The 122754-nt window shown below is 45.8% G+C and overlaps 2 protein-coding genes, 1 non-coding gene and 1 pseudogene across 4 annotated transcripts; all 4 read right to left on the bottom strand.

The window, feature by feature from the left end:
- Positions 1-3228: 3228 nt before the first annotated feature.
- L3MBTL1 (L3MBTL histone methyl-lysine binding protein 1) lies at positions 3229-37806 on the bottom strand. 2 transcript variants are annotated; one of them, XM_049779181.1, is made up of 20 exons: positions 37657-37806; positions 37253-37479; positions 36668-36815; positions 36307-36445; positions 36049-36160; positions 35541-35619; positions 27683-27771; positions 25891-25995; positions 24900-25035; positions 24485-24576; positions 22687-22838; positions 22257-22333; positions 21337-21422; positions 21076-21186; positions 19324-19438; positions 18051-18150; positions 17534-17871; positions 9103-9260; positions 8480-8542; positions 3229-3813 (listed from the first exon to the last, which is right to left on the bottom strand). In XM_049779181.1, the coding sequence occupies exons 1-20, from the start codon at positions 37790-37792 to the stop codon at positions 3679-3681; spliced, it is 2598 nt and encodes an 865-aa protein (XP_049635138.1). In that variant the 5' UTR covers positions 37793-37806; the 3' UTR covers positions 3229-3678. The 2 variants fall into 2 exon arrangements, with proteins under 2 accessions (XP_049635138.1, XP_049635137.1); XM_049779180.1 differs by lacking the exons at positions 37253-37479; positions 37657-37806 and having other exon boundaries at positions 3229-3777; positions 36668-36848.
- An 8575-nt stretch (positions 37807-46381) lies between these two features.
- Positions 46382-46544, bottom strand: LOC126019379 (U1 spliceosomal RNA). The gene has a single exon (XR_007499102.1). It is a non-coding gene; the product is annotated as a U1 spliceosomal RNA (small nuclear RNA).
- A 24171-nt stretch (positions 46545-70715) lies between these two features.
- On the bottom strand, positions 70716-74439 carry SRSF6 (serine and arginine rich splicing factor 6). The gene is made up of 6 exons (XM_049779314.1): positions 74245-74439; positions 73875-74023; positions 72445-72569; positions 71888-72096; positions 71630-71713; positions 70716-71537 (listed from the first exon to the last, which is right to left on the bottom strand). Exons 1-6 carry the CDS (start codon positions 74349-74351, stop codon positions 71183-71185), a joined length of 1029 nt encoding a protein of 342 aa, XP_049635271.1. The 5' UTR covers positions 74352-74439; the 3' UTR covers positions 70716-71182.
- Positions 74440-111808: 37369 nt separating this feature from the next.
- Positions 111809-112827, bottom strand: LOC126018379 (60S ribosomal protein L5-like; annotated as a pseudogene).
- Positions 112828-122754: the final 9927 nt, after the last annotated feature.

Raw genomic sequence — 122754 nt, 5'->3', positions numbered from 1 at the left:
CCAACTTTATTTTTCAGCCTTTGTGTATTTTTCTTCCCCCAGGGTCACACCTGTCTGCTCAGGGCCTACTTGTGGCTCTTTAGGAATTTCTGCTGATGGTACTCAGGAGAGCATACGTAATTCTGGGAAACAGGTCATTACCCCTAGACTATCTCTCTGGCCTGTACTGATTAATTTTATCTTCGCAATCACACACCAAGTTTCCCAAAGTCTTTTCTTGCCTCTCATGGCCCTTTCCCTGTTGTAGTAGTATTGCCTGGTGAAAGGAGCCATATCCTTACGTGTAAAAGGAAGAAGGAAGAAAGGAAGGAAGGAAATAAGGAATGAAAAAAGGAAGGATGGAAGGAAAGAAAGAAAAAGGAGGGAGGGGAGAAGGGAAGGAGAGAGGAAGGAAGAAAAGAGATGAAAGAGGCAGCAGAGGAAGAGAGGGATGGATGAAAGAGGCAGCAGAGGAAGAGAGGGAAGGACAAAGGAAAGAAGGGAGGAAGGCAGGAAAATAGATGAAAGGTAGGAAGCTCAGGGAGGGAGGGAAAGAGGAGGTAAGAAGGGGAGAAGGAAGGGAAAAAGAAAGGGCGCAGAGGAAGAAAGGAAAAAAGGAAGAAAAGGAAGGAGGGAGGAGGAAAGGGAGGGAGAGGCAGTAATAAGAAAAAAGATGGAAGAAAGGAAGGGAGGGAAGGAGAAAGGGAAGAAAGGGAAGGAGGATGAAAGGGAGAAAGGGTGCAGAGGAAGAAAGAAAGGGAAGAGAGGAAAGAAGGAGGAAGGGAGGGACAGAGGAAGGAAGAAGGAAGAAAAGAGATGAAAGGTAGGAAACAAAGGGAAGGAGGAAGGGAGGGAGAGAAGAGGTAAGAGAAGAAACCCTGGTATCATTCTGCTTACTGAAGGAAGTTCCTGGCCTGGGTGTACAAGGTACGTTTGGACAGCTCCAGGGATGGGTTTCCTAGTCAAGGAGTCTGTCTGTAAGGGCATCGTGGCAGAGGGATTCTGAAGAATAACCAGATGAACTGAAGTGATGGTACAGTGGTAGGGCATTTGCCTTGCATGCAGCTGACGTGGTTTCAGTCCCTAATATCCCATATGGTCCTGGAGCACTGCCAAAAGTAATTCCTCAACAGAGTCAAAAATAATCCTCCGTGTGGCCCCAAAACAAAAACTAAATAAAAAAAGAATAAACTGGTAAAGGAAAAAAAATAAAGGGAACAAATGAATTTATTTTTAAAAAGACATTTATTAAATAAAAAAGTGACAATACAAAATAAGATGAACATCAAGGCTTTTCCTGTGACGGCACCCAAGTTAACTTTTATAAAGTATGCAGAGAAATCAACTTGGATAAATTTTATCCAACATCCGCTCCAAAGCCATTCTCTGCCTTTCCCCCTTTGGAAATATATTCTCTCTCACTTTCTCTCCTCTAATATTTCTCTAAGTATATTTATTCCAATAAAACTTTTCCCACTACAAAATGCAGATTACTTAAGAGGCTTAACAGCAGACACAATCCTTAATAAGGGTGTTTAAATGGATAGTTTGTTATTTCTGGATGTTTCTGAGAAAGTAGAAATAGATTACGACTGGAGATCAGCCAGTTTACTTATGTTGTTTCACTGACAAAACACATCACGGTGGTAATTCTCCCCACCCCCCCACTCGAGTCACACACACACACACATACAGAGGCAAGTACAAAGACAACCCCACTCAAAGTGCATGTGAATGAAAAGTGCAGATGAGCTTTGTTTTTAAAATTCTGGGAACCTTCTCTCTGCTTCAGAAATTAAGCCCTTGGCCTCGGCTGTTTCCCGTTTCCAGGGCCGAAGCAGAAGCAGCACTTGGTGCTGGCTCAGCACTGGCACCTCCACCAGCTCTGTCCCCTCTGGGCTCCCAGGTCAAGGTGCCACCACCTTCTGGGAGGCAAACCAGGGCACCTGGAAAGGGCAGTGGGGTTGGGCAGTAGTCAGTTCCCTTGCCACTGCTTTATGATTTTGGTTCTTTCTAGAGACAAAGTGCTGAGGCTCCTAGGCCCTTGCCTTTTAGGCTGGGGAACAGAAGTGCGGGCAGTTGGTCTGGTCCTTCTGCTAAGAAGCATCAGGGTCTCTCAGTAGGCCCCTAACTGCCTGCTTTCTCCCCATCCCACAAAGTCAGGGTGTTGGGGGGGGTATCTTCTACCACCCAAGTGATTAAGACACAGGTTACTAAATCTAGTTGGCCAAGGCAGGGCCAGGCCAGGTTCCCTTCCCTAAGCTGTGCTTAGGGCTGCATTGAAAGGTTAGGTCCAGCCAAACTGCTGGGCTCACAGGAGGGTCCCCTATAGGCTGTGCAGGGAATCCAAAGAGCTTCAGTGATACCCTCCCTCTCCCCCTTCTGTCTCAGGAGGAGAAAAAGCTTCATATATTCACAAAACTGGTGTTCAGCTTCCATCTACCCTGTACAACACTGAGAGGTTTCTACACCTGTGCTTGAGTCACGTGGTGAGGAGATAGAGCTATGAGTTTTCCATACCCTGCAGGCCCATCTCAGCACCTGAAGTCACATTCCTGTGGGCCCAGCTCTGGTCCCATCCAGACTGGGGGCAGATTGGCAGTGACACTGCCAAGGTGTATCCCCATATGGACAGAAAGGTTGGATTCCCAGGGTCCCAATAGATGCCCTGGAACAGTGGAAGAAGGGTTTATGGAAAACTCAAAAACGGATTTCTGGGGCTGGAGAGATAGTTCAGTAGGCAGGGTTTGCCTTGCACATTGCAGACCCAAGTTTGATCCTTGTCATCCCATACAGTCCTCTGAGCACCACCAGGAGTAATTCCCGAGTGCAAAGCCAGGAGTTACCACTGAGCACTACCAGAATAGCCACAAAATATAAACCAAACAAACAAAAATTAAATCCCCCAAATTGGAGTCCCTCATCTTGCTATTTAGTGTAAAGACTGCTGGGATATGGCCAGGCAGGTGCCTCCTTTGCATGGTGGAAGCCATGCAGCCAGCTCTTCCTCATACTCTGGAAGCCACAGACCCAATATATCTGCCCGCTGCAATGCTTGTCAGGCTGCTCCTGTCCCCAGCCCAGCAGAGGTAACACTAGAATACTTTTGTGGTCCACACTGGAAGTGCCCACAACTGGGCATGACAGAGTAGTCACAGAAGACCAATCCCCACTTGTGGCACAAAGGAGAAATGAAGTCAGAGACCCCACATATGAGGGCAGAGTTCAGGAAAGCAGACAGCAGACCAGTGAGCCAAAAGCAGGGTGTATGTGCTGGCTGCATGGTGGCTTCTGGGTGGAGGCAAGGAAAGTGAAGCCCAGAGAGATGGGAGATCAAAGGGGCTCAGGGCTGGAGCCTCTGGCTCTCCCAGTCATAGCCTAGGGCTCACCGTGCAAGGCCTCTACTTTCCCACGGAACCACAGGCTGGTTCCCCACCAGGCAGCCTTTCAGTACTAAGACCACCTTTGGGTGAGAAGACAAGTCTGCTGAGGACAGACATGGGGCTGCCATAGATGGAGCCTCCCCCCGCCCCCAACCCTTTTTGACCCTCACCAGAGAGCCCCTCTGCTCCCTGAGTCTTCCAGGAAGTAGTGCCCTAGGGGAGCCACCCTGGTAAGATGGGGAGGAGGTACGAGTGGGGCTTAGGAAACTCCCCCTAAGCAGGAGGCCCCCCTACAGAGGCAGGACACCCCAGTCAATCACTTTAGGGTGTCATCGGCATTTTTGAACATGAGAATGGAGTTGTAGATCTTCAAGGCGGGGCCCAGCTTGACGCTCATGATCTTCACAATGTCCGCCTGTGTCAGCAAAAGGAAGGCCTCGCCGTCAATCATCTGAGGGTCGGGAGGGAGGAGGAGAGCAGAGAGGTGGAAAGGGACCAGGGCAAGAGGTGAAGGAAAGGTGGGGTGTTCATGAGAAGTCGGGGAAGGGGACAGAAAGAAAAGGGATCAGGTGAAGGATGCATGGGAAGAGGCAGGTGGGAATGGGAAGGAGGAGAAAGGAGGAAGGAGAAAGGAGGAAGGAGAAAGGAAAAAAGGAAGACTGCTGTGGAAGACTGCTGTGGGGACAGAGAAGGAGTATCTGGTCCATGGGCTTCCCCACTGGCTCACAGACAAGGTCCCTCTTTCTGTGGACTGTAGTGTGGCTCAGCATGCCTGTCTGAGTCTACTTGCTTGGACAGTGGCTTCCAAACCTGCCCATCTGGGCTGCTCCTGCCCCTGTGAGCCCATTGGTTAGTCTAATAGTGAGAAAAGTGCTAATAGTGAGAAAGCAATGGCTGCAGCTAACCAGCTAAGTAGTGTCAAGTGTACAGAATTACCTGCAGCGAGAGGGGGAAAAAAGGGGAAGACAGGGAGAGAGAAAGAAGAGAGAGGGGGAGAAAGGGAAAAAGAGAAAACAGAAAGACAGGAAGAGAAGGAGAGAGGGAGGGGGAGAAGGGGAGAAAGAAAGAGAGAGAGAGGAGTGGAAAAAGGGAGAGAGCGAGTAAGAGAGTGGGAGAGAGCTCATTTGAATCTAAGCAACATCTAGGTCTTCTGATATAATTTACAAGAAATGCAGAGGCCTGGGCTGGAGCAATAGCACAGCAGTAGGGCATTTGCCTTGCACGTGGCTGACCCAGGACAGACCAGGGTTTGATCCTGAAGGTTTGTTCCCCCAAAGCAGGAGCTATTTCTGAGCACAGAGCCAGGAGTAACCCCTGAACATCACCAGGTGTGGCCCAAAAACCAAAAAAAAAAAGGAAACAAAAAAAGAAAGAAAGAAAAGAAACGCAGGGGCCAAAGGAAGCATTTCAGTGATATCACAGAAAACGATGAGACAAATACAGGTGAATACATTTTACAAGACATTTTCAGTCATTAAAAAAATACACACACACACACACACACACACACACAAAACAGTATAGGGGAAGGTGAAGGGGACTCTTGTAGAAGGTATTTTTGTTTGTTTTTTGTTTGTTTATTTTGGCCACACCCAGTGATACTCTATACTCAGGAATTAGTCCTGGCAGTGCTGGGGACCATATGGGATTGAACTGGAGAGTGAACTTGAGCGGTCTGTATGCAAGATAAGTGCTCTACTCACTGCACTATTGCTCCAACCCGAAGTAAAGATATTTAAGTGACTCAACACTCAATTAGTAATGTGGGCCTTGTTTAGATCCTGGCCCAAAACACCAATTGCATAAACCTTTCTTTTTTTCTTTTTTTTTTTTCTTTGTTTTTGTTTTTTAGGTCAAACCCGGCAGTGCTCAGGGGTTACTCCTGGCTTCATGCTCAGAAATTGCTCCTGGCAAGCATGGGGGACCATATGGGACACCGGGATTCGAACCGATGACCTTCTGCATGAAAGGCAAATGCCTTCCCTCCATGCTATCTCTCCAGCCCCACATAAACCTTTCTAGGCTGAGTTCGCAGAAATACAGTTTCCACTGCTTTGTTAAGTGGGTAAGCAGTGGTTTTGTAGAGAAAGTCTTTCATTCAGGGACTGGAGTGATAGGACAGAGTGGAGGGTGTTTGCCTTGCATGTGGCCGACCTAAATCTGATCCCCAGCAACCCATACAGTCCCCTGAGCCCTGCCTGGAATGATCCCTGAGTACAGAGCCAGACATAAGCTAGGTCCTCCCCCCATGATTCAAAACTTGAAGAAGAGGAATATCCCAAATGTCCATTAATTCTGTGGGAGATTCATAAAATAAAGCACTACTTTGTAATAAAAATGAGCTAAGAAAAAGAACAAACAAAAAAGAAAAGAAAAAATATGAGCTAACTACATAATAATGATGAACCTAAAAAACATTAATTAAGTGAAAATGAATGCAGAGGGGCCGGGCGGTGGCGCTGGAGGTAAGGTGCCTGCCTTGCCTGCGCTAGCCTAGGACGGACCGAGGTTCGGTCCCCATATGTTGCCAGGAGCAACTTCTGAGCGCATAGCCAGGAGTAACCCCTGAGCGTCACAGGGTGTGGGCCAAAAACAAAAAAACAAAAAAAAAAAAAAAAAAAAAAGAAAATGAATGCAGGGTGTATGTCACAGTCACATGAAGTCCAGTAAGATGCAAAGCTGATCTTTGGTTAACAGAAATTAGCACAGCAGTAGCCTAAGGGGTAAGGCTATAAGGCTAAAACGGTATGAGGCGTTTGCCTTGCATGAGGCCTATTGGGGAAGGATCTGGTTCAATTCCCAGCATCCCTTTATGGTCCCCCAGCCTGCCAGGGGCAATTTCTGAGTGCAAGGCCAGAAGTAACCCGAGTTCCACTGGGTATGGTCCAGAAACCAACCAATCAATCAATAAGTTTAAAAAAAATGGGGTAGACAAAAACCTTTTAGTATAATGAGAATGGTTCACATCTTTTCCATGCTTGTTTTTGTTTTTTAGGTCCACATCTGGAAGAGCTCAAGAGTTATTCCTAGATTTGCACTCAGAGATCACTTCTAGCACGATTAGGGGCCCAAATGTAGTATTGGGAATCAAAACCAGGTCAGCTGTGTGCAATTGCTAGAGCCCTACCTGCTGTTCTATCACTCTGGTTCCCTGGTTTTTAATTTGGGAAGGGCTTGGCCACACAGCTAATGCTCAAGAGCTATTCAGAACTGACCCCTGGGTTGCTTGACAGATAATCTGTGGTATCTGGGAATTAAGTCAAGGTCAGACTCATGCAAGGCAAGCACCTTACCCCCTGTGCTATCTCTCTGATCCCTGATGTTCTTTTTTGTTTGTTTTGCCTTTGGGGGGCCGCACAAGGAGGCTCTGTGCTCAGAAATTGCTCCTGGCAAACTCGGGGGACCATATTGGATGCCTGAGATAGAACCAAAGTTCATCCCGGGTAGGCAGCATGCAAGGCTAACGCCCTACTGCTGTACTATCATTTTGGCCCAAGATGAAGTTCTTTATTCAGGATAGCTATGCATTAAAAGCCAGCCCTACCTTAAATGAGCCTCCACTATCTGGGGCAATTCTTTTTTTTGGGGGGGGCAGTTTGGGTCTCACCTGGCAGCGCTCAGGGGTTACTCCTGGCTCTATTCTCAAAAATAGCTCCTGGGATGGGGCCGGGCGGTGGCGCTAAAGGTAAGGTGCCTGCCTTGCCTGTGCTAGCCTCGGACGGACCGCGGTTCGATCCCCCGGTGTCCCATATGGTCCCCCAAGCCAGGAGCGACTTCTGAGCGCATAGCCAGGAGTAACCCCTGAGCTTCACCGGGTGTGGCCCAAAAACCAAAAAAAAAAAAAAAAAAAAAAAAAAAATAGCTCCTGGCAGGCTCAGGGGACCATATGGGATGCCGGGATTCGAACCACTGACCTTTTGCATGCAAGGCAAATGCCTTACCTCCATGCTATCTCTCCGGCCAATCTGGGGCAATTCTATGATATGCTATGATATTTCTAGAAAAATCACAAATATACCGGTGACATAATTGTATTAGACATTCTAGCACATGGATCCACTCATTGTTTTTAAGGTCCACAAGAACCCTAAAAGATAGCATTTCATCATTCCCATCCCTTTTCCTTTCCCAGACAAGCAGAGGGAGCGTGCGGACGGCCCAAAGCTCAAATTGGCAGAACCAGGATTCAAACCCAGGCACTACACAAAGCTAAGGCTCTTTTGTTCACCACTCCCTGCTTCTGGCTTCAGGGAAGCTTTCTTGTTTGTTTGTTTTTTTGATTTTTGGGCCACACCCAGTAAAGCTCAGGGGTTACTACTGGCTATGTGCTCAGAAATCGCTCGTGGCTTGGGGGACCATATGGGATGCCAGGGGATGTTCTGTCCTAAGTTAGCACAGGCAAGGCAGATGTCTTACTGCTTGCTCCACTGCTCCAGCCCCTCTGGGAAGCTTTCTGGTTTGGACTTGATTTTAGTGTGGGTTTTTTTTTCGGGGGGGGGGGTCATACCCAGAAATATCCCTGGCTCTGCATTCAGGAATCACTCAGAACACCATATAGGATGCCGGGAATTGAATCTGATTGAATATGTGCAAGGCAATTGTACTACCTGCTATGCTATTGCTCCAGCTCCATCTTGTTCGGATTTTAAAGGTATGTGAGGGTCTTTGTAGTATATAAAAATATCCATACTATGCAAATTCTATGTGAGTTTCCTGACTGGCACTACAGAGGGTCTGGAAAAGGAAAGCAGTGGGGTAGACAGAAAGGCCTTTCTGAGGAGGATGGGGCCCTAAGCTGCACCAGCATCCAAACTGGATTGTTTTTTCTTTTTTGGTCCACGTCAGAATTGCTCAGGGATCATTCCTGGCAGGGTTCAGGGAACCATGTGAGCTGTGAGGGATTGTACCCAGGCCAACCACATGCAAGGTAAACACCTTAATGGCTTAGTTATCTCTCTTGGACCCGGTACTACATTTCCCCTGAGATGCAGGAACAGGTAGGTCAATAGGGGGCCCTCCTCAGCCAAGAGATGGGGGTTCATATCATTGAGACAGCTGCTGCCTGCCTCTCAGAGACAGGGATCCCTCTCTATGTCCGCTCTGCACCTATACCTTACCTCATTTCTGAAGAGTCGTGCTTGATCCTCACAACCCGTCAGGGTCTGAACGAAGCCAGAGACCTTGGGAACCAAAGGAGATGCATTGCTATGGGGCAAAGCCTGTGGGTAGAAGCAAGGCAGACCTCCCTGCACTCTGGACTGAGACCATGTTTCTTTTCTTCATTAGCCTAGCTATCCCAGTGCTGGGGTGTGGTGGTAGTCGTGGGTCCCCAGGACTGAGATTTTAGCCCATCTATCCTGCTTCCTCTCCCACACTAGTTCTCTCAACCTATCCAGATGGGTCACTTTTGTTTGTATGTTTGTTTGTTGGTTGGTTTTTGGGCCTCACCCGGCAGCACTTAGGGGTTACTTCTGATCTGTACTCAAAAATCGCTCCTGGCAGGTTCGGGGGACCATATGGATGCCGGGAATCAAACCCAGGTCCATCCTGGGTCAGCAGCGTGCAAGGTAAACACCCTACCACTGTGCTATCACTCCGACCCCAGATGGGTCACTCTGACTCTCTTGGTCAGTGCCCACTGGGGCTGAGAGCATCCAGGCACTCTAGCTGAGCCTTCCTGTCAGGATGTTAAAGCAGGTTGGGCAGGAAAGAAGAGGAAGGAGGGGCCCTCGCACCGCACCTCATCGATGGTCCACTTGGCAACTGCGGAGGCCGAAATGCCTGCCACTCCTGGCAGGAGTTTGCAGTGCTGTTCCCAGCACACAGAGAGTGAACGGTCAGGGTGTGTGGACAGCGCCGACATGAACAGGGACTGGTGCATGATGTCGGCTGTCAGTGCTGCAAAACAGAGGCAGAGGTTGGCAGGACACTGTCCAGGCCTGGCCATACCCCAAAGCCCACCAGGACCCAAGCCTCTTGGGAGACTTGTGGGTAAATTGGGACTAAGGTCCCCTTTTGGTGGCCTGGCAGAGCCACAGGAAGGATCCAGACTTCCTGGCTTCACTCCTGGCCAAGTGACATCCTCTGCTTTCCAAACTTTCAGATCAACTGTCTGGATGACCACACCCTGTTTCTCTTGGCTATCTGGGGCTATCACCCTCCTGGAGCTGCTATAGCACTCCAGAAATCATTATTCTCAGAATGGGTCCCCAAAGTTAACACAGCCCAGACAATGTAAAATAAAAACATCCACAAGTGGTTGAGAAATCTTCACATGCCATGTTTCTAACCCCTTAGGTGGACAGGTCTGATGAAGCAGTATAGCAGTGGAGAAATAATACCAAGACAGTCTAAAGATGAATTGGAAGCAGCCTACTTTTTGCCTTATGGCCTCTCTTTGCCAGTGCTCTCTCTGACCTAAGCCAGCACGCCTATTTTTATTCATACCAACCCCCAATACCAGGAGGGGGAAGATCAAGTCAGATATAAAAGTAACTATCCAGTGAGCTTTTACAGCTCAAAGGAAGAGGTTACTGGGAAGCAGAAGTTCGGAGGACATCTTTGGTTAAGCTTTTACCTAGATTCACCTTGCAATGCAAAGTCCCTTTGGTGAGAAAATCTCTTCCAGGGCATTGTGGGTGACACTCGAATTGATACTAGGATTCTGGAGCTGCTGGCTGGGTGTGCAGGCCCTCCTCACCTGCACCACTGCCTCATGCTCTATGCGGCCCCCACCCCCTGCAAACCAGTTAGGTTCCTTGTGATGGTCCCAGCCTAGGATAGTGCTCAGTATGGTACATGGAGCTTACTCGCCAATACTACGCTGACCATCCTACTGCTTCCTGATCTGCACAGGGGAGTCCTGGTCCCTGACCTTCCATCTCAAAGCTGCTCTTTGATCAGTGGCCTCATGACCCTGTAACAGCCTCTCCATGACCAGACTTGCCCTTGCCCACTTGGATTGTAGGTGATTTCACTGGTTCTACCACACCAGCTCCTGCACAGCTTCCTGGTTTGGGCTAGCCTTGGGCCATATGGACACTGCCCCAGGGTCTAGGCCTGCATCTGCCTACAGTCTCAGAGAACTGGCTTCTTCCTGTCCACTGGCTGATCATTCTTTTTTGTGTTTTTAACCTCCGCCCCTCCTGATCTTGCTGCTAATTCTTATACTGGCATATTCTGGCTCTCCTGAGAGACTGGCCTCCTCCTGCCTTTTACCTCACCATGAGCCTCAGAGACTCTGGGATTGCCTTACCCGTTGATCAAGTATAGCTAATTACCTTAAGAACACCTCTGTTTTAACACCCAGAGCACACACCCTACTTTCCCTACTCTTCTTACCCTGTCTTCCCTAAACACAAAAGCACACAGCCTGTTTTAATCCCTTTTACATCCTACCCAATTGGCTGACAGAGTTCATACCTTACTCTCTACCTTACTATCCCAATATAAATATCCCTTTTCCACCTAAAATAAATGGAGTAACTCTATTGTAGTGGCCGGTGGATGCTGTTTTGTGATTGCTCTACTCGCCTGAGATCCAACCTCACCAGTGACTTCTACATCTTTTTTTTTCGTTTGTTTTTGTTTTTGGGTCACACCCGGCAGTGCTCAGAGGTTACTCCTGGCTGTCTGCTCAGAAATAGCTCCAGGCAGGCACGGGGGACCATATGGGACACCGGGATTTGAACCAACCACCTTTGGTCCTGGATCGGCTGCTTGCAAGGCAAACGCCGCTGTGCTATCTCTCCAGGCCCCGACTTCTACATCTTGAGATCTGACCTTAACAGTGTCATTTGCACCAAGTGTCCGGTAACTGCCTCTCTGCTGCTGTCTTCTGTTCCTCTACTCAGTCCTGAGTCCAGTCCACACCCCAGTAGCATTGGCAAGTGTGTGCACCTCAGCACAGTTCAGTCTACTCAGAACCTACTCAGTCTACTTGGAGACTGTCTGGATCACCTGAGCCTCCCCACGCCCCTTGCAGCATCCCATCCACTTGGTTATGGGCCTGGCCTGTTGGCCATGCAGTTGCTTCTCTTGAAAGGCCTATCTCTGATTTCCCATGCACCCCACAGAGGGGTTTGGAAGAGGACAAGTCTGGTAAGAGCTTTACTCCTTACCTTTCATTCCCTAGCACTCTGTGTCTCCCCAAACTGTCTCTCTGCAGAGAACGAATAGCTCTCCTTAGTTTTATTTTCAAGCTATAAAGCACAGAAATGTTTTCTTTATAGTTCTGGGGGTGTCCAAGGCCAAGCCAGTAGTAGAGGGGGTGCTGGACTCTCTTCTTGCTGTGTCCTCTGGGATTCCTTAGAACCTCTTTTGTAAGGGTACTGCTAAGTCCACTCACAAGAGTCCCAACTTCATGGCCTAAACATGCCTAAGGACCCAACCTCCAAACACTATCACAGTGAATAGGTTTCAACACATTAATCTATCTGAAGCATGGAAGCAATAGTGCTCTCATTAGTGAAAGAAACAACATTTGTTAGATAAGCTCTGTGGAAGGGCAGGAGTCAACAGGTGCAATGCAGTGCGGTGATGATCACCAATTAGTTTTATTTATTTTTGACTGGGGCCCACACATGCTGATGCTCAAAGTCCACTCCTGACTCAGTGCTCTGAGGTGGCTTCTGGTATTACTCAGGGGACCATGTGGTGCTGGGACTGAACCCAGGGCTCCTGCATGTAAACCATGTGCTCTAGCCCATCAGCCACTCTCTGGTCCTCTAAATTGCTCCTTTTGTTTTTTTGTTTGTTGTTGTTTTTCTATATATATTTTTTGGTTTGTTTTGGGTCACACCTGGCAGCGCTCCGGGGCTATTCCTGGATCTATGCTCAGAAATTGCCCCCGGCAGGCTCAGGGGACCATATGGGATGCCAGGATTCAAAGCGTCATCCTTTTTCATGCAAGGCAAACGCCCTACTGCTATGCTATCTCTCTTGCCTCTGTTTGTTTGTTTTTTGAGTCACACCCAGTGGTACTCAGGGGTTATTTTTAGCTCTGTGCTCAGAAATTGCTCCTGGCAGGCACAGGGGACCATATGGGATGCTGGGAATGGAACTCAGGTTGTCCATGTGCATGGCAAGCGCCCTACCACTGTGCTATCGCTCAGGCCCCTCTAACTTGCTCTTTGACCCCAAGAGGTCACTAGCACGGGCCTTTGTTTCTCCACTTATAGGTGAACGATTGGGTAAGGAAAGATCCAAGTTACCCTCTTGCTCTTTCAAGCAGCTAAGGGGTCTGAGGGAGCCTTCGAGCAGGTAAGTCTGTTTGTTTTGGGGCCCTACCCAGTAATGCTTGGGGGTTACTCTTGGCTTTACATCCAGGTGTCTTCGCTGGTGGTGCTTAGGGGATTATAGGGGATGCCAGAGATCAAACCCAGGTCAGCCATGTGTACTATCTCTCCAGAGCCAAACAGGTGAATCATGGCCTATCGAGCCACCTTTGATACTGTGTGCCAGTAAACCCTGAAGCCAACAGGAGAGAGGTCTCCTTCAGGACAAAATCTAAGAGAGATGCCTGGGAGAGCAGGGAGGCATGTACAGAATTCTAAGACCAGACTCTGTGCTCTGCCCTGCAGCGAAAGGGCATCTTTTCTGGGCCCCAGCCTGTCTTTGCAAAGACTCAAAATAATTCTGGAAATGAACAGTTGGCCCTCTGGTGGTCAAAGTGTGCAATGAAGCCGACCGGTGTGCCAGGCTGGATGGGTAGGAGGGCCCACCGTAGCCACATCCCTGGACATGCTTACCCAGGAGCCAGAAGGCTATTAGCCTGCTCACTCAGTCTTCCAGCTGCAGGAATCACCTTGTTTAGACCAAGAGAAAACAGAATGAAGGAGCAGGAGATGAGACTAATGGTAACCACAGCAACAAGCGATGCCAACCACTTGACACTGGGCTCCTCATTTAAGCCTCCAGCACCTTTCAAGGTGGGCACTATGTCCAGAAACTTTTTTTTGTTTTGGTTTTTGGGCCACACCCAGCGGTGCTCAGGGGTTACTCCTGGCTGTCTGCTCAGAAATAGCTCCTGGCAGGCACGGGGGACCATATGGGACACCGGGATTCGAACCAACCACCTTTGGTCCTGGATCGGCTGCTTGCAAGGCAAACACCGCTGTGCTATCTCTCTGGGCCCAACTATGTCCAGAAACTTTTAATTGTTTTTTTTTTTTTTGGGATTTTTGGGCCACACCCATTTGATGCTCAGGGGTTACTCCTGGATAAACACTCAGAAATTGCCCCTGCCTTGGGGGGACCATATGGGATGCCTGGGGATCGAATCGAGGTCCTTCCTTGGCTAGCACTTGCAAGGCAGACACCTTACCTCTAGTGCCACCTCGCCGGCCCCTTAATTGTTTATTTAGGTTGTTGGGCCACATCTGGCGGTTTTCAGGGGTTACTCCTGGCTCTGTGCTCAGAAATTGCTCCTGTCAGGCTTGGGATGCCGGGGCTTGAACCCGGGTCCATCCCGGGTAGGCCACATGCAAGGCAAATGCCCTACTGCTGTGCTATTGCTCAGGCCTTATTCAGAAGCTTTTTTTTTGTTTTTGTTTTTGTTTGGTTTGGGGCTATATCCAAAAACATTCAGGGTTACTCTTGGCTATGCTCAGAAATCACTCCTGGCTTGCTTGGGGGACCATATGGGACACTAGGGGATCGAACTGCAATCTGTCCTAGGTCAGCTGTGTGCAAGGCAAATGCCCTACTGCTGTGCTGCTGTGCTGGCCCCTGTCCAGAAGCTTTTAAATGAGGAGATAGAAACTCAGAGAAGAGATTCATCTGCCCATGGTTGCACAGGCCATGAAAGTCAATTTGACTCCATATTATGCTCTTAATCACTAACAACTATTTCTAGAAAGAACTGGAATATCTTGGATCATGCCCAGAAAGTAGGCAGTGAACTGGGGATTTCTCTTGGTTTCTTCCAGACTCTAGATGAAGTACACTCAGCTCAAGTAAGACAAGACCCCTGTGGGTACCAGAGACTGTGCCGGTGACAAAAAATGAAATAGATCCATTTCTTGTGGAAATCTCAGTAACTTTGTCCCTCCCCTTGGAGCACTCTGTGGGGTAAATTTTGTGCCCTCAAGCTTCTAGCTCACCTCCCTAGTACCTCAAAAGGTTATCTTTAGGGTTAGGGATGTTGATGGTGTGTGTGTGGTACGAGAGGTTAAACTCAGGTTTTCATGCATTCACAAGTATTCTAGAGCTGGAGAGATAGTACAGCAGGCAAGGGGTCTGCTTTGCATGTGGCTGATCTGGGTCTGATTTCCAGTACCACAGAGGGTCCCTTAAGGATCACTAAAGCACAGAGAAGTGCCAGGTGTGGCTCCCAAAACAAAAAAAAAATTTTTTTTAATTTTTTTAAAAGAACAGTGTTCTATGATTGACTTAAATCCCTAGCCTGTGATCTCTGAAGAGGTGATTAAACTAAAATAAAACCCTAATTCAACCTAATCAGTGACCTGATAAGAAAAGGAACCTCAAGAGCTTATAGAAACAGTAGCTTTGTATAGTAAAGTGACAGGCTACAAAATTAATGCACAAAAGCCAATGGCTTGGTTTTTTGGTTTTTGGGTCACACCGGGTGGCATGGGGGACCATCTGGGATGTCTGTCCTGGATTGGCTAAGTGCAAGGCAAATGCCCTACCACTGTGCTATCTCTCTGGCCCAGTCAATGGCTTTCTTTGTGTGTGTGTGTGTGTGTGTGTGTGTGTGTGTGTGTGTGTGTGTGGTGTGTGTGTGTGTGTGTGTGTGGTGTGTGTGTGTGTGTGTGTGTGGTGGGTGTGGTGTGGTGTGGTGTGGTGTGGTGGTGGTGGTGGTGCGTGTGTCAATGGCTTTCTTATAATGCAAATAATGAGAGAGAAAAGAGAGAGAGACAGAGAGAAAGAGAGGAGAAAGAGGAGAAAGAGAGAGAATAGTATTCCATTTTTATATGTATGTAGTAGTTTCTTTATCCACTCATCTATTTTTTTTTTTTTTTTTTGGTTTTTGGGCCACACCCTGTGACGCTCAGGGGTTACTCCTGGCTATGCACTCAGAAGTTGCTCCTGGCTTCTTGGGGGACCATATGGGACGCCGGGGGATCGAACCGCGGTCCGTCCTAGGCTAGCGCAGGCAAGGCAGGCTCCTTACCTCCAGCGCCACCGCCGGGCCCCCACTCATCTATTTTTGAAGGAATAATGAATACTCAAAGACAAGAAAAAAATAAAACATGAGAACTGGTCTTCAGTAGGAAACATGACACTTGAGAGGCTGGGGGATAGGACAGGAGGTTGGGTTGAGGCGATGTGGGGTGGAGTGGGAAACGTCTGATAGAGGGAATTGTTCAACCAGAAGATGGTGCTGAAAGGTAGTAAAGTATTATGTATAAAACCCCATCAGCGGGGCCGATGAGGTGGCGCTAGAGGTAAGGTGTCTGCCTTGTAAGCGCTAGCCAAGGAAAGGACCATGGTTCGATCCCCCGGCGTCCCATATGGTCCCCCCAAGCCAGGGGCAATTTCTGAGCATGTAGCCAGGAGTAACCCTTGAGCATCTAACGGATGTGGCCCGAAAAACCAAAAAAACAAACAAACAAATAAAAACCCCATCAGCAACAGTATTGTAAATCACAGTACAAAAGCTTATTATGAAAAAAAAAAAAAAAAAAAAAGCACCTTTTGTAGAAGCAGACTGGTGGGAGGCAAATGGGGGGGTGGACATTGGTGGATAGAAGTGGACACTAGTGAAGGAATTGGTGTTGCAACAGTGTATGCCTGAAACCCAATCACAAATAGCTTTCATGCTGACTATATAAAAAAAATTGGGGGGGGGGGCAGAGCGATAGCACAGCGGGTAGGGCATTTGCCTTGCACATGGCTGAACCAAGGCCCTGGTTCAATCCCTGGCATCCCATTCCCTGAGCCTGCCAGAAGCAATTTCTGAGTTCAGAGCCAGGAACAATCCCTAAGCCCTGCCAGGTGTGGCCAAAAAATGCCCCCCCCCCAAATTTTTTTTAAAGAGAAATAAAGAAATTGGACAGAGAAAATGCCAGAGGCCATATACGTGTGTGGACACTGCAAGCCAAGGAGTGAGGTCTCTGAAGAAACCAACCTGTGAAGGCCATATCTTGGCCTTCTCCCCTCCCTAAGAGTAATAAAATACATTTCTATTGTTTGAGCCACCCAGTCTATGATACCTGGTTTTGCAGTCAAGGTATGACAGCAGGAGCTGAGAAGTAACATGACATTTGGGTTAGATTTGACATTTGCTTTATAGACATACACCAACAGTACAGAGTAAGTCAGAACTGAGAATGGATTCAGTCGTATTCTTAAAAGACAGATGACTTCACTCTGAGCCTCCTATTATTCTCTCAGAAGAGAACATCCATGTTATAGCATGTTTGTAGTAGTCAGAGAAAAAGCCCAGTTAGAGAGCAAGAGAGAGATAGAGAGATAAAGAGAAATAGAGAGATAGAGAGATAGGAAGAGAGAGAGAAAGAGAGAGAGACAGAGAGAGAGACAGAGAGAGACAGAGAGAGAGAGAGAGAGGAGAGAACCAGGAAAGACAGACTCTGTTTCTCTACAGACTCTCATCAAGGCTGTATGTGAAACTGGACTAGACTATGCAGCCATATTCTATCATTGAACGATAGTACAGCGGTATGGCATTTGCCTTGCATGCACTGACCCAGGACAGACCATGGTTCTATCCCCGGTGTTCCATATAGTCGGTCCAAGCCAGGAGCGATTTCTGAGTGCATCCCTAAGCATCACTTTTGAGTGTGGCCCAACAAACAAACAAACAGAATTATGTGGTCATCTGAAAATCCAACCTGTGCTTCTGCTGCTAACTGGCATACTCCTAAGTAGGTCCAAGAAAAGGCTCCTGGGGCCGAAGTGATAACTCTCCGTAGGTAGAGTGTTTGCCTTGCACATGGCTGACCCAGGTTCAATTCCTAGCATCCCACATGGATCCCCAAGCCTGTTGGGAGTGATTTCTGAGTACAGAGTCAGGAGTAACCCCTGTATGCTGCTGGTTGTGGTCCAAAAACCAAACCAAACCAAACCAAAATAAAACAAAACAAAAGCTTCTTCTGTTCATTCTCCCTTGGTGGCTCTGACTAGTCATGGAGCACTCATCATGGACACACTGTGGAAGATAAGGGAACAGATGATCAAGGACTTACTTGGGTAATTGTCCTGTGGGATTTTCCGGTACTTTGGAGGACGTCCAATCCTAGGGAGAGAGGGACCACGACCTCGGCAGAGAATCAGTGCCTGGCCTGGCCCCAGCTGACCTGAGGCCCTGCTCTCTTGCCGTCCACACCGGCCATGATGGCGAGGCTTCTTTCTTAGGGAGAAGCCTGAGAGATTCCTCTTACGGGCTGAGGCCTCTGTGTCAGACAGCTCTGTCTTCAGCCGGCTCTGGTTCCTCTCAGCTAGAGGACAGCCTGAGAGGCAATGGTGAGCCGTGAACTTGCCTGTAACGTGGCCAGAGCCGTCACAACCTGGAGTGGGGCACTTCCTGGAGAAGAAGTGGGTTAAAGTCGGGTTGAACTCACCTGTTTGCACTTGCTTACTCCTTCCCAGCCCTGGCCTGAATCTGAGTGTCAAGGGGAACCCCTGATCAATAGCATGTAGTAGGCATGAAACATCCTGCCTGAGAAGTAATTGAGCGCCTCGGAGTAGGAGAGCCTTGCTCACCGGTGGTGAAAGCTGTACTTGGATGTTCTAGTCTGTGGTAGGCTCCGGTAGCCAAGAGGAGGACAGCCTCCAGGGGGAACAGAGCTGGGCTCTCTGGGACCTAGACCAGAGAAAGGAGAGTCAGCAAGAGTCTTGGAGGTTGGGTGGGACTGGGCTGAAGGGCAAGTGAGGAGCAGTTTTCCAGAGGCAGGTCAGTACCAAGAACATCTGCCCTGGTCCTGGGGCCTGGATTTGCTGGGATACCATATCCTACCAGTGCAGATCTCCCTCTTTGGGAGCTGACTCTGAAGCTCTCCAGTACTCTGCTAAATTGGTAAGCCAGGCCTCCTGGGGATTCTTGTAGGAGCCACAGGAGGTAGGTTTATGTGACTCTTGAATGTTTCCATTTTCATCCTAAAACCTATGGCAGTCAGACTGCCAACAACAGATAGGGCACTTGCCTTGCATGCGACCGATCTGTGTTCATCCACCAACACCCTTTATGGTTCCCCGATCCCTCCAGGAGTGATCCCTGAGCATGAAGCTATGGGTAACTGCTGAGCACTACTGAGTATGACCCAGAAATAAAAGCCAAAAAGAAACTTTGGCAGACTTTATTTTTAAGTCTTTTGGTCTCACCCAGAGATGCTCAAGGATTACTCCTGGCTCTGCACTCATGGATCACTCCTTGTGGTACTCAGGGAACTATATGGGGCTCCAGGGATTAGACCCAAGCTAAGTGTGTTTAAGGCAAGTGTTTTACCTGCTATGCTATTGTTCCAGTCCCTCTGTGGCTTTTTTTTTTTTTTACTCTATCACACTTGGAGAATGAATGATAGTGATTCCAGGTGAAACAGAAATGGCTTCAGTAGGGAAGCAAAAGACAGGAAGCTTGAGGGTGAGATTTGGGACTCAGCAGAACAATGAATGGTCTGACTTTTAATTCCAGTGTCCAGAGAATAACAGGGGGCTACAGAGGGAGCCTCACTTTCCTTAATAAATATAATGCCTGGTCTAAGGGCTCTTAGCTGCTCAAAGAATTCCCACAAGTGTGACAACCCTGAAGCATCTGCTTCCAAACCCCAAGCTCCAAACTGGGGCAGTTTAAAGCCTCATCAAGTACTACCGAGCCCCTCATGACAGGGAGCCTACATATCACTATAGGCACTGGGATTCTTAGGGCCAGACCTGGGCACGAAGGTCAATCCCCTTGGGAAAGCTCTGGGGGTGTTGTCTGGGTTTGGGGGCAGGAGAATTACTAATGAAAGGGTCAAGAGGCCTGAGGGGTACGTACGGAGAGGAGGCTGCAAGGGGTGGCCTGTCTTGGAGCACCAGCCCGCAGGGTGGATATCAGGATGGTCAGCATCTATCCAGAAGTCATAAGCATGACTCCAGCCATCAAAGTGGAGCTGAGGAGGAAAGGGCCCTTGGTGGTCAGGAATTTCCCTGTGGAGCCTTGCTTAAGTGCGAGGCCTTCCAGGCACCAAGAATACATCTTGGTGTACATGTTAGATCCAAGATCCTGATTTGGAAAAACCAAGGGCTATCTGCACATGACCCATCTGGCTGCGACATTTCCCAAGGGCTGTGCTCATAGTCAGGGCACTGCCCATCTGCCTTTAAGACAAACCCATGAAGCTTGTTTCCTCAGTAAGGTGGTTGAGGCTTTTTTTTTTGGTTAGTTTGGTTTTGGGCCATACCCTGTGGTTTTCAGAGGTTACTGATGGCTCTATGTTCAGGAAATATTCCTGATGGTGCTTGAGGAATCATACAAGATGCCAAAAATCAAATCTGGGCTGGCCACATGCAAAGCAAATGCCCTCCCTTCTGTACTATCACTCCCACCCTGAAAGCTAATTCTTTTTTTTTTTTTTTTTTTTTTTGTATTTTTGGGTCATACCCGGTAGTGCTTAGGGGTTACTCCTGGCTCTACACTCAGAAATCACTCCTGGTAGGCTTGGGGGACCATATCAGATGCCAGAATTCGAACCACTGTCCTTCTGCATGCAAGGAAAAAGCCTTACCTCCATGCTATCTCTCCAGTCCCTAATTCTTTTTTTTGTTGGGGGGAGGGCATCTTGGCAGGCTCAGGGAATGCCTGGATATATAGGATATATATGCTATATATATATACATATATGTATATATATATATACATATATGTATATATATATATATATATATATATATGCCTAGAATATATGGGATGCTGGATAGAATCCAGGTTGGCTGTGTGCAAGGCAAATGCCCTACCCACTGTGCTATCGCTCTGGCCTCTGAAGGCTAATTCTTTTTTGTTTGTTTGCTTGTTTTGGTTTTTTGGGAAGGGTCACACCTGGTGGCACTCAGGAGTTACTCCTGGCTCTATACTCAGGTAGTTGCTCCTGACAGGTTCAAGGGACCATATAGGATGCCGGGCTTTGAACTGGGGTTCATCCTGTGGTGGCCGCCTTACTGCTGTGTTATCGCTCCGGCCCATGAAGGCTAATTCTTATTAAAGATGAGAATGAGATCTAAGATGTCTGATCTTGAGTTTAGAGCTCTCTTTCCCTTTTCACAGCAATGATTCAAGCTAGGCCCTTGCCTGCTGTTTTTAAACGATGGCTTATGTTTTCACTTCTCACTCCAGGCTCTCCATTTTATTTTAGGGGCAGGTATTTTGGGCCATGCCCAATGGTGTAAAGGAGTTACTTCTAGCTCTGCTCTAGTTTAGGGGACCTACGTAGGATCCTGGGAATCAAACCTGGGTTGGCTGTGCGTAAGGCAAGCACCCTAACCACTGTACTGTCTCTCCAGTCTCTGCCTTTGACTTTCTGTTTGTTTGTTGGGGCCACACCTAGCAGTGCTCAGGACACATTCCTGGCACTACACTCAGGGATCATTTCTGGAGGGCTCAGAAACCAAATGGAATGCCAGGAGTTGAACTTGGGTCAACTGCAAATGTCCTATACACTGTACTATCTCTCTGCCTTAACTTTTAACCTGCTTACAGAATTTCTGCCCCATTCACCGGTCCACTCCCTTGGCCCAAGGGTCCCAGCGCCACCTTTATCCGATGGTCCTCTACATCCTCCACGCTGGCTACTCGAATCAGGGCTGGGTTCCTGCAATCCACAGCCTCCAGCTTCATGTTGACCAGGAAGTTGTGTGGGGGACGCTGTAGGGGAAGAGTAGAGCTGAGCCCCAAAGAGGAAATGAAAGTGCCATGCCTGGAAACCATAACCTGCCAAGGGTGAAGTCTAGAACACATTGGGCCTGGCTGGGTACTCCTACACCTAAGTCTGCTGCTGTAGGAAGAGTGACTCACCGCCTTGAAGGCCCATGTAGGAACAGCAGAGGTTCCAGTTTCTTCCAGATACTTTTCCCAGCAGAAGCTATCAGGGTCTGGGTAGTCTGGAAAAAAGATGAGAACAATAAGTAGGTCCTGTAGGGAGCTCTCTGACACCCCCTCAAGCACCAGGATTTTGGGAGGGACTGAATTCCTTCAAGGACATCTCCCCCACTATAGGCACACAGTCTCACAGGGCTTCTTGGAGCAAGAAAATGCCAACAGATCTGGAGAGTTAGTTTCAAAAGTTACATGCATTCTCTGCATGCAGGAGGCTGATCCTTGGCAGCACAAGGACCCTTAAGCACTCATCAGTGGGATTCTTGAGCGCAGAACTGGGTGTAACCTGGGTATATGACCACCCCCACTTCCCCAAAGGAAGCAGACACATTACAACCATTTTCTGGGGGAAGAGGAGGTTGGGTGTTTGGGCTACACTCAACTGTGCTCAGTGTTTACTCCTGGCTCTCTATCACTTCTGGCAATCTCAGGGGACCCGAACACTCAGGATCACTGCTAGAGGGGACCATATGAGCTACCAGGGATTGAATGTGGGTTGGCTACTGCAAAGCAAATACTATATCCGCTCTACTACTGCTCTGGCTCCTCATGACTATCTGGGAACTCCAACTCAATCCTTTCTGGACCCACTTGATCCCACTCCAGCAAACAGCTTCTACATAGGAGCTAGTGAAACAGGGCACACTTTCTTCACTCTGGACTCCTGCTCCCTTGGTGGGTCCGAACTCTAACTTCCTTTCTTTATACCTCCATGGAAGCTCTAGGGCACCTGCTTTCTCTCCCTGGCTCTCAGAATCAGCTGAGGTTTGGGGCAGGGATCCGGGGAGAAAGATCTGGGCCCAGGCTTGGGCCATCACCAGCCGAGACTGCCAGGTCACCTTGTGGAGGGGTGAGGGGTTTTCCTTGCTTCTGGCACCAGCCCACCGGGTGGATGTAGGGGCTGCTGGGATCACACCTGAAACCCAAGAACACTTCAACTAGTCCCAAGTGAAAGAAACACTGAGGCCCTTAGTCTGCCAACAGAGGGCAGTGTGGCTTTGGGGCAAACCCTCATCCAACCTCCTAATTATTGAGCATTTGGCTGAAGAGATGAGAGATTACCACATTAACTCAGCTCCCCCTTGGAATCTTAGATAAAGCATTGAATGCTACATTTTATTTTTAAAGATGTAGATCAGATCCACGTGACAGTGAATTCTCTTCCAGCAGATAAAAATGTCAGGGCTGGACTGGGCCATAGGGTTTGAAAGCACTGCTCCACCCTCTCTCACCCCTCACTGGCCAGACCCAAGCTGGGTACCCTACTACCAGTAGTCGTAAGTGTCGTCCCAGTTGTCAAAGTGCACCAGAAAACGGCTGTCCACCACGTCGGTCACACTGGCCACGCAGACAAGGGATGGGTTCATGCGATCGACAGCCTCCAGCTTCATGCCCACCTGGAAGCCCAGGGGTGGGGGTTTCTGAAGGGCAAGAAGAGGGGCTGCCATGGCCAGGCCCAGGTTGTCTAGAACAGGTCCAGAGCCCTGGCAAAAGCAGAACTGGGTTCTGTATGACTCATGCCTTTGGGTGGGCAGGGAGAAGGGCAGGAGCAGTGCGTGGTACAGAGGGATCTAAATGTGACTTCCAGCCCAAGTCACTCAGGAAATGCTCAGCATCCAAGGAACACTCAGAGAAAGCAAATGGGAAGAAGGTGAATGACTGGGGAGAAGCTGTGAATGTACCTCACAGGTTTAGGCTGGAGTTGTTGTGTGTCAATAGTGGGAATGTGGGGTGCTGGAGAAGAAACTGAACTGTGAAGCGAGTGGGAAGTAAAGGTGGGGTTGGGGATAGGTTGTCGCACTTGCCGTTAGCCAGGTATATGCTTCAAAAGCTATCAACTCCCTTGATCTTTATAATATCCCAGGTGACAGGTATCACTATCTCCATTAAAAAATTTTTTTTTGTTGTTTTTTTTTGGGGGGGAGGTTCATACCTGGACTGTGCTGGCCCTGTGCTCAGGGGTCAATCCTCCTGGTGGTCAAAGGACCATATATGTTTCTGGGAATTGAACTACATGCAAGGCAAGCCCTTTAACCTTTGTACTATCTCTCCCATAACCATTCCATTTTATAATGGTGACCACAGTGCTAGTGGATGATAGAGGTGGGCTTGAGGCTAGGGAGTAGGGGTTGGTTATAAAATTTATATTCTAATTTTATTTTTTTTGTGGTTTTTGGGTCACACCCAGCAGTGCTCAGGGGATACTCCTGATTTCATGCTCAGAAATTGCTCCTGGCAGGCATGGGGGACCATATGGGATGCCGGGATTTGAACCGATGACCTTCTGCATGAAAGGCAAATGCCTTACCTCCATGCTATCTTTCCAGCCCCATATTTTAATTTAAAAGCCTGCTTTTCTGGGATGGGGATGGAGTGCAAAGGTAGAACACTTGCCTTCTGGGTATGAGGTCCTGGGTTAAAACTCAGCACCACAAAATAAACAAAAAATCCACCTGAGTCTGCATTGGTGCCACAATAGTAGATATAACCCTATCCATCCCCTGGAAACTTTTAAGTATGATCTTGAGGACAGACTGTGGTTTAAAATAACTGTCCTTGCCTCTGGTTTCCATGTGCTCATAGTTTTGAAGGGGTCTCTTTAACTCCCAAACCTTTCACTTGGGATTAGGAGATTAATATGACTTCCAGCTGCCTTAAACAGAGAAAAAGACAAAGGGTGAGTTGTTAGCACTGACGTGGAAAAACTTGATGCCAGACAAAAGGGAAAAGCTGCTACCAGAACAGGGGCTTGGGCCTTACACCCAGATCCGCACAGCAAACAAAGCAAGAAGCAAGCACAGTGCCATCTCAGTGGCCCAGTGGTGATGATGTGCTGGAGGGGAGGGGAGTCGAGAGGGTGCCGAGGAGCAGATTTCTGCAGAAGGAGCAGGTGCAGGCAAGGGAGAGGAACCTACAACCAGTTTCCCTCTGGCCCTGGCCCTGCCCAGCCCTGCCCCTTTGACGTGAAGACCAGACCAAGCACATGAGCCCTCTTCTGATGAGTCAGCACGTGCTTTGGGGACCCTGTCCCGGGGGCACGGGTCCACTCTCACTCAGGGGCACTCACGTGGCTCTGGCTCACAAACAGGTGCTTGGGGGCAGCCTGAGCTCTTGTGCTGCGCAGATACAGGCTCCAGCTGAACTCCTCCTCCTTGTAACCTAGGCCCCTCGGGGGGATGAACAGAGCGCCGTGCAGAGACTGGGCCAGGGTGAGCATACCCCATACTGAAGCAGCAGAATCAAGCAGAGCTGGAAAACCCCGCAACCCTCGGACCTGCGCCCAGAGCCCCTTGACAAAGCAGGACAGGAGCTAGGTGGACATTCAACAGGTGAGGGGAAAATAGGAATGTGAGGATGGAGGTGAGTCAGAGTAGAAGGCAATGAAGGAGAAATGGCAGGAAATGTGGGGGAAGCAGATAAGGGGGGACCACAGAGAAGGGATGGGCTCAGCGCATCGAATCACAAGCCCACCTAGGCCTTACCTTTGGGGGGCTGTAGCCTGTGTCCCGTCTTCTCAAACCAGCCAGCAGGGTGAATGTCTGGGGAGTTGGCATTGACCCAGAAGTCATGGCACTCAGAATAACCATCGAAGTGCAGACGAAGGCGGTAGCCACACACCTGGCCCAGGGTGGGAATCACAGGCCTTTGGCACTAGCAGACACTCCACATGCTCCTCCTCATCTCTCCTGGCCCAGTCTGGTGATCTCAGGGGCTCTTGCACTACCAGGCACCCCACTGCTCTTCATTCTCAGGTTCCGCCAATCCTGGATTTTGCCTCATTCTCTCCCATCCTGTGATGAGACTGTTCATGTCCTTGTACTCCCTGAGTCCGGAGAGCCAGATGGAGATCTTCTCCGAGAGAGAACCTCAAATGTACTGAGGTTCAAGCCTGCTTGGGGCCCTGATAAACCTTGCCTTCTGTTCCCCTATCACTGGCCCTCTCACTTGTGCACACTGCTCTGGACTCATCCACCTAACAGGAAGTATCTTCTTGACCTGGCAAGAGGTTCAATGTCACAGAGCAGGTGCTTGCTTTGCTACTTCTGCCTGGACACCCTCTTTATACATAGCACATATCTCAAGATGCAACAAAGGAGGCCTTTCCTATAGCTTTTCCTGTTCCCCTAGGGCCACACAGCTCATGTCTGTCACACACCCACTAGGGGAATGCCAAAGATGAATTTACCTGAATGATTCCCACAAAACTAATGAGCTCCTGGGTATGTGGACCCCTTGTGGGTCTCCTGCCAACATGGCCATGCTGGTGACCTCTAATCAGGATGTCCCAACATTGACATCAACACCCACTGAGGACAAGTATCACCCACCACACACATGTGTTCTTTTCTTTTTTAATAATTCTGGGGACAGGATAGCAGTTCCCTCATCTGCGTTCATTCTAACCCCCCAAGGTGTGTGGCAGGCTCCATCATTCTGTCAACTGGCAGATTGGCAGCAGAAGCCTCAGCTCACCTCGGCCACTGTGAGGATGAAGTACATGGATGGGTGCTGGGGGTCGATGCCTTCCAACTTCATGCCCAGTCTGAAGCCATTCTTGTTCTGAGGGGCCAACTGGCACTGTCAAGGCAGATTGGAGAAGACAGCTTCCATCTCAGTTCTTGTCTCATAGACAGGGACGAGGTGAAGAAACTGCTTTTTCACTTCACCAGCCTGATGCTGACAAAAGGGTAACTTATTTGGGGCTACTCAGTACAGGGACCTAGGGGCTTAGAATAGTTTCTAGTCCCTTAAAATGTAGGTTGAAATTCCACTCTTTTTTTTTTTTTTTTTGAAATTCCACTCTTAAGTCTCTGTGCAAAGAGTAAAAGCCACTCATTTGAAAAGGTCACATACACATCTATGCTCATTGCAGCTCTACTGACAGCAGCCATGACCTGGATATTACTCAAGTGCCCAGTGACAGAGCAGTGGAGAAAGATGTGGGCTCTGGATACAACAGACTGACTACTCAGCTTTAAGGCAAGATGTCTTGCTTTTTATGACAACCTGGATGAAACTGGAGGCTGTCATGCTAAGCAAAATGAAGTCAGAAAGAGAAAAATATATACTGAATCATCTTTCATATGTGTAGATACATAGAAATAAAGCTAGAAAAGAGATAAAGTCCATTGCAAATACGCCTTTAGACTCTGATCAAAGGGCTGAAGTTGCCCAGAGGTAGGGAGGGAGGAAGCTGAAAGACCAAATAAGCTGGGAAGTGTGGATAAGGGATATTGGCACTTTGGTAGTGAGCATGGTGTAATAGTCCACCCCTAAAACATAAACATTTTTTATAAATCATTGTTACCTCAATAAATAATCATTTTTAAAACCTGTATAGCTATATGTGGACTGAGGGGCCGGAGCAATAGCACAGCGGAAGGGTGTTTGCCTTCTACTCTGGTTTAATTCCCAGCATCCCATATGGTCCCCCGAACCTGCCAGGAGCAACTTCTGAGCACAGAGCCAGGAGTAACCCTTGAGTACTGCCAGAAGAGACCCAAAAAAACAAAAACAAAAACAAGCAAAAAATGTGGACTGAGGGGCCGAAGAGATAGCATGGACGTAGGGCGTTTGCCTTTCATGCAGAAGGTCGGTGTTTTGAATCTCGGCATCCCATATGGTCCCCCGAGCCTGCTAGGAGCCATTTCTGAGCAGAAAGCCAGGAGTAACTCCTGAGTGCTGCTGGGTGTGAACCCCCCAAAACAAACAAACAAACAAACAAACAAAAAATGTGGACTGAGTCAGGGCTAGATGTAAAGGTTCTTTTTTTTTTTTTTGATGTAAAGGTTCTTAATCATCCATATATGGGAAGAATAGCTTACAAAATGAGTGAAAGCCATCAGAAAACAAACCTGCAGACTTAGTAATGGGTAAGACTTCCACCTCCCTAATTATTTTATGTGTTGTTGTTGTTGTTGTTTTGGCTCATACTCAGTGTGCTCTGAGTTCAGATAACACTCCTGGCAGAGCTTGGGGACCATATGGGATTCCTGGGATCAAACACAGATCAGCCACATGCAAAGCAAATACCTTACTCCATATACTACAGCTCCAGCTCCTCTACCTTTATTTCTTCTCAGTCTAGAAGCCCCTTACACTGAGCTCATTCTTCTACAGGCCCCAGGAGCCTCCCCCTTCCATTGTGCCAATTCTATGAGTATTAATTTTCTTTGTGAGACACAGAAAGTACCAGAAGGCCTGAGCTGGAGGTAAGTCCCTGGTCTTGGAATACAAGCCCATCCTAGGTGGAAATGACACTCACGTCATGGAAGAGACTGACAGGGGCAGTGATGGCCTTCTGCTCCTCAAGATAGGACTCCCAAGACCAGTCATCCTTCTTCTCATTCAAAGCTGTGGAGAGGATACAGACAGATTGATCCCTGGTGAAGCTTCTCCTGATGGACTACTTCCCTAAGTTTATCCTGATCCATCCCTACCTTTACCTAATATAAATCTTGATTTGATTTCACACGCTACCCTCTGGTCCCAAACCATTCATATGAACAATGATTCAGATCTCAGGAATGACTTGGGGCAAGGTAAGGTTACCCCAAAACTGTTCATTCTCAGGTCACTGTCAGCAATATTTGAACAACTAACTGAAGTCGCTATGTCTCAGCCAGGGGGAACCATCTCAGACAAAGCTGAGTGATGGGAAGGCGATGTGGTTCAAGGGGTAATACACATACCTAGCATGTGCAAGGCTCTGAGTTTGATACTCAACAATGACATTTCCATAATACTACTGATATGGCTTTGGTAGCAACCCCAAACATGGTAATTATAAAAATAATTAACATGATTCAGAGGGATTAGATAAGTCACTTGAATTGCATGTGGCTGACCCAGGTTCAACCCCAGAACTGCATTAAGTTCCCCAAGCACATCCAGGAGTAAAACCTGAGCACACGCCCAGAAGAAAGCCTTAAAGTCAGATGTGGGCTCAAAACCAAAAATAAACAAAGCTGAATGAAAAGTCCTGATGGAGAAAACTTATGTACAGAGCCACCTACGCTCATAGGGAAAGACATGGAAAGAATCAGAAAAAAAGTGAGGACATAGGGGCCGGTGAGATAGCATGGAGGTAAGATGTTTGCCTTCCATGCAGAAGGACGGTGGTTCGAATCCCGGCATCCCATATGGTCTCCCATGCCTGCCAGGGCGATTTCTGAGCATAGAGCCAGGGTAACCCCTGAGCGCTGCTGGGTATGACCCAGAAAAAAAAAAAAAAACAAAAACAAAAACCAAAAGTGAGGACATATAGAAATAAGAAATTCAGGGGCCGGAGAGATAGCATGGAGGTAAGGCGTTTGCCTCTCATGCAGGAGGTCATCGGTTCGAATCCCGGCGTCCCATATATGGTCCTCCCGTGCCTGCCAGGAGCAATTTCTGAGCCTGGAGCCAGGAATAATCCCTGAGCACTGCCGGGTGTGACCCAAAAACCACAAAAAAAAAAAAAAAAAAAGAAATAAGAAATTCCAGGCCCAGAGAGAAAGTGGGTAGGGTGTTGATTTGATCTTACATGGTCCTCTGAGCCTGCCAGGAGTGATCACTAAGCACAGAGCCTGAAGTAACCCAAGTACTGGCAAGTGTGGCCTAAACCCTCACCCCTCCAAAAATTAAAAATAAAATAAAAATTCCTTTTTGGGGTTAGAGTGATAGCATAGCAGGTTAGGTGCTTGCCTTGCACATGGCTGCCCCAGGTTCGATCCCAGGATCCTTTATGGTCCCCTTTACACCACTGGCAATGATTCTTTTTTTTTTTGTTTTTGTTTTTTTTTGTTTTTGTTTTTGGGCCACACCCGGCAGTGCTCAGGGGTTACTCCTGTCTGTCTGCTCAGAAATAGCTCCTGGCAGGCACGGGGGACCATATGGGACACTGGGATTTGAACCAACCACCTTTTGATCCTGGATCGGCTGCTTGCAAGGCAAACACCGCTGTGTTATCTCTCCAGGCCCTGGCAATGATTCTTGAGTGCAGTCAGGAGTAATGCACAAGCATCACCAGGTGTGACCCCAAAATAAAAACAAAAACAGAATTCCCTTTTTCCCAATTCTTCCTCTAAACTTTGACACAGAAAGAGTAGTGTGTGTGTGTGTGTGTGTGTGTGTGTGTGTGTGTGTGTGTGTGTGTGTGTGTGTGTGTGTAGGAGTGGTGGACAATGGCTGACCGCACCCCCAGATAGACACAATAGCATGTGTATATATTGAAGAGGGAGTGCCCAAGTGCCAAGCAGGGGAGATGAATCCCTCTACGGGCCTTCCATTTAACCTGAGATACAGTTCTGAATTCTACCACAGAGGAAAAACAGTCTTTGTTCAAAAGACTAAAGTGGATGGAAACATGAAAGGTCGATTAGCAAGGCCAGCCTAAGCTACCTTCAACCAAGGCCACAGACAATGAAAAAGGCAACAACTCAGCAAAAGCTATTCATGTTCTATGGATAAACAGCTACAACTTCTGTTAACCTCAATTTTGTCACCTATAAAATTCAGGTAATGGCATGATCACAGAGAACTGAAATAAAAAATGAGATATGGGCTGGAGAGATAGCACAGCAGTAGGACATTTGCCTTCCACACAGCAATCCAGGATGGACCTTGGTTTGATCCCCAGCGTCCCATATGGTCCCCAAGCCAGGAGCGATTTCTGAGCAAATAGCCAGGAGTAACCCCTGAGCATCACTGGTTGTGGCAAAAAAGAAAAAAAAAGTGAGATGTGGTGAATAAAGGATCTTTATGGCACAAAATTCTGGGCCTGAGTTCCAGTCCTTCTAGAACTCTTAAGTCTGAAGTGGAAACTTGCTCAAACTCATTTAGCTGCTGCCATGGAGCATTCAGGAATGGAGTAGTGGGTCACTTAGGAAGAAGCATTTTACCTCAGTATGGAACTTAAGTGCCTAAGGGATCTGTCTTGCAGTTGTCTAAATTCTCCTCTCACTTGTCTAACCTAGAGATTCCAACCTTCTGACACAATCAGGTCAAAGCAAGTACTTTGTCCATTAAGTGAGCCATCAGATCTTTGATATCATCCTAGAATGCATAGTTTCTTATTGGTCTTTTTGGGGGGACCACATCCAGTGAGGCTGAGGAGTTATTCCTGGCCCTACACTTAGGGAAATCTGCTAACAGCTCCAAGAACTATATGGGATACCAAGGATCAAACCTGGATCAGCCATGTATAAGACAAGTGCCTTACCCACTGTACTATAGACCCTCTTCCTTCTGCCTTTGTCCTAAGTGAAACCTGGATTGTCCCTTAGAACATGCTACCTCAGACCAGAGTGATAGCACAGTGAGTAAAGCGTTTGCCTTGCACGCAGCTGACCTGGGTTCAAATCCCCAGTATCCCATATGGTCCCCTAAGCCTTCCAGGAGTGATTCCTGTGAATAGAGCCAGGAGTAACCCCTGAGCACCACCAGATATGGTCCAAAAACAAAAGACAAACAAGCAAAAGAACATGCTGCCTCCTCCTATGCTTCAATAATCCTTGGTTTCTCTAAAAAAAATTGTAATTACTGGGGAAGAAGAGAGAGCAGACTTCAGAATGCCAGCCTTACTTCATTTTGCTGTTTCATTTTTCTTTTGGTTTTTGGGCTACATCCAGCCATGCCAAGGGCTTACTCTTAGCTCTGTACTCAGGGATCACTCCTGGCAATGCTCAAGGTACTATCTAGGGTTTTGGGGATCGAACCCAGGTTGAATGTGTGCAAGAAAAACACCCTACCAGTTGTACTATCTCTCCACATTTTGCTGTTTTTTGACACTGGATTTCAACATCATCTTACCTCATACATGCATTCCTATGTTTATTCTAGCACTATTTATAATAGCCAAGATCTAGATTCTAGATAAACCCAAATGCCCAACAATATGAGTATATAGAGATATTATGGTGTGTATACACACACACACAATGGAACACTACTAATCTATAAGAAAGGATGAAATCTTACCTTTTGCAATGACTTGGATAGAACTAGAGTGAAATAAATCAGAGGAAGAAGGACAATACTATATGAGCTAATTTAAGTGATATTAAAGATGTGGTAGGGTGTTTGCATTGCACTCAGCCAACCTGTATTTTATCCTCAATACCCCAAATGGTCTCTGGAGCTACCAGGAGTGATCCCTGAGTGCAGAGTCAAGAGTAACCCCTGAGGGGCTGGAGCATTGGCGCTAGAGGTAAGGCGTCTGCCTTGTATCTGCTAGCTAGAACGGACCTCAGTTCGATCCCCCAGAGTCCTATCTGCTCCCCCTAAGCCAGGAGCGATTTCTGAGTGAATAGTCAGGAATAACCCCTGAGCATCAATGGGTGTGCCCCAAAACAAAGCAAAACAAGACTAACCCCTGAGCATCTCCAGCTTGGCCCCCAAACCTAAATAAATAGAGAGCATGTGTATATTATTCTTATGTGACATAGAAAGAAAGGCTATGGAGAATAAAAACAAACCCTTGAACTCTGACACAACAAAGAAGGAATAAAGGGTGGTGGTGATGGTGGCTGGAAGCAGGGGCATGGAAAGATGGGACAGACCATAAATTATATAAGGACAGTACCAGATAGTTTGTGGCATATATCAGTGGTACTGAAGGTACATGATTTTGTATGTCAAAAGTCTACACATTATGGGCCGGCAGTGGCGCTAGAGGTCAGGTATCTGCCTTGCCTGCGCTAGCCTTGGATGGATCGTGGTTCGATCCCCCGGTGTCTCATATGGTCCCCCACGGCAGGAGCGACTTCTGAGCGCATAGCCAGGAGTAACCCCTGAGCATCACCGGGTGTGGCCCAAAAACCAAAAAAAAAAAAAAAAGAAAGAAAGAAAAAAGTCTAAACATTAATACCACTATAAAAAAAGAAATACAAAAATAAAAATACAGGGGCCAGAGCGATAGTACAGCAGTAGGGCATTTGCCTTGCACACAGCTGCCCAGGACAGACCTGGGTTCAATCCCTGGTGTCCCATATGGTCCCCTAGCTAGAAATTATTTATTTATTTTGGGTCACACCTGGCAGTGCTCAGGGGTTACTCCTGGCTCTGTGATTAGAGTCGCTCCTGGCAGGCTCAGGGGACCATATGGGATGATGGGATTTGAACCGAAGTCCATGCTGTATTGGCTGCTTGAAAAGTCAAAAGCCTTACTGCTGTACTATCGCTCAAGCCCCTCTAGGAGCTATTTCTGTGTGCACAGTCAGGAGTAATCCCTGAGCATCACCAAGTATGGTGATAGAACCGGAGCAATAGCACAGCAGTAGGAAATTTGTCTTGCATGTGGCCAACCTGGGACAAACCCAGATTCAACTCCCGGCATCCCATATGGTCCCCTGAGCATGCCAGCAAAAATTTCTGAGTGCAGACAGGAGTAATCCCTGAGCATCACGGGGGTGTGTCCCAAAAAAACAAACCAAAAAAATAAAAATAAGGGGCCAGAGAGATAGCTTGGAGGTAAAATGTTTGCCTTGCATGCTAAAGGATGGTGGTTCGAATCCCGGCAACACATATGGTCCCCCGAGCCTGTCAGAAGTGATTTCTGAACGTAGAGCCAGGAGTAACCCCTGAGCACTGCCGGGTGTGACCCCCAAACCAAAATATAAAATAAAATAAATAAAAATAAGGGGCTGGAATGGTGGCACAAGCAGTAGGGTGTTTGCCTTGCATGTAGCTGACCTAGGACGAACTGCAATTCTATCCCCCAGCACCCCATATGGTCCCCAAGCCAGGAGCGATTTCTGAGCATATAGTCAGGAGTAATCCTGAGGGTCACCGGGTGTGGCCAAAAAACCAAAAATAAAAAATTAAATTAAATTAATTTATAAAGTACTAAAGAGACAGTACAGGTATTAAAGGTGCTTACCTCTTATAAGGTTGACGCTATTCAATCCCTGGCATTACATGATAGTCCCCTGAGTACTGTCAGATGTGACTCCTGAGCACAGAGCCAAGAATAAGCCCTGGGCACCGTCAGGCAAAATGTGGGCAGGGATGTGGCTCAGCTGTAGAACACAAGCCTTGCAAACCTAAGTCTTTGAATGTGATTCCCAAAATGACAAAGAAAAGGCAATATACAGACTGAGGAAAAATTGTCATATCTATGACAAAGGACTTGCATCTAGAATATTTAAAAAAATCATGGTAAAAAAGATAAATAACCCAATTAAAAATGTAGAGATGTGTGTCAAAAATAACCATAAGTCAGAGAGATGGCTCACACAGCTGAAACATACACTTTGCATATGAGAGGCTGGATATGGCTTCTGACGACAACCTTAGGTGAGAAACAGAAGGAAAAATCTGATTTGGCTAAGAGGAGCAGATGTTGGAATAAGCATCCTGATTCCTGAATACAAGCTGAGTTGCTCTGATTAGTGCTAAATTCACCAGAGCAGAATAATGTACTAAGAACTGATCTCACTGGCTTTCTCTGGAATGGTAAAGACAGTGATTTATGCAGCTCAGATGATAGAAGAATTGACTCCCTCATACTAGCCTCTGGAATAAGCACTAAGCATATAATAATACTTTAAAAATCCATTTTTGAGAGAGAAAAACATTAAACAAATGTATCCAAACTAGAAAGTACAAGTATCATAAATGCTTCTTAGCTCTAGATGACGCTTTCCTTTTGGCAATGTGAAGATAGCAATGGAGAAGATCTTGGGGCCAGAACAACAATGAAAGATCTCTGTTCATGGGGCCAGAACAACAATGAAAAATCTCTGTTCATGGGGCTGGAGAGATAGCATGGAGGTAAGGCATTTGTCTTTCTTGCAGGACAGTGGTTCAAATCCTGGCATCCCATATGGTCTTCCGTGCCTGCCAGGGGCAATTTCTGAGCATAGAGCCAGGAGTAACCCCTGAGTGCTGCTGGGTGTGACCCAAAAACCAAAAAAAAATTTTTTTTGTAAGAAAAAATTTAAGAAAGATCTCTGTTCTGGGCCAGTGAATACAGTAGGTTACACACTTCCCTTGCACCTGGACAAATGGGGTTCTATCCCTATCCCTTGAATCCACCAGGAATGATTTCTGAGTGCAGAGCCAAGAGTAAGCCCTAGCACTTCTGGATGTGGCCCCAAAACAACCAGAATAATAAAGACCTCTGTTTTGGTCCCTTTAATCTGCCAGGAGTGATTTCTGAGTTAGAAATAAGTCTTGGGCCCGGAGAGATAGCACAGTGGCATTTGCCTTGCAAGCAGCCGATCCAGGACCAAAGGTGGCTGGTTTGAATCCCGGTGTCCCATATGGTCCCCCATGCCTGCCAGGAGCTATTTCTGAGCAAAATAGCCAGGAGTCACCCCTGAGCACCGCTGGGTGTGACCCAAAAAACCAAAAAAAAAAAAAGAAAAGAAAAGAAATAAGTCTTGAGCACTGCTGGGTGTGGCCCCAAGACCATAAAGATCTCTGTTCCATTTTTATTTAGAGCAAAAGGTCAGGGGTCAGAGCAATATTACATTAGGTAGGGTGTTTGTCTTACATGCAGATGACCTAATTTCGATCCCCAGCATCCCAGTGTTCTCTGAGCACTGCCAGGAGTAACTCCTGAGCACTGCCAGGTGTGACCCCAAAACCAAACAAACAAAAGTATAAAGGAGTCAGAATGGGGTCCCTGGGGCCAGAGTGAGGTGCAAGAGGTAGGGCATTTGCCTTATACACACTAACCTAGGATGAACCATGGTTCGATCCCCTGGCATCCCATATGGTCCTGAGTGCTGAGCCAGAAGTAACCATGAACATCACCGGGTGTGGCTCAAAAAGCAAAAAAAAAAAAAGGGGGGGGATCCCAAAGAGAGAGGTCCATCAGAAGCTTACTCATGTCACCAAAGAAATATAATGCATGTGGTACCATAAAAGTTTACTCAGATCTTTGGCTACTGGACCTTTCATGATCAACTTCCAACTGGATAGAGAATTAAAGACAACCACATCCACACAAATAAGAGGACAGAACTCCCAGGAATCCATATAATAAACCAGAAATGTTATCCTTCTCTCTTTCTCTCTTTCACCCACTAGCTTATATCTATCCAGAGAGGAACAATACACCATCACAAGCATAGCTCACACTCTCAGGCACAACTCTCCAAAGCTACATACACATATCATACAAACAGGCCACATACCAGGCTGGCTGCTGCTCCACTCACTTTCTGGGGTCCTAGTGGAGGGTTGTCCCTCTGGATCCTTTCCTTCTTGCTTCTCCTGTGAAAGACAAGCCTGATCCCAGATTTCTGAGCTAGGCAGTAAGGGTGAGAATCTCTGATCCTGGCTTCTCTGGTGGAAAAACAGGCCAAACACCTGCCCTGGACTTATCATTCCTGCCCAGGGACTTTTCAACAGCTCTTTCGGCTTCCTTTTGTGCACCAGGCTCCCTGGTCTTTGGTCCAGGGATGGAGACCCCCAGAGTGCACACACCTATTTGAGTGTTGATTCTAGACTTGAAAAGGGAGGGGGGGGGTGTCTCTGCAAAAGCAAGAGAGTGATTTATCCTCATTCCCTCCATATACTCAGGATGGTTCCTCAAGGGAAATAAGTGAGTCATTGAGTCTCCTCTGCAACACAGCTGGGGGTTGGTGTAGGATGGGGGGCTGCTGATGGAAGCTCCTGCCGCCCTTCCTCCTCCTTTCTTACCAAGGCTTCGGGCTCGGATTCCTCCGACAGGCTCTGGTAGTCCCGGCGTTTCCTCTTCTTTACGGGTTTCAGGAGCTCGGAAGCGGGGTCCGAATTCTCCACTATAACAGACCTGCGGGAAGGAGCGGCCTGAGGGTTAAGAACCAACCAACCGGTACCCAGCCCCATTCCTAGGTCTAGAACGGGGAGGCACCTTGGGACCCGAAGGCAAGTTGGGCAACATCCTCCCCCACCCCCTAGCATGACTACCATCCTTACCGTAGCTCCTGGGACAGCTGGGGGCAGCTGCCATCACGGCCCGACCCGGGATCCTGCGGCCCCCAGGCCTGGCACTGACAGGCAGCATCATCCTCTGGGGGGTCCCGAGGACGATCTCCAGGAGGGTCCTGGGGGAGGCCTGCTGTGGGCGGGGCCAAGGAAACTCAGGCCACGCCCATCACGCCCCGCCCCGTCCGAGGCCACGCCCCGCGCGACCGGCCTCCACCTGGGGCCCCTCTAGGCTTCAGGCTCCAGCCAGACGTTTCCTCCTAGGCCAGAGGCCTGCTCCTCGCACTTCCGGTGGGGTCTCCACGCAGGAGACCAGCAGCGCCAGGGCTGGCTTGGGCCAAGCTCTTCTTACCTGGCTGCTGAGTGACTGCATCGCCACCTCCTCCCGCCGGGGCCTCGCCATCGCGTTCACATTCAGCCACACCTTCCCGCCTCAGCTCCGGGCTCGGGGGATGCTCGGCGCCCACCATGTTCCGGGGAGTGTAGTCGCTTATCCGGAACTGGAGCGCGGGAAGGTCTGAGGAACCAGCCCTGGACCCCTCTCCTTCAGTCGCTTCGCTCACACTAAGCCACGCCCCGGAAGCTCTGGCTCCGCCCCGTAGCCACGCCCCCGGACCCTGCCAGCCTCGGCACCTCAGGGTGCTTCACTCCAAGCCACGCCCCTCAGGCCCAGCCTGTCTGAGCACGCCACCCAAAACCACGCCCAGCAAGCCACACCCCTTAGATTCCCCACCAATCCCGAGTGCTAAGGAAGTCAAGCCACGCCCACCCAGAGTGCCTCACTAAAGAGCCCCCACCTCCAGGCTCCAGGCTCCAGACAGCTGATTCCAGGCAGCTCTGGCAGCCTCCACTTTTCGCCCCGCCTCCAAGGCCAGAAAGCCCCGCCCCGCAACACCTGCAAGGCGAGGGGCCCGGCTTAATCCCTGCAGACACTGACCCGCAGGCCGCTCCCAGCAGGCGGGCCCGGTGCCTCGGTCCATTCCAGGAGTCGCACAGTGCTGGAGCTGGCCGCCGCGTGAGGCACGGCGCTTAACTGCGGGAGGACTGTGGCTGTCACAGGTACGCCTACCACGCGATCCCCCACACGGATCGGCTCCCTTGGAAAGCAGGACACATCCAGACCACTGCCGCCGCCGGGCAGGCCAAGAGTGGCCGAGTTGGCTGCTGTCAACAGATACAGAGGCAGACAGGACCCACATGAGCCTGGAGGCCCTGTCTCAAATGCTGCTTGCTGGGTGTGTGTGTGCATAGAGGAGAAAACTATCCTTGACTGCCAGGATCCACACCCGCTTGGGCACACCCAGGGCTGTTCCTCTCAGAATTCTCAGAAGCGTGGCCCACCTGGGATGATGAAAGCAGTAGCAGGCATGTGGGGACCGGACCCTGGGCTGTCGCTGGTCACCAGGTGCACGCTGACCTCCCCTGTGGAGGGTCCCTTCAGTGTCCGGAGCCTCTCCATTTCTGCATGTCTCTCCATCGTGGATGTCCTACAACCTGAAGAAGCCCCCAAAGCAATCAGGCAAGGAGGGGCCTGCTTTGGGGAGAAGCTGGTCAGCTCTGGGCAGTGGCCAGCAGAGAAAAACCTCATTCCTCAAAGAGGCCAGAGCGATAGTACAGCGTATGGTAGGACTCTTGCCTTGCATGCAGCTGAGCCAGGTTTGATCCTGAGCATCCCATATGGTCTCCAAGCATTACCAGGAGCAATTCTAGAACACAGAACCAGGAATAACCTCTAAGAATTGCCAGGTGTGGCCAAAAACCAAAAATAAGTAAATGAATTAAAGGAGTCAGATGTCTCAGGAGAGAAGGGTCAAGTCTGCTTTCTCAATCTGACCAGGTCATGTAGAGGCAGACTCTAGACAAGCCCTACACCTCTCCCAGGGCGGTAGAGACGGATGAGATGGGTATATAACTGACATATAGAACTCAGGGGGTCATATTTCAGATTGAGGTTCTGCCTGGTCAGCTGCTGCTCTGACGACATAACCTAGCTCACTTGTAGATACCACCACTAACCCCTCGTCTTTTTTTTTGGGGGGGGGCACACCCTTTTGATGCTCAGGGGTTACTCCTGGCTACATGCTCAGAAATTACCCCTGGCTTGGGGGAACCATATGGGACGCCGGGGGATCGAACCGTGGTCCTTTCCTTGGCTAGCGCTTGCAAGGCAGACACCTTACCTCTAGCGCCACCTCACCAGCCCCCCCTCATCTTAACTCTACCACTATCTCTGAGTATCCACTCCCTTCTCCCTCTGAGGACTCAGAACCCTCCAGTGCCAGACTGTCTCTCTCCCACCCACGCTTATTTTCTTGGAGGTGATCTTTCCTACTCACATTCTTTCATGCCTCTTGCTCAGTACTCTGTCCAAACCCATGCCTAGACTGGGCTCTCTAACATCTATTGATCAGAGTATACATCTGAAGAGCAAAGAATGTCTGAGAATCATGGAAGCACAGGATTTTGCTTTAATAAATCAAGAGCAGTACAGACATTTAATAAAGATTCATCAAATAGGTATATGACAGGGCCGGAAAGATAGCACAGTGGTGTTTGCCTTGCAAGCAGCTGATCCAGGACCTAACGTGTTTGGTTCGAATCCTGGCATCCCATATGGTCCCTGTGCCTGCCAGGAGCTATTTCTGAGCAGATAGCCAGGAGTAACCCCTGAGCACCGCTGGGTATGGCCCAAAAACCAAAAACAAAAAAACAAAAAAAGGAGTATGGGGAAATGGTTCAAAGGGCTGAGAGCATGCTTTGCAGATAGATAAGTTTGATCCTTAGCACCACATGGTCCTCTGAATGTCACCAGGAGTGATCCATGAGCATTGACAAGAATAGGCCAGGAGTAGCGCTAGGTTTTACTCCCACTCCCTCTCCCAAGAGACCTTGTAATATGATGATGATTGGTAGTTATTACCTGCCACTTACCAAACTTTTACAATGTGCTGCTACTTCCTAATGCGTTTCCCAGGGAGTATGTGTCTAGTATTGTCCATCAGAATTTTCTATGATGATAGAAACTTCCTAAATGCTTACACAGTATTCACAGCCCACAAGTGACTATTAAACATGCAAAATATAGCTAGTGTGATTAAGAAACTGAATTAAAAAAAAAAAAGGATTTTTGTCAAACCTCACTTTGAGGTGCTCAGAGGTTACTCCTGGCTCTGCACTCAAAAATAAACTCCTGGCGGGCTCAGGGGACCATATGGGGTACTGGGGATTGAACCTGGGTTGACTGCATACAAGGCAAGTGCCCTACACACTGTGCTATTGCTCTGCCCTGAATTTAAATTTTTTAATTTTTAATTCAATTTCAGTAGCACAACTCTATACATCTTCTAATTGACCCGTTGGCACTCACTCAAAAACACATCTCAAAGTCAGACCAATTCTCTCCATTTCTCTCACCATCATTCTAGACACAATTATATCAACTTTCTTTTCTTTTCTTTTTTTTTATAGGTAAGAATCACTTTATCCAGTTAGGTTAAAACCATTCATGGCTTCACTTTCTATGAGCCTGCTACCACAAGCAGAGCTTCATGTTGCAACTTGAAACTGATCTTTGACATTTTTTGAATTTAATGAACTCTCTCAAGAGTATTTTCAACTTTTTTTTTTTTGTCAGTTGGGAATCTTTTTTTTTTTTTTTCACTCAACTCTAAAAGGTGATGTGTTTTTTTAAATATATTTTTTATTTAAGTAACATGATCATAGTTGGGTTACAGTCATAACCAGAACACCCCCCTTCACCAGTGCAACATTACCCCTCCCCCCTTCCCATCCCCTACCTGTATTCGAGACAGGCATTCTTTTGTTTTTAAGTTCAGTAAGTTGTATTTTTTTTTCCTTAAAGGATAAGAGTAGGGGCTGGGCGGTGGCGCTAGAGGTAAGGTGCCTGCCTTGCCTGCGCTAGCCTAGGACGGACCTCGGTTCGATCCCCCGGCGTCCCATATGGTCCCCCAAGCCAGGAGCGACTTCTGAGCGCATAGCCAGGAGTAACCCCTGAGCATCAAATGGGTGTGGCCCCCCCAAAAAAAACCAAAAAAAAAAAAAAAAAAAGGATAAGAGTAAAAAAAATATAGTAAAGGTGTGATAGTGGCAATCACCAATGTTTGCATAGGTTCAGAAAAATGGAGAAAATGGAAAAAAAGTCCTTGACCTGATTACAAAAAGGCCTCACCCTAGAAGTTTATTGGCATAAGACAGACTCTGGGTTCCAGGCATACCAGTCTATCCAACTCCAGTCATTTTCAAGGTCCCGGTGAAACTTTTTCACACTTTAGCTATTGTTGGTATCAGACTCTTACATTTAAAGACTCTGGATTCTGTGCATTTCTTTCATCGATGTCAGGCAGATGTGGAGCATCCTCTAGTTTCAGCATACCATTAAATGCAGGATCTGCTCTGCATGCAGACTGTTGCTGAGTCATTGGTTGGTGTTGGGAGCACTCTTTGGAGAAAGTCAATGCCAAAGCAGTGGTAGGTCTTCCCTGGTAGAAGCTTGGATCCTGGTAATGTTATAGACAATTGTGGTTGTTTCCATAGATGGTATCCATTGTTCAGGTGTGTGTGGGCAATGCCCATTCTTCTGAGGCCTAAGCCAAATCATTATGCCAATGTTCAGGGTAAAGGGCCTAATTGCATTACCAAATTTGTGTCCCCATCTCTATTAGATAAGAACTTGTTTGTATATGTATTATTTTCCCATTTTAATGTGCCTATGCAAAAGAGAAGCAATGCCACAAGAAATTATATCAACTTTCCCTGTAGTTTTATTTGTTTTGTTTTGGGGGCCACACCTGAAAGTGCTCAGGGGATACTTCTGGTGGGCTTTGGGACCCAGACCTGAGTTGGCTTTATGCAAGGCAAGCACCCTACCCTCTATACTATCATACTGGCCCTACAGTACTTCTGGAACTGCCTCATACTATGCTTCCTGTCCTGCCACACCAATCTATTCACCAATGAGAAGAAAATTTACAAAGGTAAACCAAATGGCACAATTTCTCTCACCTAAAATTCTTCAATGGCTCTCAATTGCCCTTAGAATAAAATCAAAGACATTACCATGTAGAATTTAAATCCAGTCTTCCTCTTGGACCTCATCCTCTACCACTCTTCCCCTTGTTTTTTTTTTTTTTTTTTTTTAACAGATTCCAATTTCCATTTATTGCTAACCTTTCAACCCCAGAACCTTTGCTTGACTTCTTTCTATTAGAAATGCTTTCCCGGGCTGGGAAGGTGGCGCTAGAGGTAAGGTGTCTGCCTTGCAAGCGCTAGCCAAGGAACGGACCGTGGTTCGATCCCCCAGCGTCCCATATGGTCCCCCCAAGCCAGGGGCGATTTCTGAGCACATAGCCAGGAGTAACCCCTGAGCGTCAAACGGGTGTGGCCCAAAAACCAAAAAAAAAAAAAAAAAGAAATGCTTTCCCTCAAACTCTCTGCCTGTCTGCCTCCACATCTTCAGTTCAGTGATTTATCTTCTAAGATGAGATCTTGGCCGACTAACTTAATGATCAACAAATGAGCAATTAATTTAAGTAGCACAAGGCCAGGGATCTAAACAATCTGGAACCAGAACCAGGAGGCCCAGGTTCAGTCTTGGCACTACCTGTCTCTCAAGTACCACTGGGGAAAACTTTCGAATCTTCATCCAGGAATAGCTCCTGAACACTGTCAGGTGTAATAATAACAAGAGATTAAAAGAACATACATCTCACACTATCCCACTTGTACTTATCCTCTACTTGTTTTCTTCTAATTCTTTATTATAATAATGACCTTAATTATTTGTGTTTGTTCAGTCATTCCCATATCATGTAAATTCCACAAGGACGAGTGTCTCATTAACATCAGTAACCCCAGCACTTAAAATAGTGCTTGAAACATAGTAGGTGCTTTTTGGAGTTCAATAACCTGAACTTGTTATTAAAGAAAAGGACCAGAGTGATAGCGCAAGTGGTAAGGCATTTGCCTTGCACACAGCCAACCCGGGACAATCCAGGTTCAATCCCCAGCATCCCATATGGTCCCCCAAGCCTGCAAGGAAGGATTTCTGAGTGCAGAGCTAGGAGTAACCACTGAGCACCACTGGGTTTGGACCAAAAACAAAAAACAAAAAGAAAAAAAAGCACTGCATGGGGGCCAGAGCAATAGTACAGCAGATAGGGTGGTTTCCTTGTAAGCCATCCAGCCTGAGTTTGAGTCACAGCATCCCATATGGTCCTCCAAGCCTGCTAGGAGTGATTCCTGAGTGCAGAGCTAGAAACAAGTCCTAAGCAATGCTGGATGTGCCCCCAAAATAAACACAGAAACACAAGAAAGGCATGTATAGGGCAGAGAATGTGGCTCAGAGATAGAACACTTGCCTTGCATGTGTAAGGTCCTGGGTTTAATTTCCCAAATATCTCTCTCTCTCTCTCTCTCTCTCTCTCTCTCTCTCTCTCTCTCTCTCTCTCTCTTTCTCTCTCTCTCTCTCTCTCTCTCTCTCTCTCTCACACACACACACACACACACACACACGAATGATAGTTGGTTTCATTGAGTTGGTAGTAGTTGACAATGAATCAGGCACATAGAATAGAACAAGGGCCTAGTCTTTTAAGACAGATACATTTGAATCTCAGCTTAGAATTTGTGCCTGAGTTAATAGCTAACCTGCCCTCTTAAAGCCTCATTTTCCTTGTGTATAAATGGTAATAGTGACAATTCTCTCAAAGGGCTTTGGTGAAGATGAAATGGAAAAAAAATATGTGAAATGTTGATACTGAGGTCTGGGTATTCAGCAGTAGAATGCCTGCTTCGCATGCATAATGTGAGGCTGAGTTTGATCCCTGGTATTGTCCCACATACTTGTAGCTTAAGCACACATCCTATTTTAACAGAGACACACCTACTTTCCCTAATCTCTTTACCCTGTCTTCCCTAAATCAGAAGCACACACCCTTTTTTTTTTACATTATTAGAGGCATTTTTTTTCACAAATCTTACACAGTGATATTTAAGGTACACAGTGACAATAAATGAGGGCCTTTGCACCACCAGTGTTGTCCTCCCTTCATCCCTGTTCCCAAGCATATATCCCTTATCTCCCTCCTTTATACCCCAGAATGCTAGTGTAACTAAAAGCATATATGCAGTTCCAGATTTTTTTTTTTTTGGTTTTTCGGGCCACACCCGTTAGATGCTCAGGGGTTACTCCTGGCTACGTGCTCAGAAATTGCCCCTGGCTTGGGGGGACCATATGGGACACCGGGGGATCGAACCGTGGTCCTTTCCTTGGCTAGCGCTTGTAAGGCAGACACCTTACCTCTAGCGCCACCTCGCCGGCCCCAGTTCCAGATATTTTTACTAGTGGTTTCTTAAAGGTTTAGAAGAGTCAAAGGAGCACTGTAAAAACAATGTTAGAGTGGCAATTATCATTTGCATGGGCCCACCAAAGTATGGGGATCATGGAAAGGAAAAACTTTGGCCTAAGTACATGGAGACCCTACCCCTGAAGTTTTCTGACATAAGACCATTTCTAGGCTCCAGGCAAACTAGTTTGTCCAATCCCGATCATTGTCTGTAGTGCCCATACAGTTATATTTTTCACAGTCTCTGTTGTTGGTATCATGTTTCTGTACTGAAGATCCTGGAATCTGTATGTCCTACATTGAAGTCAGGATGGTGGGGAGCGGTGTCTAATTTCAACTCACAATTGAAGGGCAATGTAGAAAGCCCTGTCCAGTATGCAGGTCGTTGTTGGTTAAATTTCCTGTGTTAAGGGAAGACTCTTTTGAGTACATCGATGTCAGAGCAGCAGTAGGGTTTTCCCTGGTAGAGGATTGCTTCCAGGTGATGTCATAGACAACTTTGGATGTTTCGTAGATGGTTTCCCCGGTTCAGGGGTGACTGGAAAATGCCCAAATCTCTGAGGCCTGTGCCAGGTCATCATGTCAATGTTCAGGGTGTAAGGTTCCATTGCACCACAAGATTTGTGTGTTCCTATCTCTATTATATAAGAACTTATTTGTATGTATAGTATTTTCCATTTTAATGTGCCCATGCAAACAAGGAATAATGCCAATTTGCGTTATCAGTGCATAAGGGGGCCGTCAGAACAAGTCCAACAATCCCCGTGACCTAGTTAAAACATTAGCATTAAACTGAGGGACTCTTTCACCAACATTCCTTGTTGAACAGTTCACAAAGAGAATAAAAGATAAAAAGTGGGGAAAATAAACAATCTAACTTAAGACAGTGGACACAATTGTCACTGTTTAAGAAAATTTGTATGTTCCCATCTCTATAAGATAAGAATGTGTTTGTATATAATTTCCCATTTTAATGTGCCTATGCAAAGGAAGAACAGTATCACATGGCGAGATTGGAGCCTATGGGGATGCTAGAACAAGTCCAACAATCCAATTGACTTGGTTCTTATATAAACATTAAATGGAGGGACACTTCTACAAACTTCCTTATTTAACAAATAGCAAAGGGAAGGAAAGATAGAGAGGGACTCTTTCACCAAAATACCTTATTGAACAGTTCACAAAAAGGAGAAAAGATAAAAAGTGGGGAAAATAAACAATCTAACATAAGCAGTGGTCTCAATTGTCACTGTTTATGGGAATTAATCAAAAACCTAGTATGGTATCAGCCACAGTTACATAATGAGAAAAGGAAGAGACCAAGAGGCCGCTGGGAGTAAACAAGTAGGTAAAGAGTACTGGCCTCTTTCCCAGCCTGAGAGTCCATCCTCTCATTTTTATTCTGAAAATATATGGTACCCCCACCTGAACTGGTCTCTTCCCAAACTGAGAGTCCATCCTCCCATTTTTATTTCAAATAAATATGGTACCCCCACGCGGTTTTTGAAATAGAGACCAATGAGAGAAAAAAAATATCACTGGTTGTCAGGATGTAATGTCCCGACATACACCAGTGCTGCATTGGTCCGCCATCCACCTCATGACACACACCCTGTTTTAATCCCCTCTCACATATTATCTGCTTGGCTGACACAGAGTCCACACTCTACTCTCACCAAATATGAATATCCATTTCCTACCTACAATAAACAGAGTTATTCTTCCAAGTGGCTGGTGGATGTTCCTTTGTGAATATTCTACTTCCCGGGACTCTACTCTATCTGACTTCACTAGTGACTTCTACATCTTGGGATCTGTCTTCGCCAGCATCATTTATACATGTTGAATGAGATCCAAGCCAGTGTGTAAACCCAAAGCCAAGAATGTGAGGCCGGGTGTGACCCAAAAACCAAAAACCAAAAAAAAAAAAAAAAAAAAAAAAAAAAGCCAAGAATGTGACCACTGGCATAATGCAACACAAAGGGAATGGGGATACTGGTAGTACTTCAACAAATACAGAACCACCCCTTTTTTGTTTTGTTTTGTTTTGGGGTCTGGGTCACACCCGACAGTGCTCAGGGGTTACTCCTGACTCTACACTCAGAAATGGCTCCTGGCAGGCTTGGGGGACCATATGAAATGCCGAGATTCGAACCACCATCCTTCTGTATGCAAGGCAAATGCCCTACCTCCATACTATCTCTGCCCCAAGACCTGTCCCATTTTCACAGAAACTCCAGGGAACTTGATAGCTTCTGTGAAGTTGCTTCCTCACAATGGTTCCTGTTTCTCCCTACCCTTATTTTTTGGTTCTTGGGTCAAACCCAGTGGTGCCTGGCTCTTTGGGAACACTCTTGATGGTGTTTGTGGGACCATAGGTAGTGCCAGGGATTGAACCTGGGTCAGCCACATGCAAGGCAAGAGCCCTACCTGCTGTACTATTATTCTGGACCCTCTCTTCTGCTATTTATGTGTATTCATTTACTCCAGTATTTCCTCCTTTTTATTTATTTATTTATTTTTGTTTTTTGGGTCACACTCGGCAGCGCTCAGGGGTTACTCCTGGCTCTATACTCAGAAATCGCCCCTGGCAGGCATGGGGGACCATATGGTATGCCGGGATTCAGACCACCATTCTTCTGCATGAAAGGCAAACGCCTTACCTCCATGCTATCTCTCCGGCCCCACTTTTTTTTTTTTTTAAAGGGAGAGTGCGAACACAGTCCCCCACTATCACAAATTCTGTAATTGAGTTACCCACATTTGGGGAAATCACGGGGTTAAGACATCAGGAGTGCAATGGACAAGCCTAACCCTAGGAAAACCACCTTTGTGATCATGGTATCTCCCCTGCCAGGTAAGGGTTTTTTTTTTTTTACCACTGATTGTCAAATTGCCAAGGATTGCAGAACATGAAACCTGGTGTATTGAGTCACACTCTGTCCTTTCAAGGACTTGGAGGCGGTGTAGAGAGGGGATGGAGGACGAAGATTGGAAGAGCTCCGAGAAAGCGGTGGGTTAATATTAAGGCCACCCTTAGCACTCAGATCACCCCATTGCCCCATTTGGCAGCTTTTTCCCCCTCCCAGGGATGGAGTCTGGGATGGGGGCCGGAAAAGGCAGATTTCTGGGGCTTAGAGTGCCCCACTTGCTCCAGACGCATGCACTGGGGTCCTCAACCGTGCTCTCAGTCCTTTCCTGCCCTGTTGGTGCAGCAGTATTTCCCCCTAAAAGGAAAAGGATAGAGTCCACTGGCTATACTTGACAGAGAGTTATAATCAAGTAGGCAAAAAGCTGCAGTTATTATCTAATTACCACAAATTTCAACCAAGGTTTGTTTTCCCTTGAGGGAGGGGATCTCCCATGAGCTGCTCAGGGGACCAGGAAACAATCCTGGGAATTCACAGTCAACTGGACCCAAGAGTTCCTTGCAAGGGACTAAGGATGTGGTGCTGCTCAGTCTGCAGTACTAGGGCTTTTTTTTTTTTTTTTTTTTGGGCTACTCCCGGTGGTGCTCAGGGGTTACTCCTGGCTGTCTGCTCAGAAATAGCTCCTGGCAGGCACGGGGGACCATATGGGACACCGGGATTCGAACCAACCACCTTTGGTCCTGGATCAGCTGCTTGTAAGGCAAACGCCGCTGTGCTATCTCTCCGGGCCCAGTACTAGGGCTTTTAAGCACTGCACCTGACCATGGTCAGCAGCCTCCAGGGCTACACCAGCCATGCTGCAGGGTAGGGGGACATATGGTGTTGGGAGTGAATCAGGGACCCAGGCATGTACCCTATCTGCCGTACTATCTCTCTGACCCCATTCCCTTATTTTAATTAGTTATAAAATTTCCCCCCCAATTTCTATTCCAATTATTTTCTTTCATACAGCTGACATCCTAATGCCTTCTTAGGTTCTTTTACTTGGTTGTTGTTGTTTGGTTTTTGGGTCACATCGGCGGCACTCAGGGGTTACTCCTGACTCTGTGCTGAGAAATTGCTCCTGGCAGGCACGGGGGATCACATGGGATGCTGGGATTTGAACCATCGTCTGTCCTGTATCGGCTGCCTGCAAGGCAAATGCCCCACCGCTGTGCTATCTCTCTATCCCCAGGTTCTTTTACTTTTATTTGGCTTTTGAGCCACATTCAGCAGTGTTCAGGGCTTATTCCCGCTCTACACTCAAGAATTGTTACTAGCATGGCTCAGTGGACCATAGCAGGTGCCAGGAATTGAACCTGGGTCAGCCAGGTGCAAAGTACCTTCCTCATTGTGCTCTCTCTTTAATCCCTGTATCCCATATGGTCCTCCGTGCCTGCCAGGAGCAACTTCTTCTTTTTTGGTGGAGCCCCACACCTGGCATCGCTTAGGGGTTATGCCTGTCTATCTGCTCAGAAATCGCTCCTGGCAGGCAAGAGAAACATATGGGATGCCGGGATTTGAACCACTTTTGGTCCTTGGTCAGCCCCTTGCAAGGCAAACTCCCTACCGTTGTGCTATCTCTCTGGCCCCCTAGGAGTAACTTCTGAGCACAGAGCCAGGAGTAACTCAGAGCGCTGCTGGGTGTGACCCAAAAACAAAACAAACAAACAAAAAAGAAGTGGCATTAACTGGTGCTAATGTTGCTGACAGTTCAAACCAATGAGAATAAAGAATTGACTATTTTCTGAACAACAAGGTCATCAGCTATTCTTACAAGAGTCACATCAGAGGAGCTGTGGACATCAAACCTTGTGGAGGGCCAGGAATGTGACTCAGTAGTCAAGCACTGGCCTGCACTTGCATGTGAGGCAATTTCCAGCCCTATTTAGTTACCCTAAGCATAGTCTGTAAGTGCCCTACTGAGCACTGAGACAGGAGTAGCCCCCAAGTAAGATGAAGTATGTTTTTAAAATTTCCAAAACCAGAAACATGACTGGAGAGAATTCTAAGGAGAAACCATTGTTCAGTATATATTGAGACACATATCAAATACTGCTGTAGGCAATAATTTCTCAGTAACTAAAGCAGACAAAAAACCTCTATTATGAATGGGAGAGATAGCTCAATGGGCTGAGCACATGTTTTGCATGCAAAAGGCTTGGGTTCAAGCCCTGGAACCACATGTTCCTGAGTATTGTTGGGTATGATCTACAAACAAACAAGCAAAACTCAATATTCTAGTGGGGAAAATTAAAAAGGGAGACAGAAACATTAGGATTACAAACTCTTTCAGAGAGAGCTATGATCTGAATGAAAGTAGGGAAAAGGTGGATAGTATATTTTGGGGGGAGGCCCATACCCTACAGTGCTCTGCATGCAGGAACTATTCCTGGTAGTGCTCAGGGGACCATATGGGATGCTGGGATTAAATCTGGATCTACTGCAAAATAAATGCCCTACCCATTTCAGTCTCCAAGGAAGATATAAAACCTCCAGGGTGTATAATATTCAGAGTGATGTGGTCTCAGGAAAGAAGTTTGTTCAACAGTAGCTTAATGGGCTGGAGCACATGCATTGCAGCTAGGATAGGAGGGCCTGGTCTGATCCCTGGCATCAGATGGCTCCCTGTGTATCTCCAGGTATGGTCCCCTAAGCACTGAGTTGGGAGAGACCCAAAGCACCATCACCGAAAACTAAAATAAATAGAAGCAAAACCAGCATGCCTGAAGCAAGGAAAAGGGGTTTAGAGAGAAAGACATTGAAAGCAGAAAGGAGAAAAAGTCAATCTAAGGGAACAAACAGGTCCTTGCATCCATAGGAGGGAAAAAACTGTGAGGCCCATGGCATGTGGCTGTGGCCCCTACAGGTTAGTGCCTGCTTTGTGCTTTCCCTGGTGAAGCTGTTCTCTTTCTCAGAACAAAAAAAAAAAAAACATCTTCCCTATGATTAGAATCACCCCATCTACTACTACCTCATATTTGCAGTTCACAGTATTTTGTTGGCTTTTGTTTTTTTTTTTTTTTTTTTTTTTTTGGTTTTGGTTTTTGGACCACACCCCATGACATTCAGAGGTTACTCCTGACTATGTGCTCAGAAATCGCTCCTGGCTTGGGAGACCATATGGGACACCCGGGGATGGAACTGCAGACCATACTAGGCTAGTGCCAGACACCTTACCGCTTCGTGTCACAGCTCTGGCCCCACACAGTATTTTCGTGTGTGTGTGTGTGTGTGTGTGTGTGTGTGTGTGTGTGTGTGTGTGTGTGTGTGTGTGTGTAGCTGGTTTGGTGCTTGAATCCAGCTCTGTGTTCCAGGACTAAACCTGAAAATTCTGTGCACAAAACACTCACTCCATCCAGTCTCTTGAGCCATCTTCCCAGCTCCCTCATGAGATTTTTCCTAAGTCTTTGCTCCTCTGTGTCCACAGAGCAGCAGCACCATGGAATAATAGCACTCCAGGCCTGAGCTAGGTGAAAGGAATTCATCCCCAACTACCCTGGCAGCCTAATGGCACCTTCAGAAATTACTTCTGTAACCTTTGAACAAGTTGTCCCATGTAGGGACACAGGCTCTTCTTTCCACATGCCCTCTGTCTAGAAAATCCCTAATCATCCTTGCCTCTTTTCTGTTTGCTTATTAGTTTCTTGGGCCACTTCTGGCTGTACTCAGGGGTTACTCCTAGCTCTGCATTCAGGAATCACTCCTGCGAGGCTCTAGGGATCATATGGGTTGTGGAGGATCGAATCTGGATTGACCTCATGCAATGCAATGACCCTACCGACTGTGCTATCATTCCAACCCCTTGGTCCTTGCCTCCTTTCAAGTCTTTGGGAAGAAACCACTCCCCAGACAAAGCTCATACAGGAGGTGCCTCGCCCAAGTGCCCTCTCCTGGAAGCTGCCAGCCCTTGCCTAATGAAACCACGCATGAAGGCCCTGCCCACTTGTCTCCATTTGGACCCAGCAGAACCTTCTTAGAATCATCTGAGGGGCCGGAGCGGTGGCGCAAGCAGTAAGGCCTTACTCGCACTAGCCTAGGATGGGCAGCGTTTTGATTCCCTGGCGTCCCATATGGTCCTCCAAGCCAGGAGCGATTTCTGAGTGCATAGCCAGGAGTAACCCCCGAACCCCCTGAACGTCACCAGGTGTGAATCCCCCCCAAAAACCAAAACAAACAAACAAACAAAAAGACCCATCTGATCTCCACAACTTCCACTGGGATAGGTTGAGGCTCTCTGGAGACAGACAATCCAACATCTGCCCTAATCCTGCCAACTTGCTGACTTCCATTCTGACAGGTGACATTCCCAAGGACACATCAAAGAACTTAACACTCAAGAGGGATTCTGAGCTAATCCCCCTCCCAACAATCATTGGATTCCCAGCCTAGAGCCGTGACTTGCATAGAGTAATGCTCAGTGAATAGGCAGTGAATGAAAATATGAAAATGAATGAATGTACCCGTATTATTTTCGCCCGGCAGGTTGGCCAAGGTTTCCTCTTCCCCTTGTTCTACGAGGTCTCCAGTAACAACCGCAGCTCCGTGATTGCCCTGGGGCCTTGGTGCTGAGCGTGGGCTAGCATCCCACACTGCTACTCCACCCCCTACCACCCAGTCCCCGCAATCTCAATCTGAGCGCCACCAGAGCGGGACGCGGGAGGGGGTGGGCCTCGAGTTTCAGGGCGGCGTCCCGAACCCCCCAAACCACACCCTCTACCCCTCTGGCCCGGATCAGTGATCAACTCTGTCAACTGATTGCATTCTCTAAACCCGCAGCCCGCTCCTCTGGTCCCGACCTACCGCAGCACCTCCCCGAGTCCCGCACGCCTCCCGCCGCAGCCGCGCACCACGGACCCCCAGCCCAGACGTCCCGGCCACACGCGCTCCCCGCAACCCGCTCCCGCGCAGCCCACGCCCCCCGCGGGACGCGCTGGGAGAGGCGCGACGCACTGGGGCCTCCCTCCCAGCCGCGAAGTCGCCGTGCGGGGCGGGCCCGCGTGACAGGACTCTTCCACCAGGGCCCGAGCCTCCCCGCGTGCGGGTGCCCTACCTGCAAGGCCAGCCCGTTCGCTGCCCGTCGCCGAGCTGCGTCCGAGCCACCCCGCACCGCACCGCACCGCACGCGCCTGCGCGCACGAGGGGCGGGCCCGCCTCCCTGCAGAACGCGGGGCGCATCCCGCGCGCCGGGTTGGGTTGGGGTTTGGCGACGCCCTTGCTTCACCGCCAGGCCCGTTCGCCTAAAGCCAATGGGGTGCTGTCTATCCTTGATGTTCCCAGGGCCTGGCTGGCGGTGCGGGGACCACCGGGTGGGGCCTGGGGCCTAGTTGGAGAGACTAGGAAGATGAGGGGGTGCCCCTGCACTCATGCCTGCCTGCCCCCCTCTTCCTCTCCTGGTGGTTGTGCTTTCTTTCTCATCCCCACTTGGATGAGGGGAGCTCCGAAAACCGACTCCGGAGAGGGGATGGCTGATGCCCTTGCGAAAGTGGTCCTTGCGCTGTGGGTACTGGATCAGGTCTTGTCTGGCTTCTAGCAGGGGAGCGTTGGTTGTGCCATTGGCTGCAGACTGGGGTGATCTGGGCATTGCGTTCGACTTCCACCCTCCTTTGACCCTGAGTGAGCACCATCACCTACTTTCAGGCCAGAGGTTGCACTCAGTCTCCCTGGTGGTGTAGCCTTGGGCAAGTGATGTGGCCTTGGATAAGTAAGTAGCTGTTTCCAGCACATCAATGGATTTCCTCTGCTGATTTCTTGGCCTACACGGGAGCCAACTATTCGAATCCTTATTTTTTTATTGGTTCCTGAAAGCTCCTCACCCAATATCACAGATGTAACTTCACCTTAGATCGTGGAAAGGAAACACTGGGGACTTTTGTTGTTGTTGTTGTTTGGTTTGGGGGCCACATTTGGCAGTGCTCAGGGAGTTACTCCTGACTACACACGGAACTACTCCTGGTGCCTTCCAGGAACCATATAGGATGTCAGGGATTGAACCCGGATCTGCCATGAGCAAGCCAAGTACTCCCTCAGCCCCAAAACATTACTATCACTCCAGCCCCCAGAAATTTTAGGTTTTTGTGTCTCTGATACACAGCACAGAGCTGGACTCAGAATAGATACATAATAAATACTCATTAACTAAATGATGTACTTCATGCACGTGAAATGCAGCAACTCAGGGTACAGCCCAGAGCCCCAGAGCTCTCTCCCACATCAATGATTTACTCTAACCCCAAACATAGACAAGGACAGGACAATGAAGTTCTTGGCTGGAACTTTGGCCAAAGGTCATGATCATAAGTCAGCCTTCCCAGCTTCCTGAACTCCAGTTCTGAGGGGAAATGGATTCCTAATTAATTGTAGGCAAATTGCCCAAGTTGTTGTGATCCTTAGACTTAAATTCATGCAGACTTGAATTATTCTGGTTGCCACACCAACACATTACATGTGTTCTTCACAGTGATCTCAGTTTTTAATCATGTCTTGTATTACTGGGTACAGGATTGCATCAGTTGAGAATGCTGGTTACCATAACAATCGATATTTCTTTATACACATCAATACACACCACCCATCCACTCAGGTTTCTCCCATTTCTACCCAAACTGTGCTTGTTATGGATTCCAACATGTTTATTTTAGATGAGTGGTGAAATTACACAATCACATGGTTTCTCTTAGTGCATCTTTTAGACAGTGGTTAAGACAGATGAGTGGAAGCTGAATTAAGAGTGACCAGTAAATAACTAACACCAATGTGAGTTGCTGAGACATTATTAGTTTTTGGTTTTTAGGACATACCTGGCTGTGATTAGAGCTTACTCCTCCTGGCTCTGTTTTTATGGATCACTTTTGACATGTTCAGAAGGCCATCTGGGGTGCTAGAGATCAAATCCATGCCAGCAGTGAGCAAGGCAAGTACCTTACCTGCTTGCCTTGCACTATTACTATCATTTCAGTCCCTATCACTATGCTTATTAACAGTACATTGGGGGGGCCAGAGAGATAGAGCATGTTCCTTGCACATTCAAGTTTAATCCCTGGCATCCCATATGGTCTCAAGCTTATCAAGAGTGATCACTAGGCACAGAGCCAGGAGTGAGCGCTGAGCACAGCTGTGTGTAATCCAAAATTGAAAAGTAAAATTAAAGCAGTATTTTGATTGTCTTGATGCATTTGCTGGCTCACTTGAGAATGGGCCACCTGTCTTCAAGTGTGTGACAAAGACGTTTTTGCCTTTTGCTTAACTAGAGTTTGTTCTGCAGGTCCAATTTTTCCTCGGGAGGTGAAGAAATCTCATGGGCCCCTCAAATAAGAGCTAGTTAATAGTTCCCAGTTTTTTTTCTTGTTTATTTTGGTTTTGGTTTTGGGCGATGCCCAGCAATGTTCATGGGTTACTCCTGGCTCTGTGCTCAGAAATCACTCCTGGTAGGTTCAGGGATACCGGGGGTTAAACCCTGGTCGGTCTTATGCAAGTCAAACAGCCTACCCACTGTGCTATTGCTCTGATCCAATAGTTTCCAGTTTGGGGCCACAGAGATAGCCCAACAGGCCAAGGACATGCTTTACATGCAGGAGCTCTGTGTTCTATCTCTGGTACTGCATGGTCCCCTGAGCACTGCAATGAATGTCCCCTCCACACAGAACCAGGAGTAACATAAAAACCCCAAGAAACCAAACTAAAAAGCATAAGCTGTCAATAAGCGTTTTCCAATTAAGGCTTAAGCTATAGCCAAACAAATATGTGCCTGCTTTGTTTCCCTCTGGTGTTGGTCTAGAGCAGGGGTGGCGAACAAGTTTGACACAAAGAGCCAAAATTTTAAACTGTGAGTCAGAGCCACACCACGCAGTGACCTGCCAAAACAGACAAACACTCACACAAAAGCATCTAATTTTAACAATAATCTATTAAACGTTAGGCAAGATGTGACACACATGTAACACACGGGTCTCCCGCTCGATGGCCCTTGCAGTTGTTTCCAAGGGATGGGAGACAGGAGGATGCAGCCTGGGGGTGGGACTCTGTGCTCGGAGATCTCTCCTCAGAGGTCCCTCCTCAGAAGCAGCAGAACCAAATCCAAACTTGGCAAAGAGCCACAGTATACAAAAGAATGAGAAGAGGCAAAGAGCCGCATTCATTTTGGCCAGGAGCCGCATGTGGCTAGAGAGCCGCGTGTTCGTCACCCCTGGGCTAGAGAAACCTGTCCCTGACCCATGTGGGGGAGACACGCCTATACTCTTGGTTCAAACTGCTGTTTCTCAAAGAAAGTAAAATACTTTTTTTTTTTTTTTTTGGTTTTGTGCCAAAAACCACACCCAGGGGCACTCTTGCTTTTGTGCTCAAAAATCACAGGACCATATAGAATGCCTGGGATCAAACCTGATCAGATGCTTGCAAAGTAAACATCCTACTCACTGTGCTTTGTCTCTCCTTTATTTAAAAAAAATTTTTTTTTGGTTTTGTGCCACACATAAGGACTTACCTGGTTCTGTGTTCAGGAATCACTCGTGGCAAGCTCAGGGGACCATATAGAATGCTGGAATGAAACCCGGGTTGACCACGTGCAAGACAAGCACCCTACCTGTTGTACTATCACTCTGACCCCATCTAGTTACTTTTTATTTTATTTATTTATTTTTATTTTAGTTCCTGATGGTGCTCAGGGCTTTATTTTTGTTCCTGATGGTGCTCCTAGCTCTACACTCAGGGATCACTCACCTTCATCTACTTACCTTTTAAGAGAGGTTTATAGATTTTAACATTGAAGGGGCTAGGGTTGGAATAATAGTACAGTGGTAGGGTACTTGCCTTGCAAGCAGCTGGCCTGAATTCTATCCCCATCAGCTCATATTGATCCTGAATGCAGAGCCATGAGTAAGCCCCTGAGAATAGCAAGGTGTGACCTAAAATCAGTAACAAAAATGAAGGGGCTGAAGAGACAGTATAGGAATTAAGGCTTTGAATTGTGTATGGCCAACCCTGGTTAGATTCTGCGACCATGTGTAGTGAGTCCCTGAGTACTCCCAGGATTGATACTTGAACAGAGCTAAGAGTAAGTCTTCAGCATAGCCATCAACCACTCTTCTCAAAATTTTTTTGATAAATGTATAATCACATGGTAATTCACATGTCATTTCACCTTTTTAAAAAAAATTTTTTTTTTTTGGCTTTTTGGGTCACACCTGGCAGCACTCAGGGGTTACTCCTGGCTCTAAGCTCAGAAATCGCTCCTGGCAGGCTCAGGGGACCATAAGGGATGCCAGGATTCAAACCACCATCCTTCTGCGTGCAAGGCAAACGCCTTACCTCCATGCTATCTCTCCAGCCCCCATCATTTCACCTTTTTATGTAAAGACTTAAGACTTAGCTTCTTAGGGGCTAGAGCAATAGCACAGCAGTAGGGTGTTTGCCTTGCCTGCATGCATGCTGATCTAGGATGGACTTTTGGTTTGATCCCCCAGCGTCCCATATGGTTCCCCAAGCCAGGAGCGATTTCTGAGTGCATAGCCAGGAGTAACCCCTGAGCATTACAGGGTGTGACCCCCCCAAATAAAAGATTTAGCTTTTTGTGGTTCGAGCAAGTCATTGGGTTGCATGAGACAGACTTGAGTTTGATCCCAAGACATTGTACATGGTTCCTCAAACACTACCAAGAGTAATTCTTGAACGTAGAGTCAGGAATCCTTGAGCATCACTGGCTATGGGCCCCTTGCCCCCTAAAAAAAAAGAACTTCTTGGGATGGGGGAATGATGGATTGGAGACTGTGTTAAGAAGGGACCTTTGGCCAATGGTAGAGGGATAACGGCATTCTAGGTGTCACTATAGGTGTACTCTAGTGACAATACAGGTGTATTGTATATTGTATGATAAAACAAACAGTAACACTTTATAAATAGCTCAATAAAAACGAGCAAGGAAATTGGCAATATTTTTGTTTTGGGCCATACCTAGTGGTTGGTTTACAAAGCTCATGTTTTTTTTTTTTTTTGTTTTGTTTTTTTGTTTGTTTTTTTGGCCACACCCGGTAACGCTCAGGGGTTACTCCTGGCTATGTGCTCAGAAGTTGCTCCTGGCTTGGGGGACCATATGGGACACCGGGGGATCGAACCGCGGTCCGTCCAAGGCTAGCGCAGGCAAAAGCTCATGTTTTTGTTTGTTTGTTTTTGTTTTTTTTGGGGGGGTGTCACACCCAGCAGCGCTCAGGGATACTCCTGGCTCTATACCCAGAAATCGCTCCTGGCAGGCTCGGGGGACCATATGGGATGCTGGGATTCGAACCACCGTCCTTCTGCATGCAAGGCAAACACACTACCTCCATGCTACCTCTCTGGCCCATTTTTACTGTGTGTCCAGACAACATTTTCTTTTTGTTATTGCTCAGACATGACAGTGTCCATCACCACCCCCACTCACCTTGTCTGAGGCTGGCTTTCTGTGAAAATGTGTATGTCTGGAAAAAAGCCAGAGCAAGACTGAGTATCAGGATGCCAGCAGCTGTTCCTCTTCTGTTTAAGATCATCATAGTGGACTGTGAAAGCAGAAACTCAGCTCCTGAGGCTGGTCATATTAAGGATGTTTCATTGTCCTATTTGAACTCACCGGCTGCTTCAGGCCCAGGACCTGGGCTCTGTATTTTGTTTTTGGGTCACACCCAGGGTGCTTGGGTTACTCCTGGCTCTGCACTCAGAAATCGCCCCTGGCAGGCTCGGGGGACCATATGCCAGGATTTGAACTGGAATCCTTCCTGTGTTGGCCATGTGCAAGGCAAATGCCCTGCGCTATGCTATCTCTCCGGCCCCTGTATTTGTCTCGCTTAATGCAGTGTAGGACACATAAATGTAAGAACAAAGAATCAAAGAAAGATATTAGATTAAAGTTTTGGCTCATCATAGTTAAGGTCCTAAATTTATGATAGCCAGGTCCTTTAAAAATAAATGCCTCTTTGGGGCCAGAGAGATAGCATGGAGGTAGGGTGTTTGCCTTACATGTAGAAGGACAGTGGTTCGAATCTCAGCATCCCATATGGTTGCCCAAGCCTGCCAGGAGTGATTTCTGAACATAGAGCCAGGAGTAACCCGAGTGCTGCCGGGTGTGACCATAAACAAACAAACAAATAAATGCCTCTTCTATGCCAGGTGCCACTGAAAACACAGAGTGTGATGTAGGTTTTATGACCTTGGCCTGAAACTCTCAGCAATCTAAAGGTAACACCTGAGTAAACCTATCTTGGCCGCTGGTGTCCTGTCTCATTCTGATGCTAGAGCAGACCTCTTGCGACTTCATCTCCAACCTACTCAATACATTTATAGTTCCAAAAACCTGAACTTCCCCAATCATTCCAGGCAAAGTATATCTCACCCCCATGATTCATACCATGGCTTTTATTTCCTGTAGGGCACTTCCCACTATCTGACACGAAATGGTTGTTTGCTGGTTCATCTCCGTCCATCTGCTAGAACAGAAACTCCAACACATTGAGTCGTGCTCAGCACTCTTTCTCCAGTGCTCCTGTCCCAGAAGTCTGACAAAGCGTCTTTTATTTCCCACTTCTAAAGTTTTTCTCTTCAAGGAATTTCCTGAGGAAGGTGGCTCCAAGAACCAGAAATCATGATCTTGCTTTGTTCAGGCTGTCAAGGCAATATTCCCTTTTTTTGTTTGTTTCTGGATCACACCCAGCAATACTCAGGAGTCACTCCTGGCTCCACACTCAACTTATACCTGGCCGTGGTCGGGGGACCATATAAAATGCTGGGGATTGAACCTGACTGAGCTCACTGCATGCCAGTCAAGCACCTTCCCCCTGCACTATCGCTCTGGACCCTTCTGGTTCCATTTGTCAGGCACTTTGATGACATAGTGGGCTTAGCTTGTTCTGACAGTATGACTAAGTGATTTTTTTTTTTCTGGGCTGGGCCACATCTGGTGGTGCTCAGGGGTTATTCCTGACTCTGTGCTCAGAAACCACTTCTGGTAGGCTTAGGGGACCATAGGAGATGCCAAGGATTGAACCTGGGTTCTTCCCAGGTCGTCCGCATGCAAAGCAAACATCCTACCTGTGCTATCACTCCAGGCCCAACTAGGTGGTTTGTAACAAGACTGACTTTCCAGTGCTGGTTCTGGTTCTTGCTTCCCATTGGGCATCTCACTGTCATCACATGGAAGAAGAGGAAAAGAAATTCTTTTAAGTGGATGAGGACAAAGTTCTTTGGCCACTTGTTAACTTAGGAACTTCTCTTTAATAACAAGTGGTAAAAACTGGCTATGGGTAACTGCTTAATCTACATCACGTGGTGTCATTAACACATGAAATACTGCTGAAAATGCTCCTATTCACTGGGAAAACATGGCCAACTCAATTTAACAAGTCTCGACAGAATTTAAAGAGTATGGATGGGCCAGAGGAAAATCCTATCAGCCAGGGGGTCAAGACCAGAGGGAGACATTAATTCCAAGGATACTGAGGGCTGCCTGAGGCAGAGTATGATCTTTGAGTGTATTCACTACTCTCACTGCTGGGAGGGAAGCTGTGACCATCAGAACTGAACCTCAAACCTCTCCTTCCTCCTATTGCTCCTCCATAATGGCTGGGTCCAATCAGAATCCAGAGAATCCCATCAGAATCCATGAAGTATGGATGATCGCTCAATGCTTTGTTTGACGGGGCTCAGAAGAAAATGGGAGAGGAACAGTTAACCAGAAAGGATTTGAGGTATTTGTTTAGGAGAGTGAAATACCTGGACTGTCCAGTACTAGGCCAAGTTTGGGGATCTGACTCTCAGAACTAATGTATACCTTACAAGTAAGGTGCCAAACAACAGAACAGAATATTGTTTTTTTTTTCTTTTTTTTTTCGGTTTTTGGGCCACACCCGGTGACGCTCAGGGGTTACTCCTGGCTATGTGCTCAGAAGTTGCTCCTGGCTTGGGGGACCATATGGGACACCGGGGGATCAAACCGCGGTCCGTCCTAGGCTAGCGCAGGCAAGGCAGGCACCTTACCTTTAGCGCCACCGCCCGGCCCCAGAACAAATATTGTAACGTTACTTGATGTTTGGTTTTGGGGACACACGTGAGCGTACTTAGGACTTATTCTGGGCTCTGCTCGGGAAACAGTTGTGACAGGCTAGGGGGATCTATTGGGTGCTGAGAACTAAACCTGGGTTGGTTGCATATAAGACAAACATCCTGATAGTGGTATTCTCTCTGGCAAGGTAATGTAAAAATATATTTTTTTTTTTTTGTGGTGGGGACCAGAGCAATAGCACAGAGGATAGGGAGTTTGCCTTGCACGCAGCCAACCCAGGTTCGATCCCTGGCACCCCCTATGATCCCCTGTGCCTGCCAGGAGTGATTTCTTAGCGCAGTGCCATGAGTAATCCCTGAGTGCTGCCGGATGTGGTCCTCCCCCCCAATTTTTTTTGTTTGTTTTAAGACCATACCCTGCTGTGCTCAGGGGTTACTCCTGGCTCTGTACTTGGGAATCACTCTTGGTAGGCTTGGGGACCAGATGGGATGCAGGTAATCAAACCTGGGTTGGCTGCAATTGCCCTACTCACTGTGCTATATTAAATTGCTCTGGCCCCGCTTGGTAATATTTTAATCCCACATGTTTCAAAATCTGTAAATGCTGTATAATCACCTCCACCTGGGACCCTATTAGGCAGCAATCACAGCTGCTAGACCCAATTTTGAGTGTATTTTCTCTACATAGCTGCAGGGAGGAGGCTGGAGCTGGGCTGCTTCAAGGTGTAGATGGTAAGAACTTACAGACCCATCTCCTAGGACTTTCATGGTGGCTGAGATATATGACAGAGATGCACAAGACCAAACCCATTTGTTGCACTTGTTTTTGGAGAGGGTTGCATATGAGTGGTATACCTGGCCCAATGCTCAGGAATTGCTTCTGGTGGTGTTGGAGATAAAACCAAGACCTCTGGCATGCAAAGAATGGACACACACATTAGTCCTTAGACCTGCTATAACAATTTCCTATAGAGATAACAGTGACTACAACTACGGAGGCTTAAAAAAATTTTTTTTTATTATCTTACAGCAGTGGTTGGCAACCTTTTTTTTCTTTTTTTTTTTTTTTTTTTTGGTTTTTGGGTCACACCCGGCAGTGCTCAGGGGTTATTCCTGGCTCCAGACTCAGAAATTGCTCCTGGCAGGCACGGGGGACCATATGGGACGCCGGGATTCGAACCGATGACCTCCTGCATGAAAGGCAAACACCTTACCTCCATGCTATCTCTCCGGCCCCGCAACCTTTTTTTTCAACTGAGCCAAATCTCGCCAAAACCACGATTGAAATTTATTTTGAGAGCCACACAGAGTGCGCACTGACCGAGGCTAGGCGCACAGTCCTAACTCCTGGAGCGGCCGCCCGTCACACAGAAGAGTCAAATTAAAGTGTAGAGAGCCACATGTGGCTTGTGAGCAGCAGGTTGCTGACCACTGTCTTACAACTCTGGAGATAGCAGGTCCAAAATAGGTTATAAAGTGTGAATGGGGTTGAGTTCCTACAGTGGGTCTAAGATCAGCTTTCTGGGGGCCGGAGAGATAGCATGGAGGTAAAGCGTTTGCCTTACATGCAGAAGGTCATTGGTTCGAATCCTGACATCCCATATGGTCCCCTGAGCCTGCCAGGAGCAACTTCTGAGCATAGAGCCAGGAGTAACCCCTGAGCGATGCCAGGTGTGACCCCCCCCCACCAAAAAAAAAAAAAGATCAGTTTTCTGGCTATAAGACCCTGTCCATCTTCGTAGTGCAGCATCTTCCTATCTGACTCTGCTTCCAGTTTCACAATGAACTTTCTTTGACTTTTGTTTTGATCACACTTGGGGCTTGGGGCTACTCTCAGCTCTGCTTATGGGTCCCTCCTACTGTGCTTAGGGGAATTATGCAATACTGGAGACTGAACCAGGCTAACAGCCTGCAAAGCCAGTACTCTAGTTTGTTACACTCTCTGGCTTCTCTGGGATTCTCTCGGCTGTGTTTAGGGATCAAACCTGGACCAGCCTCATACAAGGCAAACACCCTAACCAATATACTATCTCTCCAGCCTTTTTTCTCCCTATTTGGCTGTCCTTAGGGCTCACTTCTGGTAGGCTCAGGATAACATATGAGGTGCTGGGGACCAAATCCAGGTCTACTGGAGGGAAAGCAAGTACCCTACTAGTCATACTGTCACTTAGGTTCTCCAGTCTCTCTTAAAAGACCCTTTTGATGACACTGGGCCCACCCAGATAATCCAGCAAAGCCTGCTAATTCCCAGATCTTAGTTTAATTACACCTACAACTTTACCATGTAAGCTACAAAGCCATAGTACAAGTGGAAATCATAGTACATAGCCATAGTACAAGTGGAAATCATTGTGGATGGGAGGTTAATATCTAACCTACCAAACATTGCTAACAAGTTGCTATAATTCCTTTGGTTAAAACCAAGTTCTTTGTTCATGAGGTCGATACACAGCAACTAGAAAAGGTAGATTTAACAGTAATCAGCCACTCGACATTGAAATTTTTAATTTTTTTGGGGGGGGCCACACCTGGTGATGCTCAGGGGTTACTCCTGGCTACGTGCTCAGAAATTGCTCCTGGCTTGGGGGACCGTATGGGGTGCTGGGGGATCGAACCAAGGACTGATAGGTTAGCGCATGCAAAGCAAATGCCCTATTGCTTGCACCACTGCTCCGGCCCCCAACATTAAAATTTAATATGCATTTACTGAATGTGTGTTGCCCATGATAGTGACTCAGTGTTACTCTTTGAAGTTCTGTAAACAACTATGAACATATCATATCTTACTATAATCACAGCCAGTCAGTGGGCTTCAGTTCCGGCTGCATCTGTATGGCAATGCCACCCACAGCAATGAGATAAAAGATACAAGACTTTATTTGCTCATCCATTTTAATTTTAATTTTAATGCTGCTGTGTACTTTAGAATCACACTCCAACTTAGGTTCTGACTCCTCTTCCTTAGTTCTTGTTGACCAAGAGCAGGATGCCCCACAATCTGCTTTACAGTCTCTGAACTTACAGATTCTATAGGGGCAACTGAAATAGCAGTTCCTCAATTCTTTTGTAGGAACTGGTCAGGAATTCAGCTGGAAGCATCTCTTGAGGCAGAGGCACCACTCTTTTGTTATGCTCTGAGCAGGAGGCAATAATGAGGTGTTTCTAATAATGAGCCTCCTGTAAGAACACTCAATACTGAATACAGGAAGACAATTAGATGATGGAGATTCAGAACTGATGTATGGAGATAGTTTAGAGAATTTAGGAGGCAACAACTAAAGATTATGAACCAACTAATCTTAGAAATTAAATATACAAAATCATGGGCTCAGGGTTACTCCTGGCTCTGCACTCAGAAATCATTCCTGACAGGCACGGGAGACCACATGGGATGCTGGGATTCGAACTGCTGTCCATCCTGGATTAGCTGCCCGTAAATCAAACGCTCTACCGCTGTGCTATCCAGTTCCCTGGGTTCATGGTTTAATGTATATGCCCAATAGACTGTTAAATTACACCTTATTTTACCCAAAATAAAGATTGGTTGGTGTTTTTTTTGGGGGGGGGTAGTGGGGGGATCACTCCCGGCAGCACTTGGGTTATTCCTGGCTCTGCGCGCAGAAATCGCCCCTGGCAGGCTAGTGGGACCACATGGGATGCTGGGATTCGAACCATTGTCCATCCTGGACTGGCTTTGTGCAAGGCAAACACCCTACTGATGTGCTCTCTCTGTGGCCCCAACGAAGATTGTTTAAACCTGGGTGGAACAGGCTCAGGATAACCTGAGCTATCTATGTTTACTCCCGCACCTAGGTGGTAGTCTCTACTCAATAAAAACAGTTCTGGTAGGCAGCTTGCTCAGGATAAGAGATAAAGACTGCCAGACTACACATTTTTCATACTCAGCCTGTTCTGGATTACTTCATGTGTAACCCTGATTCAGACTTGTTCACCTGGGGTTGGAAATATGACTCATGAGGTGATTTTACAACTGGTTCTCTAACAGTGACCCAAGAACCCTAGAAGACCCCCAACAATGGTGAGTGACTTGACTCTAGTGGATAATCACCATGAGGGCCCCCTTGAGCTGAACTGAGTGTGCCGTGCCTTTCTCTGGAACATTAGTGTACATGGCCCCTATTATGACTGGCTTCATGTTGCTCTGGTCCATCTATGTGCATTTCTCTCTGGACGTATGTGCCAGGCTCCCTAGAGGTTCTCCTGCACACATGCCCCTACAGGGGAGGGCTGCCTTCTCAGGGCTAATAATTTATCGTTTACTACTGGCACTAAACCAGAGAGAACTCCATCTCCCAAGAATGATGAACTGGTTACCATCTCTGCAGACTGAGTCTGAAAATGGCGCAGAGATACTCCCGTGCCCTAAGCACTGAGTCAGGTGGACAAGCTGGTGCTGGCAATCCAAGTTCTGGGCACTCTCAAATGATTCAATGTCCGTAATGGTTACGTATTTATCCACAGAAATGACACTAAAGAGGATATCTTTATTCAAAGGAAAGCTGTTAAGAAAAACAATCACAGGAAGTTTCTGTGTAGCATTGAAGATGGGGGAGACTGGAGTTTGATATTGTGAAAGGAGAGGAGACCAAAAGCTACTAATGTATACAGACCTGGTGGAGTGCCAGTGAAAGTAGCCCATATGCTCCCAATCGACATAGGTTGATTCAACCCCACGCCTCACTCAGTTTGCCCCACCACTATGGTAGTAGAGGCCCCTTCAGGCGAGACAGAAGCAGGCTGTGAAGGGGAGAAAGCTGAAGACTGGGCAACATCCCAGGTGCCAACGTCTACCATCTTTCTTCAACTGGAGGTGTTTTTTTGGGTTATACATTGACGCTAAGGTTATTCCTGGCTATGCACTCAGAAATCTTTTTTTTTTTTTTTTTTTTTGGGTCATACCCGGCAGTGCTCAGGGGTTACTCCTGGCTGTCTGCTCAGAAATCGCTCCTGGCAGGCTCAGGGGACCATATGGGATGCTTCTGCATGCAAGGCAAATGCCTTACCTCCATGCTCTCTGGCCCCAGAAATTTTTTTTGTTGTTTTTTTTTTTTGGCCACACCCGGTAACGCTCAGGGGTTACTCCTGGATATGTGCTCAGAAGTCGCTCCTGGCTTGGGGGACCATATGGGATGCCGGGGGATCGAACCACAGTCTGTTCTAGGATAGCGCTGGCAAGGCAGACACCTTACCTCTAGCGCCACCGCGCTGGCCCCCAGAAATCACTCAACTTGGGGGACTATATGGGACACTGGGGATAGAACCACAGTCGGTTCTAGGTCAGCCGCTTGCAATACAAACACCCTACCATTGCACCACCACTTCGGCTCCTGGAGGTGCTTTTTGTGAGGAAATCCTTGTTCCCCCAACGTGCAACATCTTATCCAGGAGACCCCAGTGGTCACCAGAAGGTGCAGATGGAGAATCCAACCCCAGCTGAGAAGCTGCTTTCAGAACCTCCTACAACACCTGGGTTATCTCCAAAAAATTAACTTCCTACTAGATTAATCTCTTGATCCAATTTGCATTGGTCACGAGATTGCTGGTTAAATGTGTGTTCTACTTGTATTAGATTTTATTGCTACAATTTGACCAGAATTTATAGTTTTGTATATGCCCCACTTCAAACAGAAAATGGTGTATCCAACTATAGTGGTTTAATATTAGTTTGCACAGTTCTGGGGAAATCATAATGTTAAGATTTGTAATGGGTTTTCAGCTATCCTACTGAATGTTTCCTAATTGTTGATTTTGTTTTTGGGTCACACCCGGCAGAGCTGTTACTTCTGGCTCTACACTCAGAAATAGCTCCTGGCAGGCTCGGGGGACAATATGTGATGCCAGGATTCGAGCCACCGTCCTTCTGCATACAAGGCAAATGCCCTACCTCTATGTTATCTCTCGGGCCCCTGCTGTGATGTTTTGATGTGTATTATTTTTAACAACTTATTCTCAAAATTATGTCAGCAAAAAAATTCTAATATTCTTTTATTACAGTGCTCATTATAAAGATGTTTTAGCAAACTTATTTTCTAACTACATATATCTGCAAAAATGTTTTTTCTTAGAGAAGTTTCTGGAAAAGGAACTTGGATGTTTTAGACTCTGCTCAGTGAAAGAATGTTTAAGAATTTTCAAAATTACAATTTCTTGGGTTTTTTGGGTTTGGGGCCACACAAAATTACAGTAATTTTCATAAATATACCTGCTACTGAACTTTTTCTTCTTGCATTTAATATTTTAGTTTTTCTATTTTTTGTAATAACTTTTGGGGGGGGGTTTGGGTCACACCCGGCAGTGCTCAGGGGACCATATGGGATGCCGGGATTCGAACCACCATTTGTCCTGAATTGGCTACGTGCAAGTACTGCTGTACTATCTGTCCGGCCCCCATCTTAACCTTTTTTTTGTTGTTATTTTTGGGTCACACCCGGCAGCGCTCAGGGGATGCTGGGATCTGAACCACAGTCCTTCTGCATGCAAGGCAAACACCCTACCTCCATGCTATCTCTCCAGCCCCTATAATAACTTTTTATATCAAAAATTTTTTGCATTTATTATATATTTTTTTGATTTTGGGGCCATGCTGTCATCTTGAAACAAGTGTATTGTGATCACTTATGTCAATTATGTGATGCATTTTCTTTAATAAAATTTTTTAAAAAGAGGGCCCGGAGAGATAGCACAGCGGCGTTTGCCTTGCAAGCAGCCGATCCAGGACCAAAGGTGGTTGGTTCGAATTCCGGTGTCCCATATGGTCCCCCATGCCTGCCAGGAGCTAATTCTGAGCAGACAGCCAGGAGTAACCCTGAGCAACGCCGGGTGTGGCCCAAAAACAAAAAAGAAAAAAAAAAAAATTTAAAAAGAATTTTCAAATTAAGTCTATCTGCAAGAAAGGTTCTATTTTCAGATTTGGGGGGGGGGGGTTGGGGCCATACCTGGTGATGCTCAAGGGGTTACTCCTGGCTTGGGGACCAAATGGGGCACCAGGGGATAGAACCGTGGTCCATCCTAGGTTAGCACATGCATAACAATGCCCTACCACTTGCACCACCACTCTGGTCCCAACCCTTTCAATTTTTTAAACAAGGGGCAATAGATAAGCAAACAAAACCACAATACACTCAAAGAGTCTGCCAAAGAGGAAGAAAATCTTAATTCCTAAATGAATGTTTTATCATATACTGGAGTTAATTAAAAGTATGGTTGAGTGTTACCTAGTTTTAGTAGATTAGGTACCTGGAGCAAGGCATTGAGGATCTACTTTCTTTCAAGTTCCTAGACAGTGTTAAAGGTCCAAGGTTCACATTACTACTTGTTCCAGATGTGATTTTTCCTGGGGAAGAGGAATGGGGGTGGGGTATAGGCCACATCTAAGGTCAAGCATTTGTACATCTCACTGGCTCTCTAGAACTATCTATTGACAAAGCAGAGGACCGAGCAATTCAAATAGTGACTTCCAACAAAAATATTTCAAGTTTATAAAACAAAAAAATTTCAGTCCCTGAGCTATCGACAGCCCCCTGGTCACCAATATATATGGACACAAATACTTTATTAATCTATATGACAGTATATTAATAATGCCAACCTCTTCGTTCTAGTATTAGACCAGTTAATAGAAAATAGAATAGTGGGGCCGGGCGGTGGCGCTGGAGCTAAGGTGCCTGCCTTGCCTGCGCACGGACCGCGGTTCGATCCCCCGGCGTCCCATATGGTCCCCCAAGAAGCCAGGAGCAACTTCTGAGCGCATAGCCAGGAGTAACCCCTGAGCGTCACAGGGTGTGGCCCAAAAACCAAAAAAAAAAAAAAAAAAAAAGAAAATAGAATAGTAATGAGATTTAATAGTAGCTTAATTCAGGGCCAGAGCAGTGGCACAGGGGGTGATGTGTGCCTTGCTGCACTAGTCTAGGATGGACCGTGGTTCGATCCCCAGCATTCCATATGGTCCCCCAAGCCAGGAGCAATTTCTGGGCTCAGAGCCAGGAGTAACCCCTGTACATCACTGGATGTTGCCCAAAAAAAACCAAAAAAAAAAAAAAAAACCCCAAAAAAGTGACTTAATCCTCTTAATGTTTTATTCCTAGGAAAATTGACTTAAAAGAAAAAAGGGTCCCACCAGGGCTAGTCAATGGTGCTATTAAGGTCATATAGTGCCAGGGATTACTTTCAGGTAGGACTTTCAAAAGGCATGTACACTATAGCACTTTGAGTATTATCTTTTCCTTGAATTAAGTCTTTGGAACTATGGTTAATCATTCTTTCAGAGCCTTAGTTAACATTTCTTTAGTCTTCACTAGACTGAAATAGGCAGAATTTTTGTTTCTGGATCCCACTATGTTGTGGTCAGGTCTTGGGGAACCCTGTAGTACTTTATACCCACTTCAGTAGAAATAATCTTGAGGCTTTTCCCACTCTAGGAAATGTGTTCTCTTTCCTCCCTTTCTTTCCCAATGAACTTAACTTTACCCTACCCCAATTTTTTTGGGTTACTCCAATATTTGGAGTAAAACTCCTGGCATGGCTGGGGAATCGATATAGGATGCAAACCTAGGGCAAGTAAAGCACCTACTGGCTATGCTATTCCTCCCTCTCACACCACTGAACTTGATGGTCTAGAAGTAATTCAAGGGGTGGCAATTAAGCAGAGCCAATAAGCCCTGAGCACAGCAGGATGTACTCCCCACCCCAGACCCTACCATGATTGTCCCCAATCATATCTTATTTGAAATTTAGTGCTCCAAGCTAAGGAAAGCAAAGAAAATCTAATTTTTCATACAATATATGGAATTGTTTTGATGTAACCCTAACCTTAATCCCTAACTTGACTTTTGGGAGGGGCTTTCATTGCACAATTAGCCATCAGACTGATGGTTCAAACACAGAAAAACTTGCCAAAACTCTCGGCACTAAGGGAATGAATAAATTCAAGAAGTCTTTCCCTCAGTACACATTTTATTGATAAAGCGTAAAATAATGAGGTGTGAGATAACAAAGACAAACAGGAGTGCATGTAAGCCACAGTAATCATGATCTATAAAGGCATGGTAGCATTGTCAATACCAAAAAAGGGAATTAAGATGAGGACTTTCTGCTTACGTGTATGACTGACTGGTGGTTCAAACTTGGATGACTTAACACAAATTCCATTTAGTCAGAGATACACATGTAGTATGCTGAAAATTCTGTAGTCTACTCAGTTTAGCAAGGAACTATTCAAGCTATTCTCAAGTGGGTCTAATGTTAGTTTAGTATATACCACACTGGTACACAGGAATAAATGAAGCTTTAATAATGGTCTTTGTAGGGGGAGGGGGAAAGGCAGGCTTTTACCTAGAACTACCAACAGAGTATGAGGCAACCGACCAAGTAGATGAACCTGAGATTGTAAATTACATACTTTTGGAAAGTAAAATGTCATCAGTATTTTTCCTTTGAACACAAAATTCTGAAAGGCAGGTTTGGCCTCATATTAAGTCTCTATTCTTTCAAATAGGGTAAGAGTGAGGTGCAGTTTACACTCTGATCTCATACTGGTAAAAATTCTTACAAGCACAATAAAAAAATCCCACAAAGCCCCCAAAACTTAGGGTTTTTAGGCCAGGAATATTAGCTCAATTGAATTAAGCTTTGCACAGGTGGCCCAGATTCAAGCCCTAGGATGGCAATGATTTCCTGAACAGAGTAGTTGTGCTACCAACACACAACCCCACCTCAGTTGAGTAAGAATCATTTTGGGGGGCACTAATATCTTAATTGACTATAGGGGACCAGAGAGTACAATGGGTAGGGTGCTTGCCTCGCCCCATGGCCAACCAGGTTTCAAATTTCAGCATCCCAGATAATCAGTCCTCTAAGCACTGCTTTGAGTGGTCTAAAAAACAGAATATAGAGAAATTCACTCCAAACTACTGGTATCTGACACCCAGATGGTACGTACAGACTATTCTTTTTTTGTCTTCCAGACAAGGAAACATCCTATGCATGATATGTATTCTAGCTTTGGGTTATATCTCTACAACACTTAGCCTTTCATCAGGTATGTCTTCAGAATGATTTAAATCTACAAACTCTATTATCGTATCAGTGTATTACTCTGTATAATTTGACTGTAGAGTGATAATTCCTTAGATAAAGCTGAGCCTATTTGCCTGTATCCTAAATTTCAGACTGTTTAGAGTGCTAAAAAAAAAACGAAACAAAAAAACAACTGTAAAGGGGCCAAAGTGATAGCACAGCGGTAAAGCGTTTGCCTTGCACGCGAACAACACAGAACCGACCCTGGTTTGAATCCTGGCATCCCATATGGTCCCTGAGCCTGCCAGGAGCGACTTCTGAGCACAGAGCCAGGAGTAATCCCTGAGCACTGCCACGTGTGACCCAAAAACCAAAACCAAAACAAACAAAAAAACCCAACTGTAATACTGGCACAAAGACATCTAAGGGAATTTCAATTGTGTTTATGTATGGACAAAATGGGAACCCTTAGTAGCTCGAACCTGCAGTATTGTTTCAATGGTAGTCATTTCATTCATGATAAAACTACATTTTAGTGCTTATTGTTGAAACTTAATAATTATCAACCATTGTCAAGCATATAAGAAACACCAATTTCACATAACCTCATTAATAACAAAGGGGACTAACTACTGGGTGGAATTCAAGTAAGAATCAAGAACTGATTCTACCAATTGATGTGATTTAAGTGTTTGGAAAATTAATGCACTCTATGGATAAAATGCAAATCCTACTCCACTGTGAAAAAGAATATGCTATATTTTGGTTAAAAGAGGCTGCTTCTAATTTGACTCACAGTATTCGCCATATCTTGATTCAAAAGTTGTTATTTCACACAAATTTGTATGACAGACCAACTACAAAAAGACTTTTATTTTTTTAAACGCTTTAAAAGGGGCATATAATGACTTTGGCAAATTTGATGAACAGCACAAAATGTTATCCAAATTGAATAATTTATTGCTGGTCTGAAGTTTGCCTTTACACTTAGGTAGAATTTACATCCTTCCCCCCATAGCAGGAGTCAATAAAGAAATTTAATAGTGACCTATTCAGTAAGGCAATCATCTTGGTAGCAAACTTTTATTGAAATATTACATAACTCAAGCTTTACAAAAAGCTAACATAATTGAAAATTGGGTTCTCCCTCTAAAGCCTTAAGTATTCAAAGCTTGGAACGGGTTAATTTAAAGTAAGCAAACAAATAAAACAACAACAAAACCCCTGCAGCAGATCCTGCTGAAATACTTAAAAAAAATCTAAATGAGCTTAATCTTTACAAAAGTTATTTCAGCTCAAAAGCTATAAAATCAAAGTTATCTTAATTCTACAAAGGGAGAGGGTCTTTGACTTCATGCCACCATTTCTTTAGAACCTCATCTTTTTCATCAAATTTGGCCACAAATCAAATTTCTGTGTGCGTCTTTTCAGGAGATTCCTCCTGAAAGGAGGCAAAGTACAAATATGGAAGAATAACTGCCTAAGCAAGTAGGAAAGTGTTCCATAATAGTGTGCAAAGAACATAATAGTTCTGGATTAATCTCTGGAACTCGATCTAGACCTTGACCTTGACTTTGATTGAGATCTAGAACGAGATCGTGAAGCTCTTTTTGGTGGAGGGGACACAGAACGAGCCTTTGAGGGTGGAGCAGGTATGGGTGAATGTGAATGGCTCCTTGACCTAGATTTTGATTTTATATCACCTTTACCATTTTCTTTGGGGGAACGAGATCGGGAACGAGACCTGCTCCGAGATTTCTCATATTCTTTAGATCTGCTCCGAGAGCGCGAACGGGAGCCCCGATCAGACTTGGGCTTAGATTTGCTCTTTGATCTAGATTTCCTGCCTTTTGATCGAGAACGAGATCGACCTTTGCTCCGAGACCTGGATCTGGACAAAAAAAGCCAGTTGTAGTTTTTTCCTCCCAAACTTTGTCCACAGTTTAAAAAAAAAGGTCATACCCCTCACTGTATATTCTTTACCTGGAGCGACTTTTGGAGATACTTCTAGACCTACTGCGGCTGCTCCTGCGACTCCTACTCCGTGATCTTCTCCTAGAACGTGACCTTCAACAAGAAAAAGCAACAAAGCCTTAATCCCAAAGCATTTACAAACACTGACTTAACTGCTTATTAAAAACTAAACCCACCATCAAAACGCCTGGAAAGAAACCCAATGCAACAATCTTACTCATTTTTAAAGTGGTATCATTTGTGTTCTTGGTCCATCATTCAAGTTACCTTGATCTGCTGCCAGAGTAAGACCGCCTATGGCTCGTTCGTGGTTTATCTTCAATGAGTCTAATATTTCTCCCATTTATTTCCGTACCATCCAGTTTATCCAAAGCACGCTTCATGTCAGAGTAGGAGCGAAACTCAATTACCCCTTCATTTGTGCGCTCTTTGTGAGCATCCGCATATGTTACTTCACCTGCTTGTCTCATGAAATCCTAAAAGATCAAAGACTAGTAAGACCCACAACCTATGGGCCCGGAGAGATAGCACAGCGGTGTTTTCCTTGCAAGCAGCCGATTCAGGACCAAAGGTGGTTGGTTGGAATCCCGGTGTCACATATGGTCCCCCGTGCCTGCCAGGAGCTATTTCTGAGCAGACAGCCAGGAGTAACCCCTGAGCATTGTCGGGTGTGGCCCAAAAACAAAAACAAAAACAAAAAAAAAAAAGAAAAAGAAAAGAAAAGACCCACAACCTAAAGAAAAAGATCTACATATCATATGTGACCCTAAGCAACAAATGACCAAGCTCGTTCTTTTTAAACACCATACAATTAGGGCACGTACCTTTAAATCTTGCCAACTGCAACGACTAGAAAGATTCTCAACAATAAGTCTGAATTCTGTACGAACAGGTGGCCCATATTTGTCTCTGCCAGAGGTTCTCCGACTGCTGTATCCACCTCCACCACCTTTATCACACGAAGAAAACAATGAGCTGCTTTGCACTGACAGGAGTGCATAATGTTCTTGAAAGTTAGTACAAACATCATCAACTTTCATATACTGGAGTAGGACTTTGCTAATATGGCTAAACCTTTGAAACAGTAGTTGTGATTTGCCATAAATTAAATTAAGGGCAAGTCAAACAGACTAAATCCAACTAGACTCCTCCTACAATCTGTTAGAGAGAGAGTGACTGCTCCTTTATTCAATTTACCTCGCTAAGTTTTATTTTACAGAACATTGTAAAATATAAAACTTAACTGATTACATGCATTTCTACATTTTTACAAAAATGGTTACTAGTTACACTAAGTACTTACATCACAGTGTGAGGTTTTTGGTGGTGGTTTGGCCACAAAACACGCAAGGTAACAGTCACCTAGTTCAGATTAACCAGTTTTGTCTAACCCTTGGAATCCTCACCATCACCCTGCGTCTAATGGCAAAAGGCTGCTGTCGTCATGGCTTCCGGTAAGGTCAGCCAAAGGGTCATAGGGCAAGGGTCACACAATGTATGGAAAAGCCAAGGCCAATCAGGAAAGGCAGTCATCTTAGCCTCAGTGGACACAGCCTCAGCCCCATTGGTCACTTTCAAATTGAAACATCAAGGACTTGTTAAAAAAGTTTGAATTCAACATGCAACAATTTCAACATCAAACATTGAACATATCCACCCCCCTCCACCCCCTCCTCCCGAGAACATGCCCCAACGGGTCCAAATAAAAGAGCATGAAGCTCCTCGACATCTTACTGTGCGGCCCAGGGCCACAAGGACTCAAGAAACCCGTCCCGTGATTTTACTTGGCCCCTGCCACTCTGAACCACGCTAAGCCCGCCCACAACCCCGCCCCCTCCATGCTAGTAATTAATGCACTGACAGGTAGGCGAGGGGGGACAAGCGGTACGTACAGCCGCCCCTCGCCCCCTCCGCAGGCACAGAGGCCGCGGCAGTGCTGACAGGGGCCCTGCACAAAATCTCCCCCCCGTCCCGATTTGCAAAAGAAAACAAATCCAAGAACCCCCACCCCCATGCCCGCACTCCCCGCGCTCTGGCGTCCCGTGGCTGCCCCGAGCTGGCGTGGTGAAGGCGGCGGGGCCCGGGAAGACCCGGGTGCAACGACTCCCCGGCCACCTAAGCCGGCCGGGGCTGGGAGGCCCCCCTCCCTCCCTCCCTCCCTCCCTCCCAGGCCCCCCGCCTAAGCCTGCGTGCGCCCCGCCCGCCGCCGCCGGACTCCCCCGGGACGCGGAGCGCGCGAGGGGATCGGACTCACTGCGGCTTCCGTAGCTGTAGCCGTCGCGATCGCGGCGCGGGCCCCGGGCGTGCTCCACGATCACGCGCTCGCCGCAGAGCTCCTTGCCGTTCAGCTCGTAAACGGCGTCGTCGGCGTCGCGGGAGTCCTCGAACTCCACGAAGCCGTACCTGGGGGGGCCGCGCATGCGCGCGTGCCAGTCTTAGGCCGGGGCCGCGCCGCGCCGCGCAGGCGCCGAGTCGCCGCCGCCCCCTCCGCGCGTCCCCGCGGGCCCGCGCCGCCGCCATCTTAGAGGCCCTGCCACGCGGCGGCGCCGCGCGCGGCCTTGGCCGTTCTCCCTCCCGCGGACGGGCCCCGCCGCCGGCCGACTCGGCGCCCAAACCCGACTCACCCGTTTTTAAGATCTATCTCGAGGAGGCGGCCGTAGCCGCTGAAAAACCGCTGGATGTCCTTCTCCCGGACATTATAGCTGAGGCGCCCGATGTAGACGCGTGGCATGGCCGTGGCGGGCGACAGGCCCGAAGGCTGGTGCCGTGCGGCGAACCACAAGGCAGACACACCGGTGCGAAAACTGGGGGACAGGGGACGGAGGGGGAGCCCGACGAACGCCGCACACACGCACACACGCGCGCCTCGCTCCGCAGCGGTGGCCGAGTCCAGCCACACAATGGTGCGCGCGCGCGCCAGGGCTACGCTATAAGGGCGGGCGGCGGAGGGGCGGCGCCGGGCGGCGCGTGACGTCAGCGCGCAGCACGTAACCCCGCCCGCGGGCTGGCCGGTCGGCCGGCTGGCTGGCTCCCGTCCACCGCTCGCGAGGTTTGGTTGGCGGGGGAGGGAGGGGGTTGGGGGGGGGGCAGGTGCGGTTGGACACGCCGCGCAGTTGCTCCGCCCACTTTGGGAAACGTTGCCTGGCCTTGGAAAAAAACTGTGCTTCTGCCTCGCAGACTCGCGCGGGGTCGGGGTGGGGCGGAGCGGTGGCGCGAAGGCTGAGGCGTCTGCCTTGCGCGCGCCCGCCTAGGACGGACCGCGGTTCGATCCCCGGCGTCCCATAGGGTCCCCCCAAGCCAGGAGCGATTCCTGAGCCCATAGCCAGGAGTAAACCCCTGAGAGTCAACGGGTGTGGCCCCCCAAAACAAAACAAAATAAATAAAGTGTCATGCTAGGACTCGCTGGTCTCTAATTGGTTGCAAAACGAGACTGCAAACCCACACAGATCTTGTCTGTCTGTCTCGGTTTAATGGGGATGGACCGCGCAGGTTGATAAGGACCACCCCCCCCCTTTTTTTTTTTTTTCTTCAGAATCCCAGTTTGGAGGGATGTGAGTGCAATATATTGCCAACCCGCAGTCCTGCTCGATTTTCTAGCCTATGTGGTCTCACTTCTGCATGTGCCTTTTGCTCCCTCGTTGGGTCTTGGCTATTGGCAGCTGGAGTCACCTGTGGATTGGTTGTGCATGGCATCCCATACTCAGGAAGTGCTCACCTAGGAAGCAATGACTAAGACATCTGACTTGTGGAGGTTGAGAAAGAAACCTGGCAGCCGTCCTATAAAAAAAAACAGGGCTTTTCTCCCTCCACATGTAAAGTCCTCTGTTGGCATGGAATGGCCTAATGACTTCTTTTATTCTTCCCCAACCTTGTTCGTTTGGAAGGAATTGTACATTTGACTAAACACAAACACGTCATTTTTCTTTCTCCTGGTTCCACACTCAGATTTGATCCTGGCAGGACTTGGGGGACCCTATGGAGAGCCAGAAATGGAAACAGACCTGCTCTATGAAAGGCAGATGCCCCCCAAATAAATATCTATTTACCAATAGAGAACTGTTTTAAAGTTGAGGAACTAGATAAAGCCTGTAGAGATAAGAACTCTTGGGGCCCGGAGAGATAGCACAGTGGTGTTTGCTTTGCAAGCAGCCGATCCAGGACCAAAGGTGGTTGGTTCGAATCCAGGTATCCCATATGGTCCCCCGTGCCTACCAGGAGCTATTTCTTCTTCTTCTTTTTTTTTTTTTTGGTTTTTGGGCCACACCCGTTTGACGCTCAGGGGTTACTCCTGGCTATGTGCTCAGAAATCGCCCCTGGCTTGGGGGGACCATATGGGACGCCGGGGGATCGAACCGCGGTCCTTCCTTGGCTAGCGCTTCCTTACCTCCAGCGCCACCTACCCGGCCCCACCAGGAGCTATTTCTGAGCAGACAGCCTGAGCACCACCGGGTGTGACCCAAAAACCAAAACCAAAAACAAAAACAAAAACAAAAAAACAAAAAAAAAAACACAAAAACAACAAAACAAAAACAAAAACTCTTTTAAAGATGGGAACCAGATAATGCCTATAGAGATCACTTTCCCTGGAAAGCAGAAGACCCGAGGACTATGCCCTGGGGTGTTTGAATGAACACTGGAATTTAGTACAGGAAAGGAGACTAAAAAGGGAAGAGAAGTACAAGTGACTGGGAGAGCTGGGGTCAACCAGATAATATTGACTGTGCCGGTATTTCTGTCTACTTCAGCCTTCTTCAGCTGCTGACTTTAATAAACTTCAGCTTCTGGTTGAAAGACAGTGGTTTGGCCTTCCAGAGGTTTGGCAAGATCTTGAGGCTTTGAAGACCGTGGAGAGCTTATACTGGCATCTAGTGGCAGAGGCCATATTGTTGAAGTTATTTTCATTTGTTTTGTTATATGTGTGTGACTGTGTTTGGCTTGTTTGTTTGGGGGCCACACCTGGAGGTGCTCAGGGCTTATTCCTGGCTCTGTGCTCAAGAATCACTCCTGGTAAGGTTTGGGGAACTATTTGAGATGCTAGGGCTCCAATCTGGGTTGGCCACAGGAAAGCAAATGCCCTGCCTTTATTTTATGTTATGTTATTTATTTTATTTTTGGTTTTTGGGCCAGACTCGGCAGTACTCAGGGGTTACTCCTGGCTGTCTGCTCAGAAAAGCCCCTGGCAGGCATGGGGGACCATATGGGACACTGGGATTTGAACCAACCACTTTAGGTCCTGGGTCGGCTGCTTGCAAGGCAAACGCTGCTGTGCTATCTCTCCGGCCCCTAATTTTATTTTTGGGCCACACCTATCGGTGCTCACGGGTTACTCCTGTTAGTTCTGTGCTCAAGAATCACTCCTGGTGGGCTCTGGCGACCACATGGGATGCTGGGGATTGAACCCTGGTTGTCCGTATGAAAGGCAAGTGCCCTACCTGGAGGATACTTTAGGTTAAGTAAAACATAGGTCCAGGAGTGGCGAACAAGTTCGACACAAAGAGCCAAAATTTTAAACTGTGAGAGAGTCAGAGAGCCACACCATGCAGTGACCTGCCAAAACAGACAAACACTCACACAAAAGCATCTAATTTTAACAATAATCTTATTAAACACATATTGCATTTTGCCATTTTGAGTGAGGGTAAAAATCCTGCAGTGATGGTTAGGGTGTGCTGCGTCCTCCACACTAAGAACTAACATTAGGCAAGATGTGACACAACATGTGACACACGGGTCCCCCGCTCGCTGGCCCTTGCAGTTGTTTCCAAGGGATGGGAGACAGGAGGATGCAGCCTGGGGGTGGGACTCTGTGCTCGGAGATCTCTCCTCAGAGGTCCCTCCTCAGAAGCAGCAGAACCAAATCCAAACATGGCAAAGAGCCACAATATACAAAAGAATGAGAAGAGGCAAAGAGCCGCATTCATTTTGGCGCATTTCATATGTGGCTCGAGAGCTGCGTGTTCGCCACCCCTGATTTTAGGTAGATCTTTTTGTTTATTTAATTTGGGGAGGGGGACTACCAAGTGGTGCTAAGGAGCCCAGGAACCCCACCAGCGATTCTTGGCCAATAGAGCCAAATGTAAAAGCCAAGGTCATCCTGTGATGTTGGGGCTACTTGGACAGTGCTAGGGACACCCCAGGGCCACATCCAGAGAAGCCATGTAGAACTGAGCCTGGGATGGCAGGCCAGCATGGTCCCTGATCACTATACTACCTCACATCTGCCTCAGTCAACCTTTAAAAAGTTACTTGTGGGTGATCAAAGACAGCATGCTTGTCTTGCATGCAGCCAACACCTGTTTGATTCCTGGTACAGCAGATGGTCCCCCACAAGTCCTCCGGGAGTGATCCCTGAACTTTAAGTCAGGAGTAAGTCCTGCATACTATTGGATGTGGTCCCCAAACCAAAAACAAACAAAAATACTTGTGGAGTGCTGGAATATAGTTCAGTGGTAGAGGGCAAGGTTGGATCCAGGGAAAGGGTGAGACTTTGCATGTGTGAGACTGGCTTCTATCCCCAGTACTGGAGAACAAAACCTTGTTTAATAGAGTAATTAGGTCCTCTCTCAAACTGAGGTTGGAAGCCTCTAGAGAGACTCAGCCCATTTTCAGCATATTTGACTTTTCACTTCTTTTTTTTCCCCCTCTTATTTTGTACCCCATTCTATTGCTTTTCTTGCCTTCAAACAAAACCACATACCTCAATTTTTCTAGCTCTGCCTCTTAAATAGAAGGGGAAATGAGGGTTCCAGGACCAAACAAATATGAGATCACTAATAGTAAGCCAGACAAAGAGGGGTCCACCTACTCTAGCAGCCCGGGGGGTGATGGTGGGGTATATGGGTTGTAGAAAGGGAACTGGAATTGGGGGAGGACATAGTTGGTGATGGGTATTCCCCTAATTCAATGTTAATATGTACCTAAAACACTACTGTGAAAGATATGTACGCCATTATGGAAAAAAATACGTTTTTAATCAGAAACTTTCTTTGACTTACATGTATTATTATTATATCAATTATATTATATGCTATGTTATGTCACTATATTATGTTATGTTAGCTTACCTCATTATGTTAATCAATTTTGTCTCTTGAATAAATTCTTACAATAAAAAATAGAGTAATTAGGGAAAAGGGAATTCAATAATACTTTTCTCCATTGATTCATCAATGTTTTAGAATTTCTTCAAATTCATTGTTGTTAAGAGGTGAATGTCACAGGAAGGGGGATGGGGTCACAGGACACTTCTGTAGTCTTGGTGGGACTGGATAGCACCTGGGAGAATGATGGGATCACTTAGTGAAGGCTCACATGGCAGTGAGGTACTGTTTTCTTTCACTTCACAGTGTATTTGCTCCAACGAAAAATGAGCTGACAGAGTTCTCTGCTTCCTCTCATCTCTTTCCTCTGAGTTCAAAGGCTACTTGTTTTTGGGCCACACTCAGCAGTGCTCAAGGCTTTCTCCTGGCCCAGTGCTTGCAGCTCCTGCTTGGTGTTTAGGAGACATGTCATATGGGATCAAATCTGGACCACCTTCAGACAGAGAAAACCCTTAGTCCACTAAGCTCTCCAGCCCCCAAAGTGTACTTTTTAACAAAAATAAACAAGAACAAAAAATAGCACTAGTGACAAAAGAGGATGCAGTCTCAGAATACCAATGAAGTAAATACTGAGTGCTTGGTTAATGACCTAACTCACCTCTGTTAATAATTTACTTTTTTGGGGGGCCACACCTGGTGTTGCTCAGGGGTTTCTTCTGGCTCTGCACTCAGGAATCACTCCTGGCAAGCTCGGGGGTACCATATGGGATGCCAGAAATCAAACCTGGGTCAGTGTGTGCAAGGCAAGCACCCTACCCATTATTTTACTATCGTTTTAGTCCCTCTGTTGATATTTTGGAGGAACAGTCCTCAAGGGAGGAATGCAACACTGGGTCATTGCTTTAGACACAGTTGCCACAGCTCCTTCTAAAACTGGAGGTCACTGCAGGCGAGAGACCTGCCAGAAAGACAGTTAATAACTTTGCATCTATAATTACCTAGATCATCAAGGACAGTTTGGAGGCACATTCATTATTGTGATTTTCAGTTAATTGGAAATCCAAAAAAATTTCCCAAGCACATATGATTGGAGATGGGTATAAATTGGACCCTGATCTTTCAAACCCATCTTAGGTATTTCAGTAACTGTCATTTATTGTTTTTTTTTTGATGGGATAGAGGTGTTGGGGTCACACCCAGTGATGCTCAGATTTTATTCTTTTTTTTTTTTTTTTTGGTTTTTGGGCCACACCCATTTGACGCTCAGGGGTTACTCCTGGCTATGTGCTCAGAAATCGCTCCTGGCTTGGGGGGACCATATGGGACACCGGGGAATCGAACCGTGGTCCGTTCCTTGGCTAGCGTTTGTAAGGCAGACACCTTACCTCTAGCGCCACCTTCCCGGCCCCTCAGATTTTATTCTTGGCTCTGTGCTCAAGGATAACTCCTGGAGATAGTCAGGGATCATATATGGTGCTGGGCTGGTTGCATGCGAGGAAGGCGCCTTAACTTATGTACTGTCTCTCCAGCATTGAGCTGTCATCTTGAGTAGGTTTGGAGGGGTCTTGGTGACTCAAGAGTGTTGTTGAATGAATGTGGGATTAATGTGGCAAAGACCTCTCTAGAAACAGAACCCAGACATGTTCAGAGGGAACAGGGACATGGACAGGTGACTGGAGCTTGTGCTTTGCAGGTGGAACCTCCAGATTCCATTCCTGACACCTGTCCAGAACACCATCAGGAACAACCAAGTAACCCCAATGTGATCTCAAAACTTAAGCAATAATAACCACACAAAGACAGAAATGGAGGACAGTCAGGTTCAGAGTTTCAAGAAACTTGAAGCGGCCAGAGAAATAGCATGGAGGTAAGGAGTTTGCCTTTCATGCAGAAGGTCATCAGTTCGAATTTGGCTTCCCCGTGCCTGCCAGGAGCAATTTCTGAGCATGGAGCCAGGAGTTTCCCCTGAGCACTGCCGGGTGTGACCCCAAAACCACACACAAACACACAAAAAGCAATAAACTTGAACCAGGGGCCAGAGCAGTGGCATGGAGTGATAAGGTGTCTGCCTTGCCAGCGCTAGCCTAGGATAGACCCCTGGCATCCCATATGGTCCCCCAAACCAGGAGCGATTTCTGAGCATCACCGGGTGTTGCCCAAAAACCAAAAGGTGATTAACAGAGAGAGAGAGAGAGAGAGAGAGAGAGAGAGAGAGAGAGAGAGAGAGAGAGAGAGAGAGAGAAGAGAGGGGGAGAGAGTGTGAGAAAGAGGAGAGGAGAAAGAGGAAAGAGAAAGAGAGAGGATAAAGAGGAAAGAGAAAGAGGAAAGAGAAAGAGAAAGAGAGAGGATAAAGAGGAAAGAGAGAAAGAGAGAGGAGAAAGAGGAGAGAAAGAGAGGTGAGATTAAAAATCAAAAAATCCCTGGGGCCAGGACAGGAGCGATAGCACAGTCATGGGGTGTTTACCTTGCACGTGACCTATCCAGGACAGACCTTGGTTCGATCCCTGGCATCCCATGTGGTAATGTAAGCCAGGAGCGATTTCTGAGGGCGTGGCCAGGAATAACCCCTGAGTGTCACCGAGTGTGCCCCCCAAGAAAAACAAACAAACAAACAAATCCCTTCCAATTGAGATATTGCTTACATGTTACCAAGTTGCAACCCTTATTTAAAAGCATTCCCACAGTGGCCAGAGATACAGTATAGTAGTACAGTGGGTAGGGCACTTGCCTTGCATGTGTCTGAACTGGGTTTGATCCCTGACACCCACTATGGTTCTCCAAGCAACATTAGGAGTGATCCCTGATCACAGGGCCAGGAATAAGTCCTGAACACTGCTGGGTATGTCCCCAAACCAAAATAAACGTGTCTCTACATAATTCATTTGTACAGAGTATCTCAGCCTCAGCACTACTACTAATATTTGGGGCCAGATCATTCTTTCCTCAGTGGGTGGTTTCTGTACTGTTGGAGATTGACAGCACCTCCTGGCTGTTGTATATCTTCTAAATGCCAATAGTCCTTCTCTTTCCTCAAATTGTTGCAAAAAACCATTTTCCTGTGTTGACAAATACTCCCTGAGGGACAGGATAGCTTCTAACACATTGCTTCGGACACAAGGAGATGTGTGATGCTAAGAATAAGCTTCCCTTGTGTTGTTAGTGTTCTAAGGATTAATCAAAGCTCTCAACCAGAAGAAGGAGGATAATGAGCTTTCACCTCTCTGAAGAGTGGGGGTATAATGAACTATTCTAATAGCTGGTGTCATCAGAGCAATGTGCTGAGGGGATGTAAAGATTAGTGCATGATTAGCTGTGAACCTACAATTTGTTTTCTTCTAAGTCCCAGCAATTTGGGGCCCACTAGCCTCCACTAGCCTCCAAGCCCAAGAAAATGCTTGTATGAAGAACCCATGAAAAAGCAGTGGGGTAGCTTTCTTTCTGTGGCCTAGCAAAAAAGCACATACCTTGCATGTGTAACCTGGGGTTGGATCCTGTACAGTGCGAAAAAGAAAACATTTTATAAATAAAGAAAAAGATTGTTAGAGAGAAGAGAGAGAGAGAGAGAGAGAGAGAGAGAAATGCACCTTAAATTTGTTAAGTTTTCTACAAAGCAAACTTACATGAGACCTCAAAAGAAAAATAAGTTTAGGGGCCGGTGAGGTGGCACTAGAGGTAAGGTGTCTGCCTTGCAAGTGCTAGCCAAGGAAGGACTGTGGTTCGATCCCCCGGCGTCCCATATGGTTCCCCCAAGCCAGGGGCAATTTCTGAGCGCTTAGCCAGGAGTAACTCCTGAGCATCAAATGGGTGTGGCCCGAAAAACCAAATAAAAAAAAAAGAAAAAAAAAAAAAGAAAAATAAGTTTAGGGGCTGGAATGGTAGCACAGCAGTAGGGCTTTGCTTTGCATGCAGCTGACCTAGGACAGACCTGGGTTGGATCTCTGGCATCCCATATGGTCCCCCAAGTCAGGAGTGATTTCTGAGCACATATCCAGGAATGACCCCTGAGTGTCACCAAGTGTGGCCCCAAAACAAACAAACAAACAATCAGTTTAGATGAGGAGCAGAAGAAACTAGAAGTACACTCCGCAGAACTCTGCTCATTCCTATATATTTCAGGTTACTGTAATGAATAACCCCCAATTTAGCTGCTTCAAGCAACACAAATATACCACTTTATAGATCTGTAGGTCTGATTCCTGATGTGGTTCATCAGGTTTAAAGAAAGTGTCTGCCCAATGGGCTGAACACAGGTTTCTTGTACATTCTAGTGCCTTCTCCACTGGAAGCTCCTGCCCTAGTTATCCTGTCACTCTGATCCCCTACTCCCTTGAGGAAACAGTCTTGAGGCTGCTTTCTATCGCCCTCTAATAGGGACTCTTGTAGCTATATATTCCTACTGGTAATTCAGAATTATTTCGCTCTCAAGACCTGTATCTTGATCACATGTGCAAAGTTGGTGGGGGATTTTATGGATTTTTTGCCATATAATTTTTGGGGCCCCACCTGATGGTACTCAGGGGTTACTTCTAACTTTGCACTCAGAAATCACTCTTAGAAGGCTAGGGGGACCACATGGGTTGCTGGGATCCAACCTGGGTCAGCTATGTGCAAGTACTTGTTGTACTATCATTCTGGCCCTTGCCATATACATTTAACAGCTTCACAGATTCTGGGGATTAAGGCGGGGCATCTTTGGGAGAACATTATGCTGCCTCCCATAGGAACTCTGAAATTTAAAACAAGGAAAGGAGATTGGGAAGAGGGAAGGTGAGAAACCCTGAGAGTGATGCACCCAAGCCAGAGAGGCACATTTGCAAGGAGGTAGCCTTCTATTACTCCTGACTGTGTTTAGGGCTTATTCCTGACTGTGCTTAGGGATCACTTCTAACTGTTTACTGGGAACCATATGCAGTGATGGGGATCTGAAGTTGGCTACATATTAGGTAAGAACCTAACCCCCATCCCCATACTATCTCTCTAGTCCATATTCTTTACTTATGATTTCTAATATACTTTTTATTTAAGTAACATGATCATAGTTGGGTTACAGTCACAAACAGAACACCCCCATTCACCAGTGTACCATTACCCCCTCCCCCTTCCCATCCCCTGCCTGTATTCGAGACAGGCATTCTACTACAGTTATTTGTTTTTAAGTTCAGTCAATTGTATTTTTTTTCCTTAAAGGATAAGAGTAAAAATATAGTAAAGGTGTGATAGTGGCAATCGCCGTTGTTTGCATAGGTCCAGAAAAATGGGGAAAATGGAAAAAAATCCTTGACCTGATTACAAAAAGGCCTCACCCCAGAAGTTTATTGGCATAAGACCGACTCTGGGTTCCAGGCATACTAGTCCGTCCAACCGGAATCATTCTCTGTGGTCCCAGTGAAACTTTTTTGCACTTTAGCTATTGTTGGTATCAGATTCATATATTTAAAGACTCTGGATTCTGTGCATTTCTTTCATCGATGTCAGGCTGATGTGGAGCATCCTGTAGTTTCAGCATACCAAAAATGTTCATTTTATCTTTTTTTTTTTTAGGTTTTTTTTTGGGGGGGGGTACACCCAGCAGCACTCAGGGGTTACTCCTGGTTCTATGCTCAGAAATCACTCCTGGCAGGCTCGGGGGACAATATGGGATGCCGGATTCGAACCAATGACCTTCTGCATGAAAGGCAAATGCCTTACCTCCAAGCTATCTCTCCGGCCCTCTTTACTTATGATTTCTTTGTTTTGTTTTTGGAACACATCTGGTTGTGCTCAGAGCTTACTCAGAGTTCTCAGGGATCACTCCTGCTGGTGCTTAGGGAGGTGTGTATATATATATATATGGGAGACCATACGGCATTTCAGGTGATTGAACCGCAGTCCATCCTAGGTTAGTGTGTGCAAGGCAGACTCCATACCACTTGCTCCACCATTCTGGCCCCTTGTTTTTCTTTTCTTTTGGTTTTTGGGCTACAACTGGTAGTGCTCTTGGCTCTGCACTCAGATGTCACTTTTTGTTTTTGTTTTTTTTTTTTTTGGTTTTTGGGCCACACCCATTTGACGCTCAGGGGTTACTTCTGGCTATGAGCTCAGAAATCGCCCCTGGCTTGGGGAGACCATATGGGACGCCGGGGATCGAACCGCGGTCCGTCCTACGCTAGCGCTTGTAAGGCAGACACCTTACCTCTAGCGCCACCTTCCCGGCCCCCAGATGTACTTTTGGCAGGTTCACGGGACCATATGGGATGCTAGCGATTAAATTTGGTGAGTCCTGAGTCAGCCGTGTGCAAGGCTCTGCCACTGTGCTTTCTCTCCAGCCCCAGAATTAAAACCTTTTAATTAAATTTTTATTATCATCTGAGGTATCCTAATTTAGAATGATTTGAATTTATTTTATAATGTCAGAGCTACCATCCCATTCCCTCTAGCAATGTTTCAATATTCCCCCACCATTATCTAGTGGTCTCCCCTCTTTCAGGGGGAAAATCTCTCTTTCTCTCAGCCTCTCTATTTCTCTCTTTACCTCCCTTCTTTGTAGTCCTATGGGTGCTGATTTGAATTTTATAGTCTTTGCCTATCAAGATCAACTTGTTTGAAATAGCAGTTCAGGCTTTTTCTGCTTTTGTTTGGTTTTTCAATTAGGCTTTCTGTAGTCTAAGGCTCTAAGTGGGGGGTCTCAAACTCTCGGCCCATGGGCCGTTTGTGGCCCTCTGTACATTTTGTGGCCCGCGGCCGGCCTTCAAATATCGCAGTATTCGCGATTATTCGCTTACTGAATAATCGCAATAAAAATCGCGTTAGTAAGAAAATTATCGCATTAAACATTCGCATATTCCGAGCAGTTTCTTTCGGGATATGCAAATGTTTAATGCAATTTTTTTTGCGATTTTTTTCTTTCTAATGCGATTCGGTAAGGGAATAATCGCGAATACTGCGCCTAGCGCAGACGTCATTTCCGCTGCTCCTGCCCGCTGTCCCTTGCATTATCGGAGGCCTAAGGGTGAGAGGGGAGAGAAGGGAGAGAAGTTTATTACAGAATTAGATTTTGTCATACCTTCATCATGACTTCATCAGAGCCTGCAGTGAAGAGAAAGATTGATGATGAGCACAGACAATTTCAGGAAAAGTGTGAGATGCAATATTTCTTTGTTGAGCACAGGGGCATCCCCACATCTTATTTGCTCAGAGAAAGTTGCAGTGCACAAGGAATACAACTTGAAACGCCATTATTCAACTAAACATGCCGAGGAATGTGCAAAATATCAAGGAAATGAGAGAGCCAAGCGGGTTGCCAGTCTTAAAGCATGTCTAATGAGGCAACAAGATTTCTTCAAGAAAGCAACCAAAGAGAATGTTGCATCAGTTCAACCTAGTTACATGGTTAGTGAGATGATTGCTAAGGCAGGGAAACCATTCACAGAAGGAGAGTTTGTTAAAAAATGCATGGCTGCAAGTATTATCTGTCCAGAAAAGAAAGGTCAGTTTAGCAAAATCAGCCTTTCTGCCAACACTGTGGCAGAGTACATTTCTGACATGTCAAGTGACATTTATCATCAACTGTGTGAGAAAGCCAAATGTTTTGATGCATACTCACTTGCTCTTGACGAGGGCACAGATATAACAGACACTGCGCAGCTCACAATTTATGTCTGTGGTGTTGATTGCAATTTTGAATTGACAGAGGAGCTGCTCACAATAATTCCAATGCATGGCCAGACCACCACTAATGAGATATTTAGGCATCTGTGTGATGCCACTGAGAATGCAGGTTTGCCATGGAAGAGGTTTGTTGGAATAATAACCGATGGAGCACCATTGATGACAGGGAGGAAAAATGGACTGGTGGCACTTGTTCAAAAAAAAAAACTTGAAGAGGAGGGTGTAGAGAAGGCCATTGCTCTTCACTGCATTATCCATCAGCAGGCCCTTTGCAGTAAATGCCTGCTGTGTGACAATGTGATGTCTGTTGTTATGAAATGCATCAACCAAATCAGATCCAGGGGCTTAAAGCACAGGAGGTTCCGTGCTTTTTTAGAGGAAATGGAGTCAGAATATGGAGATGTGCTCTATTTCACCAAGGTACGTTGGCTCAGCAGGGGAAATGTCCTGAAAAGATTTTTTGAGTTGAGAGAAGAAGTGAAAGCCTTCATGGAGAAGGATGGGAATGCTGTTTCTGAGTTGAGTGATCACAAATGGCTCATGGACTTAGCTTTTCTTGTTGACATCACACATAAACTGAATGTACTAAACAAGATGTTACAAGGCCCAGGGCAGTTTATCAGTGCTGCCTATGACAACATGAGAGCATTCTCCACAAAACTTGTATTATGGAAATCCCAGCTCTCTCAGACAAACCTTTGCCATTTCCCAGCATGAAAGGAACTTGTGGATACAGGCATACCATTCAGTGGTGAGAAATATGTTGATGCTATTTTTAATCTAGAGAAGGAATTTGATCACAGATTTGCAGACTTCAAAAAGCACAGAGCCACTTTCCAAAGTTTTGTGGACCCCTTTTCCTTTGATGTGCAAGATGCCCCTCCTGTGCTTCAAATGGAGCTCACTGACCTGCAATGCAACTCTGATCTCAAAGCCAAGTTCAGGGAGATTAGTGGAAAAGCAGACATGCATGGGCAATTTTTGAGAGAATTGCCCCGCAGCTTCCTTGAGTGTTCCCGAATGTTCAAGTGCACCATGTGCCTTTTTGGGAGCACATATTTGTGTGAAAAATTATTCTCCACATTGAACTTCAATAAGTCAAAGTACAGGTCTAGACTTAATGATGATCATCTTCAAACCATACTGAGGGTCTCAACTGCTTCCTTCTAAAGCCAAATGTGGTTCAGATTTGTGAGAAGAAGCACTGTCAAGTCTCTGGCAGCAAGGAATAGGCAAAAGATGCCATGTTCAGAAGAACTGTTCATGATCTCCACTCAATGTTCTATTCATGTTCAGAAGAAATAGTTAAAACTGTTAATAATGACGTTTGAGGACTATTTTTTTTTTTTGTGAAATCCCTTATGTGGCCCTGCCTCACCCCGACTTTGCCTCCTGCAGCCCGCAGGTAAATTGAGTTTGAGACCCCTGCTCTAAGTGGTCCTGGTGTGAAAGATGTGGTTCTGCCTCCCTCTAGTGGCTTTATATGTGTTAACGGGTAGATAAATTTCACTCAAAAGCTCAAAGCAGCCTCAGCAAAGCTCAGGGCAGAATCTGAAGATCTTTATATCTAAACTGTCATAATATCAAATGGCCAAGACCTCCCCTAGAGGTTTTTTCATTCTTCCTCGAAGAAGTCTTCTCATGGGCAGGCAGCTATAATCTGGCCCTCCAACAGTCTGAAGGACAGTGAACTGGCCCCCTGTTTAAAAAGTTTGAGGACCCCTGCTTAAGAGCATCCAAGGCTAAGCCCAAACTTCAGAACCCACCTTTTCACACAGTGAGCAGAAGGAAACTTTTGGCAGAAACCTGGTTCAGGCCCTGTGCTAAGCCCAGGGTATAGAGCCATGAATAAAACCAACCCTGCCTGCCTCATAAAGCATGGCCATGACTGTGGACTCCATCCTACAGAGTATTAGGGAGTGTGGAGTGTGGGGCCTGGAGCATTATTTAATGTGCTGGTTCTGCTCCCACTCCTCTCCCCAGAGGAGGTTTATTAGATATCCAGAATCTTGGGTTCCTTAGACTCATGGGTATTTGGGATGGGATGAGGGGGTTGAGTCACTCATGGTGGTGTGGGGGAACCATGTAGTGCTGGAGGTAGAATCAAAGTTGAGTGTAATCATAGCAAGTGCCCTAATCCCTGGCCCATAACTCTCTGAGTTACATTGGGTTTAAAAAATACTTTTAGGGGCCAGAGAGATAGCACAGCAGATAGAGTGTTTGCCTTGCACATGACTAACCCACATTCAATACCCAGCATCCCATATGGTTCCCCTCAATCTCTGACATCCCATATGGTTCCCCAAGCCTGCCAGAAGTAATTTCTGAGCACAGAACCAGGACTAACCTCTGAGCACTATCAGCTGTGGTTCAAAATTCAAAGAAAAATTTTGGGGAATCTACACATGGTGGTGCTTAGGACTTACTTTTGGCTTTGCACTTAGGAATCACTTCTGGCAAGCTTAGGGGACCATATGGAGTGCTGGAGACCACACCCTTGAGGGTCACATGCAAGCAAGTGCCTTGCCCACTGTGCTACCTCTCAGCCTCCATAAAATGGGTATTTTGACAAATTCCCAGGAGGAGTCATGTGTATACTAAAGTATGAGAGATATTGCCATGTCCAGGACAAGACAGTCTTTGTTTCCCAGCTCCTGGTGCATTGTTTTGCTGGGGGACAACATGTAGTAGTATATGTACTAGTTTATGTACTGGTCAGTAATTGAAAGTAGGAATTGAAAACAGGAATAAAAACCTTTGCATAAACAAAGAAAAACTTGTACATGAATGTTGATAGCACCTCCAGCTCTGAGCTCCACCCTGGAAATAAGATTCACTTCTCTGTCTTTTGAGGCAAGTACAGGTGGCCTATTCACAAAATGGAGCACTCCCAGAAAACACAAGAAATAACGTGCAGCAAAGTGGACAAATCACAAGTGCGTTATATTAAGTGGCATGTGGATGAAATCTGGAATACATTATGCTAAGTGGAAGGAGCCTGACCCCCAAAACTATAATTTGCATGGGGCTGGAGAGATAGCACAGCGGTAGAGTGCTTGCCTTGCATGTGGCAGATTCAGGATAGACCTGGTTCGATCCCTGATGTCCCATATGGTCCCCCAAGACAGGAGCGATTTCTGAGCACAGAGCCAGTAGTAACCCTGAGCATCACCGGTGTGGCCCCAAAACAAACAAGCAAGCAAACAAACAAAATCAAAAAACAAACCTGTAATTTGCAAGAGTCCATTTGTATGATGATCTAGAATTGCAGAATTAAAGGCACAGGACACTGATTAACTGTTACCGTGACTGCTGATTGGAGAGAGACAGAAAGGAATTATTTGGCATGAAGGAAATGTTCTATATCATGACCATGATGGTATGTAAAGAAATGATCAAAACTCATAGTGAATCTGAATAATTCAAAAGGGGGAGAATTTACTTTATCTAAAATTATACATCAATAAAAATGATTTAAACAAAACTGGGGCTGAAGAGATAGCACAGAGGAAAGGTGTTTGTCTTGCACGCAGCCGACCCAGGACAGACGGTGGTTAGAATCTTGGCATCCCATATGGTCCACCATGCCTGTCAGGATCGATTTCTGAGTGCTGAACCAGGAGTAACCCCTGAGCACCGCTGGGTGTGACTCAAAAACCAAACCAAACAAAACTCCCCCCAAAACCAAAAATCTACAACAAAACTGGAGGCAAGAATCTTAGTACAGTGGGTAGGGAGCTTCCCTTGTACACAGCTAATCCAGGTTCAATCCCTGGCACCCCTGAGCACCACTAGTAGTAATTCCTGAGCATTGAGCTGGTATAAGCCCTGAGCATTGCCAGTTGTGCCTCCAACCACACACACTCACACACACACACACCAAGATTATCAATGCATTGGGTCATCTAGTTTTTTTTTGGGCGGGGGTCACACCCGACGGTACCCAAGGGTTACTCCTGGCTCTGTGCTCAGAAATCACTCCTGGCAAGCACAGAAAAACATATGGGATGCTGGGATTTGAACCACTCCCTGTCCTGGTTCAGCTGCATGCAAGGCAAACGCCCTGCCACTGTGTTATTTCTCTGGCCCCAACATTGAGTCATCTTTTGTATTCCTTTAAAAACTTAGATAAACCTCCACTCTGTTATGGAGCCTGCCTTGCTCCCACTCCCAATCCAATGAGAGGAGCTTCTTGCTTGAGAACAATGACACTGGGATCTCCAGTCCTGAAGGCGGGAGTTGTTTTTTACGGGACCATTCTAATGGTTCTATAAGAGAATTTCACTTTCTGCCAGAGTTGGAGTGTGATAAGAAGGGTGTTAAGTAAATTCAACCAGGACTTAATGACTTTATGACATTCATTTGTGTGGTACAGGGATCAAACCCTGAGCTTTAGGTATGCACAGCATGAACTCCACTACTGAGCTACTTACCTTTTTTTTTTTTTTTTTTTTTTTTTGGTTTTTGGGCCACACCCGGCGGTGCTCAGAGGTTACTCCTGGCTGTCTGCTCAGAAATAGCTCCTGGTAGGCACAGGGGACCATTTGGGACACCGGGATTCGAACCAACCACCTTTGGTCCTGGATCGGCTGCTTGCAAGGCAAACGCCGCTGTGCTATCTCTCCGGACCCAGCTACTTACCCTTAAGTGTCGCGGACAATAGAGCTTCCAGGATCATGCTTGGTGCGTGTGACTGGCACTGGGATTGAACTCATGGCTTCAAGCTTTTGAGGATAGGTGCATTTAGCTTTTGAGTCATCTTTCAGGCTCTTTTGGTTTATTTATTTATTTATTTATTTATTTATTTATTTATTTATTTATTGTTTTTGTGTCACACCCGGCAGCGCTCAGGGGTTACTCCTGGCTCTATGCTCAGAAATTGCCCCTGGCAGGCACAGGGGACCATATGGGATGCTGGGATTCTAACCACCGTCCTTCTGCCTGGAAGGCAAATGCCCTATCTCCATGCTATCTCTCTGACCCTGGCTCTTTTAAGTCCAGTCCCTCTGAACCGAGGGATATTTCCTGTGCATAGACTTTTCTGGACACTCTGGGACTCTGAGGTGGCTCTGGGAAAGAGGCTGGGCCCCTCCACTGCTCTGTAAAGAGGATGAAGGAGGCATGTTTTACTATTTGGCATTCAGGGCTAGGCTGGCAGTTACCACAGACAATCAGTTTTTGCCCCTAGGTTTCAGTGTTGACTGTAAAGAATTAATGACCAAGAAAGGTGTCTACCAATTATTTTTCCATTCAAGGTGCAGAGATTACAGAAACACGGTTGAACCCATTTCAGAACCAAGCCTCCAGCGCTGACTCTCAGTTATTCCTCATCCCCACCTGCAACCACTTCCCTTCCCAGGACAGAAATAGGGTCAGAACCTCTCCCAGAGGGCATGCTTTGTGTGTGTGTGTGTGTGTGTGTGTGTGTGTGTGTGTGTGTGTGTCCATATTTCCACCGAGAATTGACTAAGAGAAGGATAGATCTAACTTAAGTTGCTGAGATAAGGATACGAGTCTGTGCTATTTATTTGGGAGCTGCAGTGTACTTCCTGGAAAAGACCAATGGGAAGGAAGTCAGATGGGAAGAGACAAGAGCTAAGAGATTTAGCATCAATTTAGTTATGCTGTGGTGTGTGTGTGTGTGTGTGTGTGTGTGTGTATGTGTGTGTGTGTGTCTGGTTTATGTGTATGTGTGTGTGTCTGGTTTATGTGTATGTGTGTGTGTGTCTGGTTTTATTTCACTGGATATTCTGAGAAATGATCTGACTGGAGGGATTAGGGGACTTGATTCCAATGGATCATTGATGTTCTAATAGTGTTAATTACCCAGCTCTTGTCTTTTTTTTTTTTTTTTTCCTAGGCCAGAAATGCAGGTGTTGGCAGCTGGCATGTCCTGAGCTGGCAATGTGTGAGGGATTTGAGTCACTACAACCTAGATGGAAATTCTGCCAGATCTGGCCACTCAGCACTCACAGACTCAACCTCTAAATATACCCAAGACTGACTCTTGTTCAACTTCTTCCTCCACAGGCTATTCAGGGCAGGATTGGAGTAATGAAAATGACACCAACACCAATCGCACGTTTAAGGGGCATCAGAAAATACAGCCATTTGCATTAAATGTTTAATGTAAAACTTTTTGTTTTTGTTTTTGTTTTTATTTTTGGGCCACACCCGTGACGCTCAGGGGTTACTCCTGGCTATGCGCTCAGAAGTCGCTCCTGGCTTGGGGGACCATATGGGACGCCGGGGGATCGAACCGAGGTCCATCCAAGGCTAGTGCAGGCAAGGCAGGCACCTTACCTCTAGCGCCACCGCCCGGCCCCCTATGTAAAACTTTTTTTTTTTTTTTGGTTTTTGGTTTTTGGGCCACACCCGGCAGTGCTCAGGGGTTACTCCTGGCTGTCTGCTCAGAAATAGCTCCTGGCAGGCACGGGGGACCATATGAGACACCGGGATTCGAACCAGCCACCTTTGGTCCTGGATTGGCTGCTTCCAAGGCAAACGCCGCTGTGCTATCTCTCCGGGCCTAATGTAAAACATTTTTAAAAGGTCAAATGTACAAAATCCACAGTAAGAAAATATCAAAATTTTTCATCAAGAAAGGATCCATGCCAAATCAAGCTATGTTAGATAGAGCCTGAGATAAAAGAGAAAGAAAACCAGTAATACCGAGTTTGTTCATCATAGATTTTGGTTACATTTGCATTTGTCTTGATTGTGAAGAAAATGATCACATTAAAATATTATCCTGGTTACTTTATTTTTGTATATTGCAGAATTTTTACCCAAGTATTTGGTGCCTGGGCAAGTCCTTCCTCTTCTTAGCCCACATCCTGATCTAGTCCCACCCTAGCTTTCCTCTTCCGGTCCTTTACAATCAGTCTCTCAGCTGCTCAAGTCCCCTGTGGCCCCTCTCCATCTTTCACCTGACTGTTGAATTCTCAGCTAAATTAGTTTCATGTTGCTTTAGGTTCATCAATCCAGCTACTTGACTCCAAGTAGCTTTCGAATCTGTCTTCCCTTCTCCAGCTGTATTGCCATGAAGCCTTCACGAGTGACTCCCAACCCCACTATTGTGGGGCTCTCTTTTTCAGACAGGATCAGTGCCTGGAATTTTCCAGCAACCCTGATACTTCTGGCTGATGTGACAGTATCCTCAATCCTCTCTCTTCTGTTGACTGTTGGCTCAGACTGTTCTAAGGTATGACAAAGTAACATGCTGATTTTTGGGGGGGGGGTTTTGGGTCACACCTGGCAGCGCTCAGGGATTACTCCTGGTTATGAGCTTAGAAATCGCTCCTGGCAGGCTCGGGGGACCACATGGGATGCTGGGATTCCAACCACCATCCTTCTGCATGCAAGACAAATGCCTTACCTTCATGCTTTCTCTCCCACCCCTGCTTTTGTTTTTGGATTACAGTGGGTAAAGCACTTGCCTTGCATATGGCTGACCTGGGTTTGATCTCTGGCACTCCTTATGCCCCCCAAGCAATGTCAGGAGTGATCCCTTATAACAGCTGGGTGTGAACCCAGGGTTAAGAAAAAAAAGTATTTTCTTGATTCATCTAATCTTTCACAGATTTATGATTTGTCTAAAAGTGGTACTCTTCTGGGGCTGGAGAGATAGTAGAGGTAGAGCATTTGCCTTGCATGCAGAAGGACGGTGGTTTGAATCCCAGCATCCCATATGGTCCCCCATGCTTGCCAGGGGCGATTTCTGAGCGCAGAGCGAGGAGTAACCCCTGAGTGCTGCCAGGTGTGATCTAGAGGACAGATGTGTACTAGAAGTCAGAAATGGGGAATGTGCCTGGGTCCCTGGGAGCTGAACAGGTGACACTGCTCCAGGTTCCAGGCAGAGGTGTCTGTGTGTGTGTGTGTGTGTGTGTGTGTGTGTGTGTGTGTGTGTCTGGTCTGTGGTCTGTGCATGTCCAGCTGCAGTCTGCTGGGGTGTTCACACTCCACACTACGTATACCTGGGGAGACACAGAGGCATGGTTGCTAGTCCTCGTAGGCAAGAAGACTTTTCTGCTCTTGCCATCGCAAGGATTAAAATGCATCTGCCCTGAAGTTGTAGTGGCTGGTTTATATTTACTATTTTCATCTACTTCTTGACTCACAAGAGGGTGTTTGAACAGTTGCCTCCCCTTTCCTTTTTCTTAAAATATCTTTATTTAGGCACCATGATAACAAACATGACCCCTTCCCTTTAAAGCTTCAAGGAAGAACAACAACCTTGAAACTTATAAACATAACTATATACCCCATGTGCCTTCTCTGGCATCTTTACAGTTAAAAGCAGACTGTGAACTCCCAATTGTGTCCAGATTAGGAACTTGTTGGACCAGAGTGAGGTTAAGGAATTTGCTTGGCATATAGCTCATACTGGTTTAATCCTGGCACTGGCACTGTACTGGGCCACATTGTGTCCCCAGAGCACCTCCAGGAGTGATCCCTGAGCAGAGCATCAAGAATAAATGCTGGGGCCGGGCGGTGGCGCTAAAGGTAAGGTGCCTGCCTTGCCTGCGCTAGCCTTGGACGGACCGCGGTTCGATCCCCCGGTGTCCCATATGGTCCCCGGAGCCAGGAGCAACTTCTGAGCGCATAGCCAGGAGTAACCCCTGAGCGTTACCGGGTGTGGCCCAAAAAACCAAAAAAAAAAAAAAAAAAAGAATAAATGCTGATCAGAGTCCTGTATGGTACTCAATAAACCCCAAACAATGCCCCCAATCACCTTGTAGTTAGCGACTTTCTCTTAACTTGTGCTTTACAATTCAACTTGGCTACTCAGAGACCTAAAGCTCTTTATGCACTCACAGTAATAAAATTAGCATTGTGGGCTTTCTCTGGCTGCACTTCTCACATCTCTGTGACAGTTTTGAAATTGCCACACAAGACAAGGAGAAGGGTGGCACCTGATTTTCAAAATGGGCCTGACATATCCTAGAAGAGATCTCCCACTAACATTCCTTCTTACCCCTTCACTGAATTCATCCACCATGGTGGCTGCTGCTTATCTCTGAACATGCTTGCATTCATTCCTCCAACATAGCCTTTTTATTTCATAAGAAACATGGCTTGCCATTGCAAGTGCTGATGTACCCTTGAAGACTCCTACTGCTATCATAAGACTGAGAGCACATGGGACAAGTTGGTTGTAGTGATAGTGGTGGTGGAGGAGGAGGAAGAGGAGAAAGAAGAGGAAGAGGAGGTGGAAGAAGAGAAGGAGAAAGAGGAAGAGGAGGAGAAAGAGGAGGAAGAAAGGAAGAAGAGGAAGCAGTGTAAGATGAGAAAGTTGTGGAGGGAAAAGAGGAGAGGAGGAGGAGAACGAGGAGGAGGAAAGGGAAGAGGTGGAGGAGGAGAAAGAGGAGAACAATACTGTCAAGCCAGTATGGTCATAAAGCACTGAGCTTCTATTTTTTTGGGGGGCACTCAAGGGTTACTCCTGGCTCTCTGCTTAGAAATTGCTTCTGGCAGGCATCGGGGACCATATGGAATCCCGGGCTTCGAACCAACATAGGTCCTGGTCGGCCGCTTGCAGGGCAAACACCCTACCTCTGTGCATTCTCTCCAGCCCCAGCACTGAGCTTCTTTTTTTTTTTTTTTTTTTTTTTTTTTGGTTTTTGGGCCACACCCGTTTGACGCTCAGGGGTTACTCCTGGCTATGCACTCAGAAATCGCCCCTGGCTTGGGGGGACCATATGGGACACTGGGGGATCGAACCGCGGTTCGTCCTACGCTAGCACTTGCAAGGCAGACACCTTATCTCTAGCGCCACCTTCCCCGGCCCAGCACTGAGCTTCTTAAACAGCATTGTGAACTCATAGGTTTGTATGACTGTATGTGAGGTTAAGAAAAATTTGGCAATCGTAAAAGGTTTCTGAAAATGCCACCACCAAAAGTTAATCCCAAAACAACTGGTCGTGAATTTGAGTTTCTTTCCTTTTGCTTCTTTGTTTTTGAGACACACCAGCTGTGCTTAGGGGTTACTACTGGCTATGCACTCAGAATCACTCCTGATGTGATTCAGGGGACCATATTGGATGCCAGGATGGAACCTGGGTTGGCCATGTGCAAGGCAAGCTACTTCCCCACTGTACTCTGGTTCGAGAATTATTATTGTTTTTTTCTTTTTTTTTGTAACCAGAGCTTAGTATTGGATTTTTAAACCCATTAAATAAAATGAATTCCTTCTTTAACATCAGGCCATACCTATTTTAGTGGATTGTGCAGTGATTAGGAATCAGATGTTCAAATAACATGAATTTTAACTCTGGAGCACAGCCATGAGTGATCCCTGAGCATTGTGAGTAAATTCTGAGCCCTACCAGGTATCTTCCCCACCACAAAAAAGGTGAAAAACACAAACAAATATTAAAGAAAACTAAATTTTGGCTGGCTAAGTCACTTACAAACTTCAAATTCAACTCTGTCCAGTTTAAGATTTGAGTTCATTTACTCTGTACTAACAAATGTGCTCTGAAGAGCAAAAGTTTTTTTTTTTTTTTTGGTCACACCTGGCAATGCTCAGGGGTAACTCCTGGCTCTACGATCAGAAATTGCTTTTGGCAGGCTTGGGGGACCATATGGGATGCCGGGATTCGAACCACTGTCCTTCTGCATCAAGGCAAATGCCCTACTTCCATGCTATCTCTCCGGCCCAAGAGCAAAATCTATAGATGGAGTTTAGGGAGTTTCTGGGTGAAACAAAAAAAACAAACACATCTGTATTGACTAAAAGACATATGAAAAAATATTCCACATCATTATTAGAGAGATAAAGATCTAAACAACAATGAGATATCATCTCTCACCATGGAGAACGGCACACATCGCAAACAACAACAACAACAACCAGTGCTGACATGGATGTGGGGAGAAAGGGACTCTCATTTATTGCTTCAGGGACCCTAAATGGTGCCAGGGATCGATCAACTGTCAGCAAGACAAGTACCCTACCCACTATCATTCAGGTTCCATAGTTTCCTTAATCTTTGAAAGGGAATACCAGGGGCCAGGACAATAGTATAATAGGGGAAAAAACCTTGCAAACAGCTGACTTGGGTTTAATCCTTGACATCCCATAAGGTTCCCAGACCAGTCAGGAGTGATTTCTGAGTAAGAGCAATAACCTCTAAGTCCTAGTGCTCAGGAATTCCTGAGCACTGCAGGATGTGGCTCAAAAACCAACCAACCAACAACAAAAAAGAATATATGTATATTCCATATATATATGGAATACCAAAGTGTGTGTGTGTGTGTGTGTGTGTGTGTGTGTGTGCGTGCGTCAGAGGGGTTAGAGGAGGGACTTTATATTGACTCTCTCTCCTCCTTTTCAGATCTGAAGAGATCTCTTAATTTGAGCAGCAGAAGTAGCAACAGATCTCACCCCAGATGGCGCTCCTGGTACATCTTTATTTTTAGTTTCTGGATGAGAAATTTGCGATGTGTACACCCAGCAGAACAAATGGAATTATGCCTCACTTTCCACAACACTTTGTGGATTTCACATCCTTTCATGCCTGATTTTCCACCATGTTTCATACTATTACAAAAGTGTTTACCCCCTTCCTTTGAGACATTGGGGCGTGAGTCCCGGTGGGGAGGAGCATCTCATCTGTCCTCCATGCACCCTCGCTTCCCTCTTTTGTCCCCACACATCCCGGGGAGGGAAGAGCCGCATTGGCTTTCTCCCTCAGCCTGGAAGTTTCATTATTCCTCAGCTCAAGACCATTTTTTCCAGCTCATTAGAACTTGAAGTTAAGATAAAGGAGGGCAGAGCTATTAGGTAGCAATTTATATGTAAATGTGAAAGTTACCAAAGAAAGAGTAGGCCAGAATTTTGTAGGAAACTTTCAAGTTGGGACCTTTTTGAAGTTTCCTTTTTAAAATATTTTGCTGAAGGAAGTAAGGCTGGCGGGGCACATGTGGTGCTGGAGTTTGAATCACTCTTGCACCCACAGCCATATATATATATACAAGGCAAGTGCTTTAACAATCTGAGAACTTTCTGGGAAGATGGCACCTGGGTGGCCAGAGCCCAGGGCACATATATAAGCTCTGCAATTCCCAGGTCTTCACTAGGTCTTCCTAGTGTTTTTTTTTTTTTTTTTTTATTCCATTCTGTTTTTGATTAGGTCACACAGTGACAGGCACATAGAACCAGCATGTCAAGCAACTCAGGGGACTGAGGAACCAGTGCCCAGACTTGATATGTGGCTCCTCCACGGGAGGAAGGTGTGAATGAAAATTCACAGCAGTGAATGAAAATTCTGGAAAGAGCCAGAGGTGTTGGAGCCAATAGGTGCTGGTGGCTCCCGCCTGGGGTAGGTAACTTGGGGGAGACAATGAGCTCAAGGAGCACCTCGGAGTACAGATGTGCGCACAGCGCTTAGGAGCAGAGGGTGTGGGCGATGGTCCTTAGGCAAAGATGGTGCAGAGCGGCTCTGTCCTGTAGCTGTACCTGGGACTCGGGGTGCTGGCGTCTGCCTCAGGACGGATGTCCAGGGCCAAGATGCGACCAAACAGAGGTGGAGTTGAAATTGCAGCTTTGCACATTGAGACTCTGAGTCCCCTTGATGGGATGTTTGTTCAGGCACGAAGAGGGATCTGGCTGCCTGTTTTTCATATTGGACTTGGATTTCCAATTTTGATAAAACCAGGGTTTTCCATTCTTTATTAGTTCGCTTGACTATCTTCATCAAAAAAACAAATGGGTTATACATAGATCAGAGTATCCTCTGGGCTCACCATTCTGCTCTTTTTTGTTTTAACTTGGGTTGGGTCTCCTGTACTTAGGTGACTGGAGTCTTGGTCTTTAAGTCAGTCTATATTAGTCCTTCAGTTGGACTTTATTTATCTTTGAGTCACACGGGATTATAGTTGGGATTGCATTAAATATGTATACATGACTGATGTCTTAAAAACATGAACTGTTGAGGCTTGAGCAATAGCATAGCGGTACATCCCGTATGGTCCTCTGAGACTGCCAGGAGCGATTTCTGAGTTTAGAGCCATGAGTAACCCCTGAGCGCTGCCATTTGTGACTCAAAAACAAAAACAAAAAACAACCTCCCCCCAAAAAATCCCACGAACTGTTTTAATCAACTAAGCTTGGCATATATCTCTCTTAAGGTTTTCTTTCATCTTTCAGTAATTTCTTGTAGTTTCTAATGTTGAAATTCTTTTTTTTTTTTTTTTTTTTGGTTTTTGGGCCACACCCGGCGGTGCTCAGGGGTTACTCCTGGCTGTCTGCTCAGAAATAGCTCCTGGCAGGCATGGGGATATGGGACACCGGGATTTGCTGCTTGCAAGGCAAATACCACTGTGCTATCTCTCCAGGCCCCTGAAATTTTTTTTAATGTACAGTATTGTCTTTTGTTAAATTTATTCCTAAGGACTTTATGTTTTTTGGCAACCCAGTAAACAAAATTGTTTTTCTAACTGACTTTCCAATTTATCACGATTAGAATATAAGAGTACAATTGATCTTTGCATATTGCCCTTGTAACTACAAGTTTGCTAATTTGCTTGTTAGTTATAGTAGATTCCTTTAAGATTTTTCTATGCAAGTAATCATGTTTGTGAATAAATTTTTTTTAACTTCTTCCCAATCTGTATACTATTTTTGCCTTAATTTACTGAGAGACCTGATATTTCCAGTCTTAGAGGAGATTGTTTTTGTTTTTGTTTTTGGATCACACCTGGCGGTGCTCCGGGGTTGCTCCTGGCTCTGAGCTCCAAAATCTCTCCTGGCAGGCATGGGGGACCATATGGGATACCGGTATTTGAACCACCGTCCATCCTGTGTTGACTTCGTGCAAGGCAAACACCCTACCGCTGTGCTATCTCTCCGGCCACTTAGAGGAGATATTTATTCAATAGTTCACTAGCAAGAAAGTTTATTGTAGGTATTTTTTAATAGCATTAGGATAAAATTTCTTTTAAATCTTGGTTCAATATGTCATGTGGTCCTAATTTAGCTCCATGTGATTAGACAGTGACCGTCCAATCCTGAACCCTAGATCTCAGACATAGAACTGACAGTTCTCAGCAACAGCTCCAGGAACCAAACTCCCTCTGGGACATTCTTTTTTTTTCTTTATCTTTTTTTTTGGTTTTTGGGCCACACCCGGCAGTGCTCAGGGGTTACTCCTGGCTGTCTGCTCAGAAATAGCTCCTGGCAGGCACAGGGGACCATATGGGACACCGGGATTCGAACCAACCACCTTTGGTCCTGGATCGGCTGCTTGCAAGGCAAACACCGCTGTGCTATCTCTCCAGCCCCAACCTCTGGGACATTCTTAATACTGCTCTGACACCAACATGCACCGGTTTTGATATGACATCATCATAATGAGGAAATGGCAACAACTTGGACTAAGAGCAGGTTGTCTTACCTCACCTCCTAATGATAAGATGAATTCAGAAGATATGTTATTCTTTGGTACAAAAGCCAATTTCAATATCTACAGAAGACTGACTGTGATAACCATGACTGGGCAGAACTTATCCTGGGACCAATAAAAATACAACAACCAAGATCTCTAACTCCAGAGATCAACTGAAGGAGACAACTACAACCGAGCAGATCTTCTGGAAATATAAGGAAGGAAAGACTATTTTATGCTTCATCCTAGGATCGGGGCAAAAACCAACTACAGAAGACTGATTAAACAACTGATTAAAACAAAACTGATTAAACTGATTAAAACAACAATGATGGAACAGAACTCCTAGAACCATAAAGACTCCATCCTAGGCTCCATCTTTGCACCTATGCAAATACCAAGATCTCTAGTTACAGAGGCAGAATTTTATCATCCACGATGGAGCGGAAAGTTTTCAGACACCACCAAAGGACCAAGAGGATAGTAAAAGAGCATATATGGAGTTTGTAGTTATTTCCATGACAGTACACTTCAAGGGAGGAGAAACTCTGTATCTCTTAGGCCAAGGGAATTCCCTTTTTAATTTCCCCAATATATACTGTGCCTATACAAGACAAAAGAGAGAGAGAGAGAGAGAGAGAGAGAGAGAGAGAGAGAGAGAGAGAGAGAGAGAGAGAAAGAGAGAAGCACAAATTAACTGTTTTTTTTTTTTGTTTTGCTATTGTTTTATTTGTTGCTTGTTCCCCCCACCCCGTGGGTTTTCTTTTTTGTGTGTGTGCTTTTTTTTTTTTTTTTTTTTTTTTTAATTTCAGGACCATGGTTATTGAGTATCTTTATTGCTGTGGTGCTTTATGAGTTTTTTTTTTTTTGGGGGTTTTTGGGCCACACCCTGTGACGCTCAGGGGTTACTCCTGGCTATGCGCTCAGAAGTTGCTCCTGGCTTCTTGGGGGACCATATGGGGCACTGGGGGATCGAACCGCGGTCTGTCCTAGGCTAGCGCAGGCAAGGCAGGCACCTTACCTCCAGCGCCACCGCCCGGCCGCTTTATGAGTTTTTTGTTTGATTTTTAAAAATTTTTTTAGTATTGTTACCTTTAGTATTAATTTTTTAGTATTTTCCCTTTTTTCTCTTAAACTGATATTTATAGCCTCTAGAAGGACTTCTCTCATTTTTTGCTTGTTTGATTTTTCCCCCATTTTATTTATTTATTTTCTTTTCTTCAAACAGAACCACATAATTTGAACCATCTTATCTCGCATCACAAATTGAGGGGGAACTAATGGAGGGTACCAAGACCAGACAGTTGTATGAACATTAAGTAGAAATAAAAAATGATCAGACATGCTAGACACAGAGGGGACCACTTATAGCAGCAGCCCGGGTGGTAAAAGAGGGGGATGTGGGATGCATGCTGGGAACAGAGATGGAGGGAGGACAACATTGGTGGTGGGAGTGTCCCTGATTCAATATCACTATGTACCTAAAAAATTACTGTGAAAGATTTGTAATCCAGTTTGGTCAAAATAAAAATTAAAAAAAGATAAATTTTGGTTCACTGGAAGTTACTATTTTTTTTTAAACAAAAAAAATTGCATTTACTTGTAAACTGCTTAACAGCTGGTGGGTTGACTGACAGGGCTGCCCAAGAAAAGCAAAAGCAGATATAATGAGGTACATTTTCAATGAATAACCACCACAGATCATGTGAACTGCTCTAGCAGCCCAGTCACCTGTTCCCCAATCTCGCCTCCTTAGAGACAAACCAGGGCAGTCCTCCCATGAATTGAGGGCTCCAGCTATATCGATAAGCACCTCAAAGAACAGACAAAACAAACAAACCAACAAAAAAAACTAAAACAAACAAACAAAAATCACGCCATGGTCTTGAATTAAGAAACATGGTATAGCACATAACGAAAGAGAAGAAAGGAAGAAAGAAAAAAAAATATAATTGGGGACAACACTTTCAATAATCGCACCCAAACAGAAAAATCGACCAAAATAGATAAATAAATCAAAAATAATAATAACAATAATAAATAAAGGTTATATATATTTATATAAAAAATAACCAAGATTTTGTGCTTTTTTTTTTTTTTTTTTTTTTTTTTTTTGGTTTTTGGGCCACACCCGTTTGACGCTCAGGGGTTATTCCTGGCTATGTGCTCAGAAATCGCCCCTGGCTTGGGGGGACCATATGGGACGCCGGGGGATCGAACCGCGGTCCGTTCCTTGGCTAGCACTTGTAAGGCAGACACCTTACCTCTAGCGCCACCTTCCCGGCCCCGATTTTGTGCTTTTTGTATTTGTTTTTTCCCTCCTGCCCTGGCACAGTAAATATTGGGGTCATTCGAAAAGGAATTCACTTGGCCTAAGAGATATGGGGTTTCTCTGTCCTTGGAGCATAGGATCAACTCTAGACTTTGCTCATGATCAGGATCCTTTACTTTCCCGATGGTGTTTTGTTTTGTTTTGTTTTGTTTTTTGGTGTGTGGAAGACTTCTGCTCTATGTTTAGAGGTCTCAGTATCTGCACAGATCCTGAGGTGGGACTTATGATGAAGTCAGTCTTTGTGGTTCTAGAGGTTCTGTTACCTCAGTGTCATTTTAATCCATCTTCTGTGGTTGGTGATCTTGGTCTTTGCACTGAACCTAGGGTGGCATCTAGGATAGCGTCTTTCTTTGTGCTTCCAAAAGCCCCATTCCGTTACAATTGTCTCTGCCGGACCTTTGGGACTGGGGATCATGATTATTGTGCAGATCATAGTTCAAGCCCTAAACTAGGGCTTTTTTATTGGTCCCAAGATGTATACAGTCTGGTCGTGGTTCTTGCAGCCAGTCATCTGCAAATCCTTGGTTTTTGGACTTACCAAAGGGTGCCAAGACTTCTGGTTTTGTCTTGTCGTTAGTTGGTAAGGTAGGCTAATCTGCTCTAAGGTCAAGATGTTCACATTTTCCTCGTTGTCAGGATAACATGTTAGAGCTGGGCCTTGTTGTTAGTCCCGCCGTATCAAGGCTGTCCCGGATAAAGTTTGTTTCCTGCAGCTGTTGTGAAGAGCTGTGCCGTTTCTATGTCGGGGATCAAGGGTTCAAGGCTGAATGAATGGTATCTAATCACCTGAGGTCTAAGTTGATTCCACATGACATATTTTCAAGGCAGGAGATATCCCCATATTGTAAACAACTATGAGTTCCTATCTCTAGTAGATAGGAGCTCTTTTTTATATATATATATAAGATTTCCCCTTTACTTAGTGTGCCTTTGCAGGGGGAAGTGGTGCTACATTATAATGTCTGTATATTTGTGGGTGGATTGATGGGATAACCGAAACAGGTCACATACCCAAAAACGAGGGGAAAAAAAAAAAGGGAATTAAAAAAGTATGTGCTCACCAATATATATGTAGGACAATCATTTAAAAAAGATAAATAAATAAATTAAAAACAAAACAAAACAAAAACAAAAAAACAAAACAAAGAAAAAGAAAAAAAATAAAATAAAATAAGTTAGCGAAGTTTTTAAGGAACCAAAGTGGTGCAGAGGACTACCTTACATTTGGGGGAGAGCAGGTAAAGAGGTGGTGTATTACAGGTTTTATGCCTATGTTGGAAGTACAGTTTTTCCCATTGTCTTTTGGGTTTTTCTTGTGTTGTGTGGGTTCCCAGGCATCTTCCTAACACATCCCCTGACCTTCTTCAGATTATTAAAAATTTGCGGCAGGGAGGTCTTGGAAGAGTTCTTACATTGGGGATACTTTTGGACCTAGGCCCAGTTTCAAGGAACAGTCCGCGTTAGGGAGAGTTAGTAGGGAGGGCCTCGCAGCATGAGTCCACAGGGGAGTTGGCTGTCTTTTCTTTCAGGAGACGAGGTGTGTGTTTATCTGGGTGTCCCCTCGCCTGGGTGCAGGGTACTGGTTCGTTGGGTAGGAGGTCAATCTTGATGCCTAATAGAATAAGGACTGAGAGTGAAGAGTTTTTTTTTTTTTTGTTTTTTTTTTGGTTTTTGGGCCACACCCTGTGACGCTCAGGGGTTACTCCTGGCTATGCGCTCAGAAGTTGCTCCTGGCTTCTTGGGAGACCATATGGGACGCCGGGGGATCGAACCGCGGTCCGTCCTAGGCTAGCGCAGGCAAGGCAGGCACCTTACCTCCAGCGCCACCACCCGGCCCCGAGTGAAGAGTTTTAATATGGTGGGAGATCTGGATGGGATTGAGGGGTAAAGGGATAGTTGGATTTCCGGAGGGGAGAAAGGGGAAAGTATATGGGAAGGGTATGAAGGAAGAGAAAAGAGAAAATACCTTAGAGAGAAAAGGGGAAGAGAAAGGGAAAAAAGTAATGAGCAGAATAGAGAAAAAAAAAAAGTAGTGAGAAGAGAGGAGAGAATAGCAAGGGAATGCTGGTTTGATTAAAAGTGTTCAAAGAATAGAGCCTGTGGTTTAAGTCTGTATGTCTCAGGTACTGCTTCGATGATCTGAATGATCACGTGCTTCAATTCCTAAATGGAGGTATTACCTAGAGATAAAGTGTATGTTAAAGAGTTTTCTCGTGGCCATCTCGTAGTGCATGCAAGGTATGGTATCCTGTGTGGTATCCCGAGTTGCCACCTTAGTTTATCCGCCCTTTGTATCCAAGGGCACCTGTGGACAGAAAAGCTGAGAGGTTATTTAAAATATAATAAGATAAAGGCATTAAAAGGTAGTGTTATGGTATGTTGCCATTGCAGTCCGTGATTTCCCTTGGTGTCCTATACTTGTGTTCCTGTATACGAACTCCAAGGGATTATTGTGGGCCTTTGTTGTAGAAGTCTGATTACCTACCTGTTCTCTCTATGCTGCCGTTTCTGTTGTTATTGTTTTCTTTATGGTATATTGTGTAATCAAAAATTTGCATTATTCCTTTTTCATGTATTTTGGACACTGCTCCCACGTATATGTTGACTATTACAGTGTTTGAAGTTTCTACCATGTTAAACCCTGTTATTTGATTGTTAAGTATTAGTTGTGTATAAAATATGTGTTCTAGGTGTTTCAGAATAGTGCTACCATTCTGTGTTTTTCTTTTGTCTTCTGACTTACTTCGTTTAACATAACATGATCTAGGTCCATCCACGTTGCTGCAAAGTCTGTGATTGTATCATTTCTAACTGCCATGTAATATTCCATTGTATATATGTACCACATCTTAATGATCCATTCATCTGTTGTTGGACATCGAGGTTGGTTCCAAGATTTGGCTATTATACTGATTGCTGCAATAAATAGTGGGGTGCATACGTATTTTGGAATGAATGTCCTTCCATCTTAGGGGTATATGCCTAGGAGAGCAATTGCTGGGTCAAATGGCAGCTCAATTCTGAGTTCTTTGAGCACTCTCCAGACTTTTCTCCATAGATGTTGGACTACGGGGCATTCCCACCAGCAGTGGATGAGAGTTCCTTTCATACCGCATCCTCGCCAACAAAGGTTGTTTCCATTATTTTTGATGTGAGCCAACCTCACTGGTGTGAGGTGGTATCTCATTGTTGTCTTGATTTGGATCTCCCTGATGATGAGTGAAGGTGAGCATGTTTTCATGTGTTTGTTGGCCATCCTTCTGTCTTCCTCAGAGAAGTGTCTATTCATTTCATCTCCCCATTTTTTTATGGCTTTATTTGGTTTTGAGGGGCTCAGCTTTTTGAGCGCTTTGTATGTTCTAGATATCAGCCCTTTATCTGACATATCAAGTGAAAAGATTTTTTCCCATTCTGTTAGCTGTCTTCTTGTGTTAAGTAGGGTTTCTTTTGCCATGCAGAAGCTTTTTAGTTTGATGTAGTCCCATTTGTTTATATTTGATGCTAACGTTCTTGCCATTGGTGCTCCATTCTCAAAGACCCTTTTGATATAAAGGTCTTCGAGTGTTCTGCCTATTTTATTCTCGATAAACTTTATAGATTCAGGTTTGATTTCCAGGTCTTTGATCCATTTTGAGTTGACTTTTGTATAAGGAGTGAGATATGGGTCGATTTTCACTTTCGTACATGTGAGTTTCCAGTTGTACCAACACCATTTGTTGAATAGGCTTTCTTTGTTCCATTTCATATTCTTGCCTCTTTTATCAAATATTAGTTGGCTGTATATCTGGGGGTTTATGTCTGGGAATTCTGTTCTGATCCACTGGTCTGAGGTCCTGTCTCTGTTCCAGTACCATGCTGTTTTAATTACTATGGCTTTATAGTATAGTTTCAAGTTAGGTAAGGAGATGCCTCCCAACTTCTCATTTTTCAGTATGTGTTTGGCTATCCTGGGTCTTTTGTGGTTCCAGATGAATTTTGTAATTGATTGTTCTATTTCTTTAAAGAATTGTGTCTGGATTTGGATAGGGATTGCATTAAATCTATATAGCAGTTTGGGTAAGATAGTCATTTTGACTATGTTAATTCTACCTATCCATGAGGATGGGATGTTCTTCCATTTCTTTAGATCGTCTTCAATTTCTTTCTGAAGTGTTTTGAAGTTTCCCTGGTATAGGTCTTTCACTTCTCTTGTAAGGTTGATTCCTAGATATTTGATATTTTTGATACTATCTTAAATGGGATTGTATTTTTAATCTCTCTCTCCTCAACTTCATTGTTTGTATATAAAAACGCTACTGTCTTTTGTGTATTGACTTTGTATCCAGCCACTTTGCTGTATTGGTTGATTGTTTCTAGGAGTTTTTCTGTGGACTCTTTAGGGTTTTTGATGTATATAATCATATCGTCGGCAAATAGAGCTAGCTTGTGTTCCTCTTTCCCTACTTAAATTCCTTTGATTCCCTTCTCTTGTCGGATTGCTATTGCTAGGACTTCTAAGGTTATATTGAATAAGAGTGGAGAGAGTGGACAGCCTTGCCTAGTTCCTGACCTTAGTGGGAATGCTTCTAGTTTCTCGCCATTAAGTATAATGTTGGCTGTAGGCTTTTCATAAATAGCTGTAACTATCTTAAGGAAGGTGCCTTCTAACCCTATTTTGCTGAGTGTCTTTAACATGAAAGGATGTTGGATTTTGTCAAACGCCTTCTCGGCATCGATTGATATGATCATGTGGTTTTTGTCTTTCATGTTGTTGATGTGATGTATCATGTTTATTGATTTGCGTATGTTGAACCAACCTTGCATTCCTGGTATGAATCCCACTTGATCGTGATGTATGATCTTTTTGATGAAGTGTTGGATTCGGTTTGCTAAGATTTTGTTGAGTATCTTTGCATCTATGTTCATTAGTGAGATTGGTCTGTAGTTTTCTTTTTTGGTGGTGTCTTTGCCTTCTTTGGGAATGAGTGTGATATTAGCCTCATAAAAGGAGTTGGGGAGGATTCCTGTTTTTTCTATGGTTTGGAAAAGCCTGTGGAACAGTGGTAATAAGTCTTCTTGAAATGTTTGATAGAATTCACCTGTAAATCCATCTGGGCCTGGGCATTTGTTCTTAGGGAGTTTTTTTAATTACATCTTCAATTTCCTCTGAAGTGATTGGACTGTTTAGACTTTCTAGATCTTCCTTTTCCAGTCTTGGAAGAGGGTGTTTGTCCAAGAATCTGTCGATTTCTAGTGGGTTCTCTAGCCTAGTTGAATAAAGTTGTTCATAATATGATCTCATGATATGTTGTATTTCTTGGGGTTCTGTTGTAATCTCTCCCCTTTCATTCGTGATCCTAGTGATTTGGGTGTTTTCCCTCTTTTTTTTGGTGAGTTTTGCCAATGGTTTGTCTATCTTGTTTATTTTTTCGAAAAACCAACTCCTGGTCTCATTGATTTTTTGTATTGTTTTCTTAGTCTCTATGTTGTTTATTTCTGCTCTGGTTTTTATGATTTCTTGCCTTCTGGTTGTGGTTGGATTTCTCTGTTGCTGTTGTTCCAATTCTTTGAGGTGATCTTTTAAACTGTTGGTTTTGTTATTTTCCTGTTTCTTGACATAGGCCTGTATTGCAATGAGTTTCCCCCTAATTACTGCTTTTGCTGTGTCCCATAAATTTTGACATGTTGTCTCTTCATTGTCATTTGTCTCAAGGAATCTTTTTATTTCTTCCTTGAGTTGTTCTTTGATCCAGCTGTTGTTAAGCAGCATGTTGTTTAATCTCCAGGTATTAGTTTTCCTCCATTGCTTCTTCTTGACATCAATTATAAGCTCTGTTGCATAGTGATCTGAAAGGGTACTTCTAATGATCCCTACCTTTGTGGTCTTATATAAGTTGGCTTTGTATCCTAAGACATGGTCTATTCTGGAGAAGGTTCCATGTGGGTTTGAGAAGAATGTGTATTCTACTTTCTGGGGATGGAGGGCTCTATATAAGTCTATTAGCCCTAAATCTTCTAATTTTTCATTTAGAGCTCTTATTTCTTTGCTATTTTTCTGTTTGGAGGATCTGTCCAGTGGTGATAGTGGAGTATTGAGGTCCCCTACTATTATCACAATTCCCTTCATGTGTTTCTCCAGGTTTGCCAGTAGTTTCCTCACATATTTTGGTGACTCTACATTAGGTGCATAGATATTGACCAGGGTTAGTGTTTCTTGATCTAATGTTCCCCTGATCAGTAAGTAGTGACCCTCTTTGTCTCTGATCACTTTCTTGAGGTTGAATACAATTTGGTCTGATATAAGAATGGCTGTCCCTGCTCTTTTTTGTTTTCCATTGGCCTGAATAATTACTTTCCATCCTTTTATTCTAAGCCTATGCTTATCCTGTAACTGTAGATGTGTTTCTTGCAGACAGCAGAAGTCCGGTTTATTTTTCCTAACCCAGTTCTCTACTATGTGTCTTTTAATTGGAGAGTTTAGTCCGTTAACATTTAGGGAAATTATTGATAGAGAGGACTGTTGTGCAGTTGTATTGTGTGGAGTGGTTGTTGTTACAATCAGGGGTTTGGATTGTGTAATTCGTCTCTGAGTAAGTCGCTTAGGATCGGCTTAGTTTGCACAAATAGTTCAAGTTCGTTCATATTTGTGAATGTTTTTAGTCTGCCCTCCCATATGAATGATAGTTTTGCTGGGTATTGGACCCTGGGTTGGAAATTTCTTTCATTCAGTTGTTTAAATATGTCATTCCACTGTCTTCTTGCTTGAATTATTTCAAATGGGAGATCTGGTTTGATTCTTATGTCCTTTCCTTTGTACTTGAGGTTTTTTTTCTCCCTTATTGCTTTCAGGAGTTCCTCTTTCTCTTTGTTTTTTGCCATTTGGATTATTATGTGTCTTGGTGTGGGTTTATTAGGGTCTATTTTATTAGGGACTCTCTTGACTTCTTGGATTTGTCCTGAATTGTCATTCCAGAGGGTGGGAAAGTTCTCTGTTATTATCTCCCTGACTACCTGTTCTTCCCCCTTCCCTATTTCCTCCCCTTCTGGTATACCCACAATTCTTAGATTGTTTCTTTTGTCCTTGTTCATTAGATATTGGATTTTTCCTTCCAGTGCTTTGCCTTTTATTTCTTTGTTGGTTTCTTGATCATTTTTTAATTGCAGTTTTCCTTTGAGTTCTTCAATGTGCTTCTCCAACTCTGTGTTTCTACTCGTAAGGCTTGTTACTTTGTCTTTTAAATCCTTCACTTCTTTTTGTATGGAATCTCTCATGTTCTTTGACATTTCTTCTTTAATTTGGCTGATTCGTTTGTCCATGAATTTCTTATACTCGGTTGCTAGGGTTTCTTTCATTACTTTTAGTAATTCTTGCATTTCCTTCCTCATGACCACTTTTAGGTCTTCTTCCCATGGATCTGTGCGTTTTGGTGGACTTGGAAACTTGATAGGGCTTGTCATGGTGTCTCCAGTTATAAGGGATCTCCTTGATTTACGCATAATTCTTTGTATTTAATGGTGTGTTTTGGAGTGCTGTGGCTTCTAATTTCGGCCTGCTTTGGTCTCCTTCCTGAAGGTGTTTCTAGAGGGGCTGTTGGGTGAGTTTGTTGAACCTAGCCCTTTCTCCTCCCCTTTGCTACCTAGAGTTCAGCCTTCCTGCAGTGGGTCTTGTCCCTTTTCTGCTCCTTATTTCTGTCAGCGGTGCAGTTCCACTCCTGGCCACAATGTTTACTGGCGCTGTTGAGCCTAGCTCTCAATCCACCCTCCTTTCTCTGGGATTCAATGGAGCTCCGCCCCCTCCAAGCCTCCCTTGAATGAGTTCCCTCAGTTCGACCCTGCAGGCTCTGTCCACGCCCTTGGGGAGTCCCTGGTCTGCTCCAGGGTCCAGGGGGGTGGACTGTTCTAGGTCACCTGCGAGTCCAGATGGTTGGCCCTATCTCCCCCGTCTATTCGGGTCGCTCAACTTGCCTTTCTAGGCGCCACCCTGGGGGGAGGGGCCGGCCCAAACGCCGAGCCAAAGGACAGAAACTCACTCAGGCCTCTCCCGCCTGCACGCAGGGGTCTCTGGGGGGAGGGGCCGGCCCAAACGCCGAGCAACAGGACAGAAACTCACTCAGGCCTCTCCCGCTGGCACGCAGGGGTCTCTGGGGGGAGGGGCAGGCCCAAACGCCGAGCAAAAGGACAGAAACTCACTCACGCCTCCCCAGCCGGCCCGCAGGGGTCTCTGGGGCGGAAGTTGCTATTTTTAAAATAACTATATAATTCACTTCTTAAATATTTTCCCTGTATTTAACTAACATTTTATTTTATATTTTTATTACTTGGTCAATAGTTTATTACTGTTTTTGAAAAATCTCTATCTGGGGCCAGAGAGATAGCATGGAGGTAGTGAGTTTGCCTTGCATGTAGAAGGATGGTGGTTCGAATCCTGGCGTCCCATACGGTCCCCTGTGCTTGCCAGGAGTGATTTCTGAGCGTAGAGCCAGGAGTAACCCCTGAGTGCTGCTGGGTGTGACCCAAAAACCAAAAAAAAAAAAAAATCTATGAAAAATTATGGGTTGGGGGGGTGGAGAGATAGCATGGAAGTAAGGCGTTTGCCTTTCATGCAGAAGGTCATTGGTTTGAAACCCGGCATCCCATATGGTCCCCCGAGCCTGCCAGGAGTGATTTCTGAGCTTGGAGCCAGGAGTAACCCCTGAGCGCTGCTTGGTGTGACCCAAAAACCAAAAAAAAAAAAAATGAGTTGATTTTAGCTCTCAGGAGCCTGCTCCTGAGCTCTAAGTAAACTTGTATTTCTTCTGGGCTACATGGTCATCTGGGCAAGAGACATTTGAGATGTTTCTACCTCTTCTTTTTAATCTTTCTCTTAGGCTTTTTTGGTTTTGTTTTGTTTTTGGGTCACATCTGGAAGCACTCAGGGGTTACTCCTGGCTCCACGCTCAGAAATCGCTCCTGGCAGACTCAGGGGACCATATGGGATGCCGGGATTCAAACCACTGACCTTCTGCATGCAAGGCAGACACCTTACCTCCATGCTATCTCTCTGGCCCCTCTCTTAGGCTTTTTATTCTCATATATAGGTTTTTTTTTATATAACCACGCGAGCTTCCTTATATATTTCCTCCATGTCTGGAGTTTTGCTGTTTATGTATTGAGAAAACTGTTTCTTTTAGGCATCTTCATTTTCCATTAGGTATCCCATGTAGTCTGCAGTGTTCGGTTTCATAATGTGTCTTCAATGTGCTTCAGTGTTAAATTACTTACTTTCAAGTCATAACCATGAAGTTGTTTGGTTCTGAGGGGCTGATTACCCTCCATCCACAGCTCCTTCCAGGGCCTTAGAAACTGTGTTTCCTGTAGAAGTCCTGCATTCAAATAGCAGGTGAAGGCTCCAGGTTGTCCATCAATGTTTTTCACATTATACTCATCTCCATTGACCTCCACTTGGCCTCCTTACATCTTGTCTATGCCAAATCTATTGAGAAGCCTGAGCACCAGCAGCAGACCAGTGCAATAAGCTTCAGCGCAATTTGTCTGAACACCTTCACATCATACTTTGGAAGTTTATGAGCATACACTGCACAAACTATTCTATCTTCTTCTATACAGGCATAAGCAATCTGACAAATGATGTCTTTGTTGGTTATGCAGACTATCATCCTGTATCTTTGTATGTTGTATTTATTTTTATCCTGGATTACCAAACTGTTTCTGAGCAGAGTAATCAGTTTTGCTCCCTCGCTGTCTTCTAAGTTTCACTTGGTATCTCTTGACATATGTCTTATTCTTGACGACTTTAACAAACCCCATTCTGAGGAACACAGACCTACAGGCTGAGTAGCCCTCTTGGGTTAGGGTCAGGGGTGGGACAGGAGCATTTTTTTCCTGGTCTGTTAGAATAATTGATTACACTGACTTTGTATAAATTAAAGCAAGATTCCTGGGATAAACCAAATTTGGTTATGAAGCATTTGCTGTTTATATGCCATCAGTTTTTTTTTGGCTGGTATCTTGTAAAGAATTTTTTGTGTATGTGAAATATTATGAAAGAAGGCTGGAGAAGTAGCTCAAAGGTTGGGGGACATACTGGCCTGTGCAGGTTTCTGGGTTCAATCCAGGGCACTGATTTTATGACCTCACTATCCAAGTAGGCATGTTCTGATGTCTCCCCTAGTCCTGTCAGGGTGGGTCCTTCCCACAGCAGAACAAAATATGAAATATGAAAGAAAGATAGTGGTCTGAAATTTTTTCTTTTTAATTTTTTGGTTAAATGTGTCGTTAGTGTATGTGTCGGTCTCTAAGTTTTTGTTAGAAAAGAAAAGATAATTAGCACAGTGGGTAGGGTGTTTGCATTGCATGTGGCTGACCCAGGTTTTTTTTTTTTTTTTTTTTTTTTTTTTAGTTTTTGGGTCACACCCAGCAGTGCTCAGGGGTTACTCTTGGCTTTCCACTCAGAAATTGCTCCTGGCAGGCTCAGGAAACCATATGAGATGCCGGGATTCGTATCACCGACCTTCTGCATGCAAGGCAAATGCCTTTTTTTGTTTTTTTGTTTTTTTGGTTTTTGGGCCACACCCGTTGACGCTCACGGGTTACTCCTGGCTATGCGCTCAGAAGTCACTCCTGGCTTGGGGGACCATATGGGACGCCAGGGGATCGAACCGCGGTCCGTCCACGGCTAGCGCAGGCAAGGCAGGCACCTTATCTTTAGCGCCACCGCCCGGCCCCAAGGCAAATGCCTTTACCTCCATGCTATCTCTCTGGCCCCCTGACCCAGGTTTGATTTCCAGCATCCTATATCTTTGTCTGAGCCTGCAGGAGTGATTCCTGAGTGCAGAGCCAGGAATAACCCCTGAATGCTGCTGGGTGTGGTCCCAAAACAAAACAAAAAGAGCTTATTATTCAATAAAATCAGGGTCTGAAAACCATGTGGAAGTTATTTAGGAAAGGTTTTATTCTTTTTGATGTGTATAAAGATTTTAAATTATGAATTCAATTTAATATCTGATATGGTTACTTATCTGATATGGTTCCAATTTAATCATTTTGATGAGTTGCACTTTTCTTTTTTTCTTTTAAAGTTTTTAATTTGAGTTTCAGTCATCCAGTGTTCCAACACTCATTTCTTCAGCAGTATACCCTTCCCACCATCAATGTTTCACCCAGTTTTACTTCCATCCTCCATACCCAGCATATCACTCTGGCAGGCTCTTTCTCTCTCTCTCTTCACTTATCTTTCTCCCTTTTCCTTTTAGGCACTACAGTTGCAATACTGTTATTGAAAATGTATCATGCATATCACTTTATCTCCTTTCAGCACACAGTTCTTGTCCAGAGTGATCATTTCCAACTATTATTGTTATAATGGTCCCTTCTCTGTCCTAATCTGTTGCATTTTTCAAGAAATTTGTCTATTTGATCCAGCTATTTAAATAACTTTTACCATGAAGGTACCTATTATATTACCTTATTATTATTCTAGCATGTGGAGGATTTGTAAGACTATCTTTGCTTCTATTCCATGGTGATGGTAATTTGTGCTATTTCTCTTATTTTCATGGTCAGGCTAGATATTTATTTTGATTTTTTCTATGAACCAGATCTTATCTTTGCTAATTTTTTATTATTTATGTCTTCTTCCCTCCCTCCCTCCCTCCCTCCCTCCCTCCCTCCCTCCCTCCCTCCCTCCCTCCCTCCCTCCCTCCCTTCCTTCCTTCCTTCCTTCCTTCCTTCCTTCCTTCCTTCCTTCCTTCCTCTTTTCTTTTATTTGGGCCAGACTTGAATGTGCTTCAGGGTTTTCTCCAGACTTCCTGCTCAGGGATCATTCCTGGCTGGGCTAGGAGGAAACCTGGCTGGGGTTCTGGGAAGGATTGAATTTGGGTCAGCTATGTGCAAGGCAAGCGCCCTACCAGCTGTACTGTAGCTATAGCTCTATTTTAATAGTTTTTGCCTTAAAAAAACATGCCCTATTTTGGGATTGAGGAGATCATTCAGGAACTAGCACGCATGTTTTGCATGCTGGAAGCCTGGGTTTGATTCCCATTACTTCATGCTCCCCTGAGCACTGTTAGGAGCAATCCTGGAACATGAGGCTATTATATTAACAGCCCCAACACTGCTTTTGAAGACAGCATTAGACTTTTTTCTTTTTTCTTATTTTTTGTTTTGGGTCATACCTAACTGTGCTCAGTGCTTACCTCTGCACTTAGGGGTCACTCCTGGCCATGTTCAGGAGACATTATGTGGAGCTGGGAATTGAACCTGGGTCTGTGGAATGTAAAACAAACACACTCCCTATAACTGTGATATCTCTCTCACTCACCCTTCTAGATTCAAAGGAATGAGTTCTTCCACCAACCCAGGAGACCTGGAACAGATTCATTGCAGTTCTCCAAGCTTTCAGACAAGAACTGAGTCCCACTGGACACCTCAGTTAGCTCCAGGCATAAAGAAGACCAGTTTTTCTTAACACCGTCCTCTGTTCAGACCTGGGAGAGAAGGCAAGGAGGATAGAGAGGCTCTGAAAGAATTGGGCTGGTTGAATTTTGGAGCCCTAATTCCTTCTCCTAATTGGCCTCCTACTTCCCTCTAAAAGACTTTTGTCCCAATCTGAAAAAAGCAGCTTCTTGGGTGGATAACTTAGAAGAGAAACCTTCTAAGAGGTCCTGGCATTCATTCCAGGATAAGACTTGAAAGCAAAGAGAGGTTCATTTCTGCTTCTACTGGTACCTTGGCTAGGTGCCCTTGTCCAGTACACAGCCTACAAAACCACATTGTCAGGCCCCACTGGAAATAAGGACCAATCTTAGAGGGCAAAATGATGGGACCTTTCTCATAGGACAGAAAAGGAGGATGGGGAAGAGGGTGTGTGTGCCTGGATGTAGGGCAGAGAGAAGGGAACAGAGGGAGGATGAGGGGGTGCTGGTTATTTTCTTAGTGATGTAAAAGTGGCAGAGAATGAGTCAGAAGTTTGATGGGAGAGGCAGGTCTGAAATGGTCTCCATGGAGAAATCAGGAGGACAGATGGGAGATGTCAGAGAGTGGCTGAACAATGTCAAGGTCTGACAGGCTTTTTGGGAGTAGCCAGCAGCTAGTAAGTGAGCCCAGCAGGAAGACAGATTATTTTCTTTTCTTTAATTGTTATTTTAAATTTAATCAAAGAACTGTGATTTATTTTTTTTTCTTTTTTTTTTTATTTAAACACCTTGATTACATACATGATTGTGTTTGGGTTTCAGTCATAAAAGGAACACCACCCATCACCAGTGCAACATTCCCAGTGATTTATAAAGTTGTTGATAGTTGAATTTTAGGCATATTTCAACACCAATCCCACAGCCAGTGCTATCATGTCCTGTCACCCTGACAGCCCCACCGGGACACACATGTGACAAAAGTTCAGTGAGTGCAGCTTAGATCTCACGTTTTCAGTGTTGTTGAGTCTGTGCTTTGGTTGTATAGCTATAACGTCATATCACCAGTATAATCAAAGTCCTGATTATTTCCCCCTATTATTATCCTTTCTCATCTTCCTTCTCACCTGGACTTCTTTTTTTCTTACAGAGACAGACAATCTTAAGGTGCAGGCTGAGAATGAAAACTATTTGTTGACCAGGCTCTTAGCAAAATTCTGGCAGTTTGCTTTCCAAATATTAGGAAAACATTCCTGGTTGCAAAAATTTGGGGGCTATCAAACAATCTAAATTGTTGTTTTCAATGGGCAGATGAAGAAGAAGCATAGAAAGGTGAAGGGATTTGCTGTAACTCACACAGCCGAGGGTGGAGAGGGGGATGGGTAGAGATGGGCTATGAACTCAGGTCATTTGGTGCTAGGAAACCATGTGTGAAGGAAGCCTTGGGGCTCCCTGTAACTGTGGAAGATTTTATTTACCCTAGGAACAGTTTATTGGACAAGCCAAACACAATTGCCACATGAGTGTCTCCTCATTCTTTTTTTTTGGGGGGTCACACCTGGCAGCACTCAGGGGTTACTCCTGGCTCTATGCTCAGAAATTGCTCCTGGCAGGCTCAGGGGACCATATGGGATGCCGGGATTCGAACCACCATCCTTCTGCATGCAAGGCAAACACCTTACCGCTGTGCTATCTCTCCGGTCTATGTCCCCTCATTCTTGTCCCACTGTTGGTGCATTGAGGGAGGCATGGTGGACAAAGCAGAGTGCCGGGCACTCTTGCTGCTGACCCGTGAATGTGCTGGTAGCTTTCTCAAGCTTCCTGTCCTTATTCCTTCAAAATTCAAGCTTTGTTTAGATGAGATTATGATTGTTCATGTTCTCACCTTCCTTCTTCCAGAGTTGTCCAACGAGGTTCAGAGACTTAAAACTACTTTGTTGCATTGGATCTAGATCAGAGGTTTCCATACTTATTTGACCTACTACCCCCTTTCAGATAAAATTCACTCTGCACTGCACCCATGAACTGCCTTCTTGAGTCAGAACAAACAGAAAATTAATTAATTGTTCTTGATTGCATAGTGGTTATTGTGCCCCATTTGAGTTGTTCCAGAAGGCCTTTCCTCTCCCCACCTCTTGTATTCCCCTTGGTGAGACATGCTAACACTGAATTTTTATTTATTTATTTATTTATTTTGGTTTTTGGGTCACACTTGGAGTCATTCAGGGCTTACTCTTGGCTCTGTGCTCAGAAGTCTCCCCTGGCAGGCTTGGGGTCCATGTGGGATTCTGAGATTTGAACTGTGGTCTGTCCTATGTTGGCCTCGTGCAAGGCAAATGTCTTACCACTGTGCTATTGCTCTGGCCCCAACACGACTTATTTTTTCATCAATTGCCTAACACCTACTTTGGGGAACATTGGTCTAAACATTTCTTTTTGGTGTGCGTGCGTGTGTGTGTGTGTGTGTGTGTGTGTGTGTGTGTGTGTGTGTGTGTGTGGTGTCACACTCAGCAGTGCTCAGGACTCACTCCTGATTCTGTGCTCTGGGGAGCACATGTACTGCCAGGGATTGAATTCAGGTAGACTGTGAGGAGGCTCCAGCTCAGTCTATTCTTATGCCACTGTCTAAATGCCATGTACTCCCTGGGGGGATCTAGATACCATGGTGGATCTGATTTCTGCTTCTGGCAGAGACAAACCTGTAGCTTGGGTGAGCTTAGGGAGTGATACCCATTGTCTTAGTTGTGGGGCGATGGTGTGTTTAGACTTCCTACTCCCACCTGTACATGTAGAGCCTTTCATGTGAAAGGAAATCATTGTTCCTCTTTTTTTTTTTAAATTTAGGAAAACATGCCCCAATGAGCTTTATAACAATCTCAGTGCCCATTTTGTAAAATACAACATTTCTATGGAAGCGACCCGCAGAATCTCGATTGTCAGCCACCAGCCTCGTAAAAGGAATGAATGCATTTTCTGTGCCCATAATCACCTCTCTATGGGAATGAGGTCGATTTCAGTGACTATCTAATAAAGGAATAATTCAATATTAAAAAAAATCAGAATCCCTAGCAACCTTGGAGGCAAAAGGCAGAGGAAATTTGATCTGATGAAAATTGAAACATTTTGAAACAGAAAGCTTTATTATTATTATTTGTTGGAAGACACAACTACATTTTAAGAACAGTAGGCTGATTTATCAACAAATTTCTATTTAAGGAATTGAATACAGAGCCGATTATACTACTGGCAAAAATCTCACTTTCCCAGCTTATTCTGAGATGGTCCAATATAGCAAAAGATCTGAATTCATTTGAAGCCTGTGGTTTGGTAACTGCCGTGCTTAATTACCTTCAACTCAAACTAAGCCCAGAAACTCATTCTTTTCAGTTGGCCTCAAGAGCCGGGGGCAACTCAGCAAGCTGATAGAGATGGTTTGTAATTAGCATATCAATGAAATAATATTAATCAGCCACTTTCTGATGTTTGCATTGTTCTTTGTGGCTCTGGTCCATCATCTGGTTTTCCCACATTTCCTCTGTTGTCTTGTGGATGGTCTGGCCCCTCCTGGGGCTATTTATTGAAAGTCTTAACTCCTCACTGCCAACTCTAGGGTCAACACTGCAGGTAGATAGAGCTGTGGAAACATTCAGAAGGAGAGAGTCGTTAGCACATTGGAGAAATAGCAGGGACCAGCCACATTTGTATGTCAGAGCCCTGGTATAGTTAGGCTATTAATCGCAGGGAAGAGTCGTAGGGAAAAAAGGATTCTCAGTTGCTTTTTTGCTGTTTTCCCAATAATCTTGGCAGCTACTGACTTGGCCTTTCTCTGTAGTGGGTCCTATTTTATTGTTCATTCCTATATAAGACATATATCCTCACTTAATTGGACCTGTTAACTACCTTATGATGCTATTTTTTATGGGTGGCCACACCCTGCAGCACTCAGAGGTTACTCCTAGCTCTGTGCTCAGAAGTCACTCCTGGCAGGTTTGGGAGACCGTGTGGGATGCCAAGGATGGAATCTTTGTCAGCTGTGCCCAAGGCAAATGCCCTACCAGCTGTGCTATCACTCCAACCTATATTCTTATCCGCCCAGCTTAGACTTCGGGAAGTTAGCCCCAAATGGTGAGCTAAAATGTTCCCTATGATTTCTCTATTCCCAGGACCTTAGTAGTTCACTAAGTTTTCCACTGCACCTAAAGACAAAAAGATTTCATAAATTTTATTTTATTTTATTTTATTTTTTCGGGCCACACCCATTTGATGCTCAGGGGTTACTCCTGGCTAAGCGCTCAGAAATTGCCCCTGCCTTGGGGGGCCATATGGGACGCCGAGGGGGGGGGGAATTGAACTGTGGTCCTTCCTTGGCTAGCGCTTGCAAAGCAGACACCTTACCTCTAGCGCCACCTCGCAGGCCCCAAATTTCATTTATTAAAGAGCTTTTGTTTTGGTTTTTGGGTCACACCCAGCAGTGCTCAGGGGTTACTCCTGGCTCTGTGCTCAGAAATCGCTCCTGGCAGGCTCAGGGGACCATATGGGATGCTGTGATTTGAACCACCATCGGTCCTGGGTTGGCTGCAATGCCCTACCATTGTGCTATCTCTCCGGCCCCAGCTTGCAGCATTTCTACTGAATAGTTCAGCCATTATTTAAAAATATATACAATTATATACATTGAAATAAAAGCAATTTTCAATAGATATACATTGCAAGAAAAACAATTTGCAATTCCTCTTAAGTAACCAGAATAACAAGATAATGTTTGATTATTATACCATTATGTGTGTGGTTTCTGAAAACTGTTGCCACCTTCCTTGCTTAGCTATCCTGATGTCAGATGGCACATGCTCTGTCATTGTAACCTGAAAGCCCAGGTTTGCAGAGAGGATGTCTCTGGAAGGAAAGGAGCACAGATACTGACTCTGTGAGTTCTACCTTGGGGACAATGTCCCATAAAGAACTTGCTATTTATGGAAAGCTCACAATAATCTGGGTAACTTTGTGTTGGTATTTGTGGTGGTGTGCAGGGGTGTCGTTTTTTTTTTTTTTTATTTGTTTTTGGCCACATCTGGTGATGCTCAGGGGTTATTTATGGCTATGCGTTCAGAAATTGCCCCTGGTTTGGGAGGACTGTATGGGACGCCAGAGGATTGAAACACGGTCCTTTCTAGGCTAGTGCATGCAAGGCAGATGCCTTACGGCCTTCGTCACTGCTCTGGGCCCTGCAGGGGTGTCTTGTTATAGGCTTTGGGGACCCTAACAAACAGGGCTTGGATAGGACTTGTACCCCAGCAGCTTGGCTCTCCAGCTTGTATACTTGTTTTTAGGCTGTTTCCTTTGAACCATCGTTCAGGAATTAAACCTAGTGGAATCAGGGGACCACAGGGTGTGGTAAGGATGGAACCTGGATTGGCTGTGTACAAGGCAAGCACCCTACTTACCGTACAATTGCTCCAGCACCTTGTAGGTTTTCCTTGCAATCTCCCATGAAGAGAAGCCTTCACTTTGAGAGGGTTAATTTGTTTGTCTTTATGTTGTACTAAGTTGGGACTGGAGGAGGCCAGTATCCTGGCACGAGCAGATGTTTTGTCATTATGGACTTCACTTTCAGGACCCCTGGGAGAAGTTTAGGCCTTTGACTCTAAATAAAGAGTGACCAGAAGCTCACATTGAAGCCAGTGACATAGTTTTTTTCTTTTTCTTTTCTTTCTTTCTTCTTTTTTTTTTTTTTTACAGGCGTTTGCTCAGCAGCTCAGGGTAGTAGTTTGTCCCAGTCTGATGAGATGCAGCCACAGTCTGGTCTGCACCTTTAAATGTTGGGAGCTGCATAAATCAGCACTTTCCCCCAAAGCAGAGTCTATATACAGCACTCCAGGCTGCTTGCCACAAGTCGGCCTCCAGCTATGATTGTTTTTGCTCTCTGTGCTTTATCACCAGTCTCCAGGGGAGGGAGGGTTTGATTTGTGTTGGGATGTTGGTGGACATCCCTGATGTTAGAGGTCTGGACAAGTACATAAGTGGAGGCTCTAGAGAGGAGCCTGTCCTTGTTTTCTGTCCCCAAACTTTGTCCCCCTGCAAACCCATGGACCCTGCACTGTTCCCCGAATCCTCTCCACTGCTCATCCCAATTCAAGGGGTCTCCCTTTGGTCCTTTGAGGCTAAGATGCTTGCACTGGGAAAAGTTTAGCCCTTGGAATTTTTTCCCACTGAGGATGGAACCAGAGGTTTGAAGCAACTCCTGAGGTAGGCAAGGAACCCTGAGTTTTAGGAAATTGTGGCATAATGTATGGAGGTAGAGGCTTGGAAGACTTAGGGGAATCAGGAAGGATCAGGTCTTTTTTGACCTTTTGATTCCTTGCCCTGTGAGAGGGGCATATCCTTGGAAAAGCCAGAGAAGGGTCCTTTAAAGTAGAGGCAAGAGTCAGGTTGCCAGACAGTAAGGCTGATTCTCTGGGTATAAATCTTGAGCTTCTTGAGTGTATCTGTGTGTGAGTGAGGAAGCCGGGCTTCCCAAAGTTCCAAGAATCCCCTGAGTGGAGCTGGGTTTGGTAGAATCCTGGAAGTGGCAGCCTTCGGCCTTCCTGTTTGTAATGTGCCTCTGTTGAAATGAAAAGCCTGCTTCTGTTGTTCTCCAGCTCTCACTGCAGACCTGGGCCAGGAAGGAAAGCTTTGATTCCCATTGAAAAGTGGAGGAAGCTGAAGCTCATTATTTGACTTGTACAAACCTCCCCAAACAGGGGCCTAAAGTAAGGGATGCTGTGCTTGCAGAGTTGGGAATGAATCTGAACTGGCATCTACCTGCTTTCATCCTGTGGTGGCTTGAACACTCCATGAATAAGGACATCTTGGATACATTCTAGGCTTTTGTTGGGGTGAACAAGGTGGATAGGACATTACCTATGCTGGTGGTGCCATGCCCCAGAGTATCATTTCGCTGGTGGAGAACCCTAGAACTTGATGAACTGTGGTCTCCTATTCACCCTTTTTTTGTCCATCCTGGCTTTTTTTGTTCCTGGCTTTGCATTCAGGAACTTCTTTTGACAGTGCTGGGATGCTGGGAATCAAACCCAAGTCAAGTACATGCAAGGCAAGAACCCAACCCACTGTGCTATGGTTCTGACCCTAGTCTCATTTGTATCACAGGGGTAATAAATAAGACCATGAGTGGGAAAAGTTGAATATATGTGGGGATGGCCGATTGGGTCAATACCCAGAATTACTGGGCTATATGGAAGATCAGTTCTTAGTTCTTAGTTGAGAAGTATAGTATTGTATTCTAGAAGGGATGGACCAAGTACTATTTTCACCAGCAGCAGTTGAGGTACTTGTTGTATTT

This window comes from Suncus etruscus, chromosome 9 (genome assembly GCF_024139225.1).
Source record: "Suncus etruscus isolate mSunEtr1 chromosome 9, mSunEtr1.pri.cur, whole genome shotgun sequence".
Classification (NCBI taxonomy): Eukaryota; Metazoa; Chordata; class Mammalia; order Eulipotyphla; family Soricidae; genus Suncus; species Suncus etruscus.
The sequence above is the reverse complement of the archived record's forward strand: the minus strand, read 5'-3'. Positions and strand labels throughout refer to the sequence as shown.

Excerpts from the sequence above, each read along its gene's own strand:
- L3MBTL1 (XM_049779181.1), bottom strand. The coding sequence starts at position 37,792 with ATGGAGAGACATGCAGAAATGGAGAGGCTCCGGACACTGAAGGGACCC. Across the intron at positions 22,334-22,686 it reads GACGACACTTACGACTACTG|GTGTGATCCCAGCAGCCCCT; the intron begins GTAGTAGGGTAC and ends CTTGGGTTTCAG. Across the intron at positions 17,872-18,050 it reads AAGTACAGCTTTCACCACCG|GAAGTGCCCCACTCCAGGTT; the intron begins GTGAGCAAGGCT and ends CTTCTTCTCCAG.
- SRSF6 (XM_049779314.1), bottom strand. The coding sequence starts at position 74,351 with ATGCCACGCGTCTACATCGGGCGCCTCAGCTATAATGTCCGGGAGAAG. Across the intron at positions 72,097-72,444 it reads GCAGTTGGCAAGATTTAAAG|GATTTCATGAGACAAGCAGG; the intron begins GTACGTGCCCTA and ends TTGATCTTTTAG. Across the intron at positions 71,714-71,887 it reads TACTCTGGCAGCAGATCAAG|GTCACGTTCTAGGAGAAGAT; the intron begins GTAACTTGAATG and ends TTCTTGTTGAAG.